At 40.6% G+C, this 111,200-nt stretch overlaps 3 protein-coding genes across 10 annotated transcripts in view; 2 read left to right on the top strand and 1 right to left on the bottom strand.

Annotated features, from left to right (window-relative positions):
- UMODL1 (uromodulin like 1) overlaps positions 1–29,791 on the bottom strand; it is a 41,373-nt gene extending 11,582 nt beyond the window's left edge. Inside the window, exons 1-20 of the mRNA XM_044441739.1 lie at positions 29,614–29,791; positions 26,098–26,259; positions 24,571–24,686; positions 23,197–23,389; positions 22,175–22,282; positions 20,353–20,607; positions 19,696–19,808; positions 18,801–19,020; positions 17,678–17,815; positions 17,102–17,242; positions 14,876–14,983; positions 9,415–9,669; positions 8,815–8,927; positions 7,938–8,157; positions 7,401–7,538; positions 6,396–7,034; positions 4,760–5,044; positions 4,258–4,370; positions 2,524–2,737; positions 864–967 (exon numbers count right to left, since the gene is read on the bottom strand). Coding sequence (XP_044297674.1) covers positions 864–967; positions 2,524–2,737; positions 4,258–4,370; positions 4,760–5,044; positions 6,396–7,034; positions 7,401–7,538; positions 7,938–8,157; positions 8,815–8,927; positions 9,415–9,669; positions 14,876–14,983; positions 17,102–17,242; positions 17,678–17,815; positions 18,801–19,020; positions 19,696–19,808; positions 20,353–20,607; positions 22,175–22,282; positions 23,197–23,389; positions 24,571–24,686; positions 26,098–26,259; positions 29,614–29,791 — 3,813 coding nt within the window. The remainder of the gene's footprint in view (positions 1–863; positions 968–2,523; positions 2,738–4,257; positions 4,371–4,759; positions 5,045–6,395; positions 7,035–7,400; positions 7,539–7,937; positions 8,158–8,814; positions 8,928–9,414; positions 9,670–14,875; positions 14,984–17,101; positions 17,243–17,677; positions 17,816–18,800; positions 19,021–19,695; positions 19,809–20,352; positions 20,608–22,174; positions 22,283–23,196; positions 23,390–24,570; positions 24,687–26,097; positions 26,260–29,613) is intronic.
- A 17,733-nt stretch (positions 29,792–47,524) lies between these two features.
- On the top strand, positions 47,525–64,353 carry ZBTB21 (zinc finger and BTB domain containing 21). 6 transcript variants are annotated; one of them, XM_044442152.1, is made up of 5 exons: positions 47,679–49,002; positions 51,873–51,987; positions 54,646–55,828; positions 56,816–56,912; positions 57,042–64,353. In XM_044442152.1, the coding sequence occupies exons 3-5, from the start codon at positions 54,659–54,661 to the stop codon at positions 57,797–57,799; spliced, it is 2,025 nt and encodes a 674-aa protein (XP_044298087.1). In that variant the 5' UTR covers positions 47,679–49,002; positions 51,873–51,987; positions 54,646–54,658; the 3' UTR covers positions 57,800–64,353. The 6 variants fall into 6 exon arrangements, with proteins under 6 accessions (XP_044298082.1, XP_044298083.1, XP_044298084.1 ...); XM_044442148.1 differs by adding an exon at positions 47,531–47,622 and having other exon boundaries at positions 48,900–49,002; positions 54,646–64,353; XM_044442149.1 differs by having other exon boundaries at positions 47,676–49,002; positions 54,646–56,912.
- Positions 64,354–70,174: 5,821 nt separating this feature from the next.
- Positions 70,175–109,104, top strand: C2CD2 (C2 calcium dependent domain containing 2). 3 transcript variants are annotated; one of them, XM_044441526.1, is made up of 14 exons: positions 70,175–70,639; positions 75,442–75,540; positions 79,243–79,362; positions 80,490–80,594; positions 84,327–84,449; positions 84,666–84,789; positions 86,440–86,548; positions 89,784–89,845; positions 90,978–91,108; positions 91,219–91,390; positions 92,779–92,892; positions 94,242–94,369; positions 97,027–97,339; positions 106,977–109,104. In XM_044441526.1, the coding sequence occupies exons 1-14, from the start codon at positions 70,352–70,354 to the stop codon at positions 107,195–107,197; spliced, it is 2,109 nt and encodes a 702-aa protein (XP_044297461.1). In that variant the 5' UTR covers positions 70,175–70,351; the 3' UTR covers positions 107,198–109,104. The 3 variants fall into 3 exon arrangements, with proteins under 3 accessions (XP_044297461.1, XP_044297462.1, XP_044297463.1); XM_044441527.1 differs by having other exon boundaries at positions 84,669–84,789; XM_044441528.1 differs by lacking the exons at positions 70,175–70,639; positions 75,442–75,540 and adding an exon at positions 77,237–77,244.
- The last annotated feature ends 2,096 nt before the right edge of the window (positions 109,105–111,200 follow it).

Here is a 111,200-nt window from a genome sequence, read left to right on the forward strand (position 1 = left end):
CCACAAACCCAAGAAAATATATGGCAAAAACAGGTATAGTAGACAAATGTACACATGCGGGTGGGGGGGGGATGCATACAAATACACACATTAAGAGAAATGCACTCAAAACTGTGTAAGAATTTTCTCAAAAATCTTGGAGTTTGGAATTAACTGAATTCCAAGATTGCATTCTAAGGCTGAGGAAATTCTCACAGTTCAAGATGAACTGAACTGAAGAATGGGAAAACAGTGAGCCAAAATTGACAGATTCATCCAAACCAAGGTCTAACCTATGCAACCTACTAAAGCACCAGATCAGATTGGTGCATGCTCTGGACACCTATAAGTTTAGGATATGGATGAGTAACCAGCATTAGTGGAGGCCAGGTCTCAACCTAACTGGGCTGGGGGCTGAGCATAACCCTTTCCCAAAGTTGTGTCTAAATCTGGGCCTCTTTAGATGCTCTCAATGATGACAGCCATGCCAGCATAAAAAAAAAAGCTCTGAAGGCCCTGCCAAAGGAAAAGGAATGAGGTTGTGTTGGAGGCTGAGGTAAAGCAAAATTAAAGTGTGGCTGAAAAAGTAAAACGTCAGAATTTTAATAGAGCTACAGCAAAAGCTTGGGCTCTGGGCAGCAACAGAGTGTGAATATGCCTTTTCTGATCTGGCAAGACTCTATTGTCCATCTCCTGGAAATTTAACCTAGCTTAGTCAGGCTAATAAATACAGCTGCTATTTGTTCTCTGTAGACTGCACTGGAATCCCACCTGTCATGAAAATGGCCTAATAGTTCCATGAGTGTAAGTTCAGAGTTAGAATGAAATGAAATAAATATTGAAACCTTGCCTTCACAATTTCTTCCTGGTCTTTCAGCATTTACGTTGACAAATCCTTCTTTGCAGATGCATTCATAGTATCCATATCTATTATTGCAATATGCATTGGAAGAACAGTCGGTTTCTTCGCTCTCACATTCATCATAATCTGTGGGCAGTGGGTGTTAAAAAGGAGAGAGATCAGTATATGATCATTATTCAACTGCAGTGGTGATTATAGTGCTGATTTTTATAGGCAATGTTCTTTCATGTTACTAAGAAGTTTCCCGGCTTGTGTTAAAGTTGTATGCCTGGCTACCCAAATTTAGTTCGTGGGTTGCTCTAGAGCAGTGATCTTCAAACTTGAGATTCCCAGGGAACCCTTCTCAAGCTGAAAAATCAGTGTGAAACCAATTCATAAATATGCTTAATGTAACACATTGTACTTGAACAAAATGTTACAGTGAATGCTGCAATAATACATTCCATATAATGTAAAAAGAAACTATTTATAAATTCATTAAATAACCCATTTATTACTTAGTAACCAAATTATTATTACATTTTTATACTGCCCATAGCCAAAGCTCTCTAGGCAGTTGACAGCAATAATCATACACTCAAGTTACCCATCCCACGTCTGCCCAGGCCTGCCCCTACTTAGCTTCCAAGGTTAGGCAGCATCAGGCACTTCAGGCTACATGGAAGCTACAAATAATACTAAATGTATTGAACACATACTAATTTTTAGTATAAGATCACAAACAAATACTTCATTTCAATGATTTGTATGTACTTGTTTTTTGCTGCAAAGAAAATAAAAAATAGGATTATTGGTGACAGTTGCAAGCACATTTCTGGTTCTGAATCCATTTATTCCTGTATTATGCCTGTGATTGTCATTCCTTGCAGTCTGAATCCAGCCAAACTACTTGGTATATGTGTTCTGACTGAAGACCTTACCTTGTCACTGACTTCTCTCTTAAAAAAACAAAAACAAAACAACAACACACACAAAGGAATGTCATTATAATCACAGTAGTTAAACCCCTGGATAATTCTCATGGAACCGTGGAGTTCTGTGGAATGCAGTTTGAAAAGCACAGCTCTAGAAGGACTTTGGACTATATTGACCATGACCTCACACAATTCTCAGACTTTCTCCAAATGCTGCTAGGCCCAACTTTACTAGTTCCAGATCCTTCAGGAATATGTGCAACATAGTGCCAATCATATACAACGCATGCAGATTTTCTAAAGCTTCTCCTCCAAGGTACTGCCATCCAGCCCGGGATGGGTACAGTTCAACAGCAACCACGCTAACGGTGCAGTCCGACTAAGATCAAACTACATATTACCATAAATACGTAGGATGCAACTGGCTCTCTTTCTTACTCCAGATTTAACATGTTGGATCCCCCATGTGTGAGTAGGGGTTTTGAGCCTTCCCTACCCAACCATTCCCTAAATTGCCCCCCCCCCCAAGCCCCTAACTTTGTTCAGGGCCACAAAATCCTGATAATGCCAGAAACACTGCTGCATCTGAGATCAAAACCCATTGTTTTAAGTTGGGAGTAAAAAATAAATATAGGGATGATTAACTATATCATCTTTCATTTGGCAATAAATAGGCGAGAGATCAGTAAAAATATTTCCATATGGCCTTTTAGAATCTGACCTCCAGCACTTACCATTATGCAGGGTTTGAGAAATGGTACAACTTACCATGTATGGAGAGACTGCTGTTATCAATCCTGAAACGGCGACTGTGTCGAAGGGCATCAAGAAAACACCGAGAAACATTGCTTGCATCCATGTTTGCTGGAATAAGGAGGCTGAAGCTTACTACTATACTCCCATTAGTAATGCTCATGATTGACATTTTAATCATATGGGTGTTCATTTTCTCAAGAATGTGAGCAGGGAGAGATGTACGGACCTGTGATCAAAGCAAAATGTATGCATTGTATGAAGATGTGTACAGAGAATGATTGGAATATACATTTTCTGGGTGGGATGATTCACAGAAACAGAAACACACCAAACACTGAATAATGTCTGTGCTTACAATCAGGAACCCTGGTCACATAGTGGCCATAGATACAGACCACACTCATGCATAGCTGTACATAGCGAGGGCTTATTTTTACCTTCAACTGAACATAGAGAAAGTAGAGGAAGTCAGGGGATGCCCAGAGGGGGATGGAGAGTAGGCACAACCATCTCGTTCAGTAAACATGGCTATGAAGGTGAGAACAAGGTTCAGCTCCATGTTGTATTATTGATAAATGATATTTTCTATCCCTGTAACACACTTGCAAACATAAGAAGAGTCGTGGTGGATGAAAGCAAAGTCCATCTAGGCCAACATGCAGTTTGTACAGTGGCCCACCACATGTTCATGGGAAGCAAAAGCTCCATCCGGCAGTTATTTCCTAGCAGTGGATTAATTCAAATACATATTGCCTCTGATCCTAAAAGTAAAACATTGTCTTCATGACTAGTAGGCATTATCCTCCATGAATCTGTCTCATCCCTTTTTAAAGCTGTCCAAGATGGTGATCATAATGACATCACATGGAAGCAAATTTCCTATTTTAATAATGCAGTGTGTGACATCATATGGGGGGTGGGGCGGGTTGGTCCTGAATCTTCCACTACCATTCAGTTATTATTATTAATTTCATTTCTATGCCACCCCATCATTTTACTAGATGACTCTGGGTTCTGATATTATGAAAGAAGGAGAAAAGTCTTTCCCTCTTTTATTCCACTCTTAATTGTATATGCTCCATCATATTTCCCATTAGCCACCTTTTCCCCCTAAGCTAAGCAGCCCTCATGTTGTAATCTTTCTTAAACTCTTGATCATTTTGCTTTCCCTTCTCTACATCTTTTCTAGTTCTACAATCATTTTTGAGGTGCAGTGACCAGAACTGTACACAGTATCCCAAGTGTGGCCACCATGTGGGTTTGTATAAAGACAGTATGCTGTTAGCATGTGGTCAGTCATTGCTAGTTTGGATTGCATCAGTGTCTATATGAATATAAGAGGTTTTTTTCTTTTTCTGTCCCAACAAGTATTAAACTTGTTTAAGCTGAACCACATTTGCCATTTTGATACCCATTTCCCCAATTCGGAGAGGACATTCTAGAGTTCTTTGCAGTGCCTGTTTGTCTCTCTGTTTCTTTTAGTCAATCTACAAGTCATTAGCCATTTAGACCACTCACTGCTCATTCCTTACTCCACATCATTTACAAACAAATTAGGAAAAGCTGCTATCACAGTCTTATCTATGTCTCAGGTTCTTGTGATGTGACTGTAACTCCCTTTCTGAAAAGCATTGTTCATCCACAGATCATCAATCAAAGTGATTCAAAAGTATACCCAACAGTAAATAAAACAATGCCCATTATTATACTGTGTAGTGTTTACCAACTTCTCTCATATTATCTTACCTCCATGAGAAACAACTGTGAAAAATTTTGGTACTTTTCACTACTTGAGTTGCTGAGCTCTGAACAATAATTCATATTTGATATCCTGACTGTTCCATTAAATTTCTGGGCAGCTGCAAGATTGGGGAGAAATATAAATATGATTGTTTAGAAGTATGGTAAATCAGATTGTAGTCCCTGGACTCTAGAAAGTGTCAAGCTAATAAGTGGCAGTCCTCTTTCAACTTGCAAAACTGAATAAAGAAGTTTAAGGAAAGGGACCAACATTATTTTAAGACAATGGTTTGCTGTTTTGCACTCGTACACAAGAAGAAAGTGATGTATGACATAACTATTTTCATAATTTCCATCCCATGGATGGCCACTAAGTATGGAAAGTGCTCACACTCTAAATACTAAACTAAAGGTTTGCTCATAGTTAATGGTCCTTTGGAAGAAGTTTTTTTTCACGGGAACATCTTGGGTGCTAAATTCATAAAATGAGCTTTCAATTATTATTTACCTGTCTTTACTTTACGCTGCACCAGTTCACTTTTATTCCCACAAACCTCTGTCTTAATTTCAACAGTGTACAAAATCCCAGGCTCTAATCTGGAAATTGTCAGGCTGTTGTTCTGAGTTTTAATCTCTTGTATAATCCGTTTTCCTTCAAGCAGCAGAAAATGGAAAGCAGGATTCTGGGTAAAATTTGCGGTCCAACCAACTTGAAAGCTGGTGCTGGTTACATTAGAAAAAACTATTCTTTCAGCTGGAAAGGTCACTAAGACAAAAGAGATTACAGTTAAACCTTTGAAGAGAGGAAAAAACAAAAAGCCTGTTCTTACAAGAATTGCCTATCCCATTTGCCACACTGTATTGTTTCATTAAAAAAAAAAAAGCTCTTCCAGCACTTGGTTGAAGTGTGAGAAGTACTGATAAAGTGTCTGAAAGTAAGTGGGTTCGAGTATGTCAGTCTGGTTCAAGTCTCATAAATAACTGCATGTGAATAATGCAAGGATGGAGGAAAGGACTTGCATGAGCAAAGCAGAAGAATAACAGTGAACTCAAGAAAATTTCTTTGTCTGACTTTACAATGGACCTGCGGGAAGACTACTTGTGCTGTCAGCAGTTTGGCTGGCTCAATATAACCTGCACCAACTCTGATAACGTTGCCGTTATTGTGGAATAGAGGCACTGCAGTTTCATGTTTTTATCTGCTATGTTTCATAGTTATCAGTTTAATATCCTTGGACTAATCTTCCAATCTTTAATCAGCTGAGGACCATTACCATTTTTCTCCACCTGATAATTATAAAGACAGCAGAACAGTTCTCTATTTCACTGGGACTGAATGTGCATTCTCCTTTGGCGTGTTCATGCATATCAACTAATCTACTTTCTTTTTGCAATATTGAGCTACAGGTGCAGACCACCAAAAATATAGCTTGCATGCTGTTTTTACCGTTTTTTATTTTGCTTTACCTCACCTTGAAGATGATGATGAAGGCAGAGCAAAGAGGCAGGTGTTTTTCACTCTTTTACCTTCCATCCATCATGTGTTCTTCCTGGTATGACCCAAGTAAGGTGATATGCCTGTGGAAGCAGCCTTCCACATGGAAATATCACTTGACGGGGCCAAACGGAAGTGTGGCCCAAACCACAGCATGGCTCCCAAACACATGCACAAGTGCAGAAGCTGTCTCTCCACTCTGCAGCGTTTTCAGTGCACTACCCATGGATGTCGATGCAAATGCACATTCCGTTGAAAGCAATACAGTGTGAAGAGACAAGAGTATCACTTGGAAGCACATCTAGCTAGGCTTTCTGCTTGCCTTTATACAAACTACAGCTTATAAGGGGACTTGTAAAAACAACAACGCAAGTCTTTTCTGTATACCTTTGTGGTCCCTCCCACTGGTAAGATCTACGGGAGCCTGTTTTGGCACCCAACACCTCTGTTTACTCATTAGTCATCCATTTTACTAACAGGGAAACTGAGTGGGTGAAATAAAGAGAAAGGTGTGTGCTTAAATACCAAAAGATGTGTTTTATTATGCACTTTGTTCACACTGAGGTCAAGTCTGCTTTGTGGCCACTCTCAGTGTTGCCTTCTTCATAGCAGCCTATTACTTCTACTTTTAAGGTAAAGGTAGACTCACCACCACAATCTTCAGCAAAGGAAATATTATTCTGCTCGTCAAAAAAGCCAGGTAACAGAGTGGAGGATTTTTCCTCAGCTGAAGATCTATTATCCTTCTTCACCTCTTCATCCAGAGTCTGGTTCAGCATATGACGCTTGGAGTATTGTGTTACGTTCAAGGATGGGTCTAACTGAGAACTTCTGTCAATTAAGAGGGCAGGTGTGCTTGTTTCTTCTACTGACCCATTTCTCAGAAAAGGATAATCTGTGATGTTTGAAACTTTGGGCAATGATGAGTTGTGCTCTATGTGTGCTCTTGATCTCCTGTCAGGTATGTCTCCACTTGATATATTTACATTGTCCCATGCTTCCGTCACCAGAGCTGTTGTTTCAGCAATCCTCAGTGTGTTATTATTCCAGACATGACCGGAAGCAGTTGTTTTCTGAGAAGCTGACAGTGTTTTGTTTGTCTGAATAGGGCTCAGCTGTTGTGTGTCACTTGAGGGTAGTGTTGTACTCTGAGTAGACCTGGAAGCGGATGAAGTCACTGCGCTTATCCCTGCCATTGACAGGGAGGGGGCACCTGTCACAGGTTGCGCTTCCGTGACATTGGCTTCAGGGGTTGGAACCATATCAGTAACAGGATCCACAATTTCACCTGCAGTGCAGCATTTTTGCATGTGACACAAAGAGAAATGTAATAGCATGCAAGAGATATTTCCTTGGTAAACCGCTATGCCCAAAATGGTGGTTCAAGCATTCATTCATCCACAAGCCACCTGAAACACTGGCCTCTTTCACTCACAATTCTGTACAAAGGAGCCAGGGGCAACCAAAACATGCAAGGTGTCCCTGAGCAGCTGGCTCCTCCCTCCAACCCCCACATGCAGGGGGTCTGGATGTGTATGGGGAAGCTCCACCATGGAATCAGGAGCTTTGTAATGCATGGAGGGAAAGAAAGAAGAAACTCTTTCAGTTCATGGAAGAAATCAACCCACCACCGCTGTATAAGTCTGATTCTTACCCTCGCAGTTCCTCCCAGGTCGTAATGGATTGGCATCCGTGGTTGTTTTGCATCGGCATATGTATGAGCCAATTGTATTTGTACATTGTGCAAGCGTACAGCAATCATTCTCTGCCTCTGAGGCACATTCGTCCCAGTCTGTAATTAAAAAAAAACAAAATGTAATTTTGAATTAACTGAAATATAATGAGAAATGAGGCAGTAATCTTTCATTCACAAGGTCACATAAATCCAAAAGATTTGTGCAGAAGCTTCACAAACAGACTCAGTAGGTCAGCACTCAGGAAGGCACCCCTAATCATGGAAATGTTGCATGATCTACAAGACTAGATTGTAGATCTAGTCTTGTAGATTATGCCTAGCCCCCATAGCCAATATGCAGGAACTCTGCCCATTGCAGCCCAAAAGATCTCGAGGCCACCAGGGTGGGAAAGGCTGGTTTCAGATATGGACATACACATATCCAGCCCCTCTTCTTCAGAAATGTACAGTACTTGGACCGCATATGCAGGCCAGGCATTACATTCGATCGCCTACCTTCCACCGCAGAGCTGTTTGAGTCCACCACTAGGGCAACACTTTTATACAGCATTGACATCATTGGATCGAAGGCAGACACGTCTCTGGGAAACTCGGGGTCATCCACGATGATTTTGAGCCTCACGATGACACTGCCAGCTTTGAGGGAGACCACCTGTACTCCAAGCTTCCCCATCCTGTGCAATGCTGCCATGCTTGCAGGCAAGGACTGCCTAATCTGAAAACAGGTGAGAGGACAACTGCTGCTTCAGCGCCAGACTCCATGTACATGGAGTGCTGCTCCCTTCAGCACCATCCTCCTTATCGTATCGTCTAATCAGAGTGCACAGAAAAGCCATATTGCTTCAATGGAGCAACTGCCCCTCTGAGCAAAGTCAGGCCAGACATTACACAACTGCCAGTCAGTTGCTGCACAGCTGAAGAAGACAAGGCAATTGAGTTGGGGTGGGACAGACATCAGCCACAAATATCCTAAAGTAGCCTATCGTCTTCCAACTGGTGGTTCAATCTTAAGCAAGCACAATTGCGGATGTTGCACAATTTGTTCCAGAAAGAGAGAGAGAGAGAGAGAGAGAGAGAGAGAGAGAGAGAGAGAGAGATGATACTTAACTTGCCTGAATTTGCTTGTGTAACTTACTATATGAAAATTGGGGCAATTTTGGTCCTATGGCTATGCCACAGGTCTTTTAATTACTTAGCACCATCCTTTCTGATAGTGAATCATTCCATACCTACATTTAGCATACACACATTACTGTTAATGACACTCCTATGAAGTAGGACAAATTCTCATGAAAAATAGACACTGCACGACTACTCTGTGACACAGGTACATTAACTTTAAATTTTCCATTAGGTAATTTTATAGCTTTACCTCAGTCATCAAAATACTGGAAAATGCTTGATATTCTGTACTGTTGGTGTAGAGCAACTGGTCCGTGAGGTTATAGTTCAAGATCCTTATAGTTAGTGCAAAGAGCCAGGCATCTAGAAGATGCAATATTAAGGGAGTGAGGGATGGGTTTCATCTGAGAACACACTTTCACACTCGCATATCCAAACTCAGATGTCAAAGAATCTTTCTGAATGAAGCATTAATTACAGTGAGGCAAGACAACCAGATTGTGGTTATGCAAATTGTGGCTTGAGCAAAGAGAATAAGACAAGGCAAGAGAAGAGAAGACATCTGAAGGCCTACTCCAGAAACAGAGCAGGCTATTTGGCACAGTCAGATTACGTACATGGTGCACTGACTATACTCCTAAATGCTGGAATTTTCAGAGATGGACAGATAAGAACCAGCTCAAAACTTTAGGTGGCATCTGTGTTTTCACTTCAAGACTGCACTTCAAATCAATGAAGGTGTGTTTTGAGTTACGGTGAAATACGACTGAGGCACACCGAATGCCCATCTTTTGTCAGGGGGAGCTGGCAGTGGGAGTGAAGAGAATAATATTTCTAAGATTACCAGTACCTGTCTTCACATTTCTGTATGAGGAGATGTTTCTGTCACAGGCTTCATAGCTGACTTTCACTGTGTACATTACACCTGCTTCCAGACTGGACACATCTACTTGCATGTCTGTGGTTTCTGTTGCTTGAATGAGTTCCTTGCCTTTGTACACTTCTATGTGAAATGAATGATTTTGCATGGAGTCCACACTCCAGGACATTTCAAAACTGCTGCTAGTAACATTGATGGTCCTCAGGTTTCTAATAACAGGAGGATCTGTAATAGCAATCAGGAGACAATTATTATCATTAGGATGTGCAAAATCAGCAAGCCTTGAGTTCTCCAAAATTCTCAGAATTCCATCTCCAAGGTCTTTCTAACCCAACTTAGAAGTATCAGATTGAGAGTTCTGTTTTTTTCTTCTTGCATAAAAATCGTGCATATGTTTATATGTATTTTCCATATGTATGCATCAGCTGTGCACATCTTTGAACTTGCCTTATTTTCCTATTTACTAAGGTGTATTTGTGCACATTTTCCAGCAGTATGCATTTTTTCATTTTCATTTTTTAAAATCTGTAAATCACATTACTAGTTCAGAAAGTAGTTCAGAGTTTGGCCAGACATCTGGGAGTGTGTTTTGTCTGGCAGGTGCAAAGTGGATACATCCTGATAAAAAATGAATTGAAATTGTTTTTTCATACATCCTGTTCACCATCTAATCCATTGAGTCATATCCAATGTTAGTCTTAACTATAGTAGTCCCATTGAAATGAACTGGACTTAGGTTAGGCTCATATGGAATACAATCTATCAAGTACAACATAAACTGATGTAGAGAATTAAGTCCTGTTGTATTCTGGAGTGCAAAAGACTGCTAGTCTCTGTTTTAAAAGAAAAGGCATAGAAATTCAGGAAGGATTGGTATAAAATTGCCTTTTGATATTGGATGCCTGATTAACTATATATAATGCATCCTAGTCATTGCCATGCTCATTAATTAAGTATTCTAAGAATGTCCAATGACTCTAGGGATCCTAAGCTTCCCCATTATTACTGCAATACCAAATGTAAGCCATAATATCAATTTCTTTGTTTACTTGTGTGGATCTGCCTTCACACTGAAGCTAGCAAAATAGTATATCAAAATAAAATGTGTCCTATGTCTCCTATGGCCCAGGATTGCTTTCTGGAATATAGGAGACATGGAGGAATTTTACTTTTGGCCTCAAGGGTTGAATGGTCAGGGTAACAGCTGACCCTTCCGATTGTTAGAGGCACAAAAATAAAGCAGAAAGAAGGACTTCATGTTGGGCGCATTTGCTTTGCGACGATAACAGTTTTCAGAGGAGTGGCACTTGCATATGTTCCGGCTTCTTTGATGTCAGCCTATCCCACTGGGGCAGCACCACCCTTTCAACATGGTATCCCAGCACAGTCAAAATGTGGCAAAACCACATAGGTTTTCTGCTACTATTCTCTTTTTGGACACTTTGAGACTTGGGTCTATGAAATTCCTCGCCACACATCCATTTCAGGTAAGGAAAAAACCCTCAATCCTACATTTCTACCAGCATTTTTGCCACTATTTTTGCCACTGTTTTAGATATCTCAATATCCTGGTAACTAAGGCCTAGCCAAGGGATTAAAACCATTTCAAATGACAAGAAGAATACAGCTAAGACCGTTATTAAGGAACTGATCTTCACAAGGAGACAGCATATGATACAGTTATAGGAAGGAAATGCCTAAACATACTTGAATTTAAAATATTCAGTTACCAAACCTAACAAGAGAATTATCCCCATTATTATTGTGATACCCAGAGCAAACCCAGCTAATGAACTCTCCAGTTCCCCTAAACACCACACCAACCAATCCCTCACAACCAAGAATGGACATTGTCTTCAGCCCACCTCCTGCCTCCAGTCTCTGGGATGGTGCAACTGCATCAAGAAAAAGGCTTCATTGTGAAGTAGGAATATTGTTAGTCAAAAGCTAGTAAATAAAGTTCTTGTAATGTGAATTTGCTGAAACTAAATAGGTTATTAGGCTGAAAGCTCACAGGAACAACTAGACGTTTTGGATTCAAATAGCCAGATTCAGTCAGGACTCAGAGATCTGGTTGCCATGACATTAAGGTCCACCATAGGGGAACAACCATGGTGAGTGTGATATGAACCCGGTGCAGTATCTCCAGGGTAGCTTGTTTTTCATCATCTAGCCACCCTGAGAACTCATGGCATGCTTTAGAGTTGTTGGTGCCTATGGTGGCTTGTAGTGTCATCCAAACCTGGCAGGACAACTTTGTCATGGGTTGCTGGGAAGAGCAACGGAGCCACGTGGCAAGAGTGGCAAAAGTCTCCCGCCGTTCCTCACAGTCTTGCTCATGCTGCTGCCATCCTCTCCCATCCCTTTTCAGTGCCCTCCACTTTGTCCCCCTAAAAACTGTGAACAACCATTTTTGTTTGCCTTTAGAGCATTGCATTATTTTTCTTTCCAATCCTGCAGAACTGCACAGGAACTGTCTTTAGATCTGTTCAACATGCACCTTGGCTAACTGCTCTGCCTCGACATTTGTGCAATTTTCTGTTACTGCTGTGCCATGATATTTGTTCATTTTACCACCACCCCACCCATGTTGCTGCTTTGCTGTGACATTTGTATATGTTTAGCAATCCCACTCACTGCTCTGTAACCCAGATGTGACAGCTTGCAATGGAAGGAAGCGACATGCGAAAGGGGGCAGGAGCTGACAGCAGCTGGAAAAGAGAAGGTTAAGAAGGAAACATACTCGGGCAGGGAAGTTAAATAAATGAGCACATGATTTGCAAAATCTGTTCTCTGGTTTGCCTTTCCAAAAAAATCCCATGGATTCTGAAGATAATATTTGATTATCCGTTCGTCATATTGTTGAAGAGGTGTGTTTGCAGTCCCAGCCGTGCAATGCTTTGCATATTCCCTACTCGAAAGTACCACCATTGCATCTGATGCAAGTGGCTTCTACACGAGTATGTCTTGGACTGTAGTCTTAGCAAATGAAATCAGATACATTAAAACCATACCAATGCCACACAAAATATTTAGACAGTATAAGATATAAACACACAGTTATAAACATAGCATTTCCTCACAATAACCTGTATGTTTTCTAAATAAATACTACAAACTACTGGAACGTTCCGGGTCTCTTTCCTCCAAACAAAACAGACCTTATAAAGTAGTTATGAACTTTTTCTTTGGTCGGGGAAGAAGAAGAGTGCGTGAAGCAAAACATTACTGTTTCTGGAAACACAGGGACCCAGTCCAGTCTATGCATCTTTGTGCTTATCAGGTGGTAACTGATATTACGGAGGTAAGTGGCTAAAGAAGCATCCTGGATCTGTGGTGTTTCTCCGCGGAAAGCAGAACAGATCTGAAAAATCCACATTTGAGCCGACGTAAAGAGCCATCAAGGACAGAGGAGGGTCACTTCTTAAGAGAGGCAGCCTCCACGTGTAGCCTGCTGCAGAAGGAGAAGCGCAGAGGAGGAGGGGCAGGACTGGAGCACTCCTTCTCACCTGTCCCAGTTAACCCGTTTTTGGACAGCTGATCGGGGCTATCATGAGCTCTAGGAAGGATATAGCATTATCTCTCACCTTCTCAGAAATAATTCCCACATGCATTTTTAAAAATTAAAGAAAATGAATGGTAACATTCCCACATCATGAAAATAGAGGGGAAAGTGCAGCCCTCAAGCTGCTCACCCATCCCATTTCTCAGATCAGTCCAAACTGCTGGCCCGGGCCTGCTGTAGGGCAAATGAAGCCACCTTAAGCATCATCACGAGAGGGTGAGAGATGATGGCAGAAGGTGCTTCTGAATGGTAGAGGAAGACACGTGGAATTCTGGACTCTGGCGGGAAAATACCTTGGGCAAATGCTGATTGATGTGAGATTAATATTTCTGCATCTTTAAGAAAGTTTAAGAACTATCAATATTTAAAGAATTATACCATAAGAAAAATCATTTAATGATTGGCCCCATAACTCTGAGGTCTGTAATTGGAAGCTCATTCACAAGCAAATTAAAGACATAGTTATCTAAAAATAGGTTGTGACACAGAACTGTGGGACTCCTGCGGAATGCCTCGCTCTGAATCGATATTGAATCAATAGCATTCTGTTTATTCATTCTCACAAATCTAAATAGCTTGATACAATTAGCTAAAGCAAATAGCTACATCTTCAATAAAAAGTAATTACAAACCATTACAAATGTCATGGCAGTAGAAAACAATGCATAAAAGAAACCAAAATTTGTATTGTATTTCTAGAGACCTAACATTTCTCAAAGGGATTTTGTTGTAAGAAATGAAGTTTTCACAGCTGAAGATTGCTGACCGTTGTGCAGCAGTGGTCTGTTGTCTTAAAATGTCCAAGTGTATTAGCAAACTGAATGCAGTATTGAGTTCAGTCAAGATGTTATTTCTTGTTCTTTGCTTTTATGAAAACTGCCTGGGAAAGTTCTGCTGAAGGGCAGTGCGGAAATTTCTAAAATACACTATCGATTAAATAGCAGTTCAACATGCTAAAGCAGAGGTGCCTTCAGGCAACAACCTGTACACCAGGCCAACTTCCAGCATTTACCTCACCCTGGGGACCCTCAGGACTCCCAGTTGCAAACCTCACGCTTGCTGCGTCACATGCTGTGTGCGTACCGCAAAAAACCAAGTCTTTCCCATGAGAGGCTGGACCGTACTCAGAATAATCGCCAATGCCACATGGACCTCCGACGGTCACAATTCCCCAGATTCAGGCTAGCCGCTTCCAAGAGAGGCTTTTAATGTCCATTTGCACTGCCTTATTCAGGACATGTTATGGAATATTTATGGACATTATACATTATCCAATTGTAACCCTCCTGTCTTTTCCCATTGCTTCCTTCTTCTTTTCCCAGAACCTATAAAATCCATCAAGGAGAAAGCAAAGACAGAATATCTGCACAGTGCTGATAGTTAGCACTGGACCCCTTAATTTGGAAGACCTTTCAGTTGAAATTAGCCATTTTTCCATTCCGGCTCTTACCCAGCAGCACAGGCTGCAACACCCACACTCTTCTGACTCATTCATGGAAACTGATCTAACCTCAAGTCCTGGCTGCAAAAAACACGTATTTTCAAAGGAGACATTCACACATTCAGCTTCCAGTCATCAAGTACTGAGGTATCCTTTGAGGGGAAATCTTCCCAGCTTGTGGGAAAGGATCCTGCAATGAATGGCAGGGAAACATCTCACTGCTACCAAATGCCAGCATCCATATCATCCCTTAGCTGTCCTCAGGAGAACTATCATGTTTCTTTCCAAATATAAAATGTTGGCCTTATTTTCTGCTTCGTGGTCTCCTCTCTGCACTCCACACTGTCCTGTGCATGCTATCAGTTGCCCTCAGACAAAGCAGACTTAGAAGTGAACACAGTTTTTAAAAAGGAAAGGTGACTTACCGCACTCTAGCGATCTGCCAACTTTTCGTGATACAGATGTTGAATTCGTCACCAACACAGAAGAATTTCCATTTTTAAGCAGAACATTCCGTGAACCTGGATCAGACTCTGTTGCAACAAAGGGAAGAGGGTGGGGGGAGGCATGAAAACAGAAGACAAACCTACTAAGTATTCATAATACTGTCCTCTTAAAATTGATCCCTTTAACTAGGTGTAGAATATTGAGGCAATTACCTACTATAATTCTCTACTATACAGTAATTTGCTCTATTTACCCCCCTTTTAAGTTAATGTTTGGCAATTATTTTACTCTCAAGGATGAATATTAACAAACATATTTGATTTGTCTTGGGAGAATCCTCCCACTATCCATCCTTCTGTTAGCTCAAGTACTCAATAGAATCCCTGGGGAAGATTTTCACTGGAACCCCTTCCACTTATGAGCAAGCACAGTTGCAGTATTTATGGAAAATGCATTTACTGCCGCTGAGACAGATGATAATGAATACAGCATATTCGAACATGGGGGATTGTGTCACACACAAATTCAAATCACAACAGGAAAGGGAAGGTGTGGGGGGACTGGTCCTTTAAGTTTCCTTTGTTTGTTTAGCTCAGTTATCTATGCAAAGGTCTGAAGGAGTGAACAGGCGGAGATATTTTTAAAGGAGGGAAATAATTTACAGCTCCCCATGCCTATTATTTTATTTATTATTTTGATTAGCATGGCACTACAATAGCCCATATGTGGGCCTAGGCTTGCTACCATCCTTGTGGAATCTGGCTGTCTTCTGCCATAGGACCTCTTCCTTGTGCAGTCCGCCTGCACTAGCAGAACTCCTCTTACACAACCCAGCAGCCTTCCTCCACAGGACGTGCAACACACGCAAACCCCACAGGTTATGTGTGAGGCAGAGGGACTCTTGCAGGTGCTTTGCGTGGCCGCTTAGAGCACTTGGTATTGAGTCAGACTCAGGGTGGCAGACAGTACAGGGAGCTGAAAGGAAGGCATCCAATGGGGGTTTTTCCCCAATCAATTTTTCCAATCAAGGTAGCAGCCCCTGCATCTCCAGCAATGAGGCCTCCCCTCAGGCACTCGCTTGCTGATCTGAGTACGCTGCTCCTGGGGACACTCATGGTTCAGGTGTTGGACTGGGGCTCTGGGAGATCTGGGTTGCAGTCCCCACTCAGCCACGTGGCTCACTGGGTGGGGGACTCGGGGCCGGTCCCTCTCTCTCCACTGAGCCCCCCCAACCCTAACAGCAGCAGAGGGTTGCTGCTGCTGTGCGGAGACACAGGAGCGATATCCAATGCCTTGAGCTCCTTACAAGAGGGGAAAGCATGGGATATAAATGCAGCAGCCGCAGCTTCAGTATCATCATCACGTTTAATTGCCCTCAATAACATCTGTGCTGGCTTTAAACTAGCCTCTTCTGTTGTTAAGCGTTCTCCTTTGGTGTACACACAAACACCCACACTCACACACCCTCAGCGGCTTGGGGGCTATAAGCCAATCTGCTTGTTTCTATTTTCTTTTAATATTTTACTGCTTTTTTTCAATTTTATAAAGTGTGTGGTTTATTTGTTTAGAACTGGATTTAAATCGGTTTTAATGTGAGACTCCTCAAGGGTCTGTTATAACCAGAAGAGCATAGTACAAATAGAAAAATAAAGAACATTTTATTTAACCAATATTTCCTTACACTTTACATTTTGGTAGATTGATTAGAATTTGTATCCAGCTGAATAGTCATGCCTACATATACACTTATGAATCGTCTAGGTTAATATAAATTTCTTTTCTGAAGAAAGCAGCAAATTCTACAGAATATTACTTTGTTGAATTAAAGTTTAGAAGAGAGCTGCTTGACATTGTCATGTTCTTTTTCACGGATAAAAAATGCACAAGGCGAAGCCCAAGAATCAAAATGTAAAACTGGATTGAGTTTTCTTTTAATTTATAACCAACAAGATAGATCTACACCTGAACCCCAGATCTACTTTATAAAGTAAGAAGCCACAACAAGGAGTAGGTCCTTCAGTGTCTGACACAGTGAAATATGATGATTATGAATTCAGCGTATATGATAGAGTATACCCTCGACTCGTATAATTTCCTGTTGCCAGGAATTTTATTATTCTCATTCTTATAGTCTTTATTTCTTATTTAAAGCAGACTACAAGGAGTGCTTCATTCTTGTGTGCCACTTGAGGGTAGTGTTGTACTCTGAGTAGACCTGGAAGCAGATGAAGTCACTGCACTTATTCCTGCCATTGACAGGGAGGGGGCACCTGTCACAGGTTGTGCTTCCGTGACATTGGCTTCAGGGGTTAGAACCGGATCAGTAACAGGATCCACAATTTCACCTGCAGTGCAGCATTTTTGCATGTGACACAAAGAGAAATGTAATAATATGCGAGAGATATTTCCTTGGTAAACCGCTATGCCCAAAATGGCAGTTTAAGCATTCATCCATCCATCCATCCATCCATCCATTCACAAGACACCTGAAACACTGGCCTCCTTCACTCACAATTCTGTGCAAAGGAGGAAGGGGCAACCAAAAGGTGCAGGGGCAGTACTGCAGGTGGCCCTGAGCATCTGGCTCCTCTCTCCAACCCCCATGTGCTGAAGGGAAGTCTGTAGCGGGGCTGGATGTGCATGGGAAGCTCTGCAATGGAGTCAATGGAGGGAAAACTCCAGTTACAATGGAGCTGTGTAACCATGGAGGGAAAGAAAGAAGAAACTCTCAGTTCATGGAAGAAATCAACCCACCACCGCTGTATAAGTCTGATTCTTACCCTCGCAGTTCCTCCCAGGTCGTAATGGATTGGTATCCATGCTTGCTTTGCATTGGCACATGTATGAGCCAATCATATTGGTACATTCTGCAAGCGTACAGCAATCATTCTCTGCCTCTGAGGCACATTCGTCCCAGTCTGTAATTCAAAAAGCAAAATTTGATAACACTTATTAGAAATAATGCATTCACTTCAATCATGCAGTAATCTTTCATTTGCAAAATCACATAAATCCAATAGAATGATCAGGGCTAAACAATGATGTCTCACCATCTGTAAGGTTACGTTTGCTCTGGTAAGTTTCCCTGCTTTTTGTCCAGTTCTGGAAAAGGACATGTGATCACCATAGAAATCATGAAGAAGACATCGCACTCTTTCCAGAAATCATTAGGAGGTCTATCAAACCACCTACCCACTATGGGCTCTGAATAAATCAATGATCAAACAAACAAACAAACAAACAAAGAACTCACTCACTCACTCCCCATTGTTTCAGGTATAGCCTTTCCAAAAATCAATGGAGAACAGGATTGACCTCCAATCTATATCCCTGGTCAGACTGGACCAGCCAAATTTTGGATATGTCACCTGCTTTCCCTGTCTCCATGCCTTTACAAACAGGATTCCTCAGCTGCTAGAACTATTAATATTAAATTAGAATAGGCATTTGTTGCAGAGGTTCAGTGCCAATGAGTCTCTGAAGATAGCTCAGTTTGTTTGGATTTTGTAACACAGTGCCTAGATATTACTGTAGCAAAGTGCTCCAATACGTTCTCCCAGGGCTGTTTTTCTTCCTCAGATTTTCCTTCAGATAAATCCTCATTGTGCAAATGAAAAATGTGGGACCTGGTTTATACTGCACAATCATTCTTTCACCATACTTTAAGATAGACTTCCCTAGCACAGTCACCTCCTGATCATTTGGACTCTAATTCCCATTATGCCTAGCCCCCATAGCCAATATGCAGGAACTCTGCCCATTGCAGCCCAAAAGATCTCGAGGCCACCAGGGTGGGAAAGGCTGGTTTCAGATATGGACATACACATATCCAGCCCCTCTTCTTCAGAAATGTACAGTACTTGGACCGCATATGCAGGCCAGGCATTACATTCGATCGCCTACCTTCCACCGCAGAGCTGTTTGAGTCCACCACTAGGGCAACACTTTTATACAGCATTGACATCATTGGATCGAAGGCAGACACGTCTCTGGGAAACTCGGGGTCATCCACGATGATTTTGAGCCTCACGATGACACTGCCAGCTTTGAGGGAGACCACCTGTACTCCAAGCTTCCCCATCCTGTGCAATGCTGCCATGCTTGCAGGCAAGGACTGCCTAATCTGAAAACAGGTGAGAGGACAACTGCTGCTTCAGCGCCAGACTCCATGTACATGGAGTGCTGCTCCCTTCAGCACCATCCTCCTTATCGTATCGTCTAATCAGAGTGCACAGAAAAGCCATATTGCTTCAATGGAGCAACTGCCCCTCTGAGCAAAGTCAGGCCAGACATTACACAACTGCCAGTCAGTTGCTGCACAGCTGAAGAAGACAAGGCAATTGAGTTGGGGTGGGACAGACATCAGCCACAAATATCCTAGAGTAGCCTATCATCTTCCAACTGAAGTGTTTGCTTTCCTGTAATTACCGTGTCACCACTTGTCATGGATCTGAGGTCCACAGTTGTCATTTCCCTTGACAATACCAGAGAGTTAATCTAGCTGCTCCTAGACACTCCATCCTCCCCACATGGACACATGGAGAACTAGGTGCTTAAGCAAAAACGATTGGGGATGTTGCACAATTTGTTCCAGAAAATAAGGAAGAAGCTTAGCTTAGGTTAGCTTTGGTTCTCCTCCATAATATTTAGCATACACACATTACTGTTAACGGCAATCCTATGAAATAGGACAAATTCTCATGAAAAATAGACACTGCACTACTACTCTGTGACACAGGTACATTCACTTTAAATTTTCCATTAGGTAAATTACCATTAGGTAATTTTATAGGTTTACCTCAGTCATCAAAATACTGGAAAATGCTTGATATTCTGTACTGTTCATGTAGAGCAACTGGTCCGTGAGGTTATAGTTCAAGATCCTTATAGTTAGTGCAAATAGCCAGGCATCTAGAAGACGCAATATTAAGGGAGTGAGGGATGGGTTTCATCTGAGAACACACTTTCACACTCGCATATCCAAACTCAGATGTCAAAGAATCTTTCTGAATGAAGCATTAATTACAGTGAGGCAAGACAACCAGATTGTGGTTATGCAAATTGTGGCTTGAGCAAAGAGAATAACACAAGAGAAGAGAAGGGAAGAGAAGAGAAGAGAAGAGAAGAGAAGAGAAGAGAAGAGAAGAGAAGAGAAGAGAAGAGACCTGACGGCCTACTCCAGAAACAGAGCAGGCTATTTGGCACAGTCAGATTACGTACATGGTGCACTGACTATACTCCTAAATGCTGGAATTTTCAAAGATGGACAGAAAAGAACCAGCTCAAAACTTTAGGTGGCATCTGTGTTTTCACTTCAAGACTGCATTTCAAATCAATGAAGGTGTGTTTTGAGTTACGGTGAAATACGACTGAGGCACACCGAATGCCCATCTTTTGTCAGGGAGTGAGCTGGCAGTGGGAGTGAAGAGAATAATATTTCTAAGATTACCAGTACCTGTCTTCACATTTCTGTATGAGGAGATGTTTCTGTCACAGGCTTCATAGCTGACTTTCACTGTGTACATTACACCTGCTTCCAGACTGGACACATCTACTTGCATGTCTGTGGTTTCTGTTGCTTGAATGAGTTCCTTGCCTTTGTACACTTCTATGTGAAATGAATGATTTTGCATGGAGTCCACACTCCAGGACATTTCAAAACTGCTGCTAGTAACATTGATGGTCCTCAGGTTTCTAATAGCAGGAGGATCTATAATAGCAATTATGAAAGATTTATCAGTTTTTAAATTAATTGCATTGTCTAATGCAATGGGTTGTAAAACAAGATTTTTAAACCATCATGAGATTTTTTATGAATGACAGTGTAGACAAACTTCAAGTAAATAAAATATCTGTCCTAATTAGAGGAGACCCACTGAAAATAATGGGATTTAAATTACACTAACATCGGATACAATCCATCACCTACATCCATGTATATGTTCATTAAGAGAAGCAAATCCTGTAATAGTCCACTCACCTGACATACATTTAAGTATACAAAAGACTGCAATTTTCTTAAAATATATATAAAGCATATATTCTCAGGGAAAGTATAAAATTGCATTTTGATGTTATACAGTGTTAGATTGCCCATACATAATGTTCATACTGCTTCATTCACTCAGTTGCACTTTTAGTATACCCAATCTTAGATATCCTGAGAAAGTTAGGTTAAGATCAAGCAGACACAAATGTTTACTACAGAATTCCATGAAAGGATGGCACGAGTGATGTGTCTGTATTTCCTCTCCTCTAAATGCATAGGAATGTATTTATGGAAAGATTATTGTGGTGCACATAACAGTAGGAACCCTATGCCATGCCTTGACAGCAGTTCAGTAGCCAAGGGCATTGGGTTTATTAATTCCTGCAAATGTAAATTTAGTAAATTGGATAGCTAAAATAAAAGGTAAAATCAACAATGACAGAAGCTATTGCAATTCTCTGGGCAGCAGTGAATTATATTGGAGACAAAACTTTTATTGAAGGGGTTTTGTTATAAGAACCAAAGTTTTCATGGCTTTCAGAACTATTGTGAATACTGGTCTGTTCTCTTAAAATGTCCAAGTATACTAATAAACTGAATGCAGTATTGAGTCCAGTCAAGAAATTATTTCTTGTTCTTTCCTTTCTCTGAGGGCCAGTGCAGAAATTTCTAAAATACACTATCGATTAAATAGCAGTTCAACATGCTAAAGCAGAGGTGCCTTCAGACAACAACCTGTACACCCAGGCCAACTTCCAGCATTTACCTCACCCTGGGGACCCTCAGGACTCCCAGTTGCAAACCTCATGCTTGCTGCGTCACATGCTGTGTGTGTACCTCAAAAAACCAAGTCTTTCCCATGAGAGGCTGGACCATACTCAGAATAATCGCCAATGCACATGGACCTCCGACGGTCACAATTCCCCAGATTCAGGCTAGCCGTTTCCAATGTCCATTTGCACTGCCTTATTCAGGACATGTTATGGAATATTTATGGACATTTAATCGTAACCTTCCTAATCTTAACCTTCCTATATAAATTTAATAATAACCTTCCTATCTAATCGTAACCCTCCTGTCATTTTCCATTGCTTCTTTCATCTTTTCCCAGCTCTTATAAAATCCAGCAGAACTATCAGGTTTCTTTCCAAATATAAAATGTTGGCCTTATTTTCTGCTTTGTGGTCTCCTCTCTGCGCTCCACACTGTCCTGTGCATGTTGTCAGTTGCCCTCAGACAAAGCAGACTTAGAAGTGAACACAGTTTTTAAAAAGGAAAGGTGACTTACAGCACTCTAGCGATCTGCCAACTTTTCGTGATACAGATGTTGAATTTGCCACCAAAACAGAACGATTTTTATTTTTAAGCAGAACATGCAGTAAGCCTGGATCAGACTCTGTTGCAACAAAGGAAAACAAGGCATAAGAAAGGAGGACAGACCTAAAGTAAAAGCACAGATCGAAGTATTTCTAGAACTTGGCTCTCTGAAAGTGAGTACACGGAGCAGGGCTTTTTCTGTGATGGTGCTTACTCCTTTGCATTTGTTCCTTAAAGGAACTGTTGGCTTTACCCTTCAAAGGACATTCTCTGCTCTTCCATGTGAGAATTAATGCATGAAATATAGAAATGATTTTACAGTAACATTGCCCTGCCTCTGGGTCTTTTGTCTCTTCTTTTGAAAGTTGCTTTCCCTCACATCCTCCCAAGAACTTTATGGACAATGGGATGTTTATTTATAGGTTCATTTTTAAACTGTACTGCACTTTTAAATTACAAAATGCCTGTGTTCTTGTTTCTTTTTATTTATCTTTAAGTTGATTTTAATGTGAAACTCTTCAAAGGCCTGAAGGGCAGAATACAACTGAAAACATGCTCGCTGTTTCTCCTACACTTCAGACTTTTGATTGATAGGTTACATGGACCTTTACAAGCCCCTTGGTTTTGACATAATATAAAGCATAGATACATATCTCAAGACTATTTCATGCAGCCAGAAGCACTCAAGAAGAAAGTGTTGAGTGTGGCCATGCACAACCAATTTACATACATGCAATTGCATGCATGTGATTACATGTTACATGTATGTAATTACATGCATGCATGTACATGGAACTCGCTCCATTATGTGCAGAAAGTTTATTTTTTACATGAAGCAACTCTCGGTGGGCTGGAAAATGCCTCTTCTTCTGGGCCATCCCAATTTTAATATATCCCACAGAGATCCCTAAAGTTCTAACTTAGAATCTGTATTAATAAATGTCTAATTAAGTCCTCTAAAAATCTAACAGCAATTACATTAGAAATAACAACCTTGTACAACTATATCAATAACTTCGTATACTCGCATCACGATATCCTTCAACAAAGAGGTGAGGTTTGCTAGTGAAACCAGTTGCTCCAGCCCAATCATGACCTGAGAAGCTACTGTCTCTGCATAGGTTTTTGCCTGAGTAGTCTTGATATGGTACACTGAGACATTTAAAGACCATAATGCTCCGGTAATCTGCAAAAAGGGAAAGTCTATGTTTATTCATTGCATGCAAGTGAAGTTATACAGGTATTCTTTTGATGTTAAACACAATGAAAGAGCTTAAGTACTGATTCAAAATAATTTAATAATTTAAAATTATGAGGTTGGCCTCAAATTCCCCCTCATATGAGGTATTCTTTGCATGTACCTTGCTATGCATTAAGTCCCAATTCACACACTTATCAAACAGGTCTACTGGCAGCTTAGAGGGGGGATCAGCTGTCCCGGAACCACATATGTGAAGCCCATGAGGGAGTTTGTTTGAACTGCCCTATTGAGACTCTGGAATCTTCACAGCCAGAATTATAACATACCACAGTATAATTCTGGATTTTGCACACTGCTCTGAAAATTCTCCAAAATCAGCTCTTAATGAAGCTAAGTCAAACCCATAGAATTACCCCACACTTGATCAAGTTTGTGGTAGTCATAATTGCCAGGGGGAAAAACTTATCACCAAATAAATGAAGGGAAAAAGAGGTCACAGTCTGCATCAAATTTGCATGTGCGTATTTAAATAGAAAGGTACAGGATTTAAAAGAATCTCTATAAATAGAAACACAACACATCTCACCATAGTGGGGAAAGTGATGACCAGGAAACCTATGTTGCTGCCAGGTAACCTGCTGCTGGGTCCCCCTGCACTCCTTTCTCACAGTGCATTTTCATTAAATCAGGCTTAGACTGGGCAGCGCATCAAAAAAGAACTATCCTCGGACAGCCTTTCAAAGAGAGGACTACCCATGGAAAGGAGAACAGATGGCTTCCCAAAGTAAAATTTATTTAAGTAGGGTCATATGTAGAAACATAACAGTGTGTGTGTGTGTGTGTGTGTGTGTGTGTGTGTGTGCGCGTGAGAGAGAGAGAGAGAGAGAGAGAGAGAGAGAGAGAGAGAGAGAGAGAGAATTTATATAAATGTGTATATCCCTTTTATGCGTTTTTACAAGAAAGAGGATTTGGCTGAAAAGAAGCATGTGCATGTACACTTTTTTGAGGGTCACAGAGAATATATGAGTTCATGAAAGAGAACGGGCAAAGGTGCATTTTCTAGCTAATAGGACCTTGGCCAGTAGGTGGTAGTCAGAGAACTTATTTAGGCTCCGTCACAGCATTGCATACGGTTCTCAGAAGTTTGTGATTGTATTTATTCATACCATAGAATGCAAAAGTCGTGAATGATTCAGAAGCCTTGGATCCAGTCTGCTTAATTCATGAAAATCCATTTTCACCAGGACTGACACGTTATACCAATATTTTGTCACTCTTTGCTCTAGAATTGAAGAGAGAGAAAAATAAAAAGAATGTCTCTGTAGCCTGATGATGGAATTAATGAAAAGATGCCGAATTGTCTCAGTGGTTACGGTTGGCATGTGTGGTCACAAGAGCCTCATTTCCCAGAAGGCCATTTGGTGAGACTAAAAGAAAAGTAACCTCCCCATGTGCATTGGTGGGCTGTGAGCTCCAGAACACAATTCCATTCGTCTGAACCCAGGCAGAGCTAATGCTAGAGGGCAGGCTTCTGCTTTGCAGCATGCCAGTTTCCCAATCAAACAATGGTAATTTAGAAAAAAACTTAAGAAATTAAATATGAAACAGGAAGGGCTGGGAGCCTGATGGATGCTAAGGGAGGTGCCAACAGCCACATTAGTGCTTCCAGGCACCATATCTCAGGCCTATTCAGATGCTTCATAACCAAACATTCTGCTTCTGTCTTCCAGGGTTCTAGCTAATGACTGTATTGCGATAATTTTATTTATTCATTCATTTTAAAATGTTTGTATACCATCTTATATTTTTTAATCTCAAGACATTGTACAAAAGAATTAAAATATTAGAAGCAGTTGAACAGAACTTTATTTAAAATACCACAGATAATATAGATATGTTAAAACTAACATTCAAAAAACTGGATAAATAAATTGGTTTTGGCCTGTCAATGGATTGAGTAGTCAGCACCAGGCGAACTCTCTGAGGAATGTATTCCACAATTGGTGTGTTACTGCTGAAAATGTGCTTCTCCTAGTAACAGCCCTTCTCACTCCTTCAAGGAGGGCTCTTGGAGAAGGACCTCTGCTGATGTTCTTAAGGTCCAGGCAGAAGTATACGGAAGGAGACATTCCATTAGACGTCTAGGTCCTAAACCACTGAGGCCTTTCTAGGTTATTGTTAAACTGGGTCTTTCAACTGGTAATTAACAAATACTGGGCTCATATAAAGTTAAATTTAATCTTATTAATATTGAATACAGTTTGATATCTTTAAAAAAAATACTAAGCTAACTGTTCTTCTGCACCAATTCTTTCTCACACTCCACCTGTGTCCCCCAGGGACCCCTCACCACAAAAAAATCCAACCACAGACCGCTAGAACACTGAGACCAAAAACAGGTTTGCATGATACCATAGCCCACTGTGTTATTTAAGCTATGGTGGGTCATGGCATCCATGGGTTGCCGTTCAAAGCCCCCACTGTGGCTTGTCATGACATGCACTGGGCCTGGAAAATTTTTAGCCATTCAAACAAACCACCCTTGCTGGATTCAAATGGCTTGAGAAGCTTCACCCAGCAAAAGTAATTACATGAATCTATCCAGCACAAAACAAGCACATTCATGATGGTTTGTGTCTTATTAACCATGCTCATATTGTACAAATTGTCCCAGACTCTGGTCAGTACTATACCTTCTGGTACAGGATCTGCACAACCCATTCCTTTGGTTGTCTCACAGCATTTTTTATGTTCTGGACAATCTATATCCAATGCACATGAAATATCTGATACTTCCACTTCCTTTGCTGGACAGGCACCAAGTCTGGAGGCAAACTCTCTGGATCTGTTAAGGGCTACAGAGCAAAACATGAACAGCACAATTGCATCGTCTGGCCAGAATATGCTTGAGGGTTTAAATACACCCAGTGACATTTCTCAGACTCCTTCCTCTTCTTTATTGACTAGTCTTCCACACACACCATACTCTCAGATGTCTTTGAATATTCCCTAAAGTTCAGATCTGTCTTTCTATGGAATATGGGGAAGGGAATTGCTGCTGAAGAAACACAAGCTTAACGCTCTCTAGGGAGCATGGAACTCATCACTGGGTACTTGTTATGCTCGCCATTCCTTGTCTGCATTAAATCTATTTTAGTCAATAGCAGCAACATCCTTCTGTAATAGCAATCTCCTACTCTTTCAGAAAATAGAAACAGGTGATAGGTAGAAGAGCGAGGCAACCACAATGAACTGTGGGCACCAAATAAGAAATGCTCCTTAGCACCACCACAAAATGGCTACTTGGAAGGCATAACAAAGGACAAGTGTCCTGCATGTAGATCTCAGACAATTCTCAATGTCTGGCTTGATCAGGAGTCAGGCAACACAATAAAATTATTCCATTTCTAAAACTCAGTCTTCACTTTCCAGCCAAACAGATGGAAAGAGGAAAGCCAGACAGCAGATGGAAAGGAAAGCTGGTCATATCTTAACATTATAGATCAGAGAACAAGACATTATGATTTTCTAAGCAGCAAGGTATGAATGCCAGGCTCACCCATTATGCTTACTCAAGAAGACAGATGATTAAGCATAGAAATATTTGCCTTCATTCCATGAGTGATTGTTCCAGCATGTAAAATGATATCTAAGCCAGGCATTGTTGTTATTTTTAAGGATTGACAGTATTAGCATAATTAATATTAATTCCTAATAACTAAGAGTATGTTTTTAATAGATCAAATGCTTAGCTATTTTTCCAATGGATTAATAAACTATCAAGATAAGTGGTGTGTAAGCTAGAAATAAAGAAGTATCAGAAGGACCTAGAAACACTAGCAACAACAAAGAAACATTTTTCAAATAGTAATGTAGATAAACTTTGATTCATACAAGATAAATGGACTTTTAAAAATATTTGAATGAAATAAATGAATAAAAATGATCTTGAGGTTGCCCATGCAGGTTACTAAAAGAACAGATGTTGATTTGCAATATTCATATTTTTAAAAATTTGTTACCGCAGTATCTTTTTTATGGACCTGTTATAGAAGGAATCTGATATTGAGCTGAACTGACTTTTGTATTCAAAGTAGCTGTTTCTTTTCCAAAGAATTACGTAAACATTTTAACAAATCCAGATATGATCTGAAAAACCAGTGCAAGCCACTGGGGTGTGTAACAATGCTGGCTTACAGCCATAGTCACCATTAATGTGGAATGTCAGGGGTCATCATATTTACATCAGCCAAAATATAGAGACAGGCTTCCAACATATCCCTGTCAAAGTCCATCAAGCTATAATTAGTATAAAAGCAACTTCCAGAATGAGGTCATCTGTTCAAAGATAGAAAGCAGTCAATGGGTTCCTTTAGTTAATAGAATTCCCCCTGATGGGACTACATGGGTGGCAAAAATGTGCACAGTTTTTCTGCATAAGACAGAATAAACTAATTCAATGAGAACGGAATGACAAAGAGTTTGTATCAGTCACTGTGGCAGTGCTTTTGCTTTCAAATATTTAAAGATTTATTACTGCACTGTGATTTATTTTATAACTGTTAAATCTGTAAACTGCTCTGAAAATTTTCAGAGTTATAGAGTGGGAGTGTTGTTGTAAATAAGCAAAGTAGCTAAGAGATGTAGAGAGGTAAAGAATGTTCATTAAGTCTCATATTTCTGAATCAGCCAAGCCAAAAGAGGATCATTAAGGGCTGGTGCACCATTTATGAGGCTGAGTGTATTGCTTGACCAGAGCTCATCTTCTAGTGACCACCTGCAATGTTATCCCAAGAAACACATCTGTCAAATGGATTTGCACTGCCAATCACAGTTCTGATTCAGTGAGTGTCAACTCTGTTCTCTCACATTTTCACTGAGTCGTTGAGTAGAATTGGTAGTAGCAGCAGGACCTGAAATGAGGCACTGTGCAAAGCTCAAAGGAAATGAATGGCTTAACATCTAAATAAAGCAATAAAGCACATGTTCTTTCTTCAGACAATGATGGTGTGTTGGTGGAAGGCACACAGTAGAATTGGCCAAAGAGCAAACCCGTCTGCCACATAAAATGTGAATTTGCTCTTGTTCTGCCATCCATGCAGAAGTAAGAGCTTCCACTGGGTAAAGATGGAAGAAATGGTATCATGGGAAAACCCACATTGAAGAGCCCACCAATTTCTCAGCTCAAATCACTTAGGACCCAAGGAAAGCTATTTTGACTCACATGAGGGGGAATACGAACATACTGACATATGTGGAATATTGTTAATTCATTCCACTAGCTGGCAATCCCTTCTTTTCATAATTTATTCAAGACTCTGTCTAGACAGTACATCACCATTCACAGAAGCTGGTGACTCAGGATCTGGGACTAGTGAGCAAACCAAAGCATGGAAGTGATGTTCTTAAGAATCATCCTGAACAAGAGGTGGGTGAAAAACCAGGTGGGGTCACATTTAAATCTGAACTTAGCAAACATGCACTTTCTGAACATACATGCAAACTGGAATGCAGCTACAAATCAACAGTCACACATTTTTTACGGTTGTGGTTCAGTCTGCAAATCTAAGAATGTGAATAAAAATGCATACATTGGAGGCAGGGCAAATATGCACAAAATGCATCACTGGAAAGGGGTATACAAATATACATTAAATTGGAGAAAATGCTTGAAAAGGTACACACAAAATGCCCATATTTTGAGAAATGTGCAATTTCATGCAGGCATTAACCCAGATATTGTCCATGTCTGGATTTAATGTTGCTGAATATAATGATTATCCCATTCAGAATATGAATTTGGCAGGGCTGAAACAGTTGGCTATATTATGAATCACCTAGTATTTTTCACAAAAATTCTTTTGCAGCTGGAGAAAATATTGTACATGTATAGTCAGCATTCTAGAGACCATGGTTTTTGGTGTACATGCACCAGGACTACAATACCCACCCCATAACATACATAAACTGCTGTGAGAACTTGGCCCAAGCACAGTGATACAAAGGGCGACTTGTGTATATGAGCACATTCTCTTTGCAGGTTATGCATAAGATGATGGTGGAGCAAAAGTGTTAAACATGTCTTTAAAAGCCTACATGCCCAACTTGTATGTGAACTAGTCTCCAGCCAGAAGTACAAATATTCTAATACTGAAGTTCTACAGATCACAACCTTAGTATACTCTTTCCATTAGTTCTTGAATACTTACGTAAGGTACAATAAAGACCCACTTGTTCATATCCGTTACAGCAATCTGTTATATTCACAGTCTCCGGGACCATAACAGGGTGGTACTCTTCTTTATAATAGGTTTTGGTACAAACACTCCATGGGATCCATCCGCCACATGGGATCTGCTTCTCATATGATCTCTGATAGGCAACCATTTTGTTCACATGCCTGATGACACTCTGATTGCATAAATGATAGCCCAGCAAGGAGAGACCTTTCTCTAGAAAGAGAGAATGGCATCTTTCAGATCAAAACTTATCCCCAAAAGTATCCACCCACCAGCGTACTTGAGAACAACTGCAGATGGGCAAAGACTATTCCATTAAATGTGATGGCACCATTTTCTACACTGATCCTACACTATTTAAGGCTTTAAATAGAAACCAATGCCTTGAATTGCACTCTAAAAGGAATTTGCAAGCACTATAGGTCTCTCAGGGCAGGCGTAATATGGTCCTAATGCAAATATCCTCTTTTATTCTCTTTGTTCTTTTTCTTTTTCTTGATGAACTATATGTACAGATTGACAGACCAGGCAAAATCCCACTTAACATTACACAGGGATTGCAATTTCAGACCAATCTGGGAGAAAACACAGGAAGAAAGAAAATCTAGAAAACTACCAGATAGTACTGAGCGAAGCATGAAAAATGTCTAGTCACTATGGTGCGGTTGGTCAAAGGTATTTTGCTGGCTTGAAGCAGAGGGGCGAATGACAGCTCCTCCTGCCATGAGTCCTTTTTTAACAGAATTCAGTCCTCTGTTTGAAGGGTTGCTAAAGGGCCACTCTGATATGGAGGTGACCTCTATTTGAGGGAATAGCCTGTCTAATGCCATTTTAAAAATAAAGAACCATACCAAGGGAGACCAAGGCCCTTGAAATGGCCCAGCAATAGCAGAATGAACTGGTCACAGTTTTCTGTACAATAGTCTTTCAAAAGTTATTCAGAGTATAGTTATATTAATTTCTAAATTTACTTCTAGACCTATAAATAAGTATGACTAAATTCTATGCTAATCTGTGCCCTCTTTCATCTTCTTATATGGTGAGGGGGGGGGGGTTGGCAATTCATGGGTGGTTCTTCTAACGTCACATTGTGTAGCACTTAAGTTGTGTAGCACTTAAGGCCCATCATGATATTTTGGTGAACAAGTCCTTGAAGCACCTTGTTCTTCTCGCTGGCAGTAAAAGTAGAACAATAATAAGTTAAATGACTGATTAACTCTGCTGCTCCAAGCCAGCTGCCTCACTCAAAACCTGTTTAAAATATTAAGAAGCATGAAAACAGTGGCCCCACACCTTCTGCAGTCATCTTTCAGATGATGTTCCCAGATTTCGTGCAGTTTTTTGAAATGCCTCTGCTAAGGCTTAGTCATGGGCAGTAAGAGCTTTAATGCGCTGGTATTTTTTGGCCCTGCCCCTTTTGCCTCTGGCACCATCCACCACTGGAAAGTGGCCCTAAAACATTCCCCCAAAATTGAATCCAGAGGATGCTGGAAGAGATTTCCTAAATTTGGTTTCCACTCATTGGTAGCAACGCTTCTGATGTCCAACAAAGGTGTTCACCAGCACTCCTTGGAGGCGCCTGGGATTAACTCTGAGACTGTTGCATGCAAACATGTGGTTCTCTACTAGATGGCCCATGATCAGGCAACCTGCTTTGGGCACATGAACTTGCAGAAACGAGATTGGTGCCTCCTGGAAATGGGGACCTCTTGGAGGTGGCACTCAAATACAAGAGCTCTATTTGCAGTGATAAAACTGTCATGTTCTTCTGATGGCAAGTAATACAGATATACTATTTATAACTGCTGCTTACCACTGCTGTTTTGTACATTTGGGGTTTTAGGTTGTACGCTCTAGTGTTTTAAGTATATTTTGATGTGTATTTTTGTCCTGCTTAAAATGAATTGTAAACCAGGCTGAACTTAATTATGTATATATAGATGAAAATATTTTTAAATGCACAAATTTACCATCCAGTCAAGCATTACCTCTCCTCTTAAATCCTGGCATCATTGGATCCTAATCCCATTACCAGTAAGGAATTGCTGAGGCATTGTTATAAACCATCTAGAGAGCTTTGGCTGTGGGGCAGTATACAATATCATCATCATCATCCCTACCTTAAGCCCCCCTGTTGACACCTACCCTAATATCAGCTAGGATACTGCTGACTGGTGTTTGAAGATTCACTGCTAAATGGTATTTGAGGATTCCTATGAGAGCCATGTTACAGCCCAGAGCTTAGAGCTCAAAGCTCATTTCTCAGAGAACTGCTGTTCCCCGGTGAAGAGTTGCTAGGTGCAAGAGGGATGGTGTTTACAAATAGCATTTTCCACTTAAACATCCAACCGTGAGGACCAGACTTCCATTAAATTAAACAGAATGTCTTTTAATTTTTTTAACCAACTATGAGCTGAATTTTCCAGCATGGCCATAATACAATGATTACTGGATTTAGAATTATTGCTTGATTGTCACTTTTGTCACCTTTTTCACTTCTGCTCTCAAATATATTTGTGAAAATTAAATGCTAATCTGACAACTAGCCGTTGCAGAAGGGTTGCAGGTTTATTACCAAGGTATCTGTAAAGAAATCTTTTCAGTTTCTTAAAAATAGTAATAGGTTTATATATACAGTAGATTGTTGCAAGATTGGTAGTTCAAATGGTAAACACGGTAGGCAACAGTATGTAGTGTACCTAATTAGACAACACATGGTACCCTGACAGCCAAGCACCCATGGAAGTGCGACATGTGAAGCAAGTCCTGAGAGCAATAATGTTGTTAAAGAACATTTGATACAAGAATTGAAGAGCTGCCAACTGTTCCCTGCATCCTGAGCACCCCTTACCCTAGTCTAAAAGCCAGTCTTTCACTAAAAGCAAAATAATGCAGTTATATGCTCCAACATTATTAACAGAAAGAAAAACATAACTCTTGGACAGCCCTCTCCACAAGGATGCAACTATTTACATTTTTAGAGGTCATTTTAGCCTCATTTAACAAGAGAACAGATCATTAGCTTTTGTTTTCCTGTGTGTTTACACATTGTCAGCTTTTATTACTCCTTTGCATTTCTTCTGTTTTTTGTCATTTTTGATGATTGCCAAAACTCTGGGAACAGAGATCTGCAGGCTAGATGCCATGTTAAAGCCACCTTTGCTTTTTATGTTGAGATGAAGCAGCTTCCCTCCCAAGGGAGCCTAAGGAGAGGGGGCGATTTTCATCAATAGGCCAGCATGGGAGTGCAGTACAAAATACAGTCACACCATGTAATGTGTAGTTTTGCCTTGTGTTTCTCAACCTGTCATTGTAAACTGGTGATATTCATTCAGACTCCACAGGTTACATTCTTGCGGGTTTCCTAGTGGTTACCAATGCTTGTAACAAAATGAATGCTTAGAATTCATGAATGTTGAGTTTATCTACAACACCCACAAACATTTGAGAAGAAGAAAAAATACATTGTGTGAGGTAAATATTGGTAATCATTCAGAAATACAACCTATGATTTAACAGTGAGTAACAAATAGAAATGATCTTTAAATATAGTAATAACATAGAATCTGTATAGTCTCACTACTCCTATCTTTAGCTGGACTAGCCACCATGTTGGCTCCATGAAGCACCATAATTTGGGGTTGTGCATGATGCCATTGTTTTTAAATACAAAAACAGGTGCTCACAGGTGCCCACATGGTGATCTTCACTCCCATTCACCATATTCTCTTCCTGAAACCTCCAGAACTGATTTAGCTTATCATGCTGGCTCAGCAAATGTCTGAACTGAAAATGTGATTGTAAAGTTCCAGAGCTAAAAATGGCATAGATGTGTTCAAAATCAATACATTTTCAGATAGTTATCAGGATGTACCTATGAGCCTGATAAAAATGGAGCCATTCTCTAGTGCCTACATAATGTATTGCGTATTCATATATGCAGCTACTCAGGAAAAGCTCTCAGTCAATTCAGATGGGCTCACTTCCTGGTAAGAGCATGTACAGTTGCAGCCACAGAGATTAGGTGAGCTCTGCTAACACTTCATTCCTTATTAAGCTTCCCCAGGTGCCAAAATCCTTCTCAAAATGGCGATCAGAGAATGTAAATCTATGCCTGCCAGTAAGATACAGTGAAATATTATGCAAATAAATAGTTTTTGCTAAGGTACAATAGAGTTTTTTTAAATGCATCATTTACTGTCTCATCCAAAATGCCCCAAAGCGTATTGTTACTCACCTGTAAAGGTATTGCTTATTCCCTGCCCTAGCGTGCTGCTCAGGATGAAGACAGAAGAAATAAGGATCCAAGTTATGGAACTAAAGGAGCGCCTTGTCATTTTGGTAATATTTCTGTTCCCAGGGAACAAAGTAGTTGTTGGTATTGCATCCAGATATTAAGAAATGAAGTCTATAAATACAGGGTTTTTTCTCCTTTGTATATAGGTGAAACAACTGTTCTCAGAACAAAGAGAAAACTCAGCCAGTCTCTTGCCAGTGTGGGTTCGTTAGTGCTTTCCCCATGGAATGGCTGCATCTTAATTACTAGCACTGGTCCTCAGCAACCTGATATACTCGTCTACAGAATAACACCCTGACTGAAGCATGCTGACTTGGAACCAAGTTCTACAGGAATCAGTTCAGTGGGATTCTACTGGAATCAACTGCATTCAGCAGGGTAAGGGTTGCAGGAAGGAAGACTGAACTAAGTAAGTCAGAAGTTAGCTGCAATTGCCTTGTGAGAGATGGGATACAGCCTGGGTGGGAGGAGAAAGCTAGACTGGGCTTGGTGGAGGGAGGAGACATGAAATAGTGGTGAAATGCGTGGAAAAGAGGAAAATACTGAATGTATGGATATGAACTGCCTTCTCACAGTGTGTCATTCCAATCTACACATCTTCCCCACTAATTCATCTTTCTTCCAGCTGGAAGGCACCTGAGTACTCATCTGAAGGCATTGCACAGCTGTTCCAACTTTCCCTCTCTAACAAATTTTCCATGGAAACAGACTAGAAGCAGCAGCAGTAAGAAAGCACAAGAGAGTTATGAGGATAAGATGGCAATGTCTGAGCCCTGTCCCTCATACAATTCTGTGAATGAGGCAGGGTGGTGGAACTATAACAGCCTTGCCTGGAGGTACCCCACTGTGTCACTTATGACATCATAGCACCCCACGCCACTAGGTGATGTAGATCAGTAGAATCATCCCATTCACCTGCTTGTTCAGTGTAACTAAGAGACAATAAATAAAATAGGGAGCAAACAGCCCAGATAGCAGTGGGGGCAGATAGGCTTAATGTTGATGGGGTTGTTTATCCATTCTGGGGTTTAGTCTGCATGTTTAAGAAGCTACCCATGAGGGATGGGACTCAACACCATGGACAGCTCCTTTAAAGTTCAGACTAAAATTCAGAGTGGATAAACTGTGCCATTGAAGTTGGACCTACCGGCCTCTACTGCCAGATAGATGAGCTCTTCAATCAGTGCTCCAGGCTACCTAGAAGCAGATCAAAGGCTCAGCTTTTCATACTAAAAGTAGAAGAAAAATTCACCTCCATGGAGGATAAAACTATCAGTGTCTGTAAGTCATAATGCCTATAGGTATGAGGCACAGCATGCCTCTTTATGACAGTTGATGGGGAACACAAGTGGTAGGACATCTGTGTTCAAATTACACACTCAAATTCTGCTTGAGAATTTCCCATGGGCCATGGAGCAAGCTGAATAATAGATTAGATTAGTATAATGAATACTTTGCATTCATATCCACCTTTTTTTTCCTTGTAAGGAACCCAAGGTGGCTTATCTAGTATTATTTTACCTTCACAGTACTTTAAAGTAGGCTAGGCTAAGACTGAATGACTGACCCAAAGTCACCCAGAGACCTTCACCAGATGGGTGAAAGAGGATTAGAACCTGAATCTCTCAGGTCCCCATTCCAACACTCCAAGCGCCACACCGTATCTTGTTTGATAGCCAGAATTTTGATCTGATCCAGGATAACTCTTCTTAGGCTCTTAATGTTTCCTTGAGCACCGTGTTCCTGGATGACCAAATAGTGGCAGTGATCAGGAAAGTCTTTAACTAGTTGATGTACCAGTGTTATTCTTGGTTTAAGAAGCCAGAATAGATCATGGCCATTCATGCTCCAGTCACTTTCAGGTGAGATTAGTGCAATGTGCTCTACATGCAATTATTTTTCATGCAGTTGCTAAACGTTCACTGATCTAGAATGCAGTTGCTAGGTGGTTATCTGAACTGAGCAGATCAGTTATATAACTCACTAATAATGTAATATGTCATACGCAATAGCCACCCATCTGCATTCAGGTTTAAGTCTAAGTGCTGCTTACAGAATTTAGAAGCACACCAGTCTTGGGACCCAAGTATCAAGATTCATATCCACTATGTGAAACGGACAAACTCTTAATATCACCTGCTAAGCTCATAACTCCACATCTTCTGACACTGACAGTACAATGTGTGGGCACAAGGGATAGTTCCCCCCACCCCGCTGCCATATTACCAAGATAATGAAACATGCTTCCTAAAGAACCCATTAATTGCCAGGGCCCATTGCTCACTGCTCGCCTTTCACTGCATCCACTAAGACGTTTCTTTTCCAGTGGGCATTTTCAGGCATGGCCTATTTAAAATACACTCTTGACTGCCACTGTTTTGAAATGGACTCACATTTGTTGCTTTTAAGGTTTTTGCTTATCTATATATTGGTATTTTTAATGTATTTATTGAATTTTATATCTTGACAGTTTTTCACAGCATGTTTGTTTTAATGGTCCAAACAACCACTAAAGGAATAAATATCTATTTTTAGCAAGGGACTAAGCAGTTATCTTGTTCTGAAGGGACATGATATCCAGTCAGAGAAGCACACAAGAGGAGCCTTGCTGGACCATCCAGGGCTCCACCAACTGGGCACCAGGCTGTTTTGAATGGTGGCCGGTAGCATGTTCCTGCGACAATAGATTATACAGGCAACACCCACCATCGCTTGCTGTTTGGTCCCTCTCACAGCCGCAAGTACTCAGTGCATACGGCCTCTGAACTTAGTTGTTCCATTTAGTCGTTGTGGCTAATAGTCATTGAAACACCTTTTTGCCAGTTCATAAATTTGTCTGTTCCCATTTTAAAACCACCTGATCCCAAGGAAATAAACCCCATAAATTATGTTTTTATTTATTTTTTCTGCATCTTCTAGTTTCATCAGGTGACCCCAAGTTCTAGTACTGTGAGAGGGGGATAAACCCCAGGTTGTCAAGCAATTTCATGCATTTGTGGACTGAAACCAAGTTTTTTTCACAAATTATTTACAAACAGACATGAATCTAGCTAGACTTATTCTTCTGTTAAACTGATTTACACCAGCTTGTCCCATTGAGTTCTGTGGGTCTACTATAAGCATGACTAATTCTGATCCATCCCATAGCCTTTTACCAGCTTTGATTAATAAATTACTGTGTGTACATGCAACCATCCCAACTGAAACATTTACATGCTGATACATTAATCTTACAAAATCATCCTATGAATATTTATTCAGAAGTAAGTTTCACTATTTTAACTTCTTATGAAAACAGCCTTAATGAACAAGCTGGCTCTGCTGCAGTTATATGCTTTTGTGTGGTCTGAAGCAGCTCTCCATAATTCCTTAAAGTCTGTTCAGGTGATAGTTTCCCATCGGGAAACTGTTTTCAGAAATGGCCTTTGAGTTCACACGCTCTGTCTTGCACTTCTCCCTTGCTGCCTTTCCATAGCAAGAAGGGAAGGACCAACTCCAAGGACTCTTGACTCCTGCCCAAGGAAGATTGCATGGGAGGGGCAAAAGAGGAATTTTCAAGCCTGAAACATGCTCCTGATTTCTTTCTGAATAAAATCCCTGGAAAAGGGAAAAACACACACATAACCCAAGCAAGGCTTTAAATATGAGAACATAAGAGCCAAACTGGATCAGACTCAAGGTCCATTTAGTCCAGCTTTCTGTTTGCACAGTGGCCAACCAGCTGCTCAGAGACTTCCACAAGCAGGACAGGAGTGCAACAGCTTCTTCCCACCCATGCTCCCCAGCAAATGCTGTGTGCAGGTTCACTACAGGGAAGTTGGAAAGAAAGCAAAGGATGTGTGTCTACAGAATAGAAAGGTTTAACACAACAGTTTCCAAGGAAAGCCTTGTAGGACATGAAAGCTCTGGGATAACACTGGTATGGAAAAGCTGAGAATTTACATGGACAGGGAAAGCATGAATCTGATTCTCATTTGATAATGTAGGTCTCCCAACATTAATGTTACCAGCACCACCTCCACCTCCACCACAACAGCAGCAGCAACTGGGGAGCTTTTAACAGTGAAGTGTTTGGGGGGGGGGGGTTGTATTGGGTCCATTTCTTTTCTTAGTTTTAGATGCATGTTCAAATTCTATGCTCCATAATGGACTTAATCAAGAGATAAAAGAAGCAATTTTATCAGCAACCTTTATGAAGAGCTTTCATATCCCTAGAGAATGACAGGGAGCTATTTCTTAATTGCCACTGTTACTATAGTGAATGATTCTCAGTGCTGTAGAAACAAATCAGGAGAGGTTTTCAGGGTGAAATTCAAAATAGCTTTGCCAGTCACTTTGGAAAACAGAAAATCTTTTCAACGGCCATTTACATAATTTACCAGACCAGGGTTCTTGCTCACTCAAATTACTTCCCATTCAGCTATTCGTTACTTCCTGAATATAACTGATAGCCATGTCTTTATTGTTTCTCTTTTTTCAGTTTTATGTATTTCACACATATCTGATACCTCTTATAACATTCGAAGTAATTCCAAACCCTTCTCCTAAACTCTATCACAACAATTTTTTCTCCTCTTTCCTTCTATCTCATTTCTTTATGCACATACATTTAAATCAAAATCAAGAGACGGAGAACAGCTAGGCTGTGTCTGCAAATCATCTTCTTGTGCATTATATTATTAGTTTTGTTGAAAAAGCAGGAACTTGCTCATTCAATTGTCTTTGCAGTTAAGAAGCTAAAGGTTGCTACAAGTCATGCTGTTCTATCTGTCAAAGTGAAGTGGTAACCCTCTAAGTACTGTATAATTAAAATCTGGAATTAGAAGACTATTAGAAGAGGCATTTTAGAAGAGAGAACAAACCGCACAAAACTGAATAAACTGGGAAACCACCATATGATTGGTGAGGGAAGGGACATCATCAGGTGGTTTATTACTACTACTGCTGCTACTATTATTATACTGCCAGTAGCCAAAGCTCTCTGGGTGGTTTACAAAAAATATAAAAACAATAAAAATAACAGGAGTAAGGAGATGTGATCATCTTAGGAACTCAGAAGGAATAGAATGGAATAACAAGAGAGACTGAGGTTCTGCATTCTGGTCTAAAAGGTCAGCTTCATCCTGAACATGCACTTGGGTCAAAACTAGAATGACAAACTCAGTTTATGCATCCAATATCCAGCTTGTGTCATCCCTCCTCATCACAGTGTTCTATAAACAGACTGTGATCTGAGGCATAAACTCTGTCTCTTCAGTGTATGAAGATGGCATTTCCTGGTCCAGATACATGAATTCCTGTTTGTTGTCAATAAGTTTGAATTGTACTGACAAGGGGCAGCTAACTAGCCATGCTTCATTTTTCGGAAGCAAATGGGTATCAAGATGATAGATGCAAGTGGCTTATTCTGTAAGTTTTGAAAGATAAATTGTCTGTGCTCACATATCAATCTTTTTGATATGCCTAACACATGGCTATTAACTCCATGGGCACTTTGGGATGGTCTGAGAATAATCTTAAGGATATTTATTTAGGTCACCCCTTGCTCCTTCAACAATGTCCATTATTATATATATTCTATAAAGTCCAAAGTCTTGTTTCAGTACTGAGCATCCCTGAGTGCAGGTCACAGAATAGTGGACTTGAGTTACAGGAACCCAGATTTCATCTGAACATCAGCAAAACCCTGTTAGAGCAAGACAACAATGGGACCAATTACCTGGGGTGGTCATGGCCTCTTCCACACCAGAGGCATGCAAAATGAAGCTGATTCTACAGTCCAGTTCCTATCATGCTAAATATCTGAAGTAACAGTCTTTACTAGCTGCATAATTGCTCAAAAATTTAAAAAGTGTATAGATGTGGGTGTGGCAGAAATATACGAGCTTTGTGAAAGCAAAATCTCATCTTGCATTCCTCTTTAATACATGAACTTAACAAACTGTACGATGAGTCCTATTTACAGACAGCGGTTCCCTATTTGGTATACTCTGTCTGAAGGACTAGCCAATTAAAGTCCAGTTTAAAGGTAAAGAAGCATAAGTAAGAAAGGCAAGCAGAGAAGGACCTTCAACTTGCCCATCAATACTTTGCACTTGGACAACAGATTCATTGGGCAGGCAAGCAGGTCAACTGGTCAATCTTCTCCGGGGGATAGTCAAGAGAGGGTGATGGTCCCATCTCCTCCTATGGGGCATCACTTTATGAGCTTCAGGTGGACCGGAGTGGGGACAGGCTGCAGCTACTCCCATTCCAGTGTACCTCCCTCCCAGCCCTACCCACTCGGAGCCAGTTGACGCAATGGGTTGGTGGTACTGAATTGCAGGGAGCAGTGGCTGCTGCCACACAGGCACTGGCCTTGCCACCTCCTTCCTTTCCTGAACCCATGCATGCTCACAGTGGCAGCTCCCCAGCAAATATGGAACTCAAGTTATGGGGAGATGTCTATATTTCCCGCCTTGACTTCTGTAACGCGCTGTACATGGGGCTACCCTTGAAGATGGTCCGGATACTTCAATTGGTGCAAAATAGAGCTGCCAGGTTGCTGACAGGGACGGGGCGTTATGCTCACATGACTCCAGTCCTCCATCAGCTTCACTGGCTTCCCATTGAAGTCTGGGCCCAATTCAAGGTGTTGGTTATGACCTATAAAGCCCTAAACGGCTTGGGTCCTGGTTACCTGAAGGAGCGCTTACGTCCATATATGCCCGCCCGCCCCCTGAGATCAGCGGGAGGGCCCTTCTCCGGGAACCCTCCGTGAAGGAAATTAGGAGGGTGAGTACTCAGAGGAGGGCTTTCTCTGCAGTAGCGCCCAATCTATGGAATGCGCTCCCCAGAGAGGTCCGCCTGGCACCGTTGTTATTTGTTTTTTGGTGCCAGGCGAAGACCTTTTTATTCAAACATCATTTTAACTGTTAATAGTATTTATTTATTTTATTCTTTGGCCAGGGCGACTTATTTTATATTGTTAACTTATTTTATATTGTTAATTGATTTATGTTGTGAGCCACCCCGAGGCTTCGGCGAATGGGGCGGCATAGAAATGTTCTAAATAAATAAATAAATAAATTTCTACTTGAATTATAGCAATTATTTCTAAATGTGTATCTATACATATAAATTAGCACATACACATTTTATGCAAATCTGCATCAGCTTTTGTCTTTTTCTGGTGAAGCATTTCCTTTTTTCATTTTGAAGTGCATAAGAAGAAGCCACCCTAGTAAACATACACTTTGATCTTCTTGTGTCTATTTAACTCGAAGTGCTGCCTTTAACAAGCCTCAACCTGTACAGCTCCCTCAGCACCTTATTAACTTGTTTATTCCTTCCAGAAGTCTGTGTGCAAGTAAAATATATTGCATAAACAATAGTTGCAAAATCCAAATCAGACCTATATGATTTCAAATTAGAATGAAGAATATGGAAAGCCAATTTACTAGTAGTTTTGATATTTGTCTAGGTTTGGAAAAATAAATAATTATCAATCTCTGCTTTATATCAAAGGCTGCACTAGAATAGTTTTAGATGTGTGGGTGATTCATTCATTTTACTTCCCCTTGAAAGCTTGGAGGATAAATTGCAGTTTATGAACTGTCAGTGGTTGATCTTACACACTATTCATAGCCTATTTCCCCCCTAAATTATGATTTAATTTGGCAGAGTCATTGAGACTGTGCTTAAAGCAAAAAAAACCTATCAGTTCTGTATAGATGAAAACTTCACAGGAGAAAGTGAATTACTGTGTTTTGCACTTACCAGAAGCCAAGAATGTAATCAGAGATCAGTTACTAAACACTGATTTTAGTGACTCAAACATATGGACATATTGTGTTACAGATTTTCAGAGAATGTACCCTTACAGTGTAAATAGGGAAATACTTACATACTACTGTGTAAAAATGTCCCTGTGAATGGAAATGTCTGAACTAAACTAAATGTGACACAGGATGTCCTGTTTTCATGAATCATGTTGTTTTTTTAAGATCCAATCAAGTGTGTGCGTGCGTGCCAGAGAGCGTGCATGCGTGTGGAGGGTTAAAACTGGGAATACAATACTGGGGAAAGGAGCCCCTCCCTGACCCTCCCTTGACCGAACTGGTGAGGCAGCTACGTCGAGGGGATATCACCCTACCCCATCACAAGCCACTGCTGCACAGTCCATTGCTGCTCTGGAGGCAGTGCCGCCTTGGGTGGGCTTCTCTCCTAAAAGGCAGCCAAGAAATGCTTTCAATAAACTAGGCTTGCTGCCTGCCAGTCTGGGCTCTCTTTCCCACCTACTCAGCTTCTCTCAGCATGCCGTGGACAGTGCTACTGGGAGAGGACCTTGACCGAGTGAACCCCAACTGAGCAAGCAGGCAGGGGGAAGTCATCCCAGGGCACACTCCTTCTGGCAAGTATGGGATGTGTGCGTGCAGATCACACAACACATGTGACACATGCTAGTGGTGCTACTGCATCACAACTTTTATCTGAGTAGGCGCTCAACAGGCACCAGGCAGGCTGGACAAGTGGAAAGATGCTGGAGGAGAGAGTTTATGTGCTCCATGGCTTATCCTGTACCCCCGAAGCCAACTCAGTTTCCTGGTAGGAGATGCCAATATATTTTGAGCTGATGCTGATCAACCTTCTGCAGAATGAGTAGCTTTGGTGAGTTGATTTAGTGAAGACTTTGTTCCCTCTAACCACTCTGTAGTCTCTGTCCAGTGGGAAGGGGGCAATTGCTTTGATTATAAAATAAACCAGCCATGAAAGATCCTGCCCACAGTCTTCCCACCTCGTGTCAAACTTGGTCTGCAGCTATTTTTTCTCTGCTGTGCTAACTCCCCAAGAGCACATATGACAGATTTCCTGTGGTAGGAAGTGTTTGGAGCTTTTGAACATACACGAATGCTTTAAAAATAATACAGCTCTTTCTTTAAAGCTTTCTGAATTACTTTCACACTTCAAAACAGTAAGCCCTGGTACTTCAATTCCTGTCAACAAATCTGAACTCTAAAGACTTATTTACAAGACCATAGCGGCCAAATACTGTATAGTTCCTTTACTAATGAAGAAAAAACAAATGAGAAAGAAATCCCATGGCCCTTGCTTTGAAATTTGGAATTCATAGCACTTGAAAAAGCAAAAATCTAATGGTGATCAAAATGAAATATTTTCATATATTGACACAGACAAACCAATGACACTTACCTGAACCTAAACATGCCTAATCAGCAGTAAGTTCTACTGAATTAAGTGGAGCTACTTCTTAGTAAGCACTCTCAGACTGCAGAAATTCCACTAAAACCAGATTCCTTTTGACTTCAATGGAATATAGGCATAAGTAATAATCTTGGGATTACATCCATAATCTGAAATATAAAACATATTGCTATTATGCAGCATTTATTTATTCCCTGCCTTTTTTTTCTTTCAAGGAACTCACAGTGGTTTACACAATTCTCCTCCTCCTCTTAATCTTATCCTCACAACAACCCTGAGAGGTAGGCTGGGCTGAGAGTCTGTGACTGGCCCAATGTCACCCAGTCAGCTCCATGGTGGAGTAGGGACTAGAACCCACATCTCCCAAGTCCCAGTCACACACTTTTGACCACTACACCACAGTGGCTGTACAATGTTTATTGCAGACAAGGGAAAATATTGGAAGATTACATGAGGAAGTATTTATTTATTTTTATTTATATTGCGATTTATATCCTGCCTTTTTCCTACAAAGGGCTCAAGGCAGCTTACATCATCTCTCCTCCTCCATCTTATCCCCACAACAACAACCCTGTGAGGTAGGTTGGGCTGAGAGTCTGTGACTGGCCCAAAGTCACCCAGTTGGCTCCATGGCTGAGCGGGGACTTGAACCCGGATCGCCTGAGTCCCAGTCCCATGCTCTCAACCACTACACCACACTGGCTCTAGTATTGAAAGCTTGTTGCTTGAATTTGAATTTTTCCAACTTCCACCAAGATTTGCATGTGCAGCACTTCTACTTCTACTTTAAGCTTCAAGGTCCACCACAGCAGCCTCTTACTCACTGAAAGAGGGAGGGCACTTCACTGGTGACAGCCGAGAGTGGGCCAAACACAACCCAGCTGCATCCATTTTCAGGGCTCTTGACTGAGCACAAGTTGCTACATGTGCCCTAGCGATTCCAGACTCCACGCTCACTGTCCTGCTATCTGCATCAACCATTTTTTTGGCAGTCTGATAAGTATCATCATTGGATGCCTTCATACGCATTTCGTTCATCCAACAGCACCAGTCTTACTTACCAGCAGTGGCCCACTAAGGAGCTCACCTTGCACACTGGATTCATGTCAGTAAGCCACGCTTCTTATCCATCTAAATTTTTAGAATGAGGTTTAACAAAACTTGTTAATGATATACATACCAAATGCTCAGTCTTTCAAAATAGCTAGCATTTGCCTCTGAATAATACTTCCAGCATAATGAACCAAGCTCTCAGTTTGTCTGAATCATTTTCAGCTACCACAATACTGTAATTTATTTAGACAAATACAAGGGAGTCTGTTACAGATCTATAAATATTTCTGTGTCTGATTTCACTTTTAGTAATGGCTTATAGATGAAAAATAAAATGAAACTGTAACAAAGATCTATTGTATCCAGGTTGTGTGGGTATGACTGGGTCTTCCCAGTTATACACACACAAACTGCAGTTTTGATAGGTAAGAGCTTTATGGAAGCTAGTGTAGTCAAGTGGTTAAGAGAAACAGTAATTGTATAATTAAGGCTGCACTCTTACTTGGAAGTCCTACCTAACAAATTAGGACTTCTAAGTAAGCCTTGTCTGTAACTATGGTTACTTAATACTAATTAATTTGAAATAAAAATATCTGTACATGTGGTTGTCTCGTAAAAGTAATATAATCTGGATCAGCCTTCCCCAATGTGGTGCCCTCCAGGAGGTATTTTCTATTACAATCAATCTTTATTGTGTGGTCACAGACCAGACAAATACAACTTCCATAATCCCTGTCTACCAACCCATGTTGGTTGCTGCAGAAAGGGAGTTGTAATCAATGCACCTGGAGGATACCAGGATGAGAAAGGTTGGACCAGAGCCACATTGAGAAGTCGCCTGATAAATCATGGTACAATCCCTCTCCCCCTGCACAATCCCAGCCTGGCCTGTGCGTAATGGCCCCTCCTTGCTTCATAAAACATATGTGACTAGTACAAAGTCAAGGACACTCTATACTGGAGCCCATTTCATGAGAAATGCACTGCTATGCTGATTTTGCCCCCCAGAACAGCTTCTGGTGTAGGGGCACACAGTAATGAATACAGCAGTTTCCATCATATTTATATTGCACTAAAAGCACTGCACATGAATGGTGTTGCAGTTACATAACCATGCATCCGGAACACTTGCATGCTTTGATCATTTGTATATATAAGGCACACAACTTAATATTGTTGCAATTGGAGCAGAAAGAGGGACCATTTTACCCTTTTTTCATTCTGCCAACTGCTGCTTCATAGGAAGGCAATTTTGAAAATAAAGCATGTGGCTGTTTGCAGCTGCACAGCTATAGATGTGTAGGTAGAACATGACAGTTGAAAAAAAAAGCGATAAACTGTATGCAAACCTGTACAGCTGTGCAGAACTAATTTAAAAGTAAAATATTTTGTTATCCTCTACTGGACAGTCATTAAAAATAGCCATAGGCAAAAATGGGTTTCCTGCCTGGAAATCCCATAAAAATCCACATGAGGAATGAGGAAAACAACATGTATATCCTATCATAGGATAGGAAAAATTTGGAAAGGGTGCTGCAAAAGGAGTTCTACAGCATTAAAGCCATTCCTACTGCTAAAACTACTGAATGGAGTACATGTATCTTTGAAGCACACTGGTGGAAACAATGGAAAACCAACATAAAAGTAGTTTAAGAAAATAGAATATTAGAAGAAAAAATAGTAAGTTGGGGAGTGTGTTGTGTGCCTTCTGCTTGAGCAATGCTGAAGTAATTGAGGGGAAAAGTACAGATGGGACTTGGTTGGATTGACTAGCCACAGCATTCCTGATGTCCTTTCCATATGAAGACAAGTATGCATGCTGGCCAGGCTGCAAGAAGTTGAGAAGTATAAAAAGTCTGGAATATAGCTATTATAGCTATTAATGATAAGTTAACTTGTGATATTAAATTGAAAAAAGATGTGACAAACAAAAATAATTTGAAGAGATATGGAAACTGTTTATTGAATATGCTTTAATAAAGGGAAAGGGGTGTGAGCCATCACAAGATTCAATGCAGATCTGGAAGTGGAATGGGAGTTGAGCAACCTGAATGCATAAAAGCTTTTACACTAAGTAACATGTATATGTTGATCCTGCAGGAAGGTAGCACTATTATTGTATTGTTTATGATCCTCATTATTATGTATTGTTTTATATTTGTGTAAACTGAGTTTTAGTTTTTAAATAAAAAACCCTGATGTTTCCTTCCCATTATTTCAAAAAGGCACTGTAGCTATTGTAATGCATTGGTGAAAATCGATAATGTCCCCAAGCAAAATTCCAGCCCCCATCAGTTAAAAACTTAAATCACAAGTTACTGGTACAACCTCATCGACACCTCCCCAGTTCCAAGGAGTTCAGTGGAACTAATTCCCAGGTTAGTGCAACCTAAATTATACAAAGTCCTTCCTCAGTTTCCACAAGCATGAATAGCATGGATTTTCACGCATGGGGCTAAGTGCTTTTGTAGCTTTCATTGCCCATGCTGTTTTAAAATCCTAGACACAGCTGGAGACAACGGGGAAAGAAAAGTTCTTCCAAGTGAAAATGCCTTCAAACCAGGCACAGATTAGAATCTTCCTTTATACGTTTGCACAGGGAAGGTTGGAAAGCTCGTGAAAGTTGTAGGATCGCGGGTCAAATATGCGCTACTCCCCCAGTTTTTAACATCATTACCCAGCAAAGCTTTATTCCACTTCAGCTCAAGAAAAGAACGGCCACTTTTGAATTCGGGTTACCCCGGGCATGACCGGGAAGGCTGCAGCCAGAAGTCTCCCGCAAAGCGCAGCGCTCTCTCCCCGCATCCCACCCCCTCGGCAGGAGTCACACGGCCACGTTTTCTCCAGGGAGCTTCGCCTGCTGGTTTGCGAGCCACGGGCTGCTGCCTACGAGAGAGGCGGTTCCACCGCTGGAGATGGAAGGGACGCCCTTCCTCGTCCTTCAGAAAGCCGTCCGACCAACGTCCCGCGGGCCGCCTGCTCTCCCCAGCGACCCGCGGGAGCCCCGGCCCTTGGCAACAGCCGGCGCCGCTTCCCGTTTGGATTTGCCGGGCCAGCGCGCGAGGCTCGGGCGACCCGCTGGGGAGGAGCGGCGGTGAGCGAGCGCGTGCCAGCAGCAGGGGCGGGAGCGCCCGCCGTTAGCCGCCGCCGCGATGCGCTCCCCGCCGCCAGGGCCGCCCAGCCCCCCCCCCCGCCGCCTCGGGCGCCAGCGCCGCTCTCCTTCCTCCCCGCCCGGCTGGCGCCGACCAATCGGAAAGATGCGCACGTGACGAGCGCTCCCTGCGATGACCTCATCCCTGGTGTGGGATGACGTCAAATTCAAGATGGATGGAATCACGGCGGTGGCGGCAGAGCGCGCGGGCGAATCGTAAAGAGAGGCGGCTGAAGGGGGAAGGAAAGGGGGTGCCCGTCCAGCGGCGGAGAAGGTGAGTAACGGGCACCCTGTACGGCTTGTGTAAGGCGGGTCTTCTCTTGGACAAAGGCACGGGTTTTCCCCGTGCACAAAGGCGTCTTTTCCTGACGTAACTCTGAGGTATATTTTTTTTCTCCCACCGAGTAGGGCTGCGGTCTCGAGTGCCTGTGTGCGCCTGCGCAACTTACAAAATTGGTTTCCCACCCCTTCACGGCGCATGTGTGGACTTTCGCAGCCACGCTTCGTAACATGGGTTACTCGTGTCGCTGCGTTCTATGAGTTCCGTAGTGCGCATGTCTGTTGCCCACCGCTTGTTCGCAGCTGCTTTCTCTTGCTGCGCCTGTGCAGTGCCCATACAGGAACAGGTTGATTGCACATGCGCCACACTTGGGTATCATCTCTGTGGGTGGTTGTGTGAGCGTGCGCAGGAAAATGGGTGTGGTGGGTTGTTGAGCCTTATGATGTCATTCTGGGCAAGGAATGCAAGGGTAGGACTTGTTCTCTGCAGAAAAAAAAAAGGAGTTTATTGATTGCAGCTTTCCTGGTTGTTCGTTATACTTGCTTCTCACATGTTCTAATGAATAGGCTGGGATGCTAGGACTTGGATGTGGAGGCTCAAGTATTAAAGCTGACCCACTGACATAGACGGTTTTACCCTAAACGTGAATATAGATGGGCTGAGTCTAGTTATGCAGAAGGACGTTGGGAAATACTGTGTGCACGGCTTTGCTCATTCTAGGGTTTAAACCTAGTTTTGAGAAATAGTGCTGGCTTGTTTTTGCAGAAGCTTTGGCTGATCTTTGAATAGCCATGCCTCAAGTTATTCCTTGTCGACCTGGGCATCAGGCTTTGATGTCAGTACTGCTGAGTTGGAGTAGTTTGAGGTGATGCTAATGCTGTTGTATCTAAGTAATAAAACATTGTTTGTTTCTAGCGCATATATGTGTCCACTTAGAAGCCCCCGAATCAAGTGGGACTCACTTCATTGCTTGCTTTAAAAGTGATTAGCAAGACTGAAATAGCACGGAGAAGCCAATTATTGTTTTTAAAATGGTAGCAGTCACTAAAAATTGCTTTTACATAAGGCAGATCAGGGTTTCTGAACATTCATGGGTGAAATTGAGGAGAACTTGGTGGTAGCATGTTCTTTAAGCCTAGTATCTGTCGCTCTCTCCATGCACTGAAGGAGCAGCTCCACTATCAAAGATTATCATCACAGCTCTGATTGACTGAGGCTCCCTGTATTCTGATCTCTACTGCCAATAATATTGGTGCATGTGTCCCTTTCAGCCTGGTCATATCTGCCTGCTCCATCTCTGCAGGTGTAGGGGGTGCTATCTAACCATGAGCCATAGGATTGCAGACCTGATTTATGTTACTCTTCATTATCAGTGTAAGTATTTCATGAAATAGTATCTTTTTGTTTGTTTTTTGCCCAAGTTTACACCTGGCCCACTTGTCATACTTGAAACTTGCCTCCCTTTATAAACTGGATCAGCACAAAACCCTCTTAATAGTATGTAACAAACTGTATGCTGCTTTGCATCCTGACAAAACTATTTAGTATGCTTTTGATTTATCCCATGAGGCTTTAGTCTCAGTAGGCAGAAGTACTCAAATAGAAATATTTTGGAGAATTGCATAAGGTAATCTACAGGTAATGTCCTAATATTTATGCAAAGTAACACAAAAAAGGCTCTTAAGTGGTTTAGAAACTAAAATGGAGATGAAGGCAATGATGATGGGAAAACATAATTCTTCAGTTGTTTACATGTGCTTAGCCTTACATTCCTTAAGAGATGGGGACTGCAGGGTTAAGCCAAAGGGGAGGCTTCTTGAAAAAGAGTTCTAAGAAAGGATGTGATGAAAGAGACAGCTATGGCATTATCATAGGTGTTGTGGGAAAGTAAGGGGCAGCGAGAGAGAAAGGACAGTGATTTACATGAAATAAGATCTTCAGATTGCCTGAGGGGTAGTGTTGAAGGACAAGGACTGTGATATGGCAGGTTATGAAGATAGAGACATAATGTAGCCAAAGCTGTCAAGAGCTTTAAAGGTGAAAATATGATTCTAGGTAGGGTGTGGAATGGAGAAAATGGTGTGTTTTCATGAGAGATAGCTCTCTGCTTTCTGTTGGAGTTCTCAAGGTGTGTGTTCTTAGTGCTCCTCTGTTTTTTCCCCCTATGCTCTGCCCCTATCAAATTGCAAACAGGATGGGACATTTTTGAGTAGGAAAGCTGTAGGGAAAGAGCAAAGTACCTGCTACAGATGCTTAAAAAAAGAAGTTTGCACTACTATATATGTTTAGTTTAGCCTTGAAGGTCATAGAGTGGAAGCACCAAGAAGCAAGAGGAAACCTGACTTTGGCAGAGCAATAGGAGTCAAAGATGAGAGGTTATCAACTTGCCTGGCTGTTCCTTCCAATAGTGCAGGGATCAGGTTGTGAAGAGGGCTGCCATCTACCTAGCCAGCTGGGAACAGCAGGGATAAGTGCTGGAACTGACTTCCTACTGCCTTCATGATGTTAGTGTCCAGTAAAGCCACACTACTACAGAACTCATTTGAATGTTCACAAATGGGCAGCTACAACTTCCTTATCTATATTTTTAAAAATTAAATTTATATCCCACCTTCTCACCCCCACCACTCCCAGTGGCATGTAAGACACCAACCAGGCAAAATCTGTTGCAACCAATTTATTTATTTATTTATTTAAAACATTTCTATGCTGCCCCCATCACAGCAAAGCCTCGGGGCGGCTCAGAGCGAATTGACAAATTGACAAGCCACAGGGCAAAAGTTTGTCTGATATGAACACCTTTGCCTGCTGGTAGAAGGCCATCAAATAATCAGTGTGGTGAAGCGGTTAATGTTGGACTAAGACTGGGGACACCCATGGTTGAGTCTCCATTTGACCATGAAGCTTACTGGGTGAGATTGGGCCAGTCTTTGCCTTTTAGCCTAACTGACTATACAATTGTGAGGATAAAAGGGAGAGCAGGAGTATATAAACTGGCTTGGGTTTCTTGCAGGTAAAGGCAGGACATAAAATTGAAGAAGGCACTAGCCTGGCCTTCCTTACTCTGGATTTCTGAAGTATGGGAGATGCCACTGAGAAGGCCTTCTCAGATTCTCACCAGACGTGTCTCAGATGATGCTGGGAGAGAGGGGCCTCTTCTCCTGATTCTCTTAAAATATGAATAAGCTCTAATTGGAGATTGTGGTGTTTCAAGTAGACTGTCCTTGAGTTATGTAGGGCTTTATACATCATAACTGGTATCTTAAAATGAACCCTAAATAGACCATGTGAGTCACATGGTGAGTAAAAATGTCTTCAGCTAAAGTAGATACAATTCACTTTTTATGAGTCTCATAGCACACATGATATACATTGAGAGGATTCACAGTGTGCTCCTAAAATCAACACAAACACTCTTCTTGCAAGTTGGAGAGGCTAACAAACCTTAGTACTGGAGTCTAGATGGTACTTTCCAAGTTGCCTGTCCATCATGCTTTAGCAAACAAAAGCAACACTGGGAGGTTGGTGTGTTGCAATGCAATGTGTTGGCCTCAAGCCCAGTCTTTATTTCCAGGAATGCCTCTGAATGCTAAGCATACATAGAATAATGAAGAAAAGTAGGTTGGGGATGATGGGGAGCCTCCTGAAGGGCTAGGTGGTAGGGGCAGCATCTTCAGAACCTGGAAGGGAGAGCAGGGATGAGGGGGGATACTTTTGCTGGTGCTGTGCGCTTTTTGAGGTGTATGTTAGTAGGCTGGCTTACTGCCTACTAACTGGCTGCTTTGTTTTTTGTATTTTCCTTATTTTGTGTGTTTCTTTGAGCATCATGATTTTGCGTTCTCTGAAATGAATATTTTTGCCAGCGTGATTTGTCACTTGAAGCTCAGACTGCACCTTTCTTCTACTTGGTTTCTTGGCCACATTACTTTTCCCTGGCTTAGCATGTCACTGAAATCCATTTTTAACTCAGATAAATCATCCAGCAATAAACATGGGTTATTTTCCGAGAAAGGCAAGTTTGGTCCATTATTTTAGTGTAATGTGTAAACATCCGTGACTTGTTTAGTTGCATCTGCTTGCAGCAGGAGCCAGTGGACAAGCATGCAACTCACACTTACCATGGTGTGCAAATTGAGTCATTCAGAAATTTGAGACAAAAATAATGCTGAGAATTACTGCAAGCCAGAAACATTTTTGTGTACTAATTTTGTTCTTAATGCACTTTTTTCTCACCTTCCCTCCAGACCATCTGATATACAGACTGTAAAGTAATTGGAGATTAAAGAGGAAATGCAATCCTGAACCTAAGATTTCTGTCATTTTGGAGTGTTTTAAAACAGAAGAAAGAAAGTTTTTGTGGTAGGTTTTATTTTTTATTATATTATAAAACACTTAGGTTTGTTTCAGCAGTAATGCTGAAGCATAGTTGAGTTTTGTGTGAGTAAGCAAGCTTGAGTGCTGTCTGTTTCCATCTCTTCGTCTTGCAAGGTCACAAGGAGGATGGGAAACATCTAGTTCCTGTTTTAAACTAACTAGAGTTCCCCATGACATCTGAACCTGGATTGTGGCCGGTGGGGGGGGGGGATTCTTAATCAGTTTTAAACAAGAAGTGGATGTATCTATTTTCCTCATGGAAATTTTGCATTACATCCAAAACAGGTTTAAGAGTTTAATCTAGTAGCACAAAGCAATTACATTATGATTGTGTCACACAAGTAAATATGGTCTAGGTGCACTGTAAGAGAAGCTGCATGAATTAACATTGCAACATTAGGCAAAACTGGAAGGGCAATAAATGAACATACTATGAATACATATGCTGTGTTTCAATTCAGGGCAAGTATATTTAAGGAGTGGATGGTTGAAGAATGGTAATCTTCTCTCCATCACATCCTCACAGAGAGCCAGTAACAAATCCGATCCATCTAGTTAGTGGACCAGACACCTTTGATGCAAATACAGTTTCTGAACCTCACAACAGGAAAAAAAGGGGGTTGGAGACAAGATCAGGACATTGACAACAAGAATATTTCATCCCCCCAAAATTGTGACTGTTGCTGTTACCTTTTCAGTATCACTTGCCACTTTACACAATTGTTGATCTAGTCAGAATGTAAGGCAGTATCCCATTTCCCCCTTTGGTGATGGGAACTGCCCAAATAGCCTTGAATGCTGAATCAGGGCAAGTGATCTAGCTACATGATCAAATGAGGAATGTTTATAAAGCAGAAAACGTCTTAAAGGTTTCTTTCACTTCTGTGACATTCAAGTCTAATCAGCACATATATATTTTGAATTCCACAGGTTTGTGCATTTTATTTGCACTTAAGTCAACCTTGGCCTAACAAGCATTCTTATGTAATATGTAGGAATAGGATAATATACATGTCTATTTGGAGGCAATCCCCTGCTAGATTTGTGGGGATGTACTACCAAGTAAACTGTGTAGGATAGTAGCTTACGTGTTCTTAGATGACCCATGACCAAAGGGCAGATGGATTCTAACAGATCAATCCATTATGTTCCAGATTATTCTTTGACTGGATAGCAACATATTTTGAAAAGTCATTTCTTTTTCTCTCTAGGTCTAGAACAGTTAATTATGCATACAATTATATATCATCTGCTATATCTAAATTTTAAACATAATTAGAAAGCTTCTCATGTTAAACCAGCATGACAGATGATTCAGTTAAAAAAAGGCAATTATCAGTACTTACCTTAAAACATATATGGACAACCAGTGGGCTCTCGTACATGCAGCCATTTGATTTCTTCTGAGAGGCTTGCTGTAGGTGCCCACAGTACCGTCTACTTTGAATTCTCCGCCCCAGCCTACCCCACCACATGTCTTTACTGAGAAAGAGTGCATGTGTGGAAATCCATCCTGACTTCTCCACAGCTGTGGTTTTCACAGCCTGTCAAACACCTGTCTACCTAGAGTGCCATTAAAATGGTGTTCAGGAAGGGTCATCTCCATGTGTAATCTCCATTTAAATTGCTCTTTTCTTCTTGCCCTAAGTGAGAGGAGGAGGGCAAATTGCAGACTAAACTGAGCACCCTGGGAAGGGAAATTTTAAATCTCCCAAGCACTACACACTTAAATAAGTGAGGATGGAAAGTATGTGATTGAGAGAGGAGCCAGGTAAAATCTGTGCGTGTGTTTGTCTATGTGAGTGCACATGAATGGGAAGTTGGTCTACCTCCATTATTGCATGTGGCCCCAGGGTATGGGACAAAAAGGATGCCCAACCTGCCTTATGCTATACATTTAAGATGCAAAAACGTGCAATTATCTAAACATAGCAGATTGGATTGAGATTAATTTAATTGTACTTAGATTTCATTGAAATCAAAGAGGTCTAAATAATGATTAACTTTTCACATAGATTTCAATGGGTTAGACTGGATCCAACACACTCTGCACATGTGTATAGGATGGCATATTCAGATTTACTCAGAAATAAGACTCACTGTGTTAAACAGTGCTTACTCCCTAGTAAATATGCTTATGATTGTAGCCTTAACCTGGTTTAAACATTAACACTGATCCAAAACCTGACATTAAATGAGCATGTGTAGCTAGCTTTCAAATCAGGGCTTTATTTTTGTTCCACTCTGCAGAAAAACAGGAAAGAACCAAACTTTTTTTGCCATCTACTTGACTACCTCATATAGTAAATCATTACAAGTAGATAACTACTTTGAGGTATATTAGCTGTCATATGAACAGAATTAGAGATGGTTTTGTTGATTGTGTACTGTTGCAAATCTTCATGGTACTTTCTTACTGTATGTTGTTATTTAACACTTACTTCACTCCATTGTATATTAGATGGAAAGTAGTATGTTGCTAAAAAGAAACAGTGTATTAAAGGATGCATGTTTTGAGGGCAGTTACTGGAAAAGAAACCCAACTTGTTAGAAAGGAAGAAAAAACTGCTTCTACTTTTCCTTTCTTTTTAAAAAAAATCCTACTTAAATTATACTGTGATTCTGTCTTTTGTCATCTTTCAGGTAAACCTAAATCATGGAGGGACTCTTGCATTATATAAATCCAGCACATGCTATTTCTCTTCTAAGTGCTTTAAATGAGGAACGATTGAAGGGGCAACTCTGTGATGTTGTGCTAATAGTAGGAGACCAAAAATTTCGAGCTCACAAAAATGTTCTGGCTGCCAGCAGTGAATACTTTCAGACTTTGTTCACTACAAAAGAAAATGAATCTCAGTCAGTGTTTCAGCTTGACTTCTGTGAACCAGATACTTTTGACAATGTGCTGAACTACATTTATTCCTCATCGTTGTTTGTTGAGAAAAGCAGCCTTGCTGGTGTGCAAGAAGTGGGGTACAGTCTTGGAATTTCCTTTCTTACTAACATTGTGTCTAGAAGTCCTCAAATCCCTTTGCCTCCATGTCCTGTTAAGAAACTACTATTCCAAGAGGAAGATGAAAACAATTCCCAGAAAAGAAGTGTCATAGTTTGTCAGAATAAAACTGAAGTGCAGGGGGAACATGTTGGGCAAAGCCCACATGACATAAGCCATAGTTCTCAATCCTCACCCTTGGTTGCTGCCAAAACTAAGCGGCCACAAGTATCACAGTCAACTGAGTTTTTGCATAGCCTATCACTAAATGAAAGGAGATGGCTGAAAGACAGCTCTCTAAGATACAGCAAGTCTCACGAAGCATCAAGTGCAGCGGATGATCAAAACAGAACTAAAAGAAATGCAGTATTGTCTCAGAAACCTTTTGCAGACAAGGAAGCAGTTGCAGATGAACCAGGAGGAAGCAATCAGCTCTTAAAAGGAAAATCAGCAGAAGTACCTTTGAAAAGGCCTTGTCCACCAGCTGTGTCTCTGTGTAGTTCACCAGAATCCACATTTTTGTTCAGAGAGACAGGAAAAGGAGAAGACAGGAATTTGCTGTACTATTCCAAGTTAGGTTTAGTGATCCCATCTAGGGTGTGTGGTTCTGAAAACCAAAGTATTGACAGGAGTGGACCACTTGTAAAAAGTCTCCTTCGAAGATCATTGTCTATGGATAGTCAAGTTCCTGTTTATTCATCTTCTGTGGAATTGAAGATTGCCCAAGGATCTTCAGTGGTGAACAACACACAAGGAAGAATATTAAATATAATATCCCAAAAGTCATCCATGAAAGATTGTACAGAAAAGGCAGTTGCTGATGACAAGATGCAGGTAATGCAACCACATCGCCTTAGGTCCTTTAGTGCTTCCCAGTCAACAGACAGGGAAGTAACTTCTCCTGTTAGAGAAATACGAATAAAAACTGAACCTAGCAGTCCCCTTTCAGATCCTTCTGAAATAATAAGAATTACAGTGGGGGATGCTTCATCATCTGCCAATAAAAGCAACCCTTTTAAAGCTGAAGTTGACCATAGGGATCTCAGTAGACTTCCTGTTAAAAGAAGGTTTCAAGCAGACAGAAGGCTACCACACACAAAAATTAAGGTGGATGAACATGCTTCCCCTGGGCCAGAGGACAATTTTGAGGAAAACTCAAATCCTACACCCTTTGCAGACTTCCCAGATTCTGACATTAGCAAAGATGAATGTAGTGAACTGGAAGAAACAAAGCCTAACAAAAAGTTTAAGTGCAAACACTGCCTTAAGATTTTCAGGTCAACAGCAGGTCTTCATCGTCATGTCAATATGTATCATAACCCTGAAAAACCATATGCTTGTGATATTTGTCATAAGAGATTTCACACAAACTTCAAAGTTTGGACACATTGCCAGACACAGCATGGAATTGTGAAGAACCCCTCACCTGCTTCCAGTTCACATGCTGTCTTGGACGAAAAATTCCAAAGGAAGCTCATTGATATAGTGAGAGAGCGAGAGATTAAAAAGGCACTGATTGTTAAACTAAGACGTGGCAAGCAAGGTTTTCAGGGACAGGCTGGTTCACAAGTACAACAAGTCATCAAAAGGAACCTGAGGTCAAGAGCCAGAGGAGCCTACATTTGTAACTACTGTGGGAAAGCATATCGCTTCCTGTCACAGTTTAAGCAGCATATAAAAATGCACCCAGGGGAAAAGCCAGTTGGAGGGAATAAGGCTATTAAGCCAAAAGAGGATACTCCTGTTGAAAGCCCAGTCGAAAACAAAAAGGTTTACCAGTGTCGTCTTTGTAATGCTAAGCTTTCCTCTCTTATTGAACAGGGAAATCATGAGCGGCTGTGCCGGAATGCAACAGTTTGTCCTTACTGCAGCCTTCGGTTTTCTTCTCTAGAGTTGAAGCATGACCATGAAATCACATGTGAGTACAAGAAGCTCACTTGCCTAGAGTGCATGCGCACTTTTAAATCCTCCTTCAGTATTTGGCGTCATCAGGTTGAAGTGCACAACCAAAATACTATGGCTCCAACAGAGAATTTTTCTTTACCAGGTCTGGAACACAATGGTGAAGCAAGTAGTGCTTCAAGACTGCATGCTCAGTCAGAACCTAACAAAATGAACAACTTCATTGCAGCCAAAGAAGATGGCGTATTCAGTGATTCCTCAGAACAGATTAACTTTGATTCAGAGGATTCCTCATGCATCCCTGAAGATCTTAGTATTTCCAAACAATTTAAAGTTCAGATCAAAGAAGAACCAGCAGATGATGGAGAAGAGGAGGTCTCTGAAAGTAATCGGGAACCTAAGGAAATGGCTGCTAATAAAGACAGTGGTTTGTGGCCCTGCGAAAAGTGTGGAAAAATTTTTACTATACACAAACAACTAGAACGTCACCAGGAGCTCTTGTGCTCTGTGAAGCCTTTCATTTGCCATGTGTGCAACAAGGCCTTCCGGACCAATTTCCGTCTCTGGAGTCATTTCCAATCCCATATGGCACAAGCTGCAGAAGAACCAGTGCGTAAAGAACCGGAGATGTGTGCATCGGCTAATTCTCCATCACCACCACCCTTGCCTCCACCTCCACCACTTCCCAAAATCCAGCCTTTGGAACCTGATAGTCCTACAGGCTTGTCAGAAACTCCTTCAGCTACTGAGAAATTATTTGTTCCACAGGAATCAGACACTCTTTTTTACCATGCTCCACCACTTTCAGCTATCACATTCAAAAGACAGTATATGTGCAAACTCTGTCACAGGACATTCAAAACTGCATTTAGTCTTTGGAGTCATGAGCAGACACACAATTAGAAAAAATGCATAAAGAGTGCCTACAGGGAGTTATATATCCTGTTAAATTTCCATGATGTTGCTGAAATTGCACCACTGAAATAAGATATAGATGTATACATACACGTATGTATATAATATAAAGTGACAAGAATCCTCAAGAATTAAAATTGAAAGTGTATGATGCTCCTTTGGTTGTGGAGATTAAGGTAAATGAAATTTATTATCATAGAAAAGATAGCTCAGTTTCTTTAAGTATTGTATTCCAAACTTTCCTCATTTCAGAATTTCATTAATATCTGCATACATCATCCTCATCCTGTGATATTGGTATATATGCATTCATGTTAAAAAGCAACAGCAACTTAAATAATTTAGAGTAATAGAAATCATGCAATTATTTTTTCGGAGAGTAACAATCTCATGAGCTCTTTATCATTCATTTGAGGTTAAGGAAAGAATTGGATTGAGTGCTTCACTGTGTTGACCTTGATCTTACTGAGGGTTAGCAATAACAAACAAAACCTCATTTGACCCTTATTGAAAGTTTTTTATTAACATGAACTTTTTGTTGTTGTTACTGCGATTTTCTGTATGGATGTAATGTAAGGTACAATACAATTTAAACTTAGCAATACATGCATATTTGGATTTTTATATACAAAGTAGCAGCCAGCCTGCCTCCAGCCATTTTAATGAATTTTTGAAGGAAGGATATAGGAACAAAGATACATTGCTTTATTTGATTATCTGAGGCTGATATTCTATACATATTTTGATACCCAGAGTGAATATGATGAGTAGCAGGCAGCTGATATCCTAATGCAAACTATATTTCTTTAGTTTTAGCATGGAACAGCACTGAATGGATGTCAAAAATTCTTGTACTTTATTTCTTCTGATCTGTGTTGGTGGTGGATGTGTTTTCTTACAATGGAATGTATGCATATGCCAGTTCTGGATACAGGAAGCAAATTCAGACCCATTAGATAATAGCGGTGAACACATCCAGAGCTACACATTCAAATGTAAATAGTTACATATGTATAAAAGAATAAAATAAAAATGAAGACCTTTATTAAAAATGCCTAGTTCAGAGTGGAGTGGAAATTGCAACAATGCATATGTTGTATTTCATAAATGCAAACAGGATGCACAGGGAGAAGAATGTTTCATAATTTGGCCATATTTTTACATTGTGCATTTGTTTAAAAGAGCGCAAAAATCATTTGAGGCACCCTCCAGGGCAGACATAAGCTTAGGCCTATTGACTTGTGTGGGCCTAATATACTTGATTGTGGCTTTGAACTATAGTTAGGCTTGCCTTTCAGAGCAAATGTATCCCATTCACTCCAGTATGTATCCATCTGCTTCTTACTTGCAGGAGACTACTCATACACTTTTCTAAATATGCAGATATATTCAAATTTATGCACAAATATGAATGTGTGTGGCGGGGGCACCATTCATGGATTTTGTCAGCTGGAATTAATGGAGAAGCCATTCTGTGGAGGCAGCTCTGTGTGCCTGTTGGTTCTCTTGCAGCTGAGAAAGACTGGAGTCAGGTAAAAAGTTGCAGCAGGCCTTTGCCCCTAAATGGCAGAGCAAAATCAGTAGCACAGTCATCATTAGGAATGCCCTGTGCTAGGAACCCTTTATAGTTCAATTTCTTGCTCAAAATTCAAATGTAAGCCAGGCTTGTAACTAGTGACATTTTGAACTTTATCTAATGGGCTTTCATTAGAATGTGTGATGAACTTGTGACTAATGTAGATGCAACAGTTAGCTCTTGCAGATCATTTTGGATCATGAGAGAAGATAACATTTTTATTCAGCACTAGCTAGTTGTGATATTCATTAAAGAATAGGATGGGAACTTTGTTATTAAGTTTTGACAGAGGCAGGAGTAATAGCTGGTACCCCAATTCTGAATACATTTATTTTGCAGGAATTCTGTTAAAAGTGGATGCAAATCCATTTCCATGTTAATCCAGTTGCAATAGCATCTAGCACTGTTATTAAGACTCTTACTACTTAGACACAAGTCTAATAAAATAGTAGTTGTAAGCCACTGAATGTCATTAAAATGTGTTCAGGTCTTTTCTGAAAAACAGCTCCACACTCCGCTGCATCAGCATTTAAAGATAAACTCAGGAGTGTTTTAAAAGCAGCTTCTCATAAGCCATGAAGAACTATTCTTTAGAAGTAAAATGTTCCATTGCATGTAGAATTTCCATAATCTAAAACACTAAAAACCAAAAGTGGAGATTGTGTAGAAGTGTTGGGATCCTAAGGCATGGCCACAACCACTTACTTGGTCTCCTGTCCGCACAGAAGGCAAACTAGTCTGATATACCTTGAGCATATTGGGCAGCTGGACTACCCATTTACTCAGTACAGTGAACCCTGTTCAAACTACACCTTGTGAAGGGAACAGGGTATTTGTAGGCTTCCAGACCAGGAGCTGCAGCAGCCAGTTTCATCACCCAAAGTTACTGTACAGCTGCTGTGCTGCTTTACCCTCTGGTGCAGCGGGTTTATTAGGGGTTACCTGTTTATACTGATGATGCAGAGCGTTTGTGAATCACGCCCCTAGTACTTAAAAACGTTATCATGCTTCCGAAATTAGTTAGGCTCCTAACCTGATCCCATGCATGTTTACCCCACAGTAAATCCTCGAAAGTTCATCTAAGAACTATCTCCTGAGGAAATGTAATTAGGTCTGAAATCTTTGAGGTTCTATATTGGCCTTTAAAAAAAACAGGAGTGTGTTGATTAGTAGAATTTAAGATTGTTATTTTTTTACCAATAATCAAATAACTCAGTAAACGGTTTGCAGTGACAAATACCTTACTCTCTTCCTAAACACATTTTACATAAGTGAACATTTTATCATTTATTCAAGAAGTTAAAGGATTTGATTGGCATTGTATTACACTTTGTAAGACACCTACTTTAGAATCAGATTCACACACAATCTTTAAAATCTAACATGCTTGGACTGATTATTCTGTGAGACAAAGCTGGGTTTTTCCCGATTAGTATTAAGAATCATGGCAGTTTAAAGTAATAGTTGAAAAGATTATTTCTTCGTTTCAAATTAAAATTAATTCTGAGTATGAATGTACTTTGCTGGTTATTTAAATTGAATGAAACTAATGCTGTGTTTGCATCTATGTGTTACATTATATAACATAAAACAAAATGCTTTATGTTATAAAATGAGGTTTAGGCAAATTGACCCAGGAACTTTCTCCTACAATGCAGCATTCCTTATCTTCACCCATCTGTATCCCTGCACTTACATGGAAAAATGTGTGTGAAAAATGTGACTATAAATCAGCATAAACTGCATTAAAGCAGCTGTGATCAGAGAAATCTATGCTGCTGGCTCTTGGGGTATTCACAGAGGACGTGTCTCCAATCCACGCAAATGTGCCTGAGGATGGCCAAGAATGCTCGTGGGTCAGAAAAGAGCACAAGCCAACTCAATTTTTACACTGGTCTGTACACAAAGCACTTTTGCCTTTCCAGGCTGGTACCCTCCAGCTCTGTTGGGGTGCAACTTCCATCATCCATTGTGGCTGGGGATGGTGGTACTATAGTCAGTTTGGTTTATCTGAACTCCTGGGACTATTTGAATAACTCTCATTGAGTTCAGTGGATTGAAGGTCACATCTTTTATTATCTGTTACCAATATTTAAATCTAGCGGGGCTCCTGTGCCGCCATTGGCAAAGTGGCACCTCCCAAGTTGCGCAGCCCTACGTCAGATAGTTAGGTGACTGTCCAGGGAATGAACATTCTTCCAGCATCGATTCTAGGCTGAAACAACTTATTGTAAGCCCTGCTTTTAAAAAAAAAAGTTTTCCTCAGCCTGACTTGAAAAAGGCGAAATATGCCTTCCTGCCAATGCTTAAGCAAAATTAGACATTTCAAACAGAGTACCACTATGAATGACATTTCAGTTAAAGTTATACAATAAATCTGAGAAATAGGGCTTTTCCTTGCAACAAAATGCTGTAAGTGAATTTCCCTAGTGATGAGATGGTTGCAAGTTACTCCCCCCATCAATTCTTGTTCCTTAATTCTAAAAAATCCCTGACGGAGAATAATTTTTGTAAAGATTTCCTCCTACCTTTTTATTAAAAACTTTTTTAAAGCCCTAAGAATGTTTATTTTGGTGACCATGAGATAAGTATGCTTCCACTTAAAGATTAATATATGTTTTTAAAGTTATAAATTATGAAAGTTTATTATATACTCTAAATCTTGTTCAAGGAATATATTTAGTTTGAGCATAATAAAAATAAAATGAAATCTATTGATTTATCTTTTAATTTTGCAGTGCTGTGAAGAAAATACTGAAATACTCTACAAGAAAAAATGCTTTGCCTTTTTGTTTGGGTTGCTATTTTTATCAAAGTTCACAGTTTCTGAATAGGGAGTTGGGATATGACATAAGAAAAATATGCAGGTTTAAAAGATACATATTGTACCTTTTGTCTTTATATAGGTCTGTTGATAAAATGAGTGAACTTCAGTCCCATTCATCATAATCACTTAAATGAAAATTTCATGTCAACATGATCAAAAGTGGCCCTTGAAATTAAAAGAATTTCAGGCCCATGAAATAACTGGAGAAGTACTCCAGCAAACTTCATCGACATGCATCTGCATATGAACATTTAACTGTGAAATTCACCAGACTTGAAAAGTTCTTTTTAAGTTCTAAACAAATGCTTTCCTGAACTCTGTCCATAATAAATCTTTCTAAATAGTTATGGAACTGACTGATAGGAAGCTTCAGAAAACTAGCCCTTTCAATGAATGAATGCTTGGAAATCGCTCCCAGTGATTTCAATGATCGTTGTTTCCAAAGAGGGCTGCAGCCTAGATTATTCCCCCACTTCTCCTAATGTGCAACCATTGGCTGCTATTTACAAGTTTTTCACGTCAGAGTGGCCCCAGTTAGTTCAGAGGGGCTAATTTCAGTGGATTGCATCTAAGGATTGTCTTCCAGTTAGCTCCTTTGTTTACTTCTATACTTACCATTTTCCAGAATGGTATTGCTTCTACTTGCCTTGCTACTCTTAATAGCAATTCTTGGTTTCTGAAGCAGAATTCATGGGGGTTTTTTAACCTGTGCTGTTTCATTGCCTCCTCTGGTACTGTAAAAGAGCTTAGTAAGTAAGCAGAACAGTCTTTGAATTAATCTCATTCATACAGGATGGCCAACAGACCTAGGAATATGCAGATAAATTCTGTTTTGGCAATATAAAAATAGTGCCAGCAGTTTTGATTTACGTAATATATAGTACACTTCTACCTATTAAGGTTTAATTTGAGCCATACATTTAATATTTTTCTGCATTTTTGGCACCCTGGCTAAGTCCCATTTGTTTTTAAAGCAAGCTGAAAGTGTTTTCCCTGCACTCTTATCTGCTCAAATAGATCTTGCAGGTATATGAAACTACAAATCCCACCAAAATTGGCTTATCAGAGCATAGAGATAGGTGGCCCTAAGCAGCAATGTGTTTACTATATTTCCTTCAGTGCGCTGGAAAAAAGGTGTGTATCTGATCTTGACTCCTTGGCATGTGCCTATTGTGTTCTGTAATGTTTACATTTTCTTGCCTAAATATTCAAATTAAAAGTACATCACTGCTGTAGGAGAAAGAAGAATTAGTTTATCAGTATTAAAACCTACAGAACTGAACCTTATTGTGACACTCTGGATGTTTTTAAGTGTCATGTTCTTACCTGAAGTATCTTGTATGGCTTAACTTTCTTTGTAAAGGAGCACTATCAAGATAAGCACTTAAGATTCTCAGCTGTGTTACTTTGTTGCCTTTGGAAAAAGGTGTCCAAAATATGGCCTTCCTGTTGTATTTCAAAAGAATGGCTGTTGATTTCAATAGAACATCTAAACAAATGTGCTTCTAACTGCAGCTTTAGTGCTTGCATGATAAATTATCAGAAGCTTAGATGAGTATTTTCAAATTTATGATAGCTCTTGAGTCTGAATAGTGTGGATTGCACCAAGTTTTGTGTTTTGTGTATTGCATTTCATTGCACTGAGACAATTACACACACAACCAGTTTCCTTTCCAGGGTCTGAACTGGCGGTTCACTATGGCCAAATGTCAAATCTTAATGGCTTGAAAAATGTTTTAAAGGAAACTCTTTTAAAAGTTTGGTTTTCTTGTTAATATTCTTATCTATTTTGAGGTTGCCTTGAAAAGGCAGCTGAAGTAGCCATCACCAATGTATGACAAGGACTTTAACTTAAATTCTATTGAAGTTGTTTCTGATGTTAAACTAAAGGTGTGTGATAAACACAAAAGGTTTGTTTTTATAATTATGTATATCTTGTATACATATACCAGTTTAATACTTCTGTGTTGAATTTTAAGTAGCAATCCAACTAACTTTTTAGGACTGAGGATTCCTAGTTTCAAAAGTTTTCTTTTAATGTAATGTTGCTGCTTTGTATTACTTTTCTACTGTATGTTTTCTTTACCTAGATCTTTATTAAGAGAATTTGGAGTAAAATAAACTTGTTCTTTTGAGTTATTCTGCCTCATATATGAGTCCAATATATAAGCTGCCAGTATTCTAGTAGTTATTACTTGAAAGTAAATAGTGTGATTATAGAGGTGCTCATTTAACATGTTGAGCATTAGGACACATCACATGTCTGTGGAATTCAGTGTAATTTAAGAGTACAGGCCCATTCAAAAATAAACACTATTCAGTTTATATGGACTACTCCCAGGTAAGTATATATGGAATTGCAGGCTTACAGTTTAGTGTTTACTTAGAAGTAAATCACACTGTTTCATCATCCTTATTCCCAGGTAAGTATGCTTAGAACCAGAGCCTTAAGCCTACAGTCATACACTAATTTAACTGATTAAATGCCATAGATAGTTTTTAAAGAATCAAACTATACAGGTATGTCTTGCGAGCAGTTTTTCATGCACTCAGCATCTAACATTAGAATGAGATGGTGGCATAATCCATACCACATTCCATGATCACCTATGGTATGTGCTGGTTAGAGGATTGGACTAGGACTCATCAGATACTGGTTCAAGAGCCCACTCTGCCATAAAAATCAAAGCGTGACTTTCAGCTAATCAGTTACTCTGAGCTAAACTTATTTCATAGGGTTGTTGTGAGAATTAAATGGAGAGGAACAGAACCATATATAGCACCTTGGAAGAAAAGGCATGAGATAAATTTAACTAAATGATTGATTGCATTTATATCCCTCCAGGAAGCCAAAGGTGTTATGCCTGTTCCCAAGCTACTTCCTCTACACTCAACAGATGTTGAGCCACTGAATTTTGTATGATTCACTTATTGCTCAAATTAAAGATATGTAAGCTTCTGGGGCAATTGCAAGCCAACACCTTGCTTGGTTATTCTGCTTGATGATTTTTTGCTGTGTGCACACTTGCCTAAACAGATTTCTGTTACTAAGTACATTCTGGTTATTTTTCCCATTTAAATCAATGGGTATTTGGCTTTCTCTGGATTATACCCTTCATTAGCTTTGTATCTACTCCACAGGTTCAGTGGCCAGCTGACACTAGCAAGCTACTTTGCAGTACTGTCTTCCTGCTTTGTTTTTAGCACAATACTTAAAATTCAGTGAAGAGTATGGTAACAAATTAAAATCTCGAATATTAATAGGATGGCAATAAGAAATGCACCAAGACTATTTCTGGTACAGTAAAGTATGTTTGGGAGGGTACTAGTTATATGCAGTCTTCATATGCAATTTCTCATTTGGAAAGGGGCAAATAGTCAATTCATAATTATAATACTCAACATTCATGTAGTACTTCTCAGTGCTCACAGCACATCACACCTCAACTATTTCTGGTATTATTTCAAATATCAGGCCAGTACCCCTACATGGCAGGTGTAGCGCACACGAAGGTCACCTACTTGGTGATCTTATGACAGACAAAAGATTTCCTGTCTCTTAAGCCACTTTTCCATATGAGTTCTTTATAATTAGTAAATCTAAGAATACAAGATCTAATATTAAAATGCATGACCAAAATAACCAAAAAAAAGTCAAATAATTGGGTCAAACTTAAAACTAATGGAAAAGTCTTTATTGGGCTGACCTCTGTTGGTGGGAATTTAGATACATCCTGTTCAGGTAAGTTTCTATAAGTGACTTAGAGCATGTGCTTTTCCCTTTGCATGACTAAACACAGCTGGAGGGGTATTTTATTTCTATGCCACTAATAGCCAATGCTCTTATGTACAACAGCTCATACAATATAACAGTAGAGATTTAAAACCAAATTGTAAATGATTCAAATGACCAAGACAAGGTTTATAAAACAGCTGACATCCCTCCACCCCATGCCCTATTTAAAACTGCGAAATCCCTCAGCATCGTGGCAGTCTTAAGCTGGCACCAAAAAGATGGTAGGGTTGGTGCCAGGTAGGCCTCAGTGAAGAGATGGGGAGATACCGCTGAGAAAGCCCTCTTTCTTGTTGCCACCAACTAAGCTTCCTTTGAGGGTGGCATTTTGAAGTAGGCCACAGAGTGTGTTGTCCAGGTAGTCTCCAGATGGAAGAGGTGTTTTGTCAAGTATTTAGGAAGTTAGAATGGCAATTTAAGAACCTAAGAAAGCCATGCTGGATCAGACCAATGGTCCTTACACAGTGGCAAACCAGCTGTACATAGGATCTCTCAAGCAAGATGGGTACAAGCTCCTCAGCAACTGGTATATGCGGGCATGCTGCCTTGGTAAGAGGGGTAGCCCACAACCAGCAAGGCTAGTAGCCACTAATAACCAGATCCTCCATGAATTTAAAGCCATCCAAATTGGTGGCCATCACCACTTCCTGTGACAGTGAATTCTATATTTTAACTATACATCATCTGAAGAAGTACTTCCTGTTATATGTCCTGAATCTCCCGCCAGTCAGCCTTGTGGCATGACCAAAGGTTCTGTGGGAGGAGAGAAAAAGGTCTCCCTCTCCACTTTCTCCAAAGTAAGCGTAACGATAAACACCTCTGTTATGTCTCCCCTCCCTTTTTTCCTAAGCTAAACAAACTCATCTGAAACCTGCCCTCACAGAGGAGTTGCTTCAACCTCTCGATCATTTTAGTTGCCCTTCTCTGTACTTTTTCCAAATCAATAATGTCCTTTTTCAGGTAAGGAAATCAGAACTGTACATATTATTCCAAGTGCGGTCACACCAAATATTTTTATAAGGGCAGCATGATACTGGCAGATAGATTTTCTATTCCATTACTAATTATGCCTAACATGGAGTTTGCTTGTTTCACAGCAGACGTGCACTGGGCTGACTACTTTAATCAAGATGTCCTCCCACCACCACAAACCCCTTTGCTTGATCAGTTGAGTGTTAGCTCAGAACAGAACAGCATTTCCTTGAAGTTGGATTTTTTTTGTTTTGGTATGCAACTCTATGCTTGCTAACACTGAACTACATGTCCATTCTCCCAGGAGAGAACGTAGAAAGCCCTTTGGAGCTCTTCACAGTTCCTTTTTATTTTAACCACATTAAATAGTTTAGTGTCCTCAGCAAACCTGATCACTTATTCCTTACTAATTCCAGATAATGGATGAGTAAGTTGAAAAGCGTTGGTCTTAATACAGAACTCTTTGGGAGGGTTACATCCCTCCACTAGGTAAAATGGCCATTTATTCCCACTCTGTCTTCTCAGTCTGTGATCCAGAAAAGGGACCTCCCCCCACCCCGCCGCTTTTACTCCATGACTGCTAAGTTTGCTCAGGATTCTGTGGTGAGGGACTTTGTCAAAGGCCATTTGGAGGTCCATCAATGTCTACTGAATCGCCCCTGTCCATTTGCTTATTTACCCTCTAATATGATAGTGAGACAGGACTTCCTCCCCTGCAGACACCACATTGATTCTTTTTCAGCAGGGCTTGACCCTATATATGCTTATGACCCTATCTGTAGTAATACTTTGAAGAAATTTACCTAGAACAGAAGTGAAGCTAACTGGCCTATAATTTTCCCAGATCCCTTTTAAAATTGGGATTACACTGGCCATTCTCCAATCCTCTGGTACAAAGGCTGATTTTAGGAACATATTAAATATTTTGGTAAGAAGGCCAGCTATTTCATATTTGAGTTCTTTAAAAGCTCTAGGATGAATTGCCATCTGGGCTGAGCGATTTACTAACTTTCAGTTTGTCAGAGAATTTCATCTTTTGTCACTACTATCTGCCTTAAGTCCTCCAACTCCCTTTAAGAATCCATACTTTCAAAACAGGCATAGGTTCTACATCCTCTGCTGTGACTGCAGAGAAGCTGATTTTTTAAAATCAATCTCCTTATCCCCCTTTAGTGCTTTAATTCCAGTGGTCCAGATGCTTTTTTTAGCTGGTTTTTTTCTGATATATTTAAGAGACTCTTTCTTGTTAGCCTTGATGTTTTTAGAGATACATTCCTCAAACTGTTTCTTTGCTATTCCTATTCCCTGCTTGCCTCTTGCTTGTGCAAGCTTGTTGTCCTTTTTGTTTTTCTCATTTGGGCAGGACTTACCATTCTTGAAAGAACTTTTCTTCTAGTAGCTTCCTTGACTCTGAACATTAACCATGCTGGTAACTTCTTGGACATTGTGCTACCTTTCCTCACTTGTGAAATGCACACTATCTGTACCTCTGTTACAGTGTTTTTGAGTAATCTCTGAGCAGGCCAAAGGGACGCTCCTTGACTTTCTTGATTGCCTTTGTCTAAGTCTTCTTTACCACTTCCCTCATTTTTGAAAAGTTTCCTCTTTTGAAGTCGAATGCAACTGCATTGGACCACTTGAGCAATATTCCACCCAAATGTATTTTAAATTTGATACCACTGTGGTCATTGTTCCTAATCAGTTCTACAACATTTACAACTCATGCTACTCTCTTCACCTCCAGTTGATTCCATGCTCAAAGGTACAGTCATTTAGGACATCAAGAAATTTAACCTCTTTGTCAGAATTGGAATATGCATTCATCCAGACATGCTTGAAGTCATCCATTATTACAGTACTGCCTTTGTTGGAGGCCTCCTTGATCTGCCCCAGCTCAGGATCTCCCTGAGCATTCTGGTCTGGACAATGATTGCATACCGCTATGATAAGGCAAAGCCAGAAATTTTTACCCCTAGTGTAGAAAAGCTTTTGCAGTGAGTCTGCTGCATTTTATGGCCCTTCCAGTACACCCTCACTATACAGCTTATATCCAGAGATGACCACAACCCCTTGGTTATCTCCACTGCTTTAACAATGCTATTTTCATATTATTATCCATGATCAAAAGATGTAACTTGAACATCTTTCAGCATAAAGGCCCAATTCAGTATCAGAGAAAGGGAAGCATTCCAGTGGTGGGAGGGACTGAAGGGGAAAGGGGCGAGGGAAATTTTTTTAATAGGCCAATATATGGTAGCTTAAAGCACTTAATTTGTCCTGAAATTAAGCCCTAGAAGATGCATTTTAGAATTCATTTAGAATGAGGGCGAGTGCACAGAAGCTGGAAAATCACCAAAGGATTGGTGGTCGAGGGAAAGAGGGAATAACCATTTGGAGAACAGACCGCTTTCTCCATTCGTAAACCTTGAGGACGCTCGGGAAGGTGGCAAGCGCAACAGCCACCGAGCGGTGCCGCTGGAGAAGGCCGGGACTGCAGCGCCATGCGCCCACTCGTGGGATTGCGTCTCCGCGGCAGCAGCAGGAGTTCCAGCCGCGTACGCGCTGCCAGGGCAAGGCAGTTCTCCCTTCTCCAGGCAGCCGGACTCAGCCGCCGACAAAGCTGCAGGTTCGCTAGAGGAGAGGCGGCTGCTGGCCGGATCTGGCGGCGCCTTTAAGCACCTGGAGGTGCAGGCCGGGAAGGTTTGAGGAAGGATGAGCCGCTCCTACCGGGCCCAGGTTAAAGGGGACGCTGCTCGAGGCAGCTGACGGAGAGCAAGCCCGGGCACCTGGCCTGGGCGCGGCGGGGGCCGCACCGCGCCGCGCCGCGCGTCACGGAGGAGGGGCGCGGGCGTCCTCGGGGGGCTGCAGGGAATCCCCGCCTCGCGCCTCGTCCCGCCGCCGCCGCTCCGCGCTTCGGGGCCGTGCTGAGCCGGCGGCAGGCAGGCAGGCAGGCAGGCAGGCAGGAGGGATGCCCGCCCGAGGCTGGAGCGCGCAGCTGCCCGCTTTGTTTGCGGCGCCCGCTCCGGCCGCGCGCTCTGCGTCCGCTCCCGGCCGGCGCCTGCGGCGTGTGTGCCTGGAAGGCGCGGGGCAGGTCCGGTGACGTCGCTTACTCCTCCTCGGCGCGTCCTCCCGGCTCCTCGGCCGAGTTCGCGGGCGCGCCCTCTCGCCGCCCTCGCCTCTCCTCCGCGGGCTGTTTACTCCGCGCGCCTCGAGCGAGAGGGATTGTCTCGGCGAGCAGGAGGCGCGGAGGAGCCAATGCCTTGAGTCCCCCGCGAAGGGGCGGCATCCTTCGGTGCCATGCGCACGGCTTCCTGAGAGAGCGAGCGAGCGAGCGAGCGAGAGAGAGACGCGGGTCTATAATTATGGTCAGTCATGTCTTGGCTGGCTTACTGGCTGGGTGAGCTCCAGCGGCTCTCGCTGCTCTCCTTGTTTACGGCAGCTTTGGCCGTCGTGGCCGTCTACCTGGTGCAGTATGGCCTGAGAACTCTGCGGCAAGGCGGAGGGAAGACGCCGCCGCCGCCTCCGCGGCCGCCGGCGCCTGAACTTCTGCGCAGGGACGAGGACTCCCTTTTCGCTTGGCTGCTGTCTCTGAACAGCTGGAAGAGTGAGTGGCAGAAAGCCTGGATAGCGGCGCTGAACGAGGAAGCCAAATTAAGGGCGGTAAGTGATGGCCCGGTGGCTCTTACGGGCCGTCTTACGCTGACGTGACATTGGTTTATTACGGAGCATCGTGCGTGAGCGTGTCGAGTATCCTCTCCTTGTGTATCCCGCGTCCGTATTGTTTTATTACCCACTGACAGCCAGATCCACAACGCGCTTGCGATCGAGGACCTCGCAGGCCAGGAGTTTAGAAGCCAAAAGTACGCTAACACTCCCTTGGAGCCGGTGATGGAGCAAGCACCGAGAATGCATGCGAGCACGCCTCAAACAGCTTCCCACCGTGCAAAGTGCACCGAACAGTCCATGCTAATAGATTTGCCAGCGGGCTTTCCGCCCCTCCCTTGCAGAATTTGCTAACTGTCCAGTCATAAAAGCATTACTTATTTGTCAATGCCCTTGAAATTCCCAGGCCTTCTTTCCAGGGGGATGATCAAGGTGTAACGATTTTATTTTATTATCTGAAATGATAATCTTCCCATATCCGAGGCACTCGAAAACACAGGCTCTCCTAAGTTTCCCAGGAATTGCCATGAATGACCAAGCATGAACTACTTCTTAAGTATCCCCTAGCATTTTGCATATTATATTCATTGAAAAAACTTGTGCCAAGAGAATTCATTCATCCTCAATCCTGACCCCGCATAGTCACCTACTTTTAGTTGTCTTTGTTCCATTTTCTGTCCCTTAAGTTGTTTCTAACAAGTTGAACTGTAAATTATGGTAGAGGAGGGATGTCAAAGGCTAGGGATCAAGCCTTCTGTAGGAAAACTGATAGGAAAGTAACAATGCCTTGCATACGTACATCCTTTCCAAGAAAGCAACTGCATCCTCTTCTTTTGAGATCACTCTCTGGCAGTGCAATGTGTTTTTACGCTCTGGCTGAGCTTTCCAAACTCAAAACAATTCTGTCATTGGGAGGCAAATGAATAGCTGCTTTCCTTATGCTGCTTCATCACAACAAAACAGCCTTAGAAAGAATGTTAATGTAACAGCCACTTCTGAACACAAACAATCTATAGTATGCAACTTCACTGCAATGTAACAAATTCCATGGATTATTTTGGCTTGGGAGTATTCATGTCATTGGCAATATCGAAGTCAACTGAATTCTGTATGTAGAGAGCCCGAGTGAAATGCTCCCCCTCCCGCTCTATGGCATGCTCTATGTCATTGAAATGTCATTAAAACATGATTGGAAATGCAAGGGAAAATATCAGAGCTCCTAGATTTAAGTATAATAGACACGACCACTTCAGCACATCTGAAGAGTCTTTTGAATTGCCATTGAATTACCTTTTGGAAGAACTTATGAGCTTGACTGTAAGCAACAGAACTCTTTAAATTTCTTTCTACCTTGTCTTAACAGCAGACTCTCCTTTTCCTGAAAGCCGTGTATCACAGGCTACTTTTGAAACTCTGTGTACTGCACAGTGCAAGGTACTACTATGTGAGAAAAGGCAATGGCGCTACTGTATGTTCAGCCAGCTCCCTGCTTCTTTATATTGTGGCCACTGGTACAGTCTAAATGTCATTAGACATGTCTGAATTTGAAGATACTTGAGTTAAACAGTGTGCTCAAGAGCCCCATTGTGCCTGGACTTTATTTTTATCAATTTTACTTTATCCTCAATTTTTTTTTCAGTTTTCCACCTCTGAGCTTAAAGTACAAAACTTCAAAATGCAATCTCTAAAGTTATCATGCAAGGTTATAGAGCAGCAGTGACCAAAATAATCACCTAACATTCTAAAAAACCTAAATTAATAAAAAGCCCTCCACTGGCTGAAAAACGATAGAGTTGTAGGCAGAGGAAGAGGAAATGGTTTGCTGCCATGGGGAAGGCCCTTTCCCTGATTTGTGCCATCAGACTAATCTTGGAAGCTTTGGGAACTAAGAAGAACCTTGTGGGGTGATCTTGATATCTGGGAAGGTTCATGTGGCAGCAGGCAATGCTTTTAAATACCTAGATTCCAAGACACACGTGGTTTAATACTGTAATCCTATGTAGATTTACATAAGAGTAAGCTCTGTTGAAGCTAGGGACCAAATTAGATGTGATGTTCATGTCTTGAGGCCTTGCATGGGGTGTGTGTGTGTGTTTCCCCAGACAATAGAAGATACTGTGAAGAATGGGTGACCTGGTTTGAGAGGTGGGTAGTTGTAGGCATTTGCCTCCATCAATGGTTCTGATCCAATTTGGACTGTTGCTCGCCCTAGCTGTTGTTTTTTAACAAACCAACAAGCCAGTCAGCCTCTGGGAGGGCTAAAGGCATGATTAATATGAAATCTGTTCAGGAGATAAGCTTCTGTGTAGATGGGGTTGTGCCACAAGAGTTTGAACCAGCACTTTGTGCACAGCACAGCAGTGCACAGCCGGTGAAAGTGTTGTGCTGTGATACCTTCTGTAGGACTAGACTGGTTCAACAGTCCAGTTACCAGTTGTGGTCCAGAACATTGTAGCTCGCAGCTGAGTACAGGACCAGTCTGAAGTGTCCAAGAAATCCCCAATGGTAGTCTCATATAATGTCTTACAATGTTGCCCATTACATGAAATTAAGTTTTGCTGATAAAGGTAGAGCTTATTTCTAAATAGGATTAACAACATTCAGAATTGACCTGGAGATGAAGCAGTTGACTGATTACCTGGCAGTGGGTCCTCAAAGGTAGTTGCAAAGGGTAAACTGTGCAGCAGGAAATCAAGATCTCAGTGATTTCATGATGGTTGGGCAATCTTTTGCCCGCAGGGCCACTTGCAGCATTGGGTAGGCAGTGTGTGGCTGCATTCCCACAAGCGTGGCTAGATCTGGCATAATACAGGCCACACACACGCAGAGGGAAGGTTGGATAGGCTCCTGGTTTTCCCATATGCCTCCCTTCTCATCAGTCACATTCCGCTAGCCTTCCACACAGCTGTTTGGGCTGGCAACAGCACAGATTGCGTGCAAGGAGAGCTGTCCAGTGTGTCATTTTCCCCCATGACAGTTGCACTTCTACCAGCCCATAAAACAGCTGTCCAGCAGGCGGCAGGAACATATTTGCAGCAACAGCCCAACCTTACAAGAATGTCTGTTTGGCCTTCTGAGCTTGGCTGTCTGAGCATCTGCTAAAAGTAGCAGTTTTGATGATGTGGCAGGTAAAGGGGCCTTTTTTCCCCTGGTCAAGTCAGTTGTGGTGGCAAAAGAATCTTCACAGTTTCTTTTGCTGACTGCTGCATGTCGTTCACTGACATGCATATTAAATGTCTGAGGCTGAAGTTGGTTCTAGTTCCCAGTTCCTTATCCCATGAATATTTGAACCAGAATTGAAGAAGCAACCTCAATAAGGGAATTTCATGCTTTGAGCTACCCTGTCTCGTCTCTCCATGACTGTTTCCTTCAAGAGCCTTTTTCAATCAAAAAGTGATGGCCCCAGGTGATGCTTCCAAATAAAGAACTCAGTGGGGGTGCACCCCAAACTAAGATTTGTACCCATACAAATCATTGCTGATGCAACCAGGAAAGAGTCACCTGTGCTGAGATGAACCTCATGCTTGAGGGCCTTGGGCAAACCTTGGACATGGCATCCCATGCAAGATGATGATAGTGCTGGAATGCCTTGTAATATTGTGGTCAGTGTGTCTTGAAAGACTGGTGTGAAGTGTTCTGAACACTTGTAACTGCTACATAAATACATTTGGTATGCTTAACATTTTTGAATGTTCTGTGTATATCAGGATGGGGCACTTTGTAACTGTTGGCCTAACTGTGTGTGTGATCCTCTAAGTTCAAAAGCTCTCTACACATAATCAGCTCAGGCCTTTGGTGAGAGTCAACCTGCCTTCCCACTTGTTGGGAAGAAAGGAGGTGTGTGAGTGTGTGTGTGTGTGTGTGTGTGTGTGTGTGTGTGTGTAGAATGGGATGACAGAAAGCCAGTGAGAAAGAAAGGGTGGTAGTCCCATCTTTTAGTGTCCTGAAGCCTTCAGTAACTACTTTCCACATACAACCTAGGAATGCAGCTCTCCCCAGAAAACAGATCTCTCCCCTGGCTTATACTGAAACAGATTTTAGATAAACATCATATACCTGCACGATTGCTTGATCAGGGACATATCTGTGAGTCAGCACAAGCTATTTCTCCAATCTAGTATAAGCAGCTGTGATTCTGCAAAAGCTCCAACACCATGTTCAGAGAAAATCAAGGAACAGTATAGCAAGATTGTCTAAATATATTTGGTGGTTTGCATTTGACGGTTTGCATTTTTAAGCACAATATTTCAAATGTCTTAGATTTCTCGCCTCCCCTGCCCAGGGCCTGCCTGCCTCTGCGTTTAAAATTTAACTTAGTAGGACAGGGTTTGGAATGGTCTGGGGAATTTCCTGGGGAGTAGCTTTGTTAATCAGTTGCAGTTAAGAATCACGTGGCATCTAATACTAAAAAATGCTGTCATGCACTTTTTACCCTATATATAGCTTACTTGAATGTGCCTAAATCCAGGTTTAAATTATGTACAATGAAATAGGAACTTGCAGTTTCCATATATTAGGAACCTGCAAGATCTTTCAAAGTTTTAAAAGGTAGAAACAGTCTGCTGAAAAAGGCTAACTGTCCACAAATGCTTATGCCTGAAGAATTGAAAGGTGTAATCCTAGACAGAAAAACTTAAGGCAGAAAAAGGCTGGGCATGCTTAGATTTCTAAGCCCTTATTTCTCTGAACTTTTATAGAATTGCTATAAGACTCCTTGTTCTGTGAACTTTGGATATATCCTTTATCTATAGAAAGCAGTCTTTCAAATGTTTCTCTCTACCCCATGCCTTTCTTCCCAGGACTCCTGGCTATTCACATTTGAAGAGGATGAAGCACCTCAGCCTCTGGAGCTTGTGGTACAAAGAGTTATAAGTGTTGTGAAATCAGCTGAAGAAAAGGTGAGCTTTGTGGTCTTATTTCTATGCTAACATTTGAAAGAGATGCTAGAAGTATTTATGTGGTTGGAGGCAGTTTCAAACAAAGAGAAATGATAAATATATACCATATACTGGTCTTTAAAAAATCATTTTCTTCTTTATAAACACATTTTGATTACATTTTTTAACTGTTGTGGTCATTAGGGAAGAGAAGAAAGGCTTAAACTTAAAAAGCAATCCCTGGTTAATGCTTGCCTTCTTACTACTTACTTACTTTATTTATTTATTTGATTTCTGTACTGTCCAATAGCCAAAGGTCTCTGGGTAGTTTACAACAACCTAATAAACTATACAGAAATAAACCCTGTTTCTGTGATGAAACAATCTTTTAAAGAAAGCTTAAACCTTTTAATTTTAAGAAATCAATTATACTGCAATGATCATATTCCTTCCTAAAAGCTATTTACACATTATTCATTGCCAGGATGCCTGGAGGGGTTCTGAGAGCTGTAGGACCTTTTCTGTCTAATCATGCAATCATGCACTTTATTGCACTTAAAACTGGATATACTTACAAAGGCTGTCTTGAATTCACTAGGTCTATTCTCCTGTAGGTATTCTAGAATCTAGCTAAAATTGAATATATCTCTTTTGGTAAACCATTGGAAAAAACAGGGTAGTTTAGAAGATAGATTATAAATCTATCTAGTAGATTAATTGCATCTGAAATACTGCGATTTTGTTGTATTCCTATACTGTATATATAGTCCTATACTATTCCTGAGAGTGAGTAGCATTGAACTTTCTGAATACAAATGCATAGGATTTTATTCCCAGTGACTGTAGGTGTTTACATCCACAAAACTTATATTTGTCTTTTTCTAGAGACCTCTTGTATTTTGGAATATGGGATGATTGAGACAAAGTTTGATAATTTAATTAGCTTGGGATGATTTCAGGGTGAGGGGGGAGGGAAATTAAACATTGAAATACGTGGACTTTGAGGTACATCACCTTGGCTGGATTAGCCTATTATGGCTAATTCAGTGACTGATGAGCTGTCAGAGTTACTTCCAAGCATCTTCAAGAAGAAAATACCAATTCTTTTTCACCCACAAATTTCGTTAGCAACAACATAATGAAATCCTTGAAATTATGCCAATAAGCAAGCAATTCAGTAGAGTATTTAATAATAAACTGGAATTGCATTTGAGAAGGGGATGCTGTTTTATTATTTTCCATTCACATTAATTTTAAAACTGAACAAATTATTCTGGAAAGTACTGTGAATTGCCATACTTGAAATAGGTTTTACTTTATATTCTACTTTGGAAAAAACACTATAGGAAAGTTCAGACAAAGCTTGCAACTCTAACAATGAAATTAGTATCTATCTTGTATGTGAATTGGGGTATATAACTCATATCTGTTTTTATGCATGTATTCTGGATTAAGTATTCAGTTTTAACTAATAACAGGCTCGTTGCATATGCGTACCTATTGATGATGTTCACTAATCATCAAATCAGTCTTAGAAATTTCACAAGTGACAGATGACTAACAGAAGCTTGGCTACATTGAACATCGTGCTGCTGGTAAATAAACAGCAGTTCTTTTCTATACTGCCAAAGTGAAATTAACACAGATCTCTTACTACAGAACTTGGGCAGATTGCTGTGCTGATTGGAATACCTCTCCACAGCTCACTTGCCTTATGTCAATTTAGTAAGTAGCAATGTTTTTACAAAGTGTTACCTGAACAATAGATCAAATATTTATGTGAAGATCAGAGGGTCATACCCTTCTGCTTTTGAAAGTAAACTGACACCAAATAGTTAATAGGAGCTGATAGGCAAATCTGCTCTTGGGAAAGAAGATACCTTGAGAAAGAGAAGTAGAGTATGAGATCATAATAACCCTTATCACTAGCATTTTCAAAGGTTGTGGGAAAGGAATGAAAGAAAAAAGCACTTTTCTGTGCTTGCCAGTCAGCTCAGAGCAAGGGTAGGCGACCTGTGACCTCCTGAAATGGGTGAACCATCCACTCAGCCCTAGCCAGCAGAACTAATGGTAAGGGATGGGGGAAGTTTCAGTCCAACAGTATCTCGATAAACAGACGTTGCTTGTCTCTTTCCAAAAGGTTAGTCATGGTGGTCCACCTGTTTAATCTGAGGCGGCTTGAAGAAGCAAAATGATAACAGTTGTAAGAGAATTGGCTAGTTTGCACAGTTCCTGTGGGTTAAATCATGGCATGTGCCGGGCACTGTTTGCCTTATCATTTCTCTGGGCACAGTTTGTCACATTGCATAATTACCATTACTATGTGAAAACCCCATCAGGACAGTCATGATCATAACTTTCTGATAGACCCTAGACCACCTTAGTTCCTATTAGTTTGTATAAGGTAGCACAAACCCAAAATAAAGTAGAGGTTTCTGCATCGCAATGTGCAGAAGTGTACACATTTTTAAATTCTGACAAAGTCATTTTTTAAAAAGTCTGAAATAACTTGATAAGGATCTGCAAGCTACTAGGACTTACAGAAAGTTGATAGCAACTGAATCTACAGAAATAAGAAACAGGAATAACTTACCTCATTTCTGAGACCTAGAACTTCCTAATTCTTCCTAGCTACAGTAGAAATGATAGAGAACAAAAGGTTTAAGTTTCTTTCTTTCTTTATTTAAAGCATTTGTATGCCACCCAATTGTGCCACAGCAGCTCTGTTTAGGTGGGACTGCACAGAAAGAGAAGAGCTAATTCAGATCTTGACTTATTGTGAAAAATGTAGTTTGGTTTTGTTCTTGAGTGTTTAAACATTTAAACACAGCTGCACACAAATAAATGGAACAGGAAGTTCGACATGCATGTGTGTGCTGGATTTGGGCAGGGAAGGATTTTGGGAAGGGGCAATATAAGATGACTGACCTATTAATGAAACCTGAGGAAGTGTTCATAGAGGATTTCTGACTGGAAATCCAAACCAACTGAACTCTGGCTCACTCTTAGCTGCATCTCTCTACCGCCATACACACACGTTTCACAGAATGTTGCAGAGGGAAGTGAGAAAAATGGAGAAGAAAGAAATGGAACTGACCTGCTCAGTCCCCTAATAGTTAATAATTAATCATTATTAGCTGTAACATTACACTGCTCTCTGTGGCTGTACAAGGAAGCTTTTGGTAGTAAGAAATGGGGAAGGCCACTTGCTTCCATTTCCTAGAAACTTCCTCTTTCTGAGATACAGCAATGAAGTGCTCAGGTTGAGGGCTGACAGCCAGAACTCTATAGTGAAGGGCAAGGTGGTTTCCTAAGTGTGGGGCAGATGGGGGTGAGGAGTGTCCTTCTACTTCCCCTCACCTCCCTGCCAGTGACTCCAAACACTGCTACATGTCTCTTCTTTCCTGGCTGAAGACCAGGAAAGCTCCTGTCAGAGGCTGGGGATACAAAGCAGACCCCCACTTGTTTGTTCTAGTGTGACCTTTTATGAAAAATACACTCTGTGCATAATAAGCTTTGGTTCTAGAGGACTAGAATTTGTACTGACCTTTTTCATATATAGAAGAGAAAGAGACTTCCTCTTATTCTTTATTTTTCGCCAAATATGTTGCAACACCCAAGACTTAAACTCTAGTCTCAATTAGTGTCAATCCCTTACCTGTCAAATAAATGCAAATAATTGTTTGCTCTGTAAATGTGTAGCTCATTTCAATTCTTTTCCAGGTGGTCTCTTGTAATGTAATTGGAAATGCCTTTCATTTTATTGTCAATGTGTCCCGTACTTCATCTGATTCTGCAGATTGTCAGTCTTACAATGTAAAGTTGACTCCACTTCATTTGCAGGTAAGGTTGCATACTATTGACAACTTTTTCTTTAAGATAAATGATAAAATAATTTATTTGTTATTGGTGGTGATGATGTTAAGATAAATATTCTTAAATACTAGGCATTTTGAACCAGTGAGCAGACTTGGTTTGTTTGTTTGTTGTTAAAAGTATTATATAAGAGAAATGCAAGGTAGCAGTGATCTAACAATACAAATATCAACATATGCAGAGGGTCATTGGCACTCTTACGAAATGGCTGCCATGGTGGGAAGCTCCTATTGCAGATCAGTAGATCAGCTTCCCAGAATACTTATTGGTGAGGCTAAAGGAAAGCAACTTGCCCAAGAACCTAAATCAAACAGAGGAATGGGGACTGAACTCCTAATGCGAAATCATATTTGCCCCTACAAAGTAAAGCAGGATATCAGTTTCACAGAAGGCAAAACTTGATGCTCCAAAGAATACACTTATTTCCAAATAAGACATCAATCCATACTGGGAAACTCCATTTTCCAGGCAGAACACACAGCCGGAACAACATATACCACTCCAAAACAAACATAAACCTAGGCAAATACACACACCCTGGCAATGCACATAACTAGGTCCACAGCGAGCACCAGACGAAATACTTTGTGTCACCTCTTCTAGTCTCCCTGTTTTTAATTGGCTTGTTGGCCAAACTTTAAAACAAAATGTCAGGGTGCAGCCATTCACTGATTTAATTTTTCAAGAACTTCTTTGGGGCCCAAAGCACTCTTTGAAATGATGATAGCTCTTTGCTTTGCAGCAGAACAACTTCCCAATTTCTTTTAAAAAAGGTTTAAATTAAAGAAACCTTTAAAAATTGAACAAATCACGAGGGTCAAGGAGCCTGAAGAGCATCAAAGGAGGTGACTATTGAGCTCAAGCTTCATGGTTATGATCATAAGTGAAGTTTATCAACAAAATAAAACAGTTGCATTTGATTTATTACATGAGCTTGGTTCAATAGTTTTGACTGTAGAGAACAAAAATATCTACATCTTGGCAACAGGAAAACCAACAATTGCAAGATGAGTTTTCAGCTATTTGTCTAGATCTGAGGTGTGAAGTCTGTTTATTTCAATAGAACTGAATTTAATAATCTATCATATTAATAGTTGGAACTATCAATAAAATCCAGTGAGGAAGACATCCAAGTCAAATGGTCTTACATCTACACCTCAGAAACAAATATTGAAGTCAAGTCTACAAAAGTGCAAGAGGTAAATATATTAGCTTTGCTTGTGCCTAACTTCTGTCAAAACTGTACATTCGTATTAATCATATTGTTTGCATTAGCACACAAAACATTTCCCTGCTCCTTAATCAAATAATCACTAGTACCCTGGTTTTATACACAATAGAGCTTGCTTCTAAATAGGTATATTTAGGAGCAGGAGCTGCAGCTGCAGTCCATGACATACTGGTTTGGAAGCATAGTCCTCTGGAAGGATTAAAATTAAAGGTTATCATCTGTTTATGGGTAATTATAAGCCACTGTTTCCGATACTCACTTATATAATTATAGACTACAAACAATTAACATTTGCTGTAATGTGGAGAATGCTGAGTAACTCTGCGTACCCATCTGCACTTCGTTACCTTTTCCTCTTTGAAGATCAGTAGCACACATCAAGCCACTTTGAAAACCTGGGAGTGTGAAAGCTGTTTCTGGTATAACAAAAGAGGCTGGTCCTTGACTCCAGTTATTTATTGGGTGGAATCCACATTGCTGTTGGTGATCTTGCAGAAGAGGGTTTTGAAGGACCTCCTTTTCCAAGTCCAACTCCAAGGTGAAGGGGCCCTTAGAATGGCAGCAGTTGCTCAGAAGACACAAGGAATTGCTGCTGAAATATCACAGAGAAGATGAGGTTAGACCCATGACGGATTCCCCCGCTGAATGTTCAACAATAGAAATGTGCAGCCTAAAAGTTAGGAGTCTTAACAGAACAAATATTTAAGTTATAGCAGTCCAGTTTTTATAGTTTAAAATTAGGGAATCAGAGTCTTAATGAAGAGTATACCCTTGGAGGTATTATCTTTTTGAAAATGTGTCATTATCCATGGCTAAACAATGCAAATAAATGATCCTCACAGGCTTCTTATACAAAGGACTTTTTTGATTTTTGTTAAAAAAGGGTATTGTTAAAAGTTACTCCAAGTAAATTATGCGTAGCAGTAAATAGTCAAAATGCTGCATTATGACTGCAGACCCTTTTTGGTGAACTGTGTGGATCAGCACTATTATTAATGACTTCCGGGACTTTGCCAAGAAGAGTCGAACCAATCCGCGCGATCACTCCTTTGGAACTTGGCAAATGCTATGACCTGATCCCTATTCCAGCCTCTGATGACATTGTTCTGATTGAGTGCATCACGGCTTTACAATATCTTCTGAACAGTCTTTCTCTGTACAGAAGAGAAATGTATTTAGCATTAGCAAGCCTGGGCACTCCCAGAGTGGTATCCAACTAAACTGAACAGCATCCATCAGCAGATTAGTTTCTTCTGTTCATGTTGAGGAGAAGATAGTCTGAGATACCTTTTTCTTCTTCTCTTTATAATACTAGAACCTGCGGTCATCCGGTGAATGCGGAGAGATTCAGGACAAATAAAAGGAAGTTTACTTTCTCCACACAATGAACATTTTCCCCCTTTGCATATCATTTTTTGTAAACCTAGAAGCCCCAAACATCGGACTCTTTCCTCATAAGGAGGATATTTCAACCCCCCAAACATTTAACCATTGGTTAAACCATTTGACCATTGGTTAACCAAGTCAACCATTTGAGCACTTCAAAAAAAAAAAAAAATCTACAAAAGCTGTTTTTGAGATATATCAACCAGATCCATGCATGATATTCCAGGTGTGGTTACTCCATAGATTTGTATATGGTTTTTATGATATTGACAGTTTCCCCTAATGGTCTCAAACATGGAATGTACCCACTTCAAAATCATCATGCTTTTATGAATTGCTGGGATTGGGGGATGATAGACAGAGACTCAAAGTTGAATGCAATTTTTAGAAAACCCATATTTAGATAAAATGCAGCTAGTTTCAATCTATTTACAGTTGTCACATCCACTCAGATAGCTACCAGTGTTGGAGCTGCAGAACCTGGTGGCCAGTCTAAGTTGTACGCTCAAACACAGGGGATATGCTAATGGCTTCTTTGGTGTTTATGTCTTCCTCAGATTTCTGTTTTTTAATGTATTTTATGTATTCTTTGCCGGGAAATGTGGAAGAAAATGTTCTTTGACATTGTGTTTTGGTTGTACATTAGCTGGGCTCATTTTGTTTCTTCTGGAAACTCTTCTTTCTGATGTTGAAGGACATCTCCCCTTTTCCTTAGAAATTTTGTACAAGAAATTTTGTACAATTTTATTCCACCTGTTAGTAGCATTTCTGAATTAATGAATTGCAGGCTTATTATCTTTTATCCAGAGTACCCCCTCCCTTTCATTTATTTATCTGCATCTTGTTCACGTTCCACATTCAACTTTGTAATTTCATTTTGAGAACTTTCTGTGTTTCTCCTGGCAACTTTCCTCCATTCACATATTAGGAAACCATTCACCTAAAAGAGGGTTTTGATTTGGGGCAATTACAGACTGGAGAGATACTGACATAGAGCTGTCCAGCACAAACCCCTAACATCTTTTCCCTGATCGGTCCCCATAAAAACATACATGAACTTAATTTTTTGCCTCAGTGTACAGCACTTTGCATTTATTTATACTAGCCAGTACTCACTATTTTAAATGCCTATTTGGAGAGATTTTGGGGGGCCTGTTCACAATCTTTTCCTTTTCACTATGAAAAAATTGATGTCATCTCCATACTTGGCCTTCTCTCTACATAGCTCTAACCCCACATCATGAATGAACAAGTAAAAAGGCAACATACCCAGTATAGGACACTGGGGGAACTTAGTGTGTACATTTATCCATTGTAGGAATCGCCTCTCATTTCTGCTGTCCACTTCCTGTTCTTCAACCACAAAAAACAACCCCCCGCCCCCAGTACATTCATCCAGCAGGACAAACACAAGGCCAAGTATCAAAGTGTCTATTGGATCACTCTTATGCACATGCAGCTTGACACACTTAAACACTACAAGGGTTGAGTTAGATGAGCCAAGTACATTTTTTTTCTTTAGTCATAATATCTATGCAGTGACTAAGACAGCCTTAGCTAACTAAGCTTGGAGTGACTGAATATCTTCAATATTCTATATACTAATCCTTTATGATAGGGCAGGATATAATATTAATAAAGGAAATTAAGCTCTGATTTACTCTGCTTTTAAAAATTGGATCTTTCTTTACTGGCTTTTACACAACAATTTGGTGTTATGCCTTCATGGCTTTCAGGCAAATAAAGTTGTATATGAATGTTGATGATAATGATGATAAATTATCCAGATACAACTGAAGCACAAGCTTCCAGTTATGCCTACTCATATCTATCATCTTATGAACTAAATCATTTCCAAAGCTGCTACGGTGCACTGTGTGTCTATTCAGGCAGTAACTCAGCATTGGAGAGAGCTTGCTTCGGCACAAACTGCTGCCTCCTACCAAACATGGGCAAGGCATTCTAAGGCAGGCATTCTTCTCACAGAGGAGTGGAGCAAAAATGTGGATATGTGACGTTGAGTGGGGGTTACTGTGCTGGGTGGATCAGGCCACCAAGGATTATTTGAGGGTTAAGCAACTCTTGAATAACCCTTGGTATATTGCAGGGGCAGTCGTTTAATCCATAATTACCTTTGGCAGCCTGGTTCTCATGACATGGCATTCCATATAGGCAAAATGTCCTTTGGCATGCACTGTGTCTCTTCATAGATTAAGTAATGCACCATGAGCCGGCTGAGCCATGTGAATTGGCCCAGTGAAGGCTTTCTTTCATGTATTTTTCTGGATTTATGCACTTGCTCCTTTCTTTCTAGAACCAGACAGCAGGGGCACATGCAGCACCAGAAGCTTTTAAAGATGTGTTGCAGAGTCTCATCAATTCAGCATCCCCCTGTGTGAGCCTGTGTACAAAACCTACAGATATAAAGGCAATACAGGTAATCTCCTCCTCCTCTGTTGCTGCACAGCCTTCATCATCATGTAGTGTGGCTTTCATATGTCAGTGAACTGGCTGTTTTGAGGGCTGCATGACATATTCATACACATATTAATGCATTACTTAATGTGACATGTAATGTGAAGTAATTGATGTGAGCAACATAAAGTGCCGGGTGTTTATCTATAATAGCCTTATTTACTTTGCTTCCTTTTAGCAGAGCATACAAACTATAGGAGCTCTCTCTCAGGGCACCAGTCCTCCCAAGCCTCCAAGGGCTCATGAACTAAAATTGCTAATGAAGAACATCAGAGCTACATTAACCAATCAAAGTACTACAGGTAACATAACAAATAGTTTCTTCCCCACCCCAATGCCTGTAGTATAACCTTTTTGTTCTGAAAAAAATTGCAAGGACTGGACCATGTAGCACCCATAAACATAGAAGAGATACAAGCTTTGCTTCAGTATTACATCATTTGCTTGGCTGATTTGGTTTCTGTTTGCTATCCACCCCCAGGCAATAAGATTGGAGAAATTTAATAACATGGCAACTTGCTGCTTTTACTATGTAGAATTGGATAGCCGTCACAGTCTAAGGGAAAATTACATTTTAAACTGAGTCAAACCTGCTCTTCTTACTATCATTTGTAGGCATGGGGAAGGCAGTCTAATGGATTTTTTTGCAACAGCTGTAATGGTAGAGTCTTGTTCTCTGTTCTTCCTACTCTCCTACTATCGTTCATTCCTAGACAGCCACTGTGGGGGTCAGCAACGAATGCCAGCAGAAAGATTAAAACAGTAGCTATGCTGGCATGGCTAAGGCATGTCAAGCTGTGTAGGGATATTCAGAAGCTTTCAGATTTGCATTTGTTTGTATGTGCATCCTGGTGGGTCTGGTGTGGTTTAAACAGGATCATAGCACATATGTTGAACTTCACTGGGGACAAGAAGTCAGTGACCGAGGATTTCCTGATGGCTAAAAGTGCTTTTTAAGCACAGCTCACACATTTGACCTGCCAAAATGTAAGGGTAGCCATAACACTGTGGATTAATTCATGCAGCATTTGTTTGCAGAGGTGACTCTATAGCTTGTTCATCGGGTTTTGCAAGCCTCTACAAGCCTTTTCCTGCTTCAGGGCAGGCAAGTATTAAGGGCAAGAGTCTCTTGTGCAAACTAGACTTTCCCATCTGCCTTGAGTATATATTGATTTTAACTTTGTTTTCCTCCTCCTTTCTAAATTTTAGGCCGATGTTGATTATGTTACTTTTGAATAACTTACTCTTTGACAGTTCTTACTGTTCATGGTTTGACTATATATTGATTTTAACTTTGTTTTCCTCCTACTTTCTAAATTTTAGGCCGATGTTGATTATTTTACTCTTGAATAGCTTATTCTTTGGCAGTTCTTACTCTTCATGGTTTGACTATATTTTCTTAATAAAGTACTAATGGACTGATGTATAATCAGAACTTCCAAGTCTCCAAAGAATTTAGTTTATTAAAAATTATATCCTACCCTTCTGGTGCTTAAGCACTACTCAGAGCAGTGTACAATAATAAAAACAAATCATGAAATTCAAAAAGTAGTTTCAAAACAGTAAGCTGTTCTTCCAACATACTTCTGTAAATGCATTTCAAGCTGTTAAGGGACTGATCCAAAACACTGTTTTAGAAAACCAAGGCTTTTGTTATGAAACAAAACGCTCTGCATTTTGCAATACACACACAGAACATTCCCCTTCTCATAAAGGGATGCTTAATCCCTCGGCTGCATGCTTTGTTGTAATGCAGATCCCAAGCCTTTACAGTACTTTTTGTGTTGGTAGAGATTATACTTCCAACACAAAATTCTGAAGCAGGACACATTTTTGGATGAGTGGTAGAAGCTTCTTGCCAGTAGCTCACTCAAGCTGTGAAATGCATAAAGGAGATAACCTTTAAGCAATTGCTCTTGGAACTAACAGCACCTCTATTACCCTCATTACAGGCAGCATTAAGCCCATATGTATAATTCAACTCAATGATCCTTTGCAGAAGTTTTCCAGCTCAGTAGCCAATAATCCATTGGACCTCTCTTGGAAAGATGAGTTCATCTTGTAAGTACAGATTTTGGTAATACTTTTATAAGCATAATGTCATATTCCTTTATCTTCCAAATGCCATTATCTTGGGTGCAGGTGTATGGATTTTGTTTTTATAGCATTTGTAAGTGGCGATTGTGGTGTTTCTTAATTATTTTCCTGGATCCAGTGCATGGGGGGAATGTCTACATTGTGAAGTCTTAAACTATAGGGCAGGGAATGCAGGTGGTGCAGTGGTTTAAACTGCTGTGCTGCTGGGTTGGTTGATTGAAAGGTTGCTGGTTCGAATCTGCACAACGGGGTGAGTTCCCGTTGCTCTGTCCCAGCTCCTGCCAACCTTGCAGTTCGAAAGCATGCAAATGCAAGTAGATGAAAAGGTACCACTTCGGTGGGCAGGTAACAGCGTTCCGTGTACCTTGTTGTTTAGTCATGCCGTCCACATGACCACGGAGACTGTCTGTGGACAAACGCTGGCTCCCTCGGCTAGGAAACAGAGATGAGCACTGCCCCTAGAGTCAGGCATGACTGGATGTAACGTCAAGGGGAAACCTTTACCTTTACCTTTTTAAACTATAGAGCAGTGTTTGAGATAGGACAATGTCAGTAATGTGGTTTCTTGCAGGAATATTAGGGCCTTCCAATCTGTTTTCTTTAGTAGAAAAAGGATACTGCTATTACACTTACAGAATACAAATTTGGATCCTAAAAGGTACAGCTGTTGTTGGGATATCACACTTTGTTTGGAGGGAAAGGAAAATATTTAGTTCAGCCTTCTTCAAATTGGCATCTGTCAGATGCTTGGAACTATAACTTTCATCACCCTTTACCATTACCCATGCTAGCTGGGTTTGTGTGAGCTGTAGTCCAAAACATCTGAAAGATTGGGAAAAGTTGCTCTTTCTTGTAGGAAGATTCAGTTCTTCCAGAAGATAACATCCCTGTTCTGTAGGGCCTGTTATGCTCAAGACGCCCATATATATAACTTATGACAAAAGATATGGCACCTAGGGTTTTTTTCTCCTTACTCTTGCACTATTTTTTTAAAAAATTAACATATTCCCCCTTTACTATATAGCACAATTATACTTGGCTAACATGAGCAGCAGAATGTTCATCCATTGGTATGTTTGAGATATAAACTTGGGTTCTAGGCATTGAGAAAATAAGTGTTGGCCAGAGGAAGCGTTCCCTGACTTCATGCATTTAGCCTCCTGCCTGCTCTGCTCCTCTGATCAAGGAGATGCAAGTTTGGTTTGCTTGTTCTACTCAGACTGCTCTATACCTGGTCAGCGCCTTGGTGTGCTTGATTCAGTGCCATCAACACTGATTGGCAACAGCTCTCCAGGGTTCAGGGAGAGGAGCAGCTGCCCATTTTTCTGCCCAGCTGGAGATCCTGGGGGTGAAAACTGCATGCAAAGCATGTGCTCTGCCACTGAGCTATGGTCTCTCTTGCAAATCTATTGGGAGCAGCATGCTGGTAATGGGCAGGCCCAGAACCTATAGGGTTTTGGAGAGCCTGTCTTTGTCTCATCTCCTTTCTCTGTTTCTCTCTGTTTCACAGGCCCTCTCTTTCCAAGGGCTTGTGAAGTTATTACTGGTGATGACAGGTTGCATATCCATGACCCATTCTTGTATTGGTGGCAGATGGGATGATGGGCGGCTTATCTTTCAATCTGCATTTTTGCAGCTGTCTGGAAAGACACTTCATTTGGGGAGGGGGTGGAATTGGACATCACAGTGGTGGGAGTAGTGAAGCTATAGCTGAATGCATATGTCATCTTGCAATGGAAAGGCATGTGCTATATTTGCCACATTTTTCTTCTGTATCCCTATGGGCTTTCACTCTCTGACCTGGTTTGAATGACGCAACAACTCATCTCAGTCAGCCAGCTACGATGGATTGTTGTTCTGTAAGAACCTGGATTGTTTTCTTCAGACTGGCTTATTTTTATTGAACAAGCCAGCCTGACAGCCCATGGCTTGTTGAAGGCATTATTATGCCCACTGTGGATTGACCTGGCACATCCAAGTTCAGGAAAGCAATTTTATTGTGGTTTGTGGGTACTGGCTGCACAGTCATTTGGCAAGAGTAGCAAATCCCCCAGTTGCTCTTCCAAGTCTTGCCTGTGTTGCCTTCAGCCTCCCTTAGTGGCCACTGCCTTCCATCAATGTCCAAATCACTCTTTGGAGTGACTGTCACTTGCCTGCCACCACTTTTTAATTTTTGGACCTTCTTTTGGCAATTTTCATTGGTTTATGTTGGCCTTTCACAATTGCATTGTTACAACCGTCCAATTTGCATAGCCTTGTTCTGTCAAAGTACTTGCAAGTTTCAGCTGTTGAAAAGGTATAAGTATGTAGAGTCCAAAGAAATTGACACAGTAAGACTAAATAGAGACCAATTTGTGCACACTTGCTCAGAACCAGGGGAAAATAATCCTAAAGAGAAAGGGGATTCATTTATACCATGAAAAACATCAAAATGGGGAAAACAGTGGAAGTAGCAGGGGAGCCAAAAGGACAGGGAAACAATATGTCCCACTTCACAATGTATACTGTTGATTTTCAGTGTTGGATGGACAGTTCTCACTGTCTCCAACCTTTTCAATGCTTCCCCAATTCAACGGTTACTTTGGAAAGAGGTATTTAAACCCACATTTTGTATGTTTGAAGAAGTGGCTGAATGGGACCAAGTGACACTGGCACAGGCAGCCCATTTGCTCCATCCTGCTCATCACTCCTAATAGTGGTGGTTGTTATTATTTTAATTGTTGAAAATTAGTGTAGGGTTTTTTTTTTTTAAGGAAATATATGCAGATGTAATGGCTGTGAAATAAATGGAGGAGAAACTTGTGCCCTTTTAAGGTCAGGGCAGGAGAGTAAATGGAATGTAAATTTGCACCCTGCAGTAAGGCTACTGCAGCAAATTTCACTTCTGCTTACTTCCTAGCAATTAAATATGCTAACATTTACCTCCCGGACTCAAAATCACCCAAATATGCCAGTAAGTTTTTAAAAAATGCTTAGAGGTTTGGAGTAATTTCCTTAGTGTACTGGTCTTACGAGAGTTATTTAAAGTTTAGTAGATAGGGTGGCTTTTGTTCCATTAAGGGAAGTGACTTGGCTTTTTTCCCCCTGATCAGGCTCTTGTGCCTTCAACTGTGGATGGACTGCAGTTAGTTGCCTATGTTGCAAAATTGCATGGGCTTGTCTGAATAATTTTTTAAAATGCTGTTCTGTTTGTTCCCAGTGAACTAAATGCCAGATCAAAAGACCTGCAAATAAAGATTGTAGAAAACGGGGAACTAGAGGGTAAGTATTGCAGACATGTATCATTTTATTTTATAAACATTCCTAATAAGGGGCTGACCTGCCTATTACTGGCTGCATAATCTTTAGGCTTCTCATGTGTGATCTCATATTTCTCGGGATGTACAAAGCTGAGAGATGATTTAATAGAGCAAGGGCCCAACACTTCTGCAGGATAGAACAGATTTCTTATTTTTTGTAATGGGTCTTCCATGAACCCCTTAAGAGGCTTCAGTATTTGCCACTGAAGAGATGACCCTGGCCGCAACCTCTTGCAGCAGACTAGTGGTAGGCAGGATTCTTCCCATCTTGTATGAAGTTACTTCATCTTGTCACCTTAAGGCAACCCCCTGGAATATATAGATGTGATTCATTACCTGTACTGTAAATACCTGGGCAGGCTTCCACAGGGAAAATGATGCCAATTTCAGTGGGCGAAGGAACTCTGCTCCTTACACTTCAGTTATATGTATGACAAGAAATGCATGGCAATAACGGATTACTGTGGTGGTTCTTTTTGTGTTCAGACACCGTCAAAATTTGCGTGACTGCATATGCTTCCTGTTCAGAAAACAAGCATTCAGTGAGACTGTTTTGGACACACCCCTCATGTTCAAAACTGCCGAAAAGTTTTGACACATCAAACTGGATAATTTAGAAGGGGTGTGTTTTTAATGTCAACATAATATCATTATTAATTTAATATTAACATAAATGCTCTGGAGTGACCCCTATCACCACATGACTATTAATGTTCATGATTTACCCTCTCCAGTGTTTATGTCTTCATTCGTCATTGTGAAGTGAACATGTTGCCAGTAGCTTTAATATACATTTTATTTACTTACTTATTTAAGGAATATTCTTAATTAGAATAATATTGACATAAAGGTTCCCAGAAAGCAAAAGTCCAGGGCTTCGTTTGACAGTCCAGTGAAGCTGTTTAAGTCTGGGTTTGGGAAAATACAAGAACCTTTCCACCTTAGTGCAGATTACCTCTTCCTCTCTGCTTTATTTCTTAGGTAATTATAGTTTTCAATTTGAAATATCCCAGAGGGTTTGAATTAGGTTCCCAAAATATCTTTCAGTACTGATTATTCTAGACATAATAATGAGCTGCTTCTGTTTTATTTAGGTGGTGTCTCAGCTTTAGCAACTGTACCTTTGGATTTATTCAGGAAACAGCCTTCAGGACACCGAAGTTTTGCACTGAGCAGCCAACTTAACAGTAGTAGTAGTTCTACAATAGGATCTGTCTTAGCAGAGGTATAATTTGTAAATGTACAACTAGCTTCTCTCTGTGTGTCTGTCTCAACACACACTCCTTCTGGACTGTCCTTGTTTGAATTTTAAAACTTGGATTTTTCTTCCTCTAGTTCTCATACATAGAACCCTCAGAGTCTAGGTCCTTGCAAGCGCCTACCAAGTTTCCTGTTGCAAAAATAGAGAAGGACCGGACTGTAATGCCATGTGGAACAGTTGTCACGACTGTTACTGCTGTGAAAGCCAAACCTTTAATAGAAGGGAGATCATCTGCTCTGTATTCAGGTGAGGAAGAAAATTATGGACACTTCCTGATGCTTGACTTTTTTAAATGGTTTGGTACATTTAATTTGTCTAATTTTACCACATTATTTAACCGTGGTCCTGGTGTACAGTCACTTTACACAAAGCAAGCCCTGCACCAATGCAATCTATAAATACTTCTGTTGTTAGCTGTAATACAATAGGTTTGTTGTGGATTCAAAAATTAGTACTTTCAGGTATAATATACCTGTTTAAAAATATTTTAGCTATTACCTCATGTGGATTGAAAAACATTGAAATATTTATTTTTAGTAGAATTATTGACACAGGAGAGAATGCTATTTTTTAAATTCCCTTTCCAAGGTGAAAAGGTGCTAGGATAAATCTTTAAGGAAGATATTGACATAAAAGCATTAACTTTTTTGTTTTTGTACATGGATAACTTTAAAATATGCACTAAGCATTGTTTACCAAGTATTGTTCTAAGAGATCCATCATGTCCACAAATAAATAAAAACATTAGGAATATTTCCTGAACAATATCCTTTAGTGGGTGATGGCAAACCAATTCTGGCTGCTCTTGGAAGAGATTGATCATCTGGATCCATTACAGACAGAATTCAGGTCAGGTTTTGTCAAGGAAACTGTTTTAGTATCCCTCTGTGATAATCTATGTCAGCAGAGAGAGTGTGACCCCACTGATAGTCCTGGATATCTCTGGCTTTTAGTACCATCAAGCATGGTATCTTCTAGGGGGACTGTCTGAGCATGAAGGGTAGGGTTAGGGTTACTGCCTACTTCTGGACTTACTATGATGGCTGGCTCCAGAATGTGATATCAGAAAATGCTGTATACTGTAAACATCAAAACACTTTCCAAATAAAGGTAAGAGTATAAATTGTGGAGTGAGAGAAGTTGCAAACACTAGTGATCTGGACTAGGCAGCTATAAAATCATTATGATGCTGGAAATACTGCATGCCTGGAAATACTTCTATACTGCATGAACTCCTGGTTATTTTTTTCTTTTCTTATTGGTTGAAGCAGAAACTCCAAAGACAAATCTTGAATTAAAAGACAGTAGAGTATTATCTGTTGGCCTTTGAGGCATTCTAATATGAGTACCCATCTTCCCCCAGCAAAAGTTTAGGATTTGGAGCAGGAATCTAGCATGAGAGTAAAATATTAAAACCTCTACGAGTGTCATGACCCCAGTTCAACTTGGGAGCCTTCACAACTTCCTTCGACAACTCTTTTAAAATGTAGGAGACCTTGTCTATGGATGTTTGTGTGTGTTCACATTCTACCATTCTTCTTAATAGAATTTGCACATACTAATTTGGAATTTATTACAGAACATGCTTTTGAAATATGTAGATAAGAGAATAACCAAGATATTTTATATATCAGATTCACCAGTGCAAAGTCCTGCAAAACTGAAGGTGATTGAAAAAGATTTGTCCGTTCAAGCAATCTATTGTCGGAAAGCTTCTGTAAGCAAAGCTTTATCTTCTTCAGATACAGGTATTTTGCTTTTGTTTTTGTGGTGCACAGGTGAAATTAAGTCCACAAAATCTTCAGTCTATAAAAACATGGGATGAACAAGCATTTCATTTGCATGTGGATGGTTCACATGATTGCTTTTGTGGTAGAAATTCCAGTGCAGTGAATTTTCTCCTGAATATCCCCGTGGTGATGTGGTCTCCTGAAAAAAAAACAACACATACTTCCTGAAAAACGTAAAGAAGGGGAACTCTTTCACCATGCCTTTGCTTCTTTTATTTTTAAAATCACTTTTAAAATAGTATTCAAGGCAAATACAGAAAACCAATTGGAAACAAAAGCGATTCTCTGCTCTAAGGCAGAGGTGGTTCTTTCTAATAAAAGGTGGCAGAAATGGCACACTTTGGTTTTCAACCATTGAGGTGATGCTGATGAGTAGTCCTTCATTATTGCTCTTAATGAGGAAAAGGTGAAAGGACTTTTTGAGTATTTTCTAGCACCTCATCTCATCCTACAGCTAAGAGCACACTGATGAATTACACATAGGAAAATGGGCTGAAGGAGAAATGAAACATCTTGTGGTTGCTACTACATGTTGTCTGGAGTCCAGTCAGCTCTCAGGACAGGTATCAGTGGGACTGTTAAATTGCATGAGGTACCTCCAGAAAATTTCATGTACTAATGGAGTGTTTTGTCTTGTTTTGTTTTAAGACTCTTACTGGAGTATCTTAAGGGGATAGGGGGAGTTTCTTCTCCTAATTCTGTCTTTCCCCTTTGCGCAAATATCCAGCTATTGTCATAACCAACAATCTCTGCAATACACAAACCACTTGGTGTGCTAAACAATGAGTGGGCTATAAACTGTGAAACATAAGCATCCTTCCAACATTTTAGGGGAGGAGCAAGTGAAAATTTGCATTATATGCCTGCGATTCTAGTGTCCACATACTGGCATCTCCAATTATAAACTATTGAATGGAAAAGTATATAATCCTCTGACACAGAAGAGAACTGAGCTATAACAGGCTGACTGGTATACTGGCTTGGTATAAGGCAGTTCCTTGCATAATCTGCTGTCGCTTAAATTTTACCTTTCTTTTGCACGCTCTGAATAAGTTTAAAAATCATTAAAATTTCCTTTAAGTGTGTACTTTGGACACTTGACCTGCCTCTATAATCCCAATTCAAATATAAAGCTCAGAGCTGAATCAAAGTAATGGAGCACAGTAGCAGAAATATTGGTTAGTACCTAAAGTGTTGAATCTAGGTTTACATAATACATTTTCTAACTGTACTAAAATATTCCTGCTTTGATTCATTTATTGCCTGCATCTAGTTTCTCTCTTAAGCATGTTTTTTTTTCCGTCTAGAATTACTAGTGCTGAATGGCACAGACCCAGTTGCTGAAGTAGCCATTCGACAGTTAAGTGAATCTGCAAAGCAAAAACTCAAGTCTCCCAGGAAGAAAAGCACGATCATAATATCAGGGGTGTCAAAGGTGAGATGAATCATCCTGAAAAGAGCATCATTCATATAATTTAACACATTACATGAAGAAGTTGTTTCTTCATTCCTTCTTACATTTCTGGAAACACTGATATTTTTATATTACATTTTACAACTGTACCTTTGATCTAAAACATACTGGTTGAGATCACACAACATATTAAGCTATGCAGCGTGCATTGTTTGTGGAATGATCAGGCTCAGAATGGGTGTCCCCACCAATTCGCACACTCTTTTCTCCTTGATCCTCCCAGTGGTATTCAGGGCCATGAAATACCTATACAACTCTGTCAAAAAACAAACAAGCCCTGCTTAGCTCCATTTTAAGACAAAAATCTTATTTCTGAGAGCTGTGAAATGTAAGGGCTTCTGTAAGTGGAGTGGGCTGTACTTTCCTATTTTCTCGGGTAACAAGAGGCTTGGGAAAGGTGGAGGACACTGAGAATGTCAGGTTCAGCTTTAAAACCTAGAGGATCTTATTGGGAAGAGATCGCCATTTGAAAGCTCTCCAAAAAAAAGAGGCAGAATCATATATTTGAAGCCTGGCTTTGTCAATGTTCATTGATGGTGCTTACTTTGAGAGCAGGCATCCACTAGGATGTTAAGCAGGAAGGGCTTCACATTTTGAACAGCCGGGGTAGTGCACGTGAACAGTTCTGAAATATTGCCCTCAACTTGTTTTAAATCAGCCTAAATATTGTACACATTTCTGATGCTCTGTATATAGAGAGCATGCACCACCATGTATATATGGTGGCAAACTAGTGACTGCTGGTCCAATGCATCACTTTGCACTTTGTAAGGATTGTTACTGTCACTTTAGTGATAACAAACAGCTATATATGGAAAAAAGGATGGGAAAAGCTGTGGTGACTGCAAAAGGGGATATAATATACAGAAGAAGAGCAAAGCAGCAGCTGTTCCACTGAACTGCCACCTGGGCACTTGGTGGAATGGCTGTCACTGGTGCATTTTTTCTGAGCAGCTCACTTGTCTCTTTCTTGGGGCCAAGATGAGATTGGTTCACCCAGGTTCAGAAACCATGATAATCCATTGTGGGTCCAGCGTCACCTGGAACAAGCCAGGGGTTGGCAGTAGGGATGTGCCAAGCCTCTCTGGAATCCAGCTTGTGTCTGCCCTCTTTAAGGAAGCATGCTGAACCGGGAGAAGTCCATGAGTGTTCATTGACCACTGGGTGCACACCTGGCCTTCATTCCCAGTGGCCAACCGTCTTCACTGTGGGTTATCATCACTGGCACCCAGGAAAAAGGGGCACGGCAAATGAGCGTCCTGGCTGCCACAGTCAGCCTTCTTCACTGCTTACTGCTGCCAGCACTAGTGGTGGGCATGGGGGAATAGTGCTGCTTGTTCAGTGTATGGGCCTTGATTCTTTGCATGTGCCCCAGGAACCTTGTGCATGCTCACCAGGAACTCAAATTCTGGGCTGCTGCAGAGCAGATTGGAGCCCAGGAAGCAGAAACCAGGGAATCCAATGGATTTTCTGCTCAGAGCAGATTCCTCATGCATCCCTAGTTGGCAGGGTGGTTTATTGTCTAAAAAACAGTCCAGGTTTCATGACACAACAACCCACCATGGCTAGTTATCCACAGTGGGTTGCCATAACATGTGAACCCAGGCATTGTTTGTTTGTTTGTTTTCCTCAGTCCCTGAAGTGTCAACATTCCTTTTGAATGCTAGAAGCATCAGAAATGTCACACCTGGTATTGCTAGAGTTTTCTCATTAAGTAGTAAAAAGGTAATTATCCATGATTCACTGCAGTAAGTTAAAATGAAAGTCTGCGACATAGGTAGTAGACTTCCTTTCTCCCGAAAGGTAAAAAGAAAATGCAGGGCCAGCCAAATGCTGCGTACAGCTCTCCTAATGAAAGCTTTCAGTTCGTGCTTGCACTTGATGCCTCTACTAATCTCATTATTGGAGTCTGTGTTGCAAAGCCCTAAGAGATTTTGAGGCTACAGTGAAAGCGCTGGCATCCACGGGTGATGTTGCTATGATACCATACATGTTCTTTCTGCTGAGAAAATAAAGTTGTCAGCAATAGAATTATTTCAATCAGACCTGTTTCTCTGAGGGAAGTGGAAGGGGAATTTGGTTCAGTGGAATTAGTGAGGTAGGCAAAAATCTGAAGGCTAAATGGGAAGAAATGCAAAAGGGTTGAAAAGAATCCAAACACAAGATGGATCAAGGAAAATAATATGTAGTCTGAGAAACAGATAGAAGGTAAAAATGGTGGTGGAAGAAATATTAAGGCTGTAAGAAGAAAGGAAGAGAACAGACAAAATAATGTTGGCTATGTTGGAAGGGTCCACACTACAAGAGCTCCTGCATCCATAAGAGTTTTTATAAACAAAAAGATACCTGTAAGTTTTGAACACTCCTGTTGCTCCAGCCCAGAGACCAAAGGACTCTGGACTTGTGTTTCCCAAACAGCAGTGACTCATAGATTGTGATGGGACAGAAGGACCTCCCATTCAAACACAAAAGGTTGTGTCAGGGAGTGAGTAAAAGAAAATCCTACAAGGGCTTGAGCATTTCTTAAGTATCTCATTAGATCCTAGCAGTTTTCAATCAGTTGCGTCTTGGCTATTCACATTTGTTTTTGCATCTATATTTCTGTCTTCCTCTTCCAGACTCATTTACCTCAGGATAGTGAAGCTGCGCTCATGATGGACTACGCAGCTGCCATGGATGGCTCATGTAAACAAGATGACACTTCCGGCACTGAAGTGACTCTCACACAGTCTCCTTCTGATGAAGAACTATCACTTTTGCCATCACAAACCATTTCTGCCCATGAAGATCCCCAGGAAAACAGCCATGGTGCCTGGACATTAGACAGCAGTCAGCAATGGCACAGCAACGCACTACTTGACCAAGACTGTGATAAGACGTCTGGGAGCTCAATAAGCATCTCAGAGCCTGGAACTGTGAAGAAATCCAAAGGTACAGTCAAAGACTTGTCTATAAGGACTCCCATTCGTAAACAGTTTGCTGACGTTTAAGAATGTGAAACCTCAGCTGCTGCACTGTATGGGTTTCTGGGAAGTGGGTTTCCAAACAAAGCTTTTATCACATAATGCCTTTCCCTCATTCACAGAATTGTATAGAGGGGTCCAGGCATCATTCTTTCATATATGTATTTATTTATTTAATTTGGGACACTTCGATTAAGTCTCAGAATGTCCATACAAAACAGTACAGTGGCAGTACACCAAAGTAGAATGATAAATATCTAACTAAAACCAACATTAAAAACCACAAAGCGTTGGTGCCAGGCAAACCTCTCTGGGGAGCAGGTTCCAGAGCCGGGGTGCCACCACAGAGAGGGCCCTCCTCCAGGTAACTACTCTTCTGATCTCCTTCAAAGAGGACTTTCAAAGAAGGACCTCAGACAAGGATCTTAGGGGACAGGCAGGTGTATACAGAAGGAGATGTTCTGGGCTTTTTACATATTAATTAGCACCTTAAATTGGACCTAGGCCTCAATTGGTAGCCAGTGCAGATGATACAAGACCGGTGCTTTATGAGCATATCTGCCAGTCCCTGGCTGCTCTGTTCTGGACCAACTGAAGAATCCAGACCATCTTCAAGGGCAGCTCCTCATAGAACACATTACAGTAGTCTGTTGCCAGAGCATGGGTCACTTCTGCCAGGCTCTGCTCATCCAAGTAAGGATGTAGTTGATGGACCAGCTGAGGCTGATGGAAAGCACTCCTCATCACAGCAGTCTCTTGGAACTCCGAGGATAACTCTGGGTTGAGGAACACTCCCAACTACGCTCCCCGTCCCTTGGGGTAGCGTAACCCCATCCAGAACAGGGTGAAAATCACTCATTTGGAAAGCTGTGCCACCCACCAACAGGACCTCCCATCTTATCCAGATTAAATCTCAATTTATTGGCCCTCGTGCAGCCCATCACACTGGCCAGGCACTGCCTCACCTGGATTAGATGTAGGTAGAGCTGGGTGTCATCAGTGTGCTGATGACTCGTCAGCCAAACCTCCGAATGACCTTCACCAGTGGATGTTTCTTTTCCACTCATAACCCTTCTATGTTTTCTGGTACTACTTCTGCCAACTTCCTTACCATGGAAGATCCATTAAGGAGAAAAAGAAGGAATACTTGCATTAATGCCTTCTTATTGGTAATGCCTCCACAGTCTGCTTTCATCTGTAAATAAACTTTTCTGTTAAGTTTTTATCTCTCTGACTTAACCAATGTATTCACATGTTATATGACACTGCGCCATATAACATGTGAATGTCAGCCTGAGAACTTCAGCTGTAAATTGAAATCATCATCATCATCATCATCATCATCATCATCACTGCACCTCATTCAGAGCTATGCGCTTAAAAATAGAAGTCTTTGCATAACTATCTACATAAAAGGCTTCAATTATACATGCATGTACTGATCGATACAGCTTCTTAGATGTGCAGATTTGAATCAGTCTTTTTTAAAGTTCCACATTTGTGTCTTACTCTGACAGTAAGTAGTTCTTGAAAAACTTCCCCAGAAACATCTCATTGGTAAAAGTTGTATTTAATGCTCCAGACACAGTCTAATATTTCTGAACAGCTTTTAAGATGTTAAAAATCAATGTGTTCAAGCCCTTAGCATTATGCAAGTATGTACTGGCACTATACCATGTAACATATGAGAATGCCATGCATTGTCTTTTTAAAATTACAACATACACATATCACTCTTACCCAAGAGTAATTAAAATTCCACATGATGACCTGGTTCACACACAATGTTATTGCATGATTTAGTTAACCCATGACTGGTTGTCCTGCCTAAGGTTTGTAGAACAGCCAGTGAAGCCGGTTGTGCTCTTCACCCACCCCTCAGTTTTTGGTTGATTGCTTTCCTCTGCTTCCTTCTTGTATTCCAGTAGTCTTTGTGGCATTGTAACAGTGGCATGTAGAGCGGCAGGGTTTCTTGCCCACTTTTGCCCACTGTTGCTTTAGCCCGGTGAAGCTAATCCCAAATGATTCTTGGTTCACACATAACTACAACCCATGGGGTAGTTATGGGTGGACCCAGATTTCATAACCTTATAACAAACTCCTTCAAGGTAGTTCCGATTAATAATTTACCTAGAACTACTATGGTTTGTTAGGAAAACTGGGCTTATACATCATGACAATCTATAATTCATCAGCCCACAGATTAAACAAACCATGGGTTTGGCATTAAGTGAAAACCAACAATTTAAAACAAAAGACCTATAACATTATTTTTGAGTGGGTGCATAATACCATGCAACATGCTACAAGAATCAGTCCTAAGACTAGAGCTGCAATACTCAAAGGAATAAGCTGTTGCTCCCAGGAGAAAAAAAAATCCTTATAATGTGGGCTTTGATAGCAGAAACAACAAGAGTTACAAGCATCTCTGTGTACGCGCACGCACACGCGCACGCGCACACACTCAGTGTGCATGGCTATTCTTCTTGCTTATTTAAAAAAAAATATTTTAAATTGAAAGAGTAGATCTCAGTAAGAAAAAACAGATAATGAAATTCAAACACACCTATTCTTTGCCAACACTAACAGAAATTCCATTGTGCTTGCATAAGTGACTTCTAGCACAATGCCAACGGATTTGGCAGACATGATGGATTTTCTGTGATGTCCGTCACTAATGCGTGTTAGTCACTTACATTAGTGCAATGAAGTTTACAGTTGTGTTTGTGTTGAATAGACACATCCTACAACTACAGGTTCTAAGATGTTGCTACAGAACTTGGTATAACTTGCTATTTGCATATTTTGAATCTTAATTATTTTACCTCCTACCTATATTTCTGACTTAATCTTTTTTACCTATCTCTTTGTAAACGTAAGTGGACCACTATGACAACCAGAATTAATTGCCTTACACAGTAAGTTATTTATATCTTATGTTTAAGAACCTATAGCTTTACTGTGAGACACTTAATGTAACAATGAAGACTTTTTAAAAATTTGCTTCTGTTTCTCAGTTCGCTATGCTTATTTTCCCTCTGAAACATGCTCATAGACATAGTTTCTGAAATAGAATGTAGTTTTAAGACTGCTTAGCTTGCAAATTTGCCAGTATACACAAAGTAAGCTTCCACAGGAAAATTGGAATAACTGGCATAAATCCAATGTAATACGAACAGGCTTCCGCTTGCACAATAGGATTTCCCCTTGTTCTCCTACCTTCTGCAGGCTCACCAAATGCCGTCTAAATCTGTTCCAGATCATCCCCAGGCCCTGAGCAAATTTGAAGGAAGGGTGCATGGGGAAGTGTAGGGTGGGCACTCAGACTTGGATACAATCCCATCTTCTCACTTATAATACATGGAAATCCTTAATATGCAATAACATTCCATCTGAGGCCCCAGACTACATGAGATGGTGGCAGTCCTGGTTCTTCAAACGTAGATCAGTCCCAATAACATCCAGAGCTAGGACTTTGGAGCATGTGACAAAGTGCCAGAAAAGCACATGGATGTTGCTTGAACTGTCCTTTGGTTTACTGCTTCTGCCCTCTTCCTCAACATGTTTCTTCATCAGACCAGTACAGATATGATAAATAGGCCCAAATAGATGAAAAGCAGGAACTGCGAAGGGCAAGGTCATGAGCAGTGGGTTCAGCTGACTCACTGTAGACCATGAACCCTTTTAGACTGCGACATATCAGCTGCGAAGGACACAATATTTTTCTCTTTCCTCCACAACCGGTTAGTATATGCAATCTTGCATTTTAAACTTAAATAACCAATAGTACTTTTATGGGTAGAGGAATCAAGTAGTTTGCTTCTGCTCACCAGATCCTAAACACATTTATTTGGAAATACCCTGTTTCCCCAAAACTAAGACCTAACCGGAAAATAAGCCTAGCATGATTTCTCAGGATGCTCGTAATATAAGCCCTACCCTCAAAATAAGCCCCAGTTAAGATCGTCAGCTAGACAGACACATTTAATATGTCTGTTGCAACACAATTCGGGGTTTGGAGAGTTATGATGATGTTCCAGAAGAAGATTACATGACTGTTTTTGAATAAATGTAGATTTTTGTACATGAAAAAAATAAGACATCACCTGAAAATAAGCCCTATTGTGTCTTTTGGAGCAAAAATTAATATAAGACCTGGTCTTACTTTCAGGAAACACGGTAGGCACCAGTTTGTTGTAGAAAAGGATAATATATAAAATAAAAATAATAAAACAAGAACCTTTAACCGTGCATCTTGCTACTCCATAACTCTAATGCATGGGTCCTCAAACCATGACCCGCCATGCCCATTTATCCAGCCCGACTCAGAGGTTTTGGACTCCCCACGCCCGCTGCTGCCTGCCTCGCCGCATGTGCACTCGCTGCCGGCTTGCTCGCTTGGAGACTGTTTTGGACTTGCTTGGACATCTCTGTGTGAGCAAGCCACCGCCTCGCCGCATGCGCCCACCGCCTCACCACACACATGCCACTGCCGCTGCCTCACCAGCCCACATCCACGGGCACCCCCACCACACCAGCCTGTGCCCACCACCACCACCTTTCAACTGGCTCCCTGTTGAAAAAGTTTGCAGACCCCTGCTCTAATGTATCTTTAAAAAAAGAAACAAAAACAAAGGAAGCCGTCTCAACCCTGGTAGGCCCAGGCATGCCTGTGTTAGCCCAGGTGCTAAAGAAGGGTCTGTTTGCTGTGGTCCTCACTCCTCAAGCAGTATTTCAGTAACACCAGCTTTGCTACTGATGGCAATAGGGAAAGAATTCAGCACCTTCTACCTGCACGCAACTTCAGTGGACTAAATCTCAGCCACAGCCCTTTCAAATGAAATTGGAGCAGGACTACATGAGACTACCAAGGGCTGTTATGTGAAACAGCTTAGAATATGGTTCCTGAGAAGCATTTGTCATTCAAGGCTTCAGTCTGCACAATCTGTGTACTGAATCCAGTTGATCTAGAACTCCTTTATTATGGAAGTATGGCAAGTTCACCTAATGAGAAGGAAGGACTCCCTGGAGAAGAGCGTAATGCTGGGAATAATTGACGGCAAAAGAAGAAGGGGACGGCAGAGGATGAGGTGGCTGGATGGAGTCACTGAAGCAGCTGCCATGAGCTTAAATGGACGCCAGGGGATGGTGGAGGACAGGAAGACCTGGAGGAATGTAGTCCATGGGGTCGCGATGGGTTGGATACAACTTCGCGACTAACAACAACAACATGGCAAGTTCCAGAGGATCATGTGTGCCAAGCTTCCCTGTGGAAAAGAATATTTTCCATCAAGGCCATGCCTTGTAGCCCAGTTTATATGCTCAGCTTTTGGAACAAGAGGAAAAAATATGTGCCAGAAATTAAAGATATGTGTGTATGTAAACTTTCCTCCTTTGCAAAAACAGCAGCAGCAACAACAAAAATTAAAGCAATGGGGCTCCTGCACATCCTTCAAGGGGATGGCAATGTGTTTCCCCCCTCTGTCGCTCTCTCCATCTATTCATCTATCTACCTATTCTGTATAAAACTTTCGGTGTAAATATATTTTGTACTTTGTTATTAATACCCAACTTAAGAGTCCAAAGATATGACTTTTTTGTGGGGAAGAATGTTCTTCCTACTGCATAGATCCATTTTCTTCTTGTGCTCACAGAACTTTTCCTTGTATGAATTGGCTTCCTAGTATATCATTTAATAAAGAAGAACAGGCTACACATTATTAGAGGAAAGTTTATTGGGCCCAGCACAGCTTTGAAACAATATCCTTTATCTGGAACAGCCTGCACCAACCTAATGCCCTCCAGAGGTTTGGGATTGCAAATCCCATCATTCTCAGCCTGCATGGAAAGCTACCTTGGAAGCCCTTCTGTCCACTCACAGATGTGCTTGCCTCAGCAGGGGGTGGGGTAGTAGGTGCAGTGAGGGGAAAGTAGGTTGTTCCTCAGGTGACTGAGGCCTTGTTTCAATTATCACTGTCACTTGTTTCATTGACCAGGTCCCAGTGAGCTATGGTGCCCATGGCTACCACATTGCAGGCCATGGGTTTACCTGTTTGTCTGTTTATTTATTTATTATATTTTTACCCCGTTCTTTACAAACATCCTAGGACGGTTTACAACATAAATAAATCATAACAATAAATAAATACAACAAAGTGCAATAACATAACAAGCATAACCGAATGTAACTGAGTATGACCATATTTAAACCTAATTTAAATATTAAAATATTGGGCAAATCAAAAGATTTTTATCAACTGCGGAGAAGGCCCTCTTCCGGGCATTCGGTCTCGTAACCTTTTTCAACCTCCTCTGCCTCAGAGCTTAAGGGGTGGGAGGGCATATAGGGATGAACATGCCAATTCCTGAGTGGGGGTTGCATATTCAGAAAGGGGCCATATGCACCATGGTAGCCTGTTCTAGGTCTGGTTACAAGAACAAATTCCAGTAGCCCAGAATAAACCCTCTTCTCAGTAGGAGGTTGTAGATATGAGTCAATAAGAACTTTCATATCACATGACTATTTTGCATTCCTCCTGTTCCAAATTGTGGGTGGGGGTGTGATAATTTTGAACTTGGCCGTTTAAAATTTAAGTGAATAGCCTGTGTTATCATAAAAGAAAAAGAAAGTCACATTTATTTATTTACTTATTTTTCGATTTATATCCTGCCTTTTTCCTACAAAGGGCTCAAGGCAGCTTACATCATTCTCCTCCTCCATCTTATCCCCACAACAACAACCCTGTGAGGTAGGTTGGGCTGAGAGTCTGTGACTGGCCCAAAGTCACCCAGCTGGCTCCATGGCTGAGTGGGGACGAGCACTCAGATCGTCTGAGTCCCAATCCCATGCTCTTAACCGCTACACCACACTGGCTCTCTAGTATGGTGTAGTGGTTAATAGTATTTAGTACACATATGAATAATTGAGTTAGACTCCAGCTAATTCCCAAATAAGGACACGGACGTTCATGTCTTGCCAGCTTCCCCATATCCCAAAGCCACCAATTCCCAAGTCATCAAAGAGATTGTCAAAAAACACAATCTCTCACACTGCCCAAACTAAAAAATGCCCTAGCCAGCAAGATACAGAATTGGAAATGTGATCACCTGCCTTAATTTAAGATGCCTAAAGGAGTTCTGAAACAAATAGCTAATTAACAGGCCCTTGGCACTCATGCTTTATTTATTTATTCATAACATTTGTATGCCATCCTTTACGAGAATGTCTCAGGATGGCATACAACATTAAAACCAATATCCAATGAGAACAATCAATAAAACAATACAATAAAATAGTAAATAACCAATAAATCAAAAGCGGCTGTTAAGCTACTAAAATTACTAATTTTTAAAATGATGTTTAAATAAAAAGGTTTTGACCTGGGGCTGAAAAGAATATAGGCTCGGTGCCAGACAAACCTCTCTGGGGAGCACATTCCATAATCTGGGTGCCACCGCAGAGAAGGCCCTAGTCCAAGTAATGTCCTTTTTACCTCCTTCAGGGAGGGTTCCTGGAGCAGGGCCTCTCCTGCAGATCTTAAGGGACATAAAGGCATATAAGGAAGGAAATGTTTCTTAAGGTACCCTGGTCCCAAGCCATTTAGGGCTTTATAGGTTAAAACCAGTACCTTGAATTGGGCCCGGACTTCAACTGGAAACCAGTGGAGCTGGTAGAGGACTAGCATTAAATGAGAATACTTTGAGCACTGTTGTCCAATATTCTAGATGAGAAGCCACAGAGATTCTGAGAGGCAGATGAAGGAAGAGGGGAAAACTTTAAAAAAAAAAAAATAAGTTTTACTGTTATTTTCTACTAACTAACAAAACTAACAGAAAGTAACTAAAAAATACTCAATCATCAAAAAACATCAGACCTACTGGGTCAGCCTCCCAAACTTTTCCTTTTTATGGTAGTCCATAAACATATTTAAATCTATGCATAGTCCTGTTTCTCTAGCCAGTAATAAAAGGAATTCCGAGTTTGATAGAAGTCTGTATCTTCTTTCTCCTTCAGAGGAAGAGGGGAAAACTTTGATATTCTTAATTTTGGCAGAATCAGGAGCCTGAAACATAATATGCTATGTATTAGCCTAAAGGTTTTAGCCTAAAGCTGATAAAAAATATTGCACACATTTCACCATATGCAAATAAGCAGTAGCTTTGGGACAGAGAAGCTCTTCCCTGGGTGGCATGTTCATACTATCTATTTATGGAAGCACAATTTTTTGCAAAGCTATCTTTAATATACTAAAGAGAATCCTTCATTTAGAACCACAGTTCCATTTTTGTGAAATAGGTCTTCATATCTTGGTGCATAAAGCCACATTACAAAAGGAACACTTACTGTCTTTTTCCTTCAGCAGTATGTTGTCATTACACCTATTACTTTGCCATCTCTCATATGTTATACTGTCTGTATATACCTGAAGGATTAAATACATTTTAGGGAATTATGGAAATAAAAAGAACCTGAAAATTTTCCTTCCAGAAAGTAATACTGAACACTTAGTCCAAATAGTATAGACTTACTGTCATGAAATGTGTTTTGTCCAGTAATAAACTGGTTCATTCTGCTGTAAAAATTACTTTAATAGGTCTTATTTCCTGGTGTAATAGTCATATAATTGGAAATTGATCCACTAGGGTCATGATCTAGCTAAAGCTAAATATCCTGAACTTACTTCAATTTCTGAGAAACTGAAAAATATTCTTAGTTCATTCTCATAACCAATGGAATTTGATGTTTCACTTTGGCAAGGTCAGGCCTCTTATTTCTTTACACACTGAAAAATTTGTTTCTCAGAGAGTCTTTGGCTATAGGGCAGTATAAAAATGAAATAAATAAAATGTACCACTTGATGGTTCACCTTGCCAAAACATGGAAACTTCTTTCTTCACTACTTTGTTGCTATGTAAGATTGTTAGTGATATGTAACTTCTTTTGCATGAAAGTTACATTTGCATGAAGTGATTTAAATTTCGACTGTTATCTCACTATCTATTTTGATGGGAAATAATTGCATGTTGCATTTTTATTCTGTTTTCAGGAATGCTTTGAAATTACTGTACTGACTGATATATTGGCACATAATATTCAGGCAAACTGGTAGTACAATATTTCATTCATTAGTTCTGAGTAATGATTGAGTGTTAATTATGTAAGCAGCAAGCCAGAAGTGCCCTGAACTAATTGGCCTTTGGAAAAACACTTTCTCAGCTACAGAACTACACCCCTGTGGGGAGAACTTAATGATCTATCTTTGTTAGGGTGTGATAATGATTACTGAGCTGATGAACTTTAAAAATTCAAAAAGATCTATCATTTCAAAATACTACCACTCATGTTATAGTATATTAACTAACATTTAGTTTTAGTATTTTTCTGCTTCCATACTAAATACTGATGAAATACTACTAGTAGTTGTAGTAGTAATAATAGCAGCAGCAGCAGCAGCTTGGGTATTGGGCCAGATATAAACGTAATAAATGAAACATGGCATTGGATTGAAAAGAGGGCAAGTGCTTTGTTCAGGGAATATCACTCTTTTAAACAAATGTAACAAATGATTCCAACTAAAATGTCTTTTGCATCTTCACTGTTGCAGGTGGAATATTTAAAAAGAGCGCAAAGTTATTTTTCCTCCGACGGCACCATCAAAAAGACCCAGGAATGAGCCAGTCACATAATGACCTCATCTACTTACAGCAGCCACCATCTAATGGTACCCGAAAAAAGGGGGGGACACTCACACGCATTCTCAATAAGAAAATTCATTTCAAGAGCAAGAGCAAACTGAATGGCCCATCAGTTGAACCATATGCATAAAACCTAGTACATGCCAAATTGTATGACCTGCACATGACCAGCTGTTTACAGAAATATGAATTCTTATATGCTTAATGAGAATCACTAATGCGATATCCCAAGGAACAGGATGGCCAAAAAGCATGGACTGTGACTAATGGAGGAGGCCTTATGCCTATTTTAAGCTGCAAGATAGTAAGAACTGAGGCTTATCCATGCTTGCTTGGATATGTACTCATTGAAATCAACGGACCTTGGTCTAAAACACTACATTTAGAAATCAGGTTTAAAATGTATTTTAACTTGGAACTGAACATAAGAATATTAGGGGTTAATAGTGGACAATTGTCTGCATGAATGTATGATAACTGGCATATTATGGATGTATTTTTAAAAAGTAATATAACGTGAAGAATAGCAATACAAATTTTAAACAGGGTATTGAGTTGGTGGGAGGGGAGAATGAAACAGTAAGAAATGCTGATCCAGCAGATCTAAACTGGGAAATAATTTAAGGTGCAACTTATGCATGCTTAAACAGAAAAGGACTGACAACTTCCAATATGCCCAGGAAACCATGAAGGCTGGGGGATACTGGGAATTCTTGGACTCTTTTCTATTTAGACATGCATTGTCTTTACAGTGCAATCTTAGACATGCTCAGAGTCAAATTCTGCTGTACACAGTGGGACGTAATGCAAGGTAAGAGTGCATGCACACAGGACTTCAGCCTTAGAATGTTTATGGACAAATAAAATACTGAATATGGTAGCCTGATAAAGTAGTTACTACAGCTGTGTAAATTAGCCTTGCTTTTGATCAATAGTAACCCTACAAACTAGCAACTTACACAATACTTATTGTGAATCAGATTTTGGTTTTCTGTACATATATCATGATAAATCCTGGTTTTATATTCTAAGCTGATGTGCTCATAAATAATTAAAAAAAACTATGTGTTACAGATAATTTACATCGGCAATGCTGCAAGTTACCTAGTGCAGCCTACAACTTATTAGACAAATATGTCATAGCAAAATGAAGGAAGACATTATATAGAGCATGTTCAGTCTTTTCTAGGCATTTCTTTCTCAACTCCATTTTGGAATTAAATAGTCCAGGAGATGAATGTATCTCAAGTTTTCAAATGGTTTGCTTCTTGAATTAGCAACATGGGGAACTGCATTCCGCATTTCCTTACTGTCAGTATATATATGAGTCTTTAACATAATTAAACATGAATTCCCTATTTAAATTCCAAACCTTACCTATCTGAAGCATTCTGCCTATTTAGGGATTTGCCTTGGAATATGTGGCTTGATTTTGGGCTACAGAAACAAGCTCTGTTTCAAGCAAAACGTGGTACTACCACCACATGGTGTTTTATCTAATGAATAAACAAAGAAATGGCACTCATTTGGATAAGTGGTATCACTCCTGGTATAGAACTTAAATAAGCTACAGTTGGGGTGCTTTCGACACAGCTTTCTAATATGCAAAAACAGGTTGTTGAAATGAAGCAACTATTTCCAGTTATGTTGAGCAAGTTTTCTGTTATGAAATTTCATTATAAATTGGTGGCTAGAGAATTAACTTCTACATGGAATACTTCATTTTTATAATAAACACTATGATAGTGATCTTAGGATTCCAAGGATTCATTTCCTTGGAATTCATGCTCATTTTAATCAATGGGACTTGTTTCCATGCAAATGAATTTAGGATGGATAGTAAATATGTTCATTTATGCATTTACTGTATTGATTGATGTTGGCACATAAGTGGATTGAAATGCAAAGCATAAAAGGAAATGGACTTTGCTGCTCTATCTCTTACAATACTTGAAGACATTTCAAAAAATATTTTAGAGTCTTAAAACTATGTTAACTAGATTTTAAAGAGGAAAAAAATACCAAAGGTATGCTAAATGGTCTGTGTTTTGTCTTTTTTTTAAAAAAGCAGCCAGGGATTGGCAGGGGTGGGGGGATTATGCAGCGGCATGGCACTGGGAGGGGATAATAGCCTGAGGAAGTGAAAAGGTTACACAAGAATAAAACAGGGAGAGAGAGAGAGAGAGAGAGAGAGAGAGTAAGAGAGAGAGAGAGAGAGAGAGAGAGAGACAGACAGACAGACAGACAGAGGCACTTTAGTTGCAAAAGTTGCCTTTTAGTTGCCTTAGAAGCATCCCTGCCGAGGTGCAAACAAAATCACAATATTGGATTTTGCATTTCTGCAAGTTTGAAAACAAGGTGATATTCAGTGTTTGCCCTACTTAGAGTAGATGCATTGAAAGGAATGGGACTTAAATTTGACTAATATAAACCAGGATTGCTTCAAGGGATCAAAGCTTTGCACTACTGGAATGAGTCCTGGACACAGCACTGCATCTTGCAAGAGCTATCTTTCATGTGAAAAATGTAAGGTTTAAGCAAACACTGATACTTGCATGTGCAAATCAAAATGCCATATGTATAAAGGGACAGGATTATGGAACCAACAATGGTTCTTTTATTAATGGCACAACTCAAGATTCAATTTTTAAAACAATTCATTGTGAACCAATTTATGTGAAATTAGTACAGTGGAATGCAGTTATATTTTTCCTCTGCAGGCAAAAGAGGAGCTTGAGAGAACATTACAAAAGCAGGAAATCCGCTCTTCTAGCATCACTGTCTTGATAACAATTGTTGTTCCATTGCTGCTTTAAAACAAAAATGGAATTTGGTCCCCAGTCCCACAGGAAATGTCATGTTAGCTTTTTCCAGACCTGTTTAGTAAAAGAGAATAATAAAAATTGACTTTAGGTCTTACAAGGTGCCAAAATCATCTCCAAGAATGTGTTATAGTGTTGTGAGTTTAGTCAGCTTTCTTGTTATGAAAGGGTGACCAGGGACCTGACCAAACAAAGCTCCTGTTTCTTAACTCTGTGCATGGTTTTCTGAATGAACAATGCAGGTGCTCTGCAGAAAGATGGGGGAAAGAAAAACAGCTTGTAGTTCTGAACAGGGAGTCAAGAGTTCAGCAGGAGTTAGCTAAGTATGTGGCCTTGGTGGAATCCCATGTAGAATTAGCGACTAGGCAATTTCTTTAGGAAAAGTAGACTATACTTATATTATAACTAAACCATCACATAAGCCCTTAACTCCTCAGAGCTATATTATTCAGGAAATACTAAGCTCAGTGATGCTGCCCTGGAACTTCCAACCAGTCAGGCAAATGGAGTGACTGAGAAGGTACATCTTTCATTGAGCAAGAGATTTGCAAGCTGAATGTTGCTCACCAACCATATAGAGAGGCTTACATGGGGTCATGAGAGAACTTGCTAGTTTTGAGCCCTGCTTAGAAGTGAAAAAATAATTGGTGTGAAGATGTCATACCAAGCCTATCTAGTAGGTTCCCTTTGGGACTTCGGGTCACAAATTGTGCCAGCTTGGTCTATGTTAATAGAGCACTTAGTGCAATTTGTGATTCTTCCCTCTGAGCTTTTCATTACATTAGGTTATGTACCTAAAGTAACTACCAACCAATACCTAAAGTAACTATATGATGTAGAGCATTGCCAATCAATTAGGATACCTGTAAAGAAAAGTGCAGTGGATTTAGTGTTGATGTGAAGTAGGAGGCGGCATATGAATGGTCTACTTTATGGCACCTTCACAGTCTGAATTTTAGGATGGGCACCTTAATTTTCAGGAAGACCTTCAACTATTGCAGAATCAACATGTGAAAAATTATCATTGCATCTCTCAATAAACCCATAGTAGCAAATCTTGTAGCACATGTTGATCCACAGAAATATGAATGCATCTATTGGGAAAGTGACAACACAATACAGGCATTCCTTTTAGTAAGTTTGTCCTTGGGCTGTTTGTGGTGTCTAGGGTCTGGAATACCAGATATTGGTGGTAATTGCCAAATTTGCATAAAAGTATAAAATGCTGTTTGGCTTAATGAACAGCACAACTGTGATTAAGTCCATTGCCTTCAGCAGATGCTGTTACTTGAATTAGTTCACACTCAGCAA

The sequence above is a fragment of the Varanus komodoensis genome, unplaced genomic scaffold (assembly GCF_004798865.1).
Source record: "Varanus komodoensis strain SLA01 unplaced genomic scaffold, ASM479886v1 scaffold4, whole genome shotgun sequence".
Lineage (NCBI taxonomy): Eukaryota > Metazoa > Chordata > Lepidosauria > Squamata > Varanidae > Varanus > Varanus komodoensis.

Bases quoted from the DNA above. Each gene is read 5' to 3' on its own strand.
- ZBTB21 (XM_044442147.1), top strand. From the start codon at position 54,659: ATGGAGGGACTCTTGCATTATATAAATCCAGCACATGCTATTTCTCTT.
- C2CD2 (XM_044441526.1), top strand. From the start codon at position 70,352: ATGTCTTGGCTGGCTTACTGGCTGGGTGAGCTCCAGCGGCTCTCGCTG. The intron at 70,640-75,441 runs GTAAGTGATGGC...CTTTCTTCCCAG, and splicing joins AGGAAGCCAAATTAAGGGCG to GACTCCTGGCTATTCACATT. The intron at 89,846-90,977 runs GTAAGTATTGCA...TGTTTTATTTAG, and splicing joins AGAAAACGGGGAACTAGAGG to GTGGTGTCTCAGCTTTAGCA.